This window comes from Plectropomus leopardus, chromosome 17, assembly GCF_026936395.1.
Source record: "Plectropomus leopardus strain MGB_pleo_1.0 chromosome 17, ASM2693639v1, whole genome shotgun sequence".
Lineage (NCBI taxonomy): Eukaryota > Metazoa > Chordata > Actinopteri > Perciformes > Serranidae > Plectropomus > Plectropomus leopardus.
This window is the reverse complement of record NC_142192.1, coordinates 149,564-293,742: the sequence shown is the minus strand read 5'-3', so window position 1 is coordinate 293,742 and position 144,179 is coordinate 149,564. Positions and strand designations below refer to the sequence as shown.

General features: G+C 41.3%; 1 protein-coding gene across 4 annotated transcripts; it reads right to left on the bottom strand.

The window, feature by feature from the left end:
* Nucleotides 1–40,492: 40,492 nt before the first annotated feature.
* arhgef2a (Rho/Rac guanine nucleotide exchange factor 2a) lies at nt 40,493–132,377 on the bottom strand. 4 transcript variants are annotated; one of them, XR_015779397.1, is made up of 24 exons: nt 132,162–132,377; nt 117,430–117,592; nt 116,789–116,856; nt 109,350–109,413; nt 108,962–109,094; nt 106,417–106,526; nt 105,756–105,899; nt 105,134–105,384; nt 104,596–104,721; nt 98,600–98,717; nt 98,201–98,277; nt 97,056–97,227; nt 90,057–90,133; nt 89,769–89,941; nt 63,824–63,891; nt 61,211–61,399; nt 59,673–59,750; nt 58,305–58,354; nt 53,719–53,754; nt 53,578–53,628; nt 52,174–52,500; nt 50,261–50,423; nt 43,323–44,848; nt 40,493–43,098 (listed from the first exon to the last, which is right to left on the bottom strand). XR_015779397.1 is itself a non-coding variant. In XM_042506972.2 (23 exons), exons 1-23 carry the CDS (start codon nt 132,222–132,224, stop codon nt 44,820–44,822), a joined length of 2,730 nt encoding a protein of 909 aa, XP_042362906.1. In that variant the 5' UTR covers nt 132,225–132,377; the 3' UTR covers nt 40,493–44,819. The 4 variants fall into 4 exon arrangements, 3 of the variants coding, with proteins under 3 accessions (XP_042362906.1, XP_042362907.1, XP_087946157.1); XM_042506972.2 differs by having other exon boundaries at nt 40,493–44,848; XM_042506973.2 differs by having other exon boundaries at nt 40,493–44,848; nt 50,313–50,423.
* Between the last annotated feature and the right edge of the window lie 11,802 nt (nt 132,378–144,179).

The following is a 144,179-nucleotide window of genomic DNA, read 5'->3' as shown; positions in this document are numbered from 1 at the left end:
TTCACTTTACATCGACCAATTGGCCCCAGATTTCACACTTGTGGTCAGGCTGCAGCCCTGAGCACATCAACATGTCTTTTAACTATGATACTCACTGTGTCACCTAGTGGCAAAAGGTATTACACCTCGTACCACAACTATCCTTTAGTTTTCATGAAATTACATGTTTTGGTCTACAAATGATGTAGACCAAGATGACGTAGATTTTGTGTGTCCAAAGGAAGCAATTCACCATGTGAAATATCTCACTCAAGGGTCCAAACTCTGCGTACTTTTTCTGACTTTCACTCAAATGGATGATTTTGTCACTCAGAGTCCCACCAGTAGCCTCGACATGCGTAGGGGTGTGAGGGCCCGTTCATTGCTGCTTGCAGCTTTTATTCTTCTTCTTGTTCTTCCTATAAATGAATTGCCTTTTTGGGGGCTTTATTGTACTAAAAACTCGTGAAACCTTGCAGCCTTATTAGGTATGGTGAAAAATTTTATATTTTATGGATCTCACGTCCAAATTTTAAAAAACATGGCTCAGGAGTGCCCCCTCTTACATTTGTGCAAAACAGTCGCCGCCTATGCTTCATCTGAATTAATTAAAATCGGTAGGTACATGTAACACCCCAAGACAAACAAAAAAGTCTCTTGGACCCATACGCTTAACCCAACAGGAAGTCTTTTTTTCCTTTTCTTTTTTTGAAATTGCAATTTTGACGTGTTTTTGGCCATTTTCAGGGGTTGTATTTTTGTTCGATCATCTTCTAAAGATTTCATTTGTTTGACCTCAAATTTTACACAACCTCTCAGAAGGCCTGGGACATCAAAAGTTAAGTTCCCCAAACTTCACATTTCAGACAGTCCCACCCTTAACAGATCTACATGATAACCATTACCATTTCTCATAGGGCCTCCTGCTAGCGACAGGAAATTTCACCCAATCGACTTCAAATGTGGTCCCTTAGACTTTAAGACGTAATGTAAAAAGGAATTTCAAAAATGGAGTTTTTGTCACACCATGTGGGCATGGCTTGGTTTCCAATTTTGATGTTTTGCCATGAAACATGAAGTTGTTGTAACTCAGCCAAACATCATCCAATCAGCCCAAAACTTCTCATGCTTGACAGTCCTGGCCTGAACATATCTGCATGGCTCATTTGAGTTATCATGATAGCCTCACCTATTGGAGACAGGGAGTTATATGTTTTATATTTTGATGTGCACCTCCTTACAAGTTGACCACATTCAGCTTAAACTTGGTAAGAAAAGCCTTGAGACCTTGATGATGCCTTGTTGTGATTTCAGAGCTTTTTCATGAACACTGTTGCCATGGCAACACGGTCTTTGCCGCCAAACAGGAAGTTGTTGTAATTTCACATTGCATCAACCGATTGGCTGCAAATTTTACAGGTGTGATCAAGGTGCAGCCCTGAACACACCAACATGTCAATTAAGTATGATACTCACAGCGCCACCAACTAGAAAAAGGATCTAAGCCTCTAACAGTTTGATTTACATGATATTTACATGGTTTAGTCTACAAAAGATGTAGACTGAGATGACATACATTTTGTGTGTTCTGTAGCACCATCTAGTGGCCACAGGAAGTATTACCCCCATATGAAATATAAAACCTGTCAGTTAACCATGATACTCAATGCTCCACCTACTGGCACCAAGAAGTATACTTTGTAACACAAGTATCCTTTGATTTACATGAAATTTATATGCTTTGGTCTACAAATGATGTAGACCAGGATGACTTAGAATTTATGCTCTCCAGTGCCACCTAGTGGTCGTAGGATAATACTACACAATGTCAAAAATCTCACTCAGTGGTCTAAACTCTCTGCGTGCATTTTATGACTTATAATTGTTATTATTATTATTATTATTATTATTATTATTATTATTATTATTATTATTATTATTATTATTATTTTCTCAAATAAATTGCCTTTATGAGGGCTTTATAATATTCAAAAACTCATGAAACTTTGCAGACTTTCCAGGTCTGGTGAAAACACCCCAAGACCTACAAAATAGTCTCTTGGCGCCATTCCGTAAAACCAACAGAAAGTCGGCCATTCTGAATTGAATCTGCAATTTTGCTGTATTTTCGGCCATTTTCAGTGGCTGCAACTTTTTGAACTTCTCCTAGAAATTTCATCAGATTGACTTGATTTTATGAATACTTTTACAAGGCCTTGGACACCAAAAGGTCCCAACTTTCACAGGTGTGATCAGCCCTGAATACATAAATATAACATAAATGATTATGATACTCACTGCACCACCTACTGGCCACAGGAAGTAAGCTTTGTAACACAACCATCCTTTGATTTACATGACATTTACATGGTTTGGTCTACAAATAATGCAGACCAAGATGATGTAGATTTTGTGTTGCCTCCAGGACCACCTTTTGGCCACAGGAATTATTATACCGTGTGAAATATCTCACTCAAGGGTCCAAATTCTCTGCCAGCATTTTTTCGAATTTTACTGAAATGAGAGAATGCATTACTCAGACTCTGGCCAGTACCCCCGACTTGCTTGAGGGTGCAAGGGACCACTCATCTCTGCTTGTAGCTTTAATTTTCAATATATTGTCACAGCCATGTGTCGGAGACAGAGACATTACTTTGTTCTGAGATTTGCTGTATGTGGAAGTGTGAAAGTTATTTGCTGTCTGTCTCTGCTCGCAATATATCAACCCAAATTTGTCAGAACCGGAGTGAGACAGTGTGTTTTTCAATACACTGGCTTGTTGTTAGGCTCAATGGTGACTTATTGGCTGAAATGCCTGTGTTAACTAACAAGGGAAGGTGACGAGGGATGGGCAGGGGCTCTCACAGGCTTGCAGAACTAAAGCTCAAATGCAATTGTCATGCATTACCACACACTTTTATTTAAGAATTAATACCATCGATCACATTTAAAAACTAAAATATTTAAATACATTCATTCATTTTCTGTAACTGCTTGTCCTAGTAAGGGTCGCGGGGGGGATGGAGCCAATCCCAGCTGTCATCGGGCAGAAGGTGAGGTACACCCTGAGCAGGTCACCAGACTATTGCAGGGCTTACACATATAGACAGACAACCTTGCACACTCCTTGCAACACCTAAGGGCAATTTAGAGTCACCAATCAACCTGACATGCATGTCTTTGGGCTGTGGGAGGAAGCCAGAGACCCTGGAGAGAGCTCATGTGGTGACATGGTGAGAACATGCAAACTCCGCACAGAAGGGCCCCTGCCCACGGACTGAACCCTGTTCCAACCGGGTTTTGAACCAGGGACCCTCTTACTGTGAGGCAACAGTGACAAAGAAAGAACAAAGAAATACAAGTTTGTGGCGATAACAGGGCAAAAGGGCAGATCTCTAAGCACACTTATCAAAAATGAATCAAGATTCTGTAACTGTGTCACCTTTTTGTTGCTGTATGACCTCTAAAATGACAATGATGGCCAGCAGGTGATTCTAAGTTTTAAACTGGACTGTGGTGTTCATAAACCTTCTTGTTTTACAGCTCTATACAATACAATTTGTTTCTGAAAACATCTGAGGAGAGAGATAGGCAATGCAGTTACAGCATTTTCATATTTAATCAACACTACCAGGTTTGACTGCAGTTCACAGTGACTGACATGACTGACAGCTGTGTTAGAAACTCCTTGGCTCTGATTGGTTGTTTTCATTCACATGCAGAAAAGCCATTAGAAGGGTCACAAGGCAACAGAGTTGTCAGAGAAGTATCATTTTTTTCACAGATTATCTTTCTCATTTAGAATTGTGTGAATGTGATAGTTTCAGCAGATATGACAAAAGTTATAACAAGATATAAGTTACCAACCACAGCTTTAAACACAAAGCAGCTGTAATGTGCTTGGAAGCCGAAAGAATAATTCCTAGGGAAAAGAGACAGGCCTCAGGCACAAACTAAAATCGTTACAACATCAACAACTGACAGTGGCATAACACACATCTATAACCCAGTTTATTTTTTGTTAATTTTTTTGTCAGGTTATGTTTTTATTTTATTATTAATCCAGGAAGGTGGCCCTCTGATTTTCTTAATGACCACAAGTGGGCCTCAAGCTGTAAAAGGTTGAAAATCTGTGTCTAAAGCGCATGCTTACAAGACTTTATTAGAATTGAGTCCACATCCTGCTGAGCCCAGGGGTCTTACAGGAATAGAGCACTGTCATTCTTTAAATACAAAAAGCCCACTCAGTTCTACCTGCAGAGTTCACACATATTTGAATGGGAGGATTTCAGCGCAGTCAGTGATACTGCTCGCCTTTTTAAAGTCATGGATTACACAAGAGGGTGGAAGCCATGTAGTCTCAATCTAGACCACAAGAGGAAGCAATTAACAGGTAATATTGTGCAACTGCTGCTTTATAGCCACATATCTGACAAAGCCCCTCCACTGTAAATATTAAAGTTCCTCTTTTCTATATTATGAATACATTTTTTTTTGTTCTGTATACATCAAAGAGCGGATGAGAGCCACATCAAAAGCAGCAGGAATTCATCTTCTGCAAACATGCTAAGTAAAAAGACCAAAATAGAATCATATAAAGGTCTGTTTGGTTGAGCGTCCTGACATCTGAAATAGTGAAAGGTGCCTGCTGCTGGATTTCTGAAAACGTGTGTTCGGCAGTCAATAGCCTCAAACAATCAAAGAGAACTTAATCTCTTTGCTGCCGACACACCTGTCTCTCATTCAGGCAGGAAATCAGTGAAGGATGCCCTCATAGCCACAGCATTCAGAGAACCCTCAGCAGACAAAGACATCGTGTGGTTCACAACTACTCAAGCAGATCCAATTATAAGGCTGTCAAAGCAGTAGAAATAGTGTACATTATATATAGCATAATTTTAACCAGTTTTGGTTGACTGTTATGTGCACTTTTTTGTACTGTTTGTACTTAGCACAAAAATGAAACAATTGAAAATGAAACTGATTTTTATAGAGACATTGTTTTTCGTGGAAACTTATTTTCTTCCTTTCCTGAGTTAATATTGGCAGAGGTATTTAAGTCTGCAGATGTTCACTGTCATGAGCCTGTGTTTTTGTCTATACCCACTTATGTTGTGGACTTTTTTGGAGGGGGCTCTGTTATGTTTTTTTTTGTTTGTTTCTTGTTATTTATATTATGTTTCCTGTTTTATTTTGTAGCATCACTCCCCATGTGTCATGTTTCATTTTACTTCCTGTCTCTGTGTGTGTTCTCACCTTAGTGTTTCCCTGATTAGATTCACCTGTCCCTCAGTAGCTGTACAGTCCTCACCTGTTCTCACTTTGCCTTATGGTTTACCAGTGTCCTTAGCGCTCCCTGCCTTTGTCTGTTTCCCTCCTCTTTCTATCACACCTGTCTTTTATCAGTCTTGTCTGTCCTTCCCGGTTACCTTAGTCTTCCCTGCACACCTGTTCTGTTTTAGTCTTGTTTGCACTATCTGTGTGTTCCCTGCCACACCTTTGATTGAAAGCCAGTCTCTGTGTTTCTCACCTACAGCAGCTGTGTGTTGTTTGTGTGATTGCTTCCCTGTGTATACGTACATGAGTGTTTCACCTTGTTCTTATTGTCAGTTCGTCTATGATCCTCCCTGAATGCTACTGGGTTGGAGACTGACAGTATTTGTGCCATGTGTCATTGTTTCATAACAGAAGAGGGGTTAGAGTCAGGGCGTTCACTGCCAAACAGAGCCAATCAGAGCTGGAGCTTATAAATACTACTGCCGACTCAGCTGTTCAGGGAATGAATCTTGATCGTAATCCTTCTTACTAGAAACAAAGGTCAGATGTTTTTTCAAAAAAATCAATGTGACATTTATTGCCCAGAGTCTCGGGCTTCTAATAGGACATTTTGGGCATCAAACGCTTTATTTCCTGCGTTCTGTTTAATTTATAAATATATATATATCCTTTATTTAACCAGGTAAAAAGACTTGTTGAGATTTAAAATGTCTTTTTCAAGAGTGACATGGCCAAGAGGGCAGCTTAAAACACGGTTACAACAATAAATACAGACAAATACAACTATCACACAATACAAAGAGCAAGCACAATCTCCAGTTAAAATGCGAAAAGTGCAATCATCAAATTCCTGTTATCATTGGAGAAGCTCACATTGACCAATAGTGCTATTTTCTCGACCTTTTAAAAGTGACTTAAATTTACCCATAGTGATCATCATGTACCAGTTCATGGTGGAAATATCTCTATGTAAAGGAAAACAAAATTCAGGCAACAGGTAACAATTCAAAATATAAAAATACAACTAAATATTCAGGCATTCTATGTTGTTTTCAAATATTTATTCTCATGTAAATCATCTTTTGTTATTTAAAGTTATCCCTGCGGAGTCAGCACAAGTGTAGGCATACTTTACTCTACTCTTACTCTAAATGATAAAGTTCTACTTTTATAAGAATAAAAGCATAATCTTTTAAGAAAAAAACTTTTTGCCCCATTTGTATGCTGTGCAGTGTTATTTGGATTTCATTTAGGACTCTGGATGAGAAACCATTTAGGGAAGTAGCTGTGCGCTGCTTGGCTGAAAAACTGTAGTAGTAGGCTTCCCAAAACACACACTGCTGGATTTATGTTATGATTTAGGACCTATGTTTGAGTGAGAAACAGAATACACATTCATCATTGAGCAGGATCATCCTGGCAGTGTTGGATACTATTATTTCCCTGCAAGGTCCTGATCTGACCAACTCAAATGTGTCCTGCTCAGGTTCAGACCAGAGCCCAGATATAAAGTCTATATTGCATCAAGTCAGGGGTCAGGGGCTACAGTCGAATATTCCTTTTTGCTTAGGAAGGTTCATAACTGAGTGAGATGACCCAGAAGTATCTGAGCGGCTGCCATGAAAAGAGCTGTTCGAATTCTCCTTTTATAAAGGAAAGGTGCTTCAATGCTCCTTTACAATCTCTTTTAGCATTGGATACACCGAACCATTCTTTACCAAAGGAAAGGAGGTAATGCCATCCCACAGTTCATTATGACGGCAACATTTAAGGCTGTGCACCATCTGACGTTTCATGAAAACAAATGATATGGCAGAGAACAAGGGATGCAGATCGTGTAAGTTAGGGATGTTTATTAAGCGTTCGCTATCACATGCAATGACTTGCTAATATGCTAATATGTTTTGAACTGTCGGCATTATGTCAAACCCATTATAAGCAAACTTTGCACGTTATGCCAGTGTTGTGAAAAGATTGGAGTGAAGTTAATGCTGTAACGTACATGCGCTCAGTTAGCATCATTAATTAAGGATGTCATTGTATCGCCAGCCATCAGGAGTATCATTAATGTTAACTTCAGTCACAGATATTGAAACCTTGGCCTTAATAACGGCAAGGGTTAAATTTCCCTTATTAATTTCTCTTCCCACTCTTCAGTGGGAAGAGAAATGCAGCCAAATCAGGCTGGGAGTAAGTATATTTAAATATCAAATGTTTGGTCATTAAACATGTGCATGGTGAATTTAATTAATTGTGACCTATAGGCAGGTGGTGAAGGCAATGGAGCTGGAGGGGAAGGTGATGGTCTCCAAATACTGGGATGATTTAAAAACCAAATACAAGGTAAAGCAGATCATATGGCTGGGTACTGTGGTGTGCTTGTGGATAACAGAGCAGCAAGACAGAGCTCAGCAGAAAGCAAGACTAAGATGGCCAAATGATGAACAGATGAAAAGGCGCTGCAATATTTTTTTTCCGAACGAGTGGCCTCGCGATGCTGCAGCTGATCATCTTCACAAACAGCTGATGCAGCAGGAAGAGGACAAGCAGGACAATGACCAGTGAAGAGATATTAAGTGAGTGATGTCTGAGTGAATTAATGTTAAAATTCAAGAAAAACATGTGTAATGTGCTACATTGACAAGCCTGCTGAAGTCTGGATATATTTGTTCACCACAGTGACTTTGATGTTGTTTTTTTGTATTTTATAGGAAGCCATGAGACGTCTCCAAAACGAAGGGAAATGACAGGTGATATGACCCGATGTAAAGGTAAGATTTAAAGTAAAATGATGAATGCACTGTCCTGAATAGGATCAAACATGTCTATCAGCCATAATAATAATAATCAGCCATGTTAGGCTAACCTCAGACAGACGGCAGTATTCCATGAAGCTCGCTTAGCGTAAAGTCTGGCTTAAATTGCCTAGTCACGCTTATTTTAGTGAGTGTTCCTTTCCATCAATGTGCCTTACGTGAGTTCTCTCTAAGTAACCATAGCATCTTGTACGGGCAAACGAGTCTGCTCCCAACCAGGCTAAAAGTCATGTCCGAAGGCCAGAAACAGAGACACCCAAACGACCGTTCCAGCAGGTAAATCTCTACGCCTATGTCATTTAAAAAAAAAAAAATCGGTCACATCTTAGGACTTCGTCTCCCAAATAAATCATTAAATAAAAAACTTTAATCACATTGTAAAGGTCACACATTATATGCAACTACAAGTGAATATAAGGCAAAAAGAATATGATTATATTAAAAAGCCCCACCCTACTCTGTCTCTGATAGTCTGGTAAAACAGTTGTAAATTAAAGGTGCAAGCAGCGATGAACGGGCCCTTGCGCCCCTAACCAAGTCGGGGCTGCTGGCGGGACTCTGAGAGACACAATCATTAATTTCTGTGAAAGCCGGAAAAAGTATGTAGAGACTTTGGACCCTTGAGGGAGATATTTCTCATTGTGTAGTGCTTACTGTGGCCACCAGGTGGCACTGGAGGCCACACAAAATCGACATCACCTTGGTCTATATCATTTGTAGACCAAGGTGCAAACCATGTAAATTTCATGTGGAAAGAATAGTTGTGTTCCAAGGCTTACATCCTGTTTCCAGTAGGTGGCGCAGAAAGTATCATAGTTAAATTACATGTGTATGTGTTCAGGGCTGCAGCCTGATCGCAACTGTGAAATTTGGGGCAAATCGGTTGATGCAAAGTGAAGTTACAACAATTTCCTGTTTGGTGGTGACCACTGGGTCTCCATGGCAACAACGTACATGGAAAACCTATACTTCAGAGGGAGGCATCATTAAGGTCTTAAAGGTTTTGTCACCAGATTTGAAGTCAATCAGATAAAATCTGTAGGAGCAGTCCATCAAAGAAGAAAACATGTAATTTCCATGACATTTCATGTTGCCAGTAGAAAGCGCTAAAAGTAATGGTAACGGTTTTCATGTAGATGTGTTCAGGGCAAGACTGTCACCCAACGTGTGAAGTTTGGTGCAGATTGGAACAAGTCCCTCAGAGTTAAAAACTACTGTTCACTCCAGTTCACTTCCTGGTTCATGGCAAGACATGGAATTGTTTGGCGCAGTAACGCCCACGCAGTGTGACGAAAACTCATGAACTGAATAACTTTTTATGTCCCAGCTCTCTGAGAGAATGTGTAAAATTTTAATTTAATTGGATGAAATCTGTAGGAGAAGATCGAAAAAATACAACCCCTGAAAGTAGCCAAAAACACTCCAAATTGCACATTCAATTAAAAATGTCCGACTTACTGTTGGGTTTAGGGTATGGCTCCAAGAGGCTTTTTTGTAGGTCTTGGAGTGTTACACATGCCTTACACAAGTTTCCTAGCTCTGGGTGAAATGTACCACATGGACTGCTTCATTGAAATTTTGTAGGGGGCGCTTCAGAGCCATTTTGGCACATCAGTGCAAAATAAAATAAAATCAGATAACACATTTTAGGACCTGTGATGTGTGTGCCACGTTTGGTGAGTTTTGGTGCATGCCTTGCCCATTAAAAAGTGCTTCCAGTTTTATGGCAAATAATGCGTAACTATGACATCCACTTTTGATGAAAATTCAAAAGTTTAATTTCGGTGCATCATGACGATCTTCGAGAAAAAGAGTAAAAAAGTAATTTCCTGCTACCAATAGGTGGCGCTTTGACTATGATTTAAAATTGCACTGCAGATGTCTTTAGGCGTCGACTCTTATAAAATCTTTGAAATTTTGTGAAGATCTGACCATCTGGAGCGAAGTTACAACAGTGTTTGATGTCATGTTGAAACATTGAAATTATCATTATTATTATACTATTATATTCTCTCTATTCTCTCTTAAGGATAAATTATATGAGACACTTCTAGCCTCATATTGTGACTTATGGTGAATATGAGCAGACAGTGGGGTGAGTGATTTACTATTATTGATGTAACAACAATTTAATTTTACTGCTGTGACTGGAAATCAATATTCCTTCTTTAATGTAAATTCCAACCTTGGTAATGAGGAACTACTTTTGTGGGTTGTCCACATTTGCATGAAACCTGCATGAAACACCACAATTAGACAGCACAGGGCCAAGTATCAGAGATCTTTTAGTTGTCCATCTTGGAAACTTTGTAGTTTCACTATGGCGGAGCCACGTCACTCATAATTCACATAATTACGTAGCTTAGAGGAAGTGCAGATGGATTCTCTAAACTCCACGATCGTCTTTAGATGAATTATCCTTCACATCTTTCCTTCACCACATGACGTTTTCTGTAGAGGTTAATAAAAAGTGGTTAGGAAAGGAGATTATTTGGACTTTTCGACTGCAGCCAGGGTCTCCAAGTCAAATGTGGACTTCCTGTGCTTTTTGTGGTCGCCAGTTGGAGACATTTTTGCACAGGTGTGCGGATGAGAGGGCATGTGAAGTTAAACAAAAAGAGATGGCATGTGGCTAGTTGGCAGCATGAGGGGTAACTGAAAGTAACTGGGCTGAGTACGGAGGCAGAGCAACAGGAGAGACACATAATCAGGAAGAGCAGGAGCAACAGTAGATCTGCAGTGGACTGTTGCAGGGCGCACCTGACAAAGACAGGAGAGGAGGCGCTGTGGGATACATGCCAGCTAGGTTCTTGTCATTGTTCTACATGATTCCAGCAACTGATAGACCTTTAGACAGCCTTAATGAAATAAACAGTGACTGAAACTTTTATGCTTAGGTCAACTCATTTTGTTGTGATTTGTTCTGCTTTGCTGAGTTTGGAATGTTTATTCGTTTGTTTTACATTTTTAACCAGCTACCCATTGCATTAGGAGAAGATGAAACAGCAGCCTTGCTGTTTATTGCTGGTATTTTGACCAATATAATTGTGTCCTGTCCATTGAATTCACAGTAATGCCTTGGGCTGGCGCTTTGTAGCTCGACTCAGGAAAACAACCACTAATCAAAGTCCTCCATCCCATCTGCTATCAGGGTGTTAAACCTCAACAGTAGACATAGTCTCTGCGAATAAGCATTTTATTTTAGTATACGGGTATTTAACGTTTTTATATCATTTGCCTTGTAAACTTATTAATTTACCTTTATTATTTATTTATTTATTTTAAGTTTAAACTGTGTACTCTTTGCTTGGCACTCGTGTGTTTTCACTAGCCCACTGAGGGGGTGACACAAGGGCACCGGCTTGCCAGTCAAGTTATTGATTTATTATCTCTGGTATACTCCTCACTCATGTCTGCTGTGTATTAGTCAGTGTTTGTATAGTCTGTAGACTGATGCAAACAAATTGCTTTTCGGGATAAATAAAGCTGTTTGAATTGAATTATTTACTGCATACATGAGGGGCATCAACAGCTACTTTGAAAGACTATGAAGATCCCCCTCTTAACACGGCCTCAGGCTTTGCACTCTTCTGTCATAATTTTAGTTTTTGAGTCATATTGTGGTTTTTGTTTTAGGGGTTTTCTTTTTGTGTTTTCCTTATTTCTAGTTACTCTTGGTATGTGGTTTTTGTTTTATTTTGTATTTTCACTCATGTCTGGTTTTACCTCCTGTCTTTGTGTTTCCCTGATTAGTTTCACCTGTCTTGTATCAGTCTTGTTTGTTCCTCCTTGTTAGTCTTCCCTGCACACCTGTTTCTGTTTTAGTCTGGTTTGCTCCACCCTTGTGTTCCTAGCCACACCTTCATTAGTGAGCCAGTCCCTGTGTTTCCTGTGTCCACCTACCCCAGCTGTGTGTCATTGTTCTGATTAGTTCCCCATGGATATATACCTGTGTTTCCTTTTGTCCCTTGTCAGTTCGTCTGCAACCCTTGCTGTTTATCCTTGCTGTGATCCTGCCTGCAATCCTTTCTGCTGTTTCCTTTGTGTTTTGCCACAACAACAACATGTCAATTTGTCATACTCTCTAGTATTCATGCACCCATTCTCCTTAAACCCAAAAACAGTCAATGGTAAATGGACTTTCACTTGTCTAGCACTTTCCTAGTCATTTGACCACTCAAAGCATTTCCACACTACTTGGCACATTCACCCGTTCACACACATGTGGTTGAGGATACCATAAAAGGTGTCACCTGCTATAGTTGTAGCAAGTGGCACCAGTTTTAAGCGCTCAAACATACTCTTACATTGATGGACAATTTGGGGCTCAGAATCTTGTCTAAGGATACATGGATACTGGAAGAAGATCAACCCGCTAATCTTCCAGTCAGTGGATCTGCTATACCACCTAAACAACAGCTGCTCAGCCATGTGTACACCGATCCAAGTTTTTCTCTTTCACCAAACTAACATTACACACACTAACATCAGCCCTGTTAGTTAACAGTTTGAGTTAGACCTATTAGTCATCTAGTTGGTTAGTCCACTATTCCAAAAATAAGGACAACTTATCATCATCTGTCTATCCCATCTCCCTTTTACCTCTGTGATGCCTGCTGTTCTGTTTGACAGGCCAGACCCAGGTGGTACCCACCAAAAGTTCAACACAGTGAACCCAGTGCAGCAGAGCAAAAACTGTACACACGCACATGAGCAGCAACCGCTTCATACCTCGACTGCCTCGTTCAAAACCACTTCCCTTCTGCCACCTTCCCCTCATTGACATAAATGGAGTTGGCGAGTTACCGCGCGGCAGTGTGAAAGCCCCTACACAGTTATTCAATGGTTAGGTTTTCCCAGAAGTATTTATCTTCGTAAGAGCAATTTAAGGTTTGTGCTACTCAAATTATTGAAGATGCATGGCATCACACCTTTTTATTAACTATTACTTCACTGATCATTACAATGAAGCTCAGCAAAAATAACTGGTGAGAATAAGATGGTCTACCACAATACACATTATTACAGGGTTTCCTATCCACGAGGCTGTCCTCTTGTAATTCACGCACAACCCCTGCAGACAGAAGAGCTTAAAGGCTGCGCTGTTTATTAGTCATCAGGGACAACACAGAATGCTCGAGGAGCAACTGATAGCTTTCTTGATCTCATCCCTCTTGAGATTTGCATTAGCACTAACACACTCTAAATTGACAGTGCACAGCACTGATCAATCACACAGGTCTTGCTTATCATAAATCTTTTTTTCTATTTGATGACAGAAAGAATCACCTCTTCTGAGAATTCCACAAAGTGTTATGTAAAAGGAAACTACATTTACTGAGTAACACTGACTACTGACCACAGAACCTCCCCTAACATATACGTCAAACTGCCATTCAGAATGACCTCATATCTTTGGCTGGTCTCACAAAGACAGACTCTGATGGGATGTCAGGAATAAACTGATAGCAGGATCAAGGGATGAGTTGAGATTATTATTATTTAATGCACAAGATTAAGATTGAGTACTGAATCATCACTGAGCCTCATGCAGCTAAGTTCAGTGAATGAGCTCAACAAGATGATGCACTGTATGTGTATGTCCTTTATTCAAATCATACAGTAAGCAGACAAAGCCTCCTCTCTACTGTCATCCTGCCGAAACTTTGTCCCAAGACTCAAGGTGTCCTCTTACAAGCCTTTCCCAGGATTCTCTGACTCTCCTTGTCTCCACTTTGATGCCACTGAAAATATATCCACTCCAAAACTGTCCACCCCCCAACCCCCCAAAAAACATCTCCAATTACCCCAAAAAGCTGTGTTTCTCACATCACATCATTGAGGTGGAGGTGTGGATCAGGAGCAGCTGAGAAAAAAAGACCCTAAGGGGCTTCAAAGAAGTCATTTGATCTAACAGAGCATTTACTAATTTTTACATCTCAGAAACCAGAAATTTGAGATCAAGCTTTTATGCTTGGATGCAGTCCAGAGTGACTGTGACAAGCAGATAATGGGAGAGGGAATAATGGGATGAAAACAGGAGGATGGGGCTTTACTTTTGTCTCCATTGACAGCCAGCTGACAGTAGTCATGCCTACTGCTTGTTCCTGTGAACATAGTAACAGGGGTCACTGTGCTCCCGTGGGAGCATAGCTGTAGAAAATTGGAGTTAATCAATCAAGTCAGGAAGACAGAGCTCATAGAAATCTAATGCATCGCTGAAGGATATTCATCATGCATGAGAATGTAAGGCTGAGGAGAGGGCTTTTTCTGCATTACTTTGAAGTGCTTCAAGCTGTCATACAGTTAATATCTTTACTATAGGTTAAATTTATCAGTGCACTTTAGGTAAAGTATAGTCAAGCAAAGATGCGTCCATAAACTTATTGAAATCCCAGTAATGCTTAACAATTAAAAGACTGAAATGAATAAGACTTTAACGGCATAAATTATGAAATAATGTTTTTTTTTTTAATCTCATGAAAAAGTTTTTGGTAGACAAACCTTTGCCTACCAATGTATCTCAGTCTCGATGCTACCAACACAGTAAGTACAGCATTCAGTCTCAACATGAGAGGAAGAAATAGGAAAACAATGACATCTAGTGTTGTACCTGGGGTAATGTTTGGTGGAGGAAAAACTTTACATATTCCTTACAAAAATCTGATATATGACCCAGTATGTCAGCTTCATATATAATGTTTATGTCAATGTATGTTTCACACTTATGCATGTAAGTGATGTACACATAGGTTACACATATTAATCCTTGAGCCAGTGGGGTTGATTGGTTGGAGAATACATCTCAGTAATTTTTTGCTAAGGTATACATCTCTAGAGATAGAAAATGTGTGATAGCATTGCACCAGTAGTAGCTGTTATGTGTGCTGTGATAGATTTTATTACACTACTGTGAAAGTGCAGGAATGATGAGAGGAATAGACTGTACTATTGAAATGCTCTTGCACAACATACTAAAATCCACGTACACACACTATTGAAACGCTCTCGTACAACATACTGATATTCGCACACACACACTATTGAAACACTTTTGCATTATATAATGAAATGTGTTCACACACACTGGTGAAATAAACAGGACTGAAAATTTCAGTTGAAACGGAACACAGGCAGAGTCAACCCGAAAGGTAAACAGCATAAAGCCAGAACAGCTGCTATTTCTTCATTTGCCCCACGAGTTGTCCACTCAACAGCCTACAAGTAATCTAGCTGAAGCAGCAATATTGCTTAATGGCATTTTGAACTCAGTGGAGATTATTAGAACACTGTCAAATGCCTCAGCAGCCTGGCAATAACCCATGGAGCTGGACGCACTGGACAGCCACTTAGCATGACACACCACTGTTTCCTGTCTGGACGTGACTGTCAGACATCGTGCTGCATCGTGTTACATTGCATGCTCTCTGTCCACACTGCATCCATGAAAATGGACCTCTGTCACATCACATAGCCTAAACATTCCCTAATAGATCTTCCACACTTTGTGATAACCGTCATCTCCACTTGTAATCCAAGCTAGTTTGTTAGCATACCACAATATTTAACAGTATTTACAGAATAATTACTAAAATTACTAAATTACTAAAATTTTCAGTTGTGTTTATAGGAGCATTTCACCAATGTGTGTGAACACATTTCATTATATAATGCGAAAGTGTTTCAGTAGTGTGTGTGTGTGTGTGTGTGCGGATTTCAGCATGTTTTGCGAGAGTATTTCAATAGTGTGTGTGTGCAGATTTCAATATGTTGTGCAAGAGCATTTCAATAGTGCGTGCGCGCAGATTTCAGTATGTTGTGCGAGAGCATTTCAGTTGTATCCGTGTATGGTTTTTAGTTGAGTGTGTGAGAGCGTAATCATTTCAGTTGTTTGTGTAAGATGCATTTTAGTTGTGTGTGAATATAGTTTTCAGTTGTGTGTGTGAATGACATTGGTTTCATATGTGAATGTCAGAGGTCATTCTGAATAATGTCTAACACGGCCCCTCATATAAAACAGCAATAACAAATGCTCAGGACAAGCTCACAGTCAACCCACAGGAAGACTATCACAAAGACCTAACACTCCATCTCCCAAAATCCCCTTCTGTCAACTCTGAACTCTGCGTCTTAAAGGAGCAGCAGTCTCTGGTGAATGTCTCTAAAATGTCTAAAAGTGACCGTAAAATAAACACTTCTAAACAGTGACCGATATAGAGTGGTGAAGTAATGAGTCCTAAAACGCGGAAGTCCGTTAGCCTTTTTGCACTTCCGGTTCCCTTGTCTCAAAGTCTATGGGTTTTTTGAATGGGTTTTCGGTAAAATGCCTTAAATAAGCCTATGTGGTTTACATAGGCTAAAGATATTTAGACGATTTGTTCTGCAACATAAAATACGTCCGTACGAACCCAATTTTTTTTTTCCTTTTAAGGTTTTACACATCTTAATCGCTGCCATATAGCTGTATTTAAAACTCTGAAAACATATCTTTGGCTGTTTATCCTCATTCACGTCATTGAATAGTGTACACAACGCTGATTATATCCACTGTATGGCGCCCCTGTAGATAAATATCATTGTCTGAAAACTGTGGAAAAAACCGTAAGTGAGCAAAAGTCCAGGTAGGAAAAAAATATTTTCACATATCATTTCTAGACCCTGTAACAATCATATTTTAGTTGAAGGAAATAAATTTGACACTAAAATATATATCTATGATTCCTCAGAAAACTGGGTTGACCGCTCGGTTGACTTGCCAGTTTGGGCTAAACAGTTTAGCTCAAGTCACTAATTTCTCATTTTGTTTTCTAATCATTGCTACTCAATTTGTAGGCTACACAGACATAATATACATCAAAATGTTCATCTATTTGTCAGAATTCATAATGTGTAAATATCTAAGCTGTGGCTTTTGTACTTTTAAGGATAGCGCTGTCTAAACCCACCCATGCAGGTCTGGATAGCAGATTAGCGGCATTCATTTGAATGGTGAGCACTGTTTTTGAATCAATGGTCACAGCTCAAAAAATATACAGTATATCATACAGTTTTGATATTTTTATTGTATGAATCATTTCAATTCTACATTTTTACTCACACAGGCCTACTCCCTCTCCCTCTATCTCACTCACACACACACATGCGCACACACACACACACACGCAGCTACTCAAAGCTAGCTAGATGGGTACATTTTTATAACTCCCATGAAATGCAGGTGTTTGATAGGGTGATAGTGGAAATATGAAGCCTTTTTACATCGCTGTTCATAAATTATCAGTGAATTTTGGTTCACGGTGAATAACTAAGCGCTGTTGGTTATATTTGATTTCAATGAAATGCATTGTTTTTAAAAGTATGTATATATAAGTATGTATATATAAGTTAAGAAATATATTTGTTAAATTTAGGCAAGGTTATTTTAACAAATTCTAATCTCTGTGATGTTTTTATATGAAAAAAACTAAACATTTTGTTGCAGAAATGAAAAAAAACCATTCATGCCCAGAATTACCCTAAACGGGCTGGTTGACTTGCATATCTACTTCCTGATTGGGTAATCTGAAAAATAAAACTTGAAATATTGCTAAATGAAGAGGCAGGAACACAATTTTAACAACAAATAATTTTTTGCAACTGTATTTCTTAGTGTGGAAGTCAAAGGCGGTTTCTAACAAGTGGCTTAATTGGACTACAGTGTTTATCAGGGATGTTACATGTCATCACAACAGACACAGAAACTCATTCAACCCACTCACCCACCTTTACAGCTTTATAGCAACAGTTACACTTGAACTTGTAGATTCATCTACATCATCATTCAATTGTGTTTTAATGGTTTTTTACAGTGAAGTTGAACAATTTGGGATGGTGACGTATAAGACGTGCGACAACGATGTAGTTCGTTTATAGCCTAACAATAGCTTTTTGCTTCTGGTGTTTTCATTTAGCCTTCAAAACACACAAAAGTTATGTTCATCTGTGAAGATTATCATGTCTGTATCCCTACGACCTTTTTATTTACCAAGGGAATTTCAACAGTTATTCATTACTCTTTTGCATGTTCACCCGAAGGCTAATGCTGATGTAGCCACACAGGCTCTGCTAAAAACAGTGCAGTGGTTTCAGGGGATTGCGTCAGATGCACCAAACTTCATGGGGGATTTCAACTACTGCAAACCATCTAAATCCTTGTTTAACTTTTACCAATATGTGACATGCCCTACTCGATATTTGAAGTGTCTTGACCTTTGTTTGGAATCCAAAAAGGGAGCATATAAATCCTTCATTAGCGCTCCACTTGATATGTCTTACCACAGTGTGGTGTATTTGGTTCCATCTTACAAATCTGTCCTGAAGAGGAACAAGCCGGAGAGACAATTGGTTATGGTTTTGTTGGAGAAATCAATTCACTGCTTCCAGAGAAATACTTGCTTCATCCAAGAGGATACGGTTTGGTAAAAGGAGCTTGAAAGACAACTTAAAAAAAAGTGCAGTTCACGGCCTGCATGGGAGGGGGTGAAATCTATGATGGGGATGCAATCCAAGAAGTGCCCTATCTCCTTTATAGTGGGGCGGTGTAGCTAACCTATTGTTCATTTTGTGATAAAAGCACAAAATCTGGAACAAATATAGCTTAATATATTTAGAAAAAATCTGGATATCGGGCCACTGCAGGTTGGCGCTCTCATGACCATTTTCCAAAATGACTGCCTGCTGTTACTGGTATGTAGCACTTTAGCCACCCCCAAGCTGTTTCCATGTTTTCAACACCTCAAAAATTAGTTACATACAAATAAAAGTGAAAATATGTTTTATTACAATGTAAGGCAATAATAAATGAAAGAAAATGCAACAAAATGATGAGATTGCCTCCATGTTATAATAATTGGATTCAACTGCAGCAGTAGAGAACAGAGCTGCATATTAACATAGGCTGTGTAACTACAGCTACTCATGCCATTAACTATGCAACTTAAGTTGTTTCAAAAGACCAGGGCAATTACTGTACACTCTTCGTGTGATTCTATATATCTGTCATGATCATGTTAATCATTCACCATGGCAAAACAACTTGCCATGGACCATGAAACTGCCACTGAATGCTAAACTCAAGAAAATGTCAGCATTTTACATAATTATCAGTATGTTACTTATGTACTTAAAATTAAGATGATGATAATAATAATAATAATAATAATAATAAACATCCACAACTCAGACTCACTCTCCTCATTTAAAAATACAAGGTACAAGGCTGATTTATTGTCATTTTTCTAAAACATGGTTTAAGAATTAATTAAATTGAAGTTGATCATAAATCCCGCTGCATCTTTTTGGAGTCAAAGGAGCATTTGAGAAGTCTCACAGCCTGGGGAAAGAAGCTGCTCCGTAGTCTGGTGGTTTAGCAGCGGATACTTCTGTATCTTTTTCCAGATGTCAGCAGGGTGAACAGACTGTTGCTGGGGTGGCTGCTGTCTTTCAGTATCCTTTGGGCTCTGTGCAGACACCTCACTTCACCAAGGTCACTGATGCTCTGTAGATGGGAACCAGTGATGTTCTGGGCAGTTTTGATCACCCACTGTAGAGTCTTCCTGTCCTGGGCCATGCACGAACCATGCCAGTTCGTGATGTTTCCAGTCAGTGTGCTTTCTATTACTTCTCTGTAAAAGTTAACCAGGATTTTGCTCTGGAATTTAGTCTTCCATAGGAAGTAGAGTCTTTACGTGCTTTTCTAACCTGGTTGGTAATGTGTGATGACCAAGATAGGTTCTCACTGATAGTAATTCCAAGGAACCTATAGCTGTTTACCTGCTCCACCTCAGTTCTACTGATATAGACAGGGGTGTGTGCCTCCCTCTCTCTAAAATCAACAATCAGCTCCTTGGTTTTATTGAAGTTGAGCAGTAGGCTGTTCTCTGTGCACCACTCTGCAAGATTGTTGATTTCCTCTCGGTATAAACTGTAATTATGTTTATAATACGGTTGATGATGGTGGTGTCATCGGCATACTTCACAATACAGTTTTCCTGATGTCTGGGAGTGCAGTCATGGGTGTACAGTGTGAACAGAAGGGGGCTGAGTACACAGGGGGCTTCGGTGTTGAGCACTAATGTAGAGAAGGTTTGACTGCCAGTTTGAACTCTCTGGGGTCTGCATGTGAGGAAGTCCAGAATCTAGTTGCAGAGTGTTGTACTGAAGCCCAGAGTGTTCAGTTTTCCTATCAGCTTCATGGGAGAGATTGTGTTGAATGCTGAGTGAAGTCAACAAACAACATCCTGATGTAGCTGTTCTTATTCTCCAGGTGAGTGAAGACTGAGTGAAGAGCAGATATGGCGTCCTCTGTGGATCTGTCAGTTCTGAAAGCGTACTGGTGAGGGTCCAGGCTGGCAGGGGTGTTGTCTTTGATGTGCAGGAGAACCAGTTTCTCAAAGCACTTCATCAAGGTGGGGGTCACAGGGCGGTAGTCATTAAGGCTAGACACAGCATTCTTTTTAGGTACAGGGACGATGATGGCTGTTTGAGGCAGGAGAGAACAGTATCTTGTGAGAGACAGATGTTCAAAATGTCACTTATAACATTAACAAAGCTGATCTGATCAGCACAATTATTTTGTACACGTCTAGGAATGTTGTCATGGCGGTGGACTTGTTTATATTCACTCTCAGCAGGAGTTTTCTCACATCTCTTGTGGTCACTGAGAGTGGCCGGTCGTCTGGAGGTGGAGTAGACTTCACAGCTGAGTCCTTGATGAGGAGGTCAAAGCCAGCAAAAAATGTGTTCAGCTCGTCCAGCAGCTTGGTCTCACATATGATGGGGGCGCTCCTGTTTTTGTAGCCTATGGCATTTTAAGTGCCTGCCACATATCTTTAGTGCTTTTGTTGGTGAGGTCTCTCTCCAGTCTCTGCTGATGTCTCCTCTTAGCCTCCTTGATGCCAGCTCTTAGTCGTGCTCTGGTGATGATATATGCCTCCTTGTCCCCTGACTGAAAGGCAAACTCAAAGCCCACCTTATTTCAACAATTCTCGTCTCCCACTGCCGCCATAAATCTGAACTTTCATATCCCCTGAATTTGGCTTTTGCATTCTGTTCTTGTATCTCTATCAGTTCTGTTCATGTTAGTGTTTTTTATTATTTTGTATTCTCTATTTTGCATCTGTATGTTTTTCTTTCTGCATTTCATGGAAAGCGTCTTTGAGTACCTAGAAAAGCACCATTTCAGTTCTATCTATCTGTCTATCTATCTATCTATCTGTGTTATTAGGTATTATTATTACTGGTATTAGGTGCTAACTGCCAACTAAATTTAGGTGGAACAATTTAACAATACAAAATACAATGACAAAATCAAACTCTCAAAATAATAACAATATGTCTCTCAATGACAAATATTCATTCACTATTTCCATTTAAAATAGGTCATTCTGTCAGCTACAAATATCAATCAGAATGTCCTACTTCCTTCATAGATGTAGTTGAATGAGGCGTATGTCATTCTGTCAGTTGGCGAAGTTCATTCTTTCAGTAACAAATGTAGTAACAAAATCAGAGTAGACTGCTTTCTGTATGAATGTAGCTAAATGTGGAGTTGATCATTCTGATAGGTGGTGAAGGTCATTCTGTCAGCTACAAATGATTATCAGAATGTACTACTTCCTGTATAGATGTTGTTGAATGTGGAGTAGATCATTCTGATGGGTGGTACAGGTCATTCTATCAGCTACAAGTGTCTATCAGAATGTACTTCTTCCTGTATAAAGGTAGTTAAATGTGGCGTAGGTCATTCTGATAGGTTCAGTAACCAAACACTGGCAGCAATTTTGAAAAATGGTTGCCAAAGCAACCAGGGTCAGAGTTTGTGATGGCCGAATATCCAGATTTGTTTGTAATGTATCCATTAAAAACGTCTGCCAAATTTGGTCTTTGGTCTTTTATCACAAATTGAATGATTGGTATGATTTATTGATTAATGGAAGGTCTGAAATGGAGCTTTTAAATGAACAAAATATTTTTTACAACCTTTTCAATGTTTATGATTTTTATGATGAACTGTCAGTTATCAAAAATACTGTCTCTATACTGAACAGTGTTGTTGACAAGAGCAAGATGTATTAGCTTTCACAAGGAGTTAAAAGTAAAAGCCCTGGCCCAGATGGCATCAGAGAACGTATTCTTAAAAACTATGCTGCCCAGTTGGCAGGCATATTTAGTCTTATTTTCTCAATGTCCCTCCAGCTTCACAGGGCCCCTTCACTTTGGAGGGACTCAATCATTATCCCTGTGCCTAAAATAACATCTCCCAAATCACTTGATGATTTTCGACCTGTAGCGCTAACTTCTCTTGCTATGAAGTCATTTGAAAAAAATGTGAATGAAACACTTCTTACCTGTGTCCAAGAAAATTTGGACCCACTGCATTTTGCATACAGGTCAGGCAGAGGCATAGAAGATGCAGTGGGCAAACTGTTAAATTTAATTTTAACCAATTTAGAGGGAGCCAAGGCTTTTGCTCGTCTTTTATCCGTTGATTTTTCATCTGCTTTTAATTGCATACAACTGTACATATTAGCAGAAAAATTAAGTAGCATTCACAACATTGATCCTGGTCTGATAGCCTGGCTGATTGACTGAAAGGACAAAACGTGTGAGGGTTAAAGGTGTTTTTTCAGACACTGTCTCCTCCACTCGATCACTCCAGGGCTGCGTCCTCTCTCCATTATTGTTTGTCTTGTACACAAATGAGTGCCATGTGGGGCATCATAATATTTAGTTTGCAAATGATTCTGTATTTGTGTCTTTGCTCAGTAGTGATGACCCTGATCATGGTCCTGTAGTAAGGGAATTCATTGACTGATGTAGTCTGTCCTTCCTAAACATCAATGTGTCAAAAACGAAAGAGATGATGAATGACTTCCGGAAGAATCCTTCAGTCATATCTCCGGTCATCTTTGCCAACCAGGCAGTTGAGCTGGTCCACAAATATAAATACCTCAGCACTAACATTGATGAAAAGCTGTCCATTGATTTCCACGTTTACACTGAGTATAAGAAGGCACATCAGCATATGTACTTTTACAGGAAGCTTCAAAATTTGAATGTTGACAATACTTTTATGAAGATGTTGCAGGGTATCGTAAGAGTGTGCAGCAAAAATTGCAGGTGTTAACCTGAGTGACCTCACAGACCTGTACAAGGTCAGAACCTTAAGGAAGGCCCGTTCAATTCTGGCTGATCAGAGCCACCACTTGGCTGGTGAGTTCTTGTTATTTAGTTCAATTCATTCTATTATACATTCTGCCAAAATGCAGGACCAACAGACTTAAATATTCGTTTGTGCCTGCTGCCATTGGCCTTTTAAACGGTTGAATCACGCAGTTGATACCACTGATTATTTATTATTTTTTTCTGTGAGATCATTGTGTGAGTACTGCTGGCTGTACAGTAAATTGCCCCACGGGGATAATAAAGATTACCTTGATACCTTGAGAACTTTCATCACTCTCTGAGGTGGATGCCGGTAACAAGATTTCCAATCCAAACCAACTCTGCAGTGTTGACACTTTATTTTGGTACAGGCGTGAACATAATGCACAACCTCTTGTGATGTTCTTATATCTTATTCTGTAGCTATGGCATCCTACAACGTACTGTAGTTGTGGCTATTAGCCGCATTAGCAGCCTACCATGGCACACAGATATAGGTTCCCCCTAAGGCCACCTTCTGAAAGGGGCAAGGCTTTTTTGATGTGTAACCACAGAAAATGGTGTCACAACCACAGTAATCCAACAGGACACCAAATTTGGAACATGGTATTAACACTGTATTTATTATTTACATTATGTACAAAGAAAAAATTTGTTACATCTTTCATGAAAACAGAAGTACATGTAATGCATAGTCACTGTGTTCTCATTAACAGTAATAGATAACTTACCTGAAAAACATATACTCTGAACTGTATTCCTACCAATTTACAAAGAGAAGGTGTTAACAAGAAGAAGGAACCATCAGTTTTGTAATGGGTGTTGTACGAACCCAGATGCAGTACACCTGTAAACAGGAATAGTTGGTAATGACTTTTATTTTGCCCAGCACAAAACAAACACGAAGCAAGATGGAGTAATTCTGCACACAGTTCGTTCTTCGGGTCGGAACCCACAACAAAGTCTCTGGAGGGAGATCGAAGCGAAGAACCTAAGCTTACGTCACTCGGCGTGGATGCGGAGGAAACCCCGTAGTCCAACAGCTCGACAGCACGTGTGGAGATACCGTCGAGGAGAAGGCGGAAGTGTGGTCGGGAACAGGCGGAGGTTTCGAAGCCGAGTGAGCAGTCCGATAATGCAGCGGTACCGATGGGGATGAACCAGGAGGATCGTCGGGGCCAGGCGGAGAAGTCTTTACCAGCAGAGCAGATCAGGAACGCCAAAGCAGTACTCGTGGTCGGGGGCAGAAGGCAGGTAGGTTTACCGGGGATCAGGCGAAGAGAGCAGGTCGGAAACAGGCAGGGTCGGCTTTCGAAGATCTGGCAGGAGAATGCTGGAGAGTCTTGCATGACGCAGAAGAACAATCTGGCGATGAGTGTGTGTGAGAGGGAGGCTTATATACTGGGTTGATTACTGATGAGCTGCAGCTGGGAGGTGAGTGAGCAGAGCAGGCAGTGTGGGCGTGGTCAGCAGGTAGAGGGAGCAGAGGGAGAGTGAATGGAAAAGTACTGAGAAGGGGGCGAGGAGCAGGGATCGTGACAAGTATTATGTTCTATGTATGGTTTTGAAAAGTGTGTTTTTGCATTTGCATTTTGCAAATGGCTTGTTTCAGGTAATATAATTATATTTTCCCAGATATAAACATATATGATAAATATATGTGTATTCCATAAATGTTAATATATGATTTATGTAGGTATCCAAATACATTAATATTTGTAATCTTATTTATGCAGCATCAACATGTGTCACAGTGGTTGGGGAATAATAAAGGCTAGATTCAGAATTCAAGAAATTAGTGTCATGTTAAAGAAAAAAAGTTACATTTTGAGAAAAAAGTCATAATATTACGTGAATAAACTAGTAATTTTAAGAATAAATTCATAATATTATGAGAATCAAACTCATAGTTCGAGAAAAAAGTAAATTTTATGACAAGTTTTTCCAAGCATGTATTTTAATGCCCGATTTGTATTTATAAGCATGTTAAGTTGTGTTCTCATCAGTAATATTAGTTAGTAAATTTAAGTTGTGTTTTGCCATTATATTCCTTATATGCTCTCAAAATTATTGTTTACAGTTCATCATTTATTCTGGTGAGCACTTCTATGTAAGATATACATTCCGTATTATGTGACGTAATTTTCTGTATAGCTGCACTTTGTGGCGGAAAGTGGGAGTGGGCATGTACTATACCATGGTGACTGATGTGTTTGTCAGTACTCGATCCGTACCACCTACCTGATCCGTTCCGCGGTACAGGCATTTTAACAGGTATTTTATCATGTGTTATACCCTGCCAGATCCAATCTAACTATGTGTAGTCAAACTAACTACTTCTTCTGAGACAGAGGAAGAACTATGGACATCAGACCATGCATCAGACCCCTAGCCTGTTCAAACATTGTACTACCCTTTTGTATATTCTGCATGAACTATTATTGTTATGCGTTACGCATTGAGAAGAGCCAGATGAGGTGGCTTGGGCATCTAATTAGGATGCCTCCTGGACACCTCCCTGGTGAGGTGTTCAGGGCACATCCCACCGGTAGGACACCCCGGGGAAGACTCACACGGCACGCTGGAGAGACTATGTCTCTCAGCTGGCCTGGGAATGCCTCGGGATCCCCTGGGAAGAGCTGGACAAAGTGGCCAGGGAGAGGGAAGTCTGGGCTTCCCTGCTTAGGCTGCTGTCCCCACGACCTGACTCCGGATAAGCTGAAGAAAATGGATGGATGGATGGATATTATTGTTATGCCTCTTTGATGTAAATAAAGTTTTCTGTTTTTTTTTTTTTTTTAAAGAACTTGTCAGTTGCTGAGACACAGAGACAGCAAAAGAAGAAGACTGTTATGTGTTGTATGTATCATAAGATTTGTTCATGTGTTTAATATATAAACATAGTACAATTTATGACTGATTTGAAGCTGGTTCAGTTATTTCAAATACATAATACAGAGAAAGCTACCTGTCTAATGCAGGCAATTCATTGTGTTCTCTAAAATGTCTGTATTGAACAGGCTAAAAAATTAATCAAAATAAGCCAAACTGCTGTGAGAACATACATTTTGATAATATCAGAAATGGATTCAGCATCCTTAATAACCTCCAAAACCACCAATAAAATGTCAAAATTGGCCAAGCCATTAATATAATAATAATAATAATACCTAGAACATGCATAAATTTATTGCTGAAAATGCAGAGATGTGTTACAAATTGACGGAAATATCTGAAAAACTGGCAGAAATGAAAGCTGAACTGCTTTAAAGTGAAGAAGCTACAAGTTGAACTGCAAGAATGTCATAGGAAGAAGTTTATGTCAACTGAAAAGTTTTAAATTATCAATGTTTAATATTTTAGGCATAAAATGTAGAAAATAAAATGAAAGGCATAAATATCCTTGGAGAGCATTACATTTTGACACTAAAATGGTTTCTGTATTTTAAAGTAGGCAGAGGTAGCAGTTGACCAGAAAGTACAGGAGAAGTAGTACTAATAGTATAAGTAGCATAAGCGTTAGCTGTAGTAGTAGTAGTAGTAGTTGTAGTTCTGGAAGTAAAGAAGGTGGCAGTACTTCTATCACTACAAGGAGCATTACATGAGGCAGACAGAGAAACATACAAAGGCACCTTAGAGGCCACAAGGGCCACTAAGGGCCCCGTCCACCTGAGGGGTCACAAAGGCCAATCAATGGCTTATTTGTAGCCCCTCCTAAGGAGGTCCCCCACGTGGACCATTAGTTACTAACTGGCAATTTTCATTGTCCACAAAGGCCAATTAAGGGCCCCATCCACCTGAGGGGCCACAAGGGCCAATCAGTGGCCCACTTGTGGTCACTCCTCTGGAGGGACAGATAGACAGAGAGAGAGAAACAGACAGAGAGAAAAACAGACAGGCAGAAAGACAGAGAAAGAGAGAGAGACAGACACAGAGAATAAGAAAGACAGAGAGACACAGAAAAATGGACATAGAGATGAAGAGAGAGAGAAAGGGCCAATTAAGGGCCCCCTTCACCTGAAGGGCCACATGATTTAGCCCTTGTGGACAATGAAATTTGCCAGTTAGAAATTAATGGTCCACTTGGGGGACCTCCGTGGGAGGGGCCACAAATAAGCCATTGACTGGCCTTTGTGGCCCCTCAGGTGGACGGGGCCCTTAGTGGCCCTTGTGGCCTCTTAGGTGTCATTGTCTGTTTCTCTGTCTGCCTCATGTACGCTCATGCTACTAATACTACTAGAACTATTTCTCCTGTACTTTCTGGTAAACTGCTACCTCTGCCTACTTTAAGCTACAGAAACCATTTAATGTCAAAATGTAATGCTCTTCAAGGGCAATAATGCCTCTCATATTATTTTCTGCATTTTATGCCTAAAATATTAAACATTAAGCTATTAGCATCCACACCCATGTTTTGCAGGAAATGCTTTTTGTACTTCTTATTTCACCTTCCGTACATTTTTTGGACCACTACTCCTTCTGCATACTTCGTGCAATTTAAACTATCAGAACGTTCATCTTGTTCAGGACATTATTGGAATGACTTTTCTCATTTCTAGTCTTATTAAGCTTTTATTAAGCTTTTTATAAAACTTCTTTTTCCCATTTAAATGAATGGGAAAATTTTTCGAATTCTCTTCAACCCACTCCAATTTCAAAGTCTACTGCTTCCGTATACTTTCAGCTAGAGACTCCATTCAACTGTTTAACGTGTCACAAGGCCTTTTGTATCTACAGTTTTTGAGTTTTGGTCATTTAAGTTTTAATTCTCTTTTCAGACGATTTCTGCGTTTATAATGGAGTCAAATGCAGACGGAATGTTGAAATGGAATCTGTGTTAAGTGTTAAGTCTTCATACACAATTTGTACATCACAACGTAGGTATTTTTGTCTTCTTTCACCTCATATGCTCATTTAAGCCATAGGCGTAATATTTGTATGCCCTTTTCTGCCTCAGAGCAACAAGAGATCCCCTCCAGCTCCCATTTGCTGCAATGTTAATTTCTCTAATCAAGTTTGAGCAAAAGCCAGATGAAGGGACTTTTTGAAACTGGATTTTCTCAGTCATTTTTCACTTTTTCATCTGCACATTTGACACATCAATCTCTTCAGCAACGTCTTGTGGTGCTCATTGTCCACTCGTTTTGACAGCATAACTTAAAGTTATGTCTGTAGGGTGTCTTTTTTAAGCATTCCTTTTCTGTCTTTTATCGGTTGTGACCATGACTTGTCAGTGTCAGACACACAGGTGCTTCTAATTAGCAGGTCAAACTGTCTCTGTCTTTCTACCTTGTTCTCTATCTTCATCTCTTTATCTGTCTTTTTGTGTCTCTCTGTCCCTCTGTCTTTTTTACTCTCTGTGTCTGTCTCTCTCTCTGTCTTTCTGCCTGTCTCTGTCTTCCTCTCTCTATATGTCTTTTTGTTAGTCTCTGTCTTTCTTTTTGTCTGTCTCTCTACCTCTCTCTCTCCTCATCTCTTTTTCTGTCTTTCTGTCTCTTTCTTTTACTATTACCACACTAGTATTGCTACTGTAAATACATCTTCTTCCACTACTAATATTACTGCTTCTTATACTATTACTACCCCTTGTAGTAACAGCCATGCGCACTGCTATTTCCTTTACTTCCATGACTACAACTACTGCTGCTATTAATACTACTAGCAATGCTTCTCCTGTACTTTGTTGCTAAACTGCTACTTCTGCATACTTTGAGCTACAGAAACCATCCAAATGTCAAAATGTTGTGCTCTTCAAGGACAGTTATGCTTCTCATTTTATTTTCTACATTTCATGCCTGAAATTATATATATATATATATATATATATATATATATATATATATATATATATATATATAATAATTATAAATATAATAAACTTTTCAGTTGACATCAACTTCTTCCTATGACATTCTTGCAGTATAACTTGTAGCTTCTTCACTTTAAAGCAGTTCAGCTTTCATTTCTGCCAGTTTTTCAGAAATTTCCTTCTGCATTTTCAGCAATAATTTTATGCATTTTCAAACATGCTCTTAAACTGATTTCAGCTATTAGCATCCACATGCATGTTCCGCAGGAAATGCATTTTCTAGTTCTTACTCTTAATCTTCCACCAAAACTTTGCACCGCTACTTGCTATGTCTTTTCTAAGACTTTCGACAAACGGTTGTCCCGAAAATCCCCAAAAACTGCCGAAAATTTTTCCGTTGAAATGAATGGAGAGCCCTAAGAAATCGACGTAAAAAGAGCTCAAGTTCATGACTCTTTGAGGCTACAGAATGTCACCACACTTTCACGTAGAGAAATGATTCAATAGTTAAATGGTTCACTAGGTCGTGGCGTGTGTTCACATCTGTGGAAATTTTTATAACTTTTAAGTTTTTTCCGAAATTGCAGTAAACATATTGTGAGGTTTTTCAGACGTTTTCAGATTTTACAATGGTTTCTTATGGGCGGAAATCTCATCAGGGATCAAAGCCACTCTGTCGGTAGAGTGTGGAGGAGCTGAAAAATAACCTAAAAATTGTCCGAACAAACTGCCACTACTCCCACAGCGAGCAGAAAAAGGAACACAATTTGTTCACACAACGGAAGGAAAACTTGAAGTGATCGGATTGAATTGGGTTTGAAAGCTGACAACCCAACACAGCTGGCTCATGAGACCTCAAAAGGAAGGGAGAGCCAAAAAATTCCCCATTTACTCCAATACAAATTGAGATAAGAAATTTCTGGAAACTGGCTGCCGCAAACTTTTCTTTACACAATGATTTGGGATATGTAGCAGATATTTTTCCAGACAAAAATGATATGGCTGCAGTCGTTACGACCTCCTCTTTCTCCCCGATGTAATATTTTGACTATTTGGTGAAAGGTACGGCTGTAAAATGGAACAGTTTGAGTGGGCCCTCCCAAGGAGGGGCCACAAATGATTGGCCCTTGTGGCCCCTCAGGTGGAGCGGACCATTGATTGGCCCCTGTGGCCCGTCAGGTGGAGGGAGCCCTTAATTGGCCCTTGTGGTGATTTAGAGATGCCAATAAGTAATTAATGGCCATTAATTGGCCTTTGTGGCCCTGTGTGCAAGTATGGCCATCACCTCCACCTCAGCGGCAGGCACCCTCCAAAATTTCTGCCGAAATGTACTAGTATACTAGTTATTATTATTATTATTATAGGGGCTACCAGCATTTATTCTAATGCAGGAGGCACAACCAATAACACAGAGCGATAGGTACAGTAGGATTAGGCCAATCACAGTGCAGTTTAAATGGATACAAATCGGCAGTAAGTCTTCCAATTTCGATTGGACAACAAGACCAAAACAAACCTCTGACCTCTCCAAAGGAACTATGGGAAACCAATATGGCAGCATATTAGCATCGATGCTAATATACTTTTATCACTGAAATATGATTAAAATATGGATTGACTACCCCCAATATCTGATCTATCATCACAGATTTATTGAACAACGTCTCGTAAATACACACAATTTCCAGGGCTGAATAGAGAGGCTTCTCAAAGAGCTACGGTGCATCGGAGAGATCCCCGTGAAAGGCACAGCCAAGAGCTTTATACTGCTGAAAAAAGTAAGACGATCCGACCTACAGTCGCAGAGTCAGTACACTTTACATAAAGTGGAACACATTTTAGTCACTGGTGACAACGCCAGGCTCAGAGGGTTAATACAACTATACTTTGATCTACGTGACATTTACATGCTTTGTTCTACACATGATGTAGACCAAGGTGACATTTATTTTGTGTGTTTCGTGTGCCACCTAGTGGCCACAGTAAATAATCCCACATGAAATATCTTACTGAAGGATCGAATCTCTCTGCCTGCTTGTTCTGATTTTCACTGAAATGAAAGATCATGGGATATAAAAAGTTATCAATTTCTAAGTCTTCGTCATACCATGTGGGTGTCGCGAGGTTTTCAACTTCGATGTTTCGCCATGAAACAGGGAGTTGTAGTAACTCAGTCAGACATCGTCCAATCTGCCCCAAACTTCTCATGCTTGATGATAGTCCCGGCCTGATCACATCTGCATGGTTCATTTGACTTATCGGCCTACTGCTACCTACTGGAAACAGGAAGTCACATGATTTATATATTCAGGTGCATTCCCTTACAGGTTGACTGCATTCAGCTCAAACTTGGTAACCAAAGCTGCTTTAAGACCTCCATGATGCCTTCTTGTGAAGATCATATGTTTTTAATGAACGCTGTTGCTGTGGCAGTGCAGTAATCGCCACCAAACAGGAAGCTACTGTAACTTAAGTTTGCATTAACCGATTTTCACGGATGTAATCAGGTTGCAGCCCTGAACACATCAACATGTCAATTAAGTATGATACTCCCAGCGCCACCAACTGGCAAAAGAAAGTAAGCCTCTTAATGTGACAGGTTGTTGTGTGACAGAACAGAGTAATTCATCTCAGAATAATTCATCTCTTGGTGAAATTTTGGATTTAAACGAGGTTCATTTTATTCTTCTTTATTACAGTTAACACCTCCTGTTCATTAGTCACCTCTTAGTCACCGTAAGTCACCTGAAATATTAGTTATCTTTAAGATATACAGCTAACAAAACACATAGACGAACACAGATAAGAGAGTGGTTTGATTGCTCTGTGATCTGTTGGTAATGCCTCGGGGCTGCGGTAGAGGGAATCTCTACTTCTTCATTCAGTACAGAAGAGTGAGCACAAGGGCTGCATCGTGTGGTTTTCCTCATTTCTCTCTTACTATTATCCCCCTTATTTAAGGTAATTACCGTACACAAAGCACTGTAAACTTGAGAACATACGTTATCAACGCTTTTATATGTGTTATTGTGATGCTGTCTGTAAGAAAAGTTATGTTTTATAGAGTTACTGTTAACAAGGAGTTTCCCGCTAATTTTCGTCACATGTAAGCTAGCTCCTGGAGACCGCATGGCGGCGCGGCCGTATTAGACTGTCGACTTCAACAACTTCACCATTTAAGCTACTTACTGTTATGTGTTTACTTGCTCTGCTGTAATGTAATAGAGTTTATAAGATTTGATATAACATTTGATAAGTTAGTGGGCTAAAAACACATTTCATAAGTCACTTAAGACACATTATAAGTTAAAGGTGATTTAAATAATTAAGAATAAGTTAAAAACATTTCATGGTACATTGGCTATATAATAATTTAGTTAAAAAGACATTTTGAATAATTTAAAGAATGTTAAAATGTGTTAAAGGGATGTGTTTGCAAGAATATATGCCGTCCTGATATTGAGTGTGTTGAATGTGATTGCCTTAAGATAAATGAGTTTTGTTTTAATAATATGAAACAACAATTCAATACAGAAGAGTGAGCGCAAGGGCTCCATCTTGTGGTTTTCCTCATTTCTCTCTTACTATTATCCCCCTTACTTAAGGGCACAACATTAACACAACTCTACTTTGATTTACATGGCATTTACATAGTTCGGTCTATAAATGATGTAGACCAGGCATGTCAAACCGGTCCACAGGGGGGCCGGTGTGGCTGCAGGTTTTGTTTCCAACCAAGTAGCAGCACACCAGACTTGACTCATTTAATCAACTGATCTCCGTCTTCAGACAGTTGATTGGTCAAACTGTGTGCTTCTTGGTTGGTTGGCACAAAAACCTGCAGCCACACCAGCCCCCCTGTGGACCAGTTTGACATGCCTGATGTAGACCAAGATGATGTACATTTTGTGTGGTCTCCAGCACCACCTAGTGGCCACAGGAACTATTACCCATATTAAATATTTAACTAAAGGATCAAACCTCTCTACCTTCTTTTTCCGATTCTCACAGAAATGACAGATCATGGGACATCAAGAGTTTTTGTCACACAATGTGGGCATGGCTTGGTTTTCAACTTTGATGTTTCGCCATAAAACAGTTGTTGTAACTCAGCCAGACATTGTCCAATCTGCCCCAAACTGAACCTGACCTGACCGATCCCGACCTGAACACATCTACATGATTTGTATTTTTTGGTGCATCCCCTTACAGGTTGACCACGTTCAACTCAAACTTGGTAACAAAACCTGCTTTACAACCTGTACCTCTATGTTTAACATAGAGGTACGAAAACTGGGAGGTATCTATGACATCCCAAGATGAACAAAAAACCTCTTGGAGCCATACCCTAAACCCAACAGGAAGTCGGCCATTTTTAATTGAAATGTCATTTTTTTATTTCTGGTGTTGGAATTTAACCAATTTGTCCTACAGATTTTAACAGATTGACTTTAAACTGAGTAAATCCCACCTTCAGATGTGGAGAGTTTTTTGTTTTTGTCGAAAGGTTTTCCGGGTTAAAGAAGCTGTACATGATCCAATCTGCCCCAAACTTTACATGCTTGATGAGGGTCCCGCACTGAGATTTATATCTATTTGACATTTTTAAGTGACAGAAAGAAAAGGACAGAAATGGCAAGAAAAAAGAAAAGGCAACGTTTAAAACTAAGAGGTTACAGCTCCTAGTAGGTTCACTTCAATGATCTCAACATTGTGTCAAAAATCCTGAAGAAGTTGATGATGCTTTAAAATGAAAATTGTGAGTTTTCGTTGAATGGCATTCCCATGACACCATGGCAAATTTTGGTGTTGTGACAAAAATTGGCATGACTTGACCACGGGTGGCCAGATTTTTACAAAATTTGATGAGAGTCCAGACCTGAAGACATTTGCAGTACAATTTTGAATCAGTTATAGTGCCACCTAGTGGTAACAGGAAGTTTTTTACACTTTGATTTTTCCCCTGTATACTTTGAGCTATAGAAGCAACCTCAAATTCACTCTGAATACCACAAAGACCTTCATGGTACATATAAATTAAGATTTTGAGTTTTCATCAAATGCTGTTGTCGTGGTGACGCATTATTCACCATAAAAGTTTTTGGCAGGCAAGGCATGCACCAAAACTCACCAAATGTGGCAAGACAAATCAAAAGTCCTTAATTGTGATATGATTTTTTTGGCATTGATTTGCCAAAATGTGCTCTATTGCGCCCCCTACAAAATTCAACAAAGCAGCCCCCGCGGACCCTTTAACCTAGAGCTACAAAACTTGGGAGGCATGTGTAACACTCCAAGACCTACAAAAGAGCCTCTTGGAGCCATGCCCTTAACCCAATAGGAAGTCCGCTATTTGAAATTTTATTTTCATATTTTTGGTAATTTTAGCTTTTGTATCTTAACCCACTTCTCCTACAGATTTAATCTGATTGACATTTGGACACCAGTATTTCCTAAAGTTGGTGATGTTAAATTGTGAGCCGTTTTAGATTTCATCAAATGTTGTTGCCATGCTGACGCATTCTTCGCCGTAACAAAGGAAGTTGTGTTTGAGGTGCTAATAATGCTTAAAATCTCACAAAACATGGAATACACATCAAAAATTCCTAAAATGTGATGTTTGATATGATCTTTTATTGCTTTGATGTGCCAAGTAGGGTCTGTAGTGCCCCCTCGAAAATTTCCACAAAACAGGACCGTTTAACCTAGAGCTTCGAAACTTTGGAATAAACCCAACAGGAAACAAACAATTTTAATCGTTTTTAAAATTTTGGGCAAACTTTTCCCATTTCTAGTACAGCCCAACCGATTTTCTAATTTACCGATATGAGCCTTTTACAGACGTAATGGAGCATATTGAAATCACGGTAAAAATTGAGGGCCGGGTCCCAAAAAAACACCCGCCGAGCACCAAATGTGATAAAATCTCTGGAGGTTATTAATCACACTGACAGGTAAATATTTCTGCCAAAATAGTCACGTATTAAACTCTTCAGAGAATCTTTGTTGCATTTAAATGGACGCATGGCATTGCTGCTCTGTGCCGCTGTTCCTGTACCTGTCTCTCTGTCACCTGTGCGGTGCGCGGAGCTGTCTCAAGTGCTACTTGTTCTGTGGCTCTGTTGACAGCATGAGACAAAAGCTGATCACTAAACTATCACCACCCACTGGTCTGCTGGGAGCTAATGCTTTGTGCATACTGATGAAGGTTATGAGATATTAAGACAGAGGCCCCGTAGTTTGAACCAGCACAGCAAACTCTTTTTGGCTCTCACAATGACAGCGTCAGTGCAGTAGCTGCACTTCTTCCGTTCCTGCCTCTAACAATAAAAGCCTTAGACAGATGCAAGCCTCCTATTTTTGCCGGACGCTGGATCACTCCACATAAATTTGGCCGAATTGAACACAGAGCAGACAGGAAATCAGACAGTGATACAACATTAAAACATCGGGTTAATTTTCAGAATAAAACACTCTGTGTTTCCGTAATAAAACGTCAAAACGTCAAATCAAGGCCTGGAGTCAGGTTTTGGGAGGTCATTACTGGCAACGTGGAAGAGAAGTCAATTATGGAGGTTGAAAACCATAAAATTATTTATGACACCACACATCCTTTTATTAGGACAACCATAGAAAGGAAATGGCAAGGAGCAATTTATTGGGAATTATGGGAGTGAATTGGCATCACGATAATTAATCAGCGAACTGAACGGAGTTATTACTTTTTCTTCTGTGCTGATGTAATGCGCATGATTCTGTAATTACTGCAAGAACTCCTCGGTCTCGCCACTCCAGCTGATCCAGCAGTTTTGCGCCATGCCGGACTCAAAACGCAATTTGTGGGGATTGACGGAGCAAAACAGCAGCGGAGCCATAATGCAACGCACATGCAACAGGTGGAAATATGGGGTTACAGCTCACAAGCAGCCCCAAGCCCCCAGGAAGTGCGCCACCCTCTGAAGCAAAATTTACATAGTGGCTGATAGTGGAACTACAGCGTCACATGATGCACACTGGCCCAGAAAGACTTTTCCCATTTGTTAACATTGGGAAAGAGACCTCCTTAAATCACTGGATCATTTTTTTTTCAAGACATGTTCTATAGAATTTAAATATATTAATATAAAATATATATAATATATTAAAAATATATATAATAATAAAGTCCTAAAGAGTCCTATTTCCCAAATCAAGATTTGGAATTTGGTATTTATTTTATGTCTAGACATAAAATGAACGCGCACAGGACCCATGGGACTCTACCGCGTGAGCGCGCGTGTAACTCTCGGAGTCCCTGACACAACACAGGCTTCGTGCTAGCCGTAGTAATGGATATTTTTTAATTATAATTCATCATTTTTACCATCTTACAACACATCCATACGCTGTTGGCTGTAAAGCCTGTCATATGGACGTCTTAACGTGTCTGTATCAGAGACAGTATATACAGTCTGTTTGTATTCAAACTACCGGTCATCAGTGAGGAGCGCGGAGCAATAGTGACAGTTACTAAAAGGTACTGAACATAGTATCGTAGTATGTACTTAAAGTTGAGCTGTGTATTAATACACGGGCAATATTACAAGGCACCACCTTTTAGTATATTTTTGTGGGCACAACATTTGATTCTGTTAAATAAATTTCTCCGCTTGTGATTACGATATGATTCACTGATAAGTTGCATGTATGTGTGTGTGTGTGTGAGCGATAAATACACCATTATCTGATTATTACGTAAATATTAAAACCGACAGCACTGCTGTCATTATACCACTGGCTAGCTGCTGTTGCTAATAAGCTAAGCTTCTACGAGAGGAATGCTCATGACAGAGCGCTGTTCGCCTCGAGCACTCAATTCGGGTAACTTGTGTGAGCGAGCCAGTGAGTTGGAGACAATGCTCGGGTACACTCGGCCACAATCTGCCACGTTCAGCTGGCGTTAATCACTTCTACGCATGCTCTATGGGCCAGTAGATCTGGGTATTATACACTTTTCTTCTTTCACGAGCCAATGAGCAGCTCTCATAGGAATAATTGAGGCCCCACCCCCACGGCTGTATCCAGACTTCCTCATAATACATCCATGAGCAGCCCAGGCATCATCATACAGGCTGGCTCCTCCCCTTTTTGACACTTCTTACAGCTGCAGCTCTGGCTGTCCCTAACACATACACACACACACACACACACACACATGTCCTAAAGCAACTTGACCCGTATCTAGCTCCAGCACTACATGTAGAAAACACTACTTCACTGCTGTGTACGGTATTCCCTTTTCTCAGGGGACACAACCGCATCAATCAGGGTCCTGCTAGTAGCCCCAACGAGCGTGTAGGTGTGAGGGCCCGTTCAACGTTATTTGCAGCTTTAATTTTTTTTTCTTATTTTATTTTGTTATTCATTCATTGCATTCACCACCTGGGGCTCGCAATTACAGAGCCTGGGTCTGTTGAACTGCACTACGCTAATCCCGTTGCCTCTCGGGAGCGCTCCTGCTCCCTTGTTTCCTAGTTTCCCTGGATCCTGGCCGTAACCTTGACTGTGCCTGACCGTGGTGATTGCTGTGCTGATGCTGCGACCCTGCCTTTGGTTGTGCTCGTGCTGTGGCTGTACTGATTCTGTGCCCCCCGCTCGCCCTGATCGTGGTCTGGTCCTGGTTGCGCCGATGCCGTGATCTTGCCTTTTGGACAACTCCCTTTCACATATGCATGAGACTGTTATCATCTCTATCAACATCATCATAGAGAGCAATTACTAATTTCACACCTACCATTATTGTAATATGACATGCATCTGTTTCTATTGTTCTGTGCCCCCCCCCTCCTCTCTCCCCTCTCCCCCTCTCTTTCTCTTTCCTTTTTTGCCATGATTGTATTTCACTTGCTATTTACGACATCTATTGCTCGTCTGTCCGTCCTGGAAGAGGGATCCCTCACTATCCTCTACCGCTCTTCCTGAGGTTTCTTCCTCTTTTTTTTTTTCCCCGTTACAGGGGTTCTTTTTGGGGAGTTTTTCCTTGGGTGATGTGAGGGTCTAAGGGCAGAGGGATGTCGTACACTGTTAAGCCCTCTGAGGCAAACCATGTTTTGTGATAATGGGCTATATAAATAAAACTGACTTGAAACTGACATTCAGTGTGTCTTTCTTCTGTTACAAACAGTCCTTGTTGTTTCTGACCTAATATTCTATAATATTCAACAGTAGTATGAACAGTAAACGTGTTTTGTTTTGTTTTTTTAGAATTTTTCTCTTTTGTTATTCATTCAATTGTTATTTTTAAAATAAGAAATGAAAGATTGGCCTCAAAAGACACAGATTCTGATATGCAGTGATTAAAATCATCTACAAATACATATAAAAGTCTTTGTCACAAATAATATTGTTATTTTATCTTTTTTCTCAATATTCCCCATTTTTTCCCTCAAAAGTCCCCGCAGCCCCCTGGTGGCCCCTCCCGGGGGTCATGTAATAGAGAGCAGTCTAAACCTGTTCTGCATGAAAATCCCCCAAAAAAGATTTTGCGCTATGTAAATAAATTGACTTGACTGAAAGATATACAAAAAAAAAACAAAAAACTGTAAGGACGGGAGAACTGAACTTATTTGCGTTGAATTGGAAAATTGAATTTTTAATTAAAAGACACTATGAATAACAAGGTTGTAGCAAATAGTGCCTAGGAAGGCTAAAATTATATATCTCCAGTATGAAAGGTTGTGAACTAAAAGTGAGCTGGTCTGACCTAAGAAAATCCTGGGCTGAAAGTAAGTCCCACTCTGGCCCTCTTACTGACTAGCGGGAATACACTGTCAATTTACAGCTGATTGGCTTTCATGAACATACACACTTGCCTACGATCAACTCACAGTTTCTTTCAGTGGTCATGAATCCATGTAGGTTTGTAGTACAAAAGTGTTTCACGTGGAAATCTGTTAAGAGATTTACTAACATATCATGGATGAGACCCATTGTATTTAGCAGAATATGCATGGTATTAGTAAGGAAATCTAATGGAAATAACTAATTTGTAATATGTATCATTTGATTTATTTTAGTCTTTGAATTCTGATAGGATGGTATTTTGTGGTGGAATTAAAGAGCAGAAACACCGGTTGAAGCTTAAATCAGGAAACGTTTATTATGAGCACTTGGGCCGACACAGGAACAAAGGAAACATGCAAGTGGCTGTTCGACAACGAACAGAGAACAGGCAGTGGTATTTATGCAGTCATGACGTAGATGGTTGGGATCAAATTATAACATGTCAGGAACTAAGGTTCTTCTGAGTAGTGAGAAATGTGTTTGTGTTACTAAATTTGCTGGCACTGGTCCATCTCAGGTATCGATGGTCAACTTACAGTCACTAAGGCTTCACTATACATGGGTAGCTTTTTACTTGGGTAGACAACGAGTCTTGAACTAACTATGGAGGATACATAATCCTAAAAATACATACTAACAAATTCATTTGTTTTCTATAAAAAATGACTTGACTTAAGATTGTAGATAATGAGTTTAAATACCTTTAAATATATTAGAATTAAAATTTGTGAAATGCTATTTTCAAAAATTGATAATAATTGTACAATGCTGTGATTTTTATATAGCCTACTTTGGCTTCTATAATACATTTTTGGACTGATGAGTAACCCGTTGAAACCACTGAAGGACAGAAAGTGATTGTTTTTATCTGTTTTTAAAAAATAAATCAATTTAGTCTGTTGTGATTCATGGGTGCATCACACACTGGCTTCAACCCCTGAATATTATAATTATTATTATTACTATTATTATTATTATTATTATTATTATTATTATTATTATTACCATGGAATTCCAGTAATGGCTGTCCTCTTATTTCAGTTGAAAGCCCACCATCATCTGGCTGCTGTAAACAATATGAACACATAAACAGTCCATCCAGATTTTAAAACTGACAACTATCAGCACACATAAATGAGTTATTATTGGTGTCCAAATATAATTTAATGTTTGACTACTTTTTTTTCTTTTTACATAAAAATGTTATCAGACAGAATGTATTCAAAATAATGTCATGCTATGTCTCTTTCAGTTTAGGAAACCTACTTACTTTTATTAATTGTATTTCTACTCCCATCAGGTCTTATTCTTTATGGCTTTCTTTGCTGTGGATTTCCTCAATACTTGGTACACCCTCATAATAGTGTGCTCTGATAAACCTTAAATAAAATTATGTTTGAATAAAGTCTGAATCTAATATGTTTGAAAACGTCAGGAAAGAGGGGCAAGAAAAAAAATCTTATCATAGGTCTTGGAAAAGATACGGAGAAAAATTTTTAATTTTCAAATATTTTCCATGAAACCTTTAAAGAAGAAAGTAGGGTTAGATGATGGGACAACAAAGTGTGACTTTGACATGCAGGGCCACTGACCATCTTGAGACTTTATTTCAAACATTACAGCTTGACTGTCTTACAGTAATAAACACATTTTAATTGTCTATCGGTGTTATTTTCAGTCACTTGCAACACTGCATATCGCTTGCTTTGCTGACCATATAAGTATATTTTGATAAAATATTTAAATTATATATTATTTTTTACCCTAAGACCGCTTAATTACATCTACACATGTAAAAATCTTTTCATAATATTATTCATTAAATAATACAATTACAAGAATTACAAAAACTAAATGCAGAAGACAAAGTATTTGTAGCAGTAACACCTGCATCCTCCTTTGACAGGACATAAGATTATCTCTGCAAATACACAGCGAGGAGCCTCCCAGGGTTGTGGTCATGTATATAAAGATCCCATCTGTTGTTCATGGTGCATAATGAAGGTAAAGCTTTCTGGAGAGAAGGAAATAAGCTTTTTTCTTTTTTAAAGAGAAACATAAGAAAAGGGGGAAAAATGTAGCCTTTAAACCTATAACAGCTGCTTTTTAGGCCACCTAGGGGTATCAGAGACAATCTGACACTGACAAATCATCAATCATCAATTTTTAATAGGGCAAACACTTACATATTTTGACAGAGAAACCTTATCATTCATTTAAGAGTTGTGTTTATGTTCACCTGTTGGATGCAAATCCAATATTCTCTCTCCATATCAGAATATGGTCATCAGCTTGTCTGTTTGCCAGTGATAGGGTTGTTTGTCCTTCACTGAAAATAGCTGTGACTGGAAAGAACACTATGAGAGTGTCCAGAGTGAACCAAAATAGTTAAGTTGCAGCTGGATAGGTAAACAACAAGGTGAAAGTCACTACAAAGCTCTGTCAAGCCAAGAGGAGCTGCAGATTCAGCTGATAGGGTCTCTGTAGGGTTCATCACTACCGGAAATACTAATGACAGCACGAACTGTCACATTGTTTTCACAATCAGCTGATACAGTGTGATGATAAAAATGTCAGACATACTTGCTTTTAGCCTTAAATCAGAGGAAAGGGGATAAAAGCTATCTCTTGATCCATGTAGTAGCAATGAGGCAGTGATGTGCATATAGACATGCGAAAATATTAAACATCTTCAAAGAGATATGGTTAACCCCTAATATCCCGGATCAGGCTGTTGTACTGGATGGGTGGACCTTGTTGGGAGCCATGAGGACACAAGACTCTGATGCAAATTCAAAAAATGCACTGCATCAGCACCAACATGACAAAGCAACTGGACTGAATTTTCACGGTAGCTGCCAATTTTAATCAACTCATCCTTCAAAGATGTAACAGGATCAAGGACAAATGTAATTTGTTTTTTAAACTTTGTTTAAAAATGACTCATAAATTTTCCTTCTTCTACCTTCTTCCTATCTTGATGGGAGTGATCTCTTTAAGGATGGGGGCTCTCTAAATAGTGTGATGAGTATGAAAATTTTGTGAATTGCTGTCACCAGAGCTCAACCCAGTTAAACTCCTGTGATGGAATTTGGACCGACATGTTAGAAAACAGTCTTCACCAACATCATCAAAATCACTTCTAAAGAATGGTATTCATCCCTCACTGCCAAGGCACATTGGAGGTGTTCAGGTTGTTCAGTATGAGGTGCTTAACACCTAATGAACTTGATGTTGGTTTTTCCCTGTAATTTATCCCCATCATTTCCCCCGGATTCTTTCATATTGTGACAAGATGAGTTGCATACTGTTACATGCATTGACAGACTGCGATTAAGCCATAATGATGTAGAAATCCAGAAACAGGCAATGGTTGTATTGTTGCTTAAGTGTAAAATGTTCAATAAGTTAATCTTGAACCAAAAACCTAAGAAACATAAACTCAGAACTTACACAGCCATTATTTTTAGTAGTTGCAACTTCTACCATAAGACCTGACAAAGACAAAACCTTATATTACATGCTATGAAAAAGTAGGATTTACAGAGCAACTTACAGAGTAATTGGATTGCTTTAGATTGTGTTTATTTCATCTTGTACAGGCTCTGCCCTTTACTGGACTAGTTGGGTAATACTACTGCTCCAATCACAAGCAAGCATTCACACGCTAAATTTGAATAAAAATGGCAGGCCAATGAAGGCATGCCTACATGAATACATGTGGAACCCACAATATATAGGAAGGTGGCTTGCCTGCCATCAGGCACCCTTTTCCTCCTCAGCAATGGCATATTGCACCCTGGACAGCTTCCTCCAAAGACGAAGTTGCCACTTCTAAAACCCTGTCAGTGCCTGTCATGTCCTGGCCTCATAGCTGGACCAGACCTTGATGACTGTTGCTTCAAGTGCATCTGTACAGACCATGCAGACAGCAGTGTTCAGTGGCCAACTCCCTGTGAGTTTTACTGATAATTTCCCAAGAATAAGCATCAGCAGACCTGATTGGCAGACCTGGGCATGTGAGTGGAGTGGAGCGGGAGCGAGGGGGGTGCAGGAGTGGAAGGATTTGGCTGGAGCACAGGTACCTTTTATAAAAAGCTGCAGCATCCCCGTATCTCTTGCTCCATCCTGCTCCAATTTCACTCCAGTACTGCTCACACCATGTGTCTGAAGCATGTCTGACCAAGGAAGCTGAGAAGTCATACATACAGGTGTTAATATTATTGTAAAAGTAACAGATGAAAATGATATGGTTCAGGAGAAAGAATGTGGCAACATTGTTTCAGTTGGTAAAAAAAATCACTCTGGAATTGCATTTACCAAAAGTACAAAAGTGTACTGAAAAACTGGAACGTGTAATGGTGTGTGATTCGGGTTGTGACTGATAGTGCCAGCAACCTGATAAAAGCATTTACCTTTCTCCCTGACATGGAATAAGAGGATAGTGAGGCGTCTGCAGGGGCTAGCAGCAGCAGCTCTGAACATGAGGAAGAGGAGGACGAGGGACCCCCTACGCTCTCTAGTCAAAGAAGCTAAAATTAAAATACAAGGCAGATGAATTTATTTTCTTTTTCTTGAGTGAGCACTAAGGGATTTGAGTCGGAGCGATAACTAGTGGAGTGGCCTGCATTGCCTCGGAGCAGGTAGAATGTACAGCTCCATGCGTGAAGAGCAGGAATTCTCATCTCTTCACTCCGCTTACATGCTCAGCTTCAGACGTGTTATGCCCTGCTGCATTGAGAGTGGGCCAGAACTTGAGACTGATGATGCAGAGACTCCTACTCTCACTGCCTGCACTCCGCTGCTGCTTCTGGTTATCTTGGCTTCATTTGCAGATGTCACTACAGCATCTCTTCTATGTCTCGTACATCAGTGTCCCAGATATCTCTGCGCTGGGGCTTCCCGCTGGTGAAAACCATTGCAGCAGGGCATGATTTTGGATCTCCACATCCTAAACTGATGATTTGCTGGCAAAACGTTCCATATGCTAAATGAACAGTTATTGGAACTGGTTCAGATGGGCAATTGATTGACCACCATTGGCTTACAAGATGTATACATTTATTTCAAGGTGCCTCCATAACAGGGATTTCTTATGTTTTATCTAATAGGGGATAGGTTACGAGAACAACAAAGTACTGTTTGGCTATTCCCTGGAAACTCGTAGCTTTAGCAAATGTGAGGATGTGGCGCTTCAGCCTCTGTGTGACCATGGCATGAGGGCCTTCTTTTTTTCAGTGACCTTATCATGTCCAAATCAATGGAACTTTCTGTGATAATTTTCCACCAAACCATGTTGGTGTTCCCAGTCAACTGGGAGGAGAGCAGCCCCCTGTCACACCAACGGGTGAAGTATCTGAGGGTTGTGCTCAATGCACGCAGCTTGCAGGTCAATCTCCAAGAGGGCTGGGGCCCCTTACCTCTCCACTGCAGTGGCCTAGATTATAAAGAATTAAAGAATTAGGTCATGATCAGTGTGGCTGGGTCTTTGTTATGTCCTGGCGGGGCTTGCTTTCATTAGGTTCCACCCACTGTCTTGACAGTAGAGGGCGGAGCCTTTGTGAAATACAACAAAGGTTACAATACTATAACCCTATCTATTACCACAGGCAGATCCCTGTAGGTTTTGTGGTGGGTTCCAAATGTAGTCAGGTAGGCACCTACATATTAATGGTGTCCATATGTTTTGCACTCCCTTGGTCAGGGGATGGAATTGGAGCATCAAACAATCTAAAGCATAACCAAAAATAAAACAACCCACTGTCACAAGCCATGTACTTAAAGCTCTAAAGCAAAGCATCTAAATAAACATTAGTACCTGCAGAAAATGTTGACATGCTCATTGTTTTAGACAATAAGTTCATATTGACAATAGTTATAAGCTCATTAGTGCCGGGGAAACATGCAGGGGATCAGATCTCCTCTGGAATACCTTGAAGATCTGAAAAAAAAAATCAAAATGTATCTTTCAGTTTCAATGAAACACTGTTTACATTAATAATATACATTTTCCATCAGTACAACAAACCGGTCCTGTTTTATAATGTGACACATCTATAGGATGTCTTTAATTTTATTGATATTTGATCAACTGTACTCAGAAAGGCAGCACAGCAAGTAAATTAGATTATGTTATACATAAAATACTATTTAGTTCAAAATAAAAGCTAAAAGCAACAGTGGTGGTGGGTATGATATGACCCTGTTGCGGGATCAATGAAATAAGTGCTATTGGTGCTACATTTACTCCATTACTACATCCGCTCTGCTGATGCTCCGCTCATTACATACCGGCGGGGGCTGGGACTGGGAAACACTGATGAAACAGATGAGAAGGTAGCAGGACAAGTTAAATATTGTAACAAGATTGGGTATTTTGTGGAAATGAAGAGGCAAAGATGAACTTTGGTGGTGGTGCACACCATTACATTTGGTATCACAATTAAATAGGGGGGAGATCTCCAGCCGTGAGACTGACCCAACTCATGGTGCAATAAAAGTGTCCCAATAATTGAACAGAAACACAGAGAGCACTAATGCAAAACAAAACATAACAGGCAGTACCTGGATGACCTTGAACAGGTTCAAACACACTCCCAAACACAATCTCAATGGAAATCCTAAGAAACCCCTGACATATCCCCAGCACGCTACACAGTCCCCACCTAGCTGGTTAACTGTCCCCAGCAACCCATGTGTCCCTGAGGTATTAGGGAAATCTATGCTGTCACTTGGCTCACTCAAGTAGCCGTTTGGCAGTTTTGGATGATGAGGTGCAGACCTGAGGCTGGTTCCCTGTCCCTGACTCACCCTCAGATGCAGCAAAAGATTGGTATGGTGCAAGCTGGTCACGATGGACCCAGTTTCTCTTTTCTCTTAAGGAGCCGCACCCCGTACAAAATGTCTGACAGTCTGTCAAGAACAGTGCATGGTCCCACCCAAGGGCTCATTGGTCTGGGGGAGAGACCCCTCTTCCCCTCAGGGCTGTAGACCCACACCTGTGTACCAGGGACAAAGTCCTGCCCTTTGCAGCGAGAGTCATGGGCCCAGTTCTGTCAGCACTGAGAGGGCCTGTCTTGTCAGTTCATGCACCTCTAGAGCCGTTCTCGAAGATGTTAAAAGCTCACCCTCCACCTCTGGTTCAGGAGGTGTCAAGTCAATTTCTGTCCTTAGACCCTCTCTCCTTAGACCCTCACATTAGACCCTGACTAAGGAAAAACTCCCCAAAGATCCCCTATACCACGGACATCCAACAGCAGAAGCGGGTCCGGACATAATAAAGGGTCTTGGTGACTCCAAAGTGACCTGCCTCCACCGAGCCGTGGGCAAGCTGGAGAACTTGTGAGGCACGAGGAGTTGGAAGATGTCACGGTTCCTCCCAGGGGTCTGGCAACGGCGATAGAGAAGACCGTCACAGCTTATGAGGGTGTACCACTGAGAGTTAGAGGGCCTTGGTCTCAGTGTCCAGTGCTGAGATTGCTGGCCATGCTGGTCACTGACCTGCCCTCACCCAATGGACATGGGGGAGGACAGGGTCTTCACTCTGGTCGTGTCAAAGTTGTTTTGGGTTGATGTTTTGAAGCTGTGATTGTAGGGGGTGGACAATGCCTGAGGCCCTCCATCACTGCCTCCTGGGAGGCTGTCGACATTACTGGCTGGGGTATCCCATAGAGCTGCCGCTATCAACATCGGCGCCTCCTGTTCTTCCATGCGATGGCAGTGCTGGCATTCGTCTTCCTCGCAAGGGTGTGGAGACAGTGCATCTGCATTGGTGTGAAGGCAGCCAACCTGGTGGCGAATCTCAAAGTTATAGTCTTGCAGCATCTCCAACCACTGGGCTAGCTGTCCCTTGGGTTCCTTGAAGTTGACGAGCCAGGTAAGGGATGCTTGGTCGGTGTGCAGGATGAACTTCTGCCTGTAGAGGCATGGTCAGAAGTGGTGTAGACCCAGGATGACAGCCATCAGCTCCCAATGGGTGACACAGTAGTTCTCTGGTCACCTGAGGCAGGGACTGAAGCAGGTGATGAACTATTCACTTTGTTTTCCTTCTTGGGGACAGCACTGAACCAAGGCCCACATTGCTTGCATTTAGTGTCCACAATTAAGGGTCACTGAAGAGCTGGATAGGCCAGCATGGGAGCCCCGCCAAGTACTGACCTTAGCTGCATGAAAGTGGGAAACCACTCCTTCACTGCTGCTATCTTTGCTGGGTTGGTGGACATCCCTGTGGAACTGACGACATGATCCAAGAAATATGTCTCCCGTCAGAAAAGATGACACTTCTTGGAGTGAAGGTGCAGGTTGGCCTGGCGGATGGCATGAAAAATGTTCCTCAGGTTGGCCAGTGCACTCTCAAGTCTGCAGCAGGGGTGAGGGGGTCATCACCCCTGTGTCGGTAGACAATGCAGGGGCTCTGTGGTATGTCAGCCAAGACCCTCTCCATAAGGCACTTGAAGGTGGGTATTGCAGAGGCCAAAGGGCATCACCTTAAACTGTCACAGCCCTTGGTCAATGGAGAAGGTGGTCTTTGGCCATGCCTCAGGTGCCAACACCATTTGCCAGTAGCCGCTGTGGAGGTTGAGGGAGCTGAACCAGTGAGATCCTGCAATATAGTTGAGGACATCATCAACCTGGGGCAGCGGGTACACCCTTAACCAGATGCTGTCCTTATCTCTTGACCAAAACCACTGGAGCAGCCCAAGGGGCTAGTGGAGGGCTTGATGATGCCTGCCTTGACCATCCCTTTGATCTTCTGCTCTGCCATGGCCTGCTTGGTGAATGGTGGACAACGGCGGTGGAGGCAGATGGGGTGCGCATCACCGGTGTCAATGTCATGCTGCTCCAAGTTTGTGTGTGTACAGACCACATCTCTGGTTGCAAATATGTCAGCAAACAAGTCCAGGGGCTCTCATAACTGGTGTTTCTGATCAGCCTCCAGGCCCTCACATCTCCTGTGGTACAGGTCATCGATGGCTTACTTCGTCTTAGTGGATGGCGTTGGGGGTAGTTGTGCTGGCGTAGATGCAGCTGGTGGCTGAGAGCCCCCCAGCTGGTGGTGATGACGGTGTGGGGAACTCTCTTGCAGGTTGTGGTGTTGTGATCCATTAAGATCCATTATTTTTATTTTGGTTAGATTATTTGCTTAGATTATTCTTAGGGTTGCAAATTAGTCTAAGCTAGAAATGCTGTATGCAACATCAGTGATTTGTTTTTGAACTTGTTGCTATGTTCATTGCACTGTCCCTGAGAAATAAAGGAATACATTTTTAAAAAATAAATAAAATGGAGAGTAGCTTGCTGCAGACCAGAAGATCCAGCCCAGTGATGCAAGCGTCTTGTATGGTGGCTAGCTGTGGTCAACTGTGTGTTCAACAACAGTGACTTGGAGGAATGTTGGTGCACTCGCTGATAATTATGGTGAGATGGAGCATAGTGGGCCTCTATTCCCATTCCCAGCGGTGCCAGGTAAGGTCCTATAGTAGATTAACGACATGGTGGACCCAGTCCACCAGGGCTCTGCAATGGGTGCCATTAATGTTGCAGTCCACATACAGTCTATAAGCCCGGTCCAGGCAGTTGTAGTTGTGATGGGAAGAGGAGACTGTTGTGGATGGCAGTTTTTCCCCTTGTGAAATGGCTTGTGATGTGGCCTTGCTCTCCGCACAGGTAGCATCCCTCCATGGACTGCCCACCTCTCCTGGCTGGTGTGCTGGTTGCCTGGCAGGTTGCTTCATCATTGTCGCTTAAGTCTGCTTGGCACATTTGTTGCCTCATGCTGAAAGGGCAACCTCTTATGCCCAAAATATGTTCAACTCACTATGCTTCACTTAGGGCCTCAACCAAGCTTTTTGGTGCACACAGGCAAATGCGTTCATTAAGTCGTTTTGGTTGGAGCCCCTGCACAAAAGCGCGGAGGACTAGCTCTTCTTTTGCAGCAGCATCGAAGGTGGGGTACCCCTGCCATACATGAAGGCGAAGATCTATGGTGTAGGCGCCAAGACTCTCCCCATCTTTCCTCTGGCGGCGGTTCAGCTTTTCCCTGACATCATCAGTGTAGGTACGGAGGCCAAAACGATGCTGTATTGCTCTCTCAGGAGCTGGCCAGTTGAATTGTTCTTGTGGTTGGAGGTTTGTGAGAATCTGTAGGGCTTTGCCCTCTGGAGCCAGGGCGACTTGCACTGCTGTCTCCTCTGCTGACCAGCTGCTGATCTGGGCAGCCAGCTGCACTTGGATGAACTAAGTCTCTAGTGGCTCTTCACCATTACAATGTGGCAGCTTCATTGTACCCCACTGGGGGCCCTCTGATGCCAGAAGTGGACCATCGAGGGGGGCGCTGTTGCTGGTCAACATGGTGGGCAGTGAATTGGTTTGCTGCCGTTTGAGGAAAGGCAGCAGAGTTCTTCCACATCGGTGTTGTCTGCATCTTGACCCAGCAGTCCTCTGCAGTATGCCTCAATGGCTGCTGGATCCCTTGGCAATGGTCTCCCCCTGGTGGTCTCTGGAGGTCACTGGCTCTGTCTCCGGCTGGTTCTCCACCCCAGTGTATCTTTACCACTGGCGCTCTCTTCAGATGGGCACCCTCAGTGGCATGCAGGCATGTGATGAGTTCTTCTATCTCTTCTATCATGGCTGCCATCTAGGATCCTACTCCTGACACCAATATAGTGAGATTGGGTATCTTGTGGCAATGAAGAGGTAAAGATAAACTATATGATAGGAAGATCTCTTTAGATCAATACTGCACAACATACGTATGTCTAAAAACCATAATACATACGTTAAAAAAAGACAGATAAATCTACCTTATACCTTGTATTCATTTGGTACTACAATTACACTACAATTACAATTAACTACATGGTGCAACAAAAATGTCACATAGCCAAACAACAGCAATTGAACCAAATACAAACAGAGAACACTTCACAAAACACAAAACATCAAAGGCAATGCCTGGATGACCTTGAACCTGTCCAAACACAGTCTCCACAGGAATGCTGGGCAAACCCCATTTACATATCGCCCATAGCTCTTTGTGTTTTTTAGTGGATAATTTTGTTTAATTGCATGACTTTTGTCTTTTTTGTAGTTATTTCCACTGAGTTTATACTGAGAAAGGCGGTTTTATATACTAATTTAGAACCAGTTACACAAGCTTCAAATATCCATCAATAGAAAAGTGTTTTGTTGGTGGGTGTGGTGTGTATTTTTACTTTTACTTGAGTGACATTTCTTAAAAACAACAGCATTTGAGTAAAATATTTTCGTCCTCTTTTCATCTCTGCCTGAAGACACTAATACCAAAATGATGCATATAACATTCACTCATTGTGTGCTATGTCTCTAATCTGACCTTTGGAGCTCTCAGAAACTGTTCCATCATCATCATCTGACGTCATGTCTACCTCCAAATCACTGCCATCCTGGAGGCCATCAGACTGGAGTGCAGTTTTCTGGCTGGCCCAGGGGGTGTCAGCTCTGGTTGAGACCTCCCTTCCCAGCTGCAAAGATGCAGACTAAAACAGCAAGACAAAAGGGGAAAAGTCTGTAGAAACCCAGTGAATGTGGGGTACCAAGTACTGTGAACTCACTGATGACTGATGTTTTGGCGGAATATAAACCCTGATAACACCACAACGACATAATCAAGGCTATTTCAGTTTGGAACCAAGACAGCAAATTTTTGACATAACGCCTGTGTAACCTCCCATTACTACCTCCCATTTATACCAGCAAAGTCCTTGCCAAGCTACTTTTACCTGGCCAGTCACTCCCACCTACCAGCTCACACATTACTTTCTTTTCTGTGTAGCTTCACTTTAAATGTAAGGAAGAGGTCAACACTGCAACACAGCCAAGCTAATTGTCATATCCGGGCAATCGGACTTTTCTTGTGCGTGGTCACTGTTGTCTCCTATGTTGTAGGAAGTCAGAATTCTTATTTGAAGTATGTGTAGTGTGTGTGATTGGAGCTTTGATGTATCAACACTGGTCCTGTGTGTATTATTATTTTTCACGTACTGATAACAGGTACAAATAACCCCAGCACTGAGCATGTGCGATGGAGTGAATTGAGAGTCCGAGTTGCAGATTGAACATTTGGAGCTGCAGATTGACTGTTTGGAGTGGCAGATTTAATGTATGAAGCTGAAGAGTAAACATTTAGTGCTGCAGAATAAACATTTGGAGCTTCAGATTGAATGTTTGGAGCTGCAAATTGAATGTATGAAGCTGCAGAGTGCACATTTACAGACACATCTACTTTATGCTAGTCCTATGCAGTTTTTTCATTCAATTCCTAACCAAGACAATCTGGTAAATATTGTATTGTCTTGTTAATATGGACTTCAAAACTGTTTTATAATGCAAAATAATGGAATTGAAAACATGCGATTAAAATGCGATTAATCCTGATTATCTTTAGAAATTCTAAGATTAATTTTCATTTTTAAAATGAATAATTTGATAGTCCTGCTTTTTAAAAATATTTTTTTGTTGTTTTTTGGGATAGTTTACCACTGTCTTTCCTATAGCTCTGATTTGCCTCGACTTATTTTACCTTTTTTTTGGTTCGGCCAACAGTGTTCTTTTTTCCTAGTGGTTTATTCTGCCCTGTCTAACTTTGTCTTGCATTTTAATTGCTTCATTGTTTTGATTTGCGTTTTTGGGCTTTATAAAAAATTGACTTATACAGTCTTTTATGGTTTAGAGTTTCACCTCAGTCAACATGGCTCTTTGCTTCATCCTCCAGCATCTGGACTCCTCAGGGAACCTACACAAGGATCCTATTTGTGGACTTCAGCTCTGCCATTAAAGGGGAACTACACCCCTCTTCAAAATTCATGTGTTATTTATATGGTCCAAAAATATTAGTAAACATGAACAACTTTCACAAATTTAAAAGCTAAAGTGCTAATACTAATACCCTACAATTTGTGGTGTCACAGGGTAAAAGGTCTGGAGCTGCTATATACTACAAATAACTTTGCATTTTGCCTGATCAGTGTTTGGTTTACCCTTATATGAACTGCTCACTATTACCATTTTCAGACAGATATATTGTACATATTGTACATATGTATTTTTAATTTTTTAAAAATATTTTACTGTGAACTCCTTCATTTTATATTAAATGTTTCTTTGGTGTGAAAACCCACTTGGCAATACAATTGATTCTGATTCTGATTTCAGTCTCTTGAGTTTGTCTTAAAATCTGTCTTTTGTGAGTTCCCTAACTTTGTGAAATTGTAATACCAATGTTCTTACTTGAGAGGCCTGCTCCCCCAGTTGCTGGGGGGCAGGTGCTGCCCCACTGCAGACCTTCATGTGTCGGACCTGCCTCTCCAGCTTTGCCCGGGCTCTCTCACTGTCCTTAAAGCGGGTCTCTGCATCCCGCAGCCTCAACAGCTCTTCCTGCAGCAGGCTGTGTTGTCTCTGCAGGAGAGCCAGCTCCCCTATGGTTGACCCTGCACTGGCTTCCCGATTTCCACCTTCTTGCCAGAGAGGGCGCCACACTCCTTCAGCAGATGACCCCACAGTATCCTGGGGCTGTAGCAGCAGCTCCAAGATGGAGTCTTGTTTGATGACAGCTCCCTCCAGGATAAGACAGATAATCCATTTTTAAAGACTTTATAGGCTAAAAATTGGCATAGGAATGGAATCAGACATGTGCCTCCTCAAGAGTTACATTGAATTCCCTTCCTCAGAGGGATGGACACTCATGCAATCAATTGTCAGACTGAGTTTAGGGTTATCAAGAAGTTGTTTAACGCATAATGCCATAAACATCTTTTGGGTAATTACCCTGTAAAGAGTAAGACTGCTGCTATCATTTTTTTCTTATTGTTTACAAATCACCTGTGCAGTCTCAAACCCATAATAAATGTATACTAACAGTGAGTTAATGTTAGTAATATGCTCCTTCATTACAATAAACACACATGCTGTAGTTTATTTTGACACAGCCCCACATACTCTATTCTGCTGCTAAAAAAACTCATTTGAGCACTAAATGTGAATCATAATTAGTCCCAAACAAACACAATTTCTTTCTGTTTAAAAACTTTTGTGAGCTGTTATTAAAAGTCAGAACCAGTGGGCTTCAGGCCAGAATCCAGAAGGTATTGTGAGACAGACTGACACAATGTTGGTATAAGGTTTTATAGAATTTGTTGACTATCAAAGTTATAGAATAACACAAGAGTAGTACTCAAGTGATGACCTTTTAATGAGGTGGTAAGCATATTGTGTGTCAACACAATTATTTTTTTATGTGTCACTTGTGACAATTCAAAATCCAAGCAGACTTCTAGAGGTCAGAGAAGATAAAGCACAAGTATTTGTGGTTGTTACTGTACATTACAGTACATGGTCAGTCATCTGTTTTTTTTAACAGTGATAAGAGCAAACAACTGCATGGTTACATTAGTTTAGTAATAAATAAGGACGTGTAAGGAGAAGATTTGGCTGAACTCCACAGAACACCTGCAGCATATTGCCTTCCAGCAGACTCACAGTATCACCTGTCCAAGTCTTTAAAGCTAGCTTTTACCTCTGAACAACATCAACTGTCCAATACTCACAGACTAAAAGTATTTAGTATAACTTGGTGTGCTGTACAACTGTTGTATATGAAACAAGCATATTAAATATGTACAGAAACCTACTCACCTGGAGTGCATGAAGATATACACTGAGATTCACCAGCCTCTGATAGATTCTCTGTCAAACACAGGCAGCATTTTTATTACTGACATCTGTTTGACACATACACACAAACACAAACACACACATTAAGAAACCTTTACTCACCGTGAGCAGTGGCTTGTCTCGACTCTTTAGGCAACCCTTTGAATGGTAAAAAAAAAAAACCAAGAGAATATCACCACCATGATGTTACATTTCAACATAATGTAATCTTTAGTTATCAATGCATTAATTAGTAAGTTAGTTAAACTGAAATGATGTGACTGAGAGTTATTATGTTCATGTGTTATGTGTTTTCCAACCCACTTTAGATTAAATCATGCATGATGAAAGTGGGCTGCCAGAGGTCAAGTCCCAATGACTGGCTGCCAGCTTATGGCTGCAGCATGCAGCAAGTCAGTTGCTGCTGGCTCAAAGACGCAGCTACAGCTGGGCACCTCGTGAAACTGCACAGTTTGAGGTCATCAGTGGCTTTGAACACCACCGTTGTCAAAAAACAGTGAGGAAGTGTACACTCTCATCTCTGTGCTTCCTGTTCAGACGCAGACTGGCCTTTGGGAAGTTCAAGAATGTGGGCTGGTCTTCTGAGGCCTTGGATGAACTGCAGCATTGCCAGAGCAGCATCAGCCAACAGTTAATATGGATATTCAATCTTAGCTGCAGGTACATGCCTGATGCAATCTATAACAGAAGGTAGCAGCCTGTGGCCATCACAACTAAAAGAGAAAGTAATAAGAGCGAAACACGAGGTGCAAGGTAAAAAAGGATAAGATGGGGGGTGAAAGACATAAAACATAAGTGAAATAATTGAAAAGCAAATCTAAATTAAAGCTGCAAGGAGCGAAGAACAGGCCCTCCTACCCCCACATATGTCAGGGGCACTAGTAGGACTCCAGCTGAAGTGGTCGTTCATTTCTGTGAAAGTCAGATAATGCAAACACACATTCCACATCATCTTGGTGCATATCATTTGTAGATCAAACCATGAAAATTCCATGTAAATTAAAAGATAATTGTCTTGCCAGGCTTATTTCCTGTTGCCAGTCGGTGGCACAATGAGTATGAGAGGCAATTGACATGCTGATGTCTTCAGGTCTGCAGGTCTTGATGACACCAGTGAAATTTGGGGCCAATCAGTCAATGCAATTGACCAGCCCACTGCAGATTTGGATGTTAATGCCACGGGAGGTTTGGAACTCTGCTGTAATTTAGTCAGCAGAGAGTTGGTGACTTTTACGCACCATGGGCCTCAGCACTCGGCGACCCCGCTCTGTAACTTTACATGGCGTGCCACTTCGTGGCTGAGTTGCTGTGGTTCCTAAATGCTTCCACCTTGCAATAATACCACTTACAGTTGATCGTCGAATATCTATTTCACAAACTGATTTATTGCAATTGTGGCATCTTATTACAGCACCATGCTCGAATTCAGTGAGCTCTTTAGGATGACCCGTTCTTTCAAAAAATGTTTGTAAAGGCAAATTGCATGGCTAGGTCCTTAATTAGGAAAGGGAAGGCTTCAGGAGCATTTGAGGTTGCCTGTTAATCTAGGCTGGTTCAAATAGCAATAACCAGGTCGGCAAGCTTCACATAGGGGGACATGATCATTTGGTGTCAGCCAGGGTTCCATGATCATGAAGAGATCAAGATTATTTGAAAGAATAAAATCATGACACAAAAAATATTTATTTACACAAGATCTCACTTTAAAAAGGGCCAACCACAAATTCCTGGGCAGAGTTCACAAGGGAATGCAAGGAATTGTGACTGAGTTGGTTATACCTGTGTTTGAAAACAGCTGCTGCTGCCCCATTTGCAAAGGTGTTTGTCTCACAGATAGTTGATGTTGTGTAACTGAAAATCATCTGAAAACTGTCTGGGGAGTTGTGTGAGGTAGTCAATATGACAATATATTGTTTATGAATTCAACAATATTAGCAGTGAGCAAAAAGAGTAAAGTTGGTGGCAAGCCATAGCCCCTGAGTCCACTGATTAGAACTATAAAGCAGGCTAAAACCTTCACACCCTTGTCTCAGGGTTGTAATGGGCCCTGATATTTCACATTCTTTATCCAGACTTTTGACAGTCACAGCAAGCAGTTTGATACTGTGCTGTAGTTTGAATAATTTTTAACACTCTAAATCATTTGCATCCACGTGGATGAGGATGAAAAGATAGACTGAGCTCAATGATTGCTGGGATATACTGGACTATATATATTATATATACAAGATTTTTGTCCCAGGGAAACAGAATGTTAATCCCATGGGAAGTTCCACAAAGCAAATAATTGAGTCCAGAAGAAACTCCAGGACTGAAATGTCTCCTCAGCAAGATTTGAGGGAAGATCCTTGAGACTGATGATAAGTGCACGAGGGAGCTTGGCATAGCCGGAGCAGACTGCTGAGGCATACAGGAGGGTACCTGGGCAGGGTGTCGGTGTACAGAGGTCGCTCCGTCCAGCTTACAGGGGAGCGTGGAGGCCTCCATTGGACGGGACTTGGGAACCAGTGGCCACTCGGATGTATTGGATTGCAATAGTTTGTATATTTCGTTGTCCCCATGAATAGAGAGATAAAACCAGCGGTGCAAAGAAAGTGTGCCACACGAAAAATAAAGGCTTTACTGACTTTACTGTAAGCACCCTCCCTAGTTCAAGAGGGTGGAATATAATTCAAATTTGCATCAACTTAACACTTGCAGGTCTCTCTGTAACCTCTGTAAAAAAAATGGATGATTAATACTTACACTTGTCAGCACTCAACTCTTTTTGAATCTGTAATCTATATGCCCTGTTTGCTTTGCAGTTTTATTCTATATATGTCACTACTGCCAATAGTCCTTTTAAAATTTGTTTATTCTTTTCCAGTCTTTGAATTACATGTTTTGTTTTTTTTTTTTGTTCTTTGTTTTGTTGTTTGTTTGATTTTTTTGTCTGCAGCAGCAGGTGATAATGAGGACAGTGGTAAGAAGCCTGAGACAGAAACATTGGAGAGGAGTGAGCAGCCCTTAGCAGGTGCTGTGTCATACTTCCCTGACATTTCCTGTAAATTAACTAAATGAATTAAGTAAAGATAATAAATAAATAAATAAATAAAAATTTGAATGAGTTCAAATACCTGGGAGTTATATTAGATTCCACCCTCAGTTTAGAAAAGCATGTAAAAAACATGAGCCACACTTTTTCACACTGAAATACAACATAGCCAATTTTAGATGTATTAGAAACTCACTCACAATGGAGGCATCTAAACCTTCCTGAACACAATGATCCTGTCGCACTTCTCCCACTGTGTGTCCTTCTAGTCCCAATCAAGTAAGATGACATTGAAGCCACTCAAGGTGACCCTCAAAATCTTAGATAAGAAAACATGAAGAATATATGACAACTGTCATATACTCTCCAGACACAATCCTGCTGCAGGGTTAACCATTTCCAAGGTTTACTAGCCAATTCCATGCAGAAATGTTAAGACAAGTTCAAACTCATGGTGTTCAAAATTGGTCATCAACTTCCGCTGTACATGGGGGAAAAAAAATGGAAATTTGAAACGTTTCTTCTACAACTCATCAATTCTTTTTTGCATTATATCTTATGAGGCATTTAATATTCCAACACATTCTCATCCCATGTCGTCACATATTGCTGCATTATCAGTAGACTTCCACGTCAACATATTATGCTCGGTGTATCCTCCTGCATCTGCTGCTGATGTTCTGGGATGCCTCACTCACAATGGAGGCATCTAAACCTTCCTGCACACAATGATCCTGTCACACTTCTCCCACTATGTGTCCTGCTAGTCCCAATCAAGTAAGATGACATTGAAGCCACTCAAGTCCCTTTTTAAACAAGCCCTCAAAATCTTAGATAAGAAAACACAACGAATATAGTACAATTGTCATATACTCTCCAGACACAATCCTGCTGCAGGGTTAACCATTTCCAAAGTTTACTAGTCAAATTCCATGCAGAAATGTTTACACAAGTTCAAATTCATGGTGTTCAAAATTGGTCATCAACTTCCACTGTACATGGGGGGAAAAAATGGAAATTTGAAATGTTTCTTCTACAACTCATCAATTCTTTTTTGCATTATATCTTATGAGGCATTTAATATTCCAACACATTCTCATCCCATGTCATCACATATTGCTGCATTATCAGTAGACTTCCACATCAACATATTATGCTCGGTGTATCCTCCTGCATCTGCTGCTGATGTTCGGGGATGCCTCTGTCAATGCTACAATGTCAACAAAAGCACATGATGGGACTATGACACAAAAGTGAATGGTTGCTTTAGGCACATGGCTAGGAGTAGAAAAAATCCATCACATTCAGCAAGAAGCAAACACCGACCTCCCGGGCCCAGGATTTGTCGGACTCTTACACCACCCTTCCCGCCTGCCCAATAGGAACCTAAGTGCTACTTACACTATGTCATAAATGACAGTGGTTCAATTTGACACCACCCGGCAGCATATCATACAGACAAGAAAGATGGCTTATGGTGCTGGGATCTTAAATCCCCAAATGGTCAATAGAATGCCATCAATGAGTGAGTGAGAATGTGATTGTTTAACTGAGTAGCAGGTGGCACCCTTATGGTCACCAGTGTATGAATGTGATATGTAGTGTAAAAGTGCTATTGCACTGCTCTGCATTTTCAATGTTACCCCCAGCTCACCTTTGGTGCCAAGAGATCACGGGCTCCATTGACCAACAGATCCTGATCACCTAAGCAGAGAAAAAAACAGCAGTCGACTTTCATTTTCATTAAACCGTAATTTGAGCTTGATGTTCAATAAAATGTAACATCATGCAAGGCTAGTAACTGCACTCTTTGGATCAGCTACCAGGTAGAATTCTTTATTTGTAATTTTGTGCCACCTCTTGTACTTTACATAATTTAATCCTCTGATATTTAGTCACATTTAACAGCTTTCCAGACTTATTTAAAGTCTGTGTAAAGTGAATTCAGAGATTTGAGAAAGATTTTTGCATCAGTTTGCACCCCATTTGCAAGCAAATATCAAATGTTTTGCGGTCGAAACACACTTATGTGGCAGTTTCAGTTTCACTTGTTTTTTGGATGGAATTATTTTGAACACATTGCTATGACTAATTATATCTTCTTTTATCCATTTGCACCACTGTTACTCTCCCTGTCTTTATGTCATGCACATGCTCAACTAAAAAATTAGAAACCCAGTGTCTTGTAAACATGGCAGAGAAATCTGCTTCCTCCAGAGGAAATCCACCCAAAAAATCAGGTTTCTCTAATCCTTGTTACAGAAAGCATGTTTGAAGAATCCACTAACAGGAGACAGCTGGCTGCAACCCACTCTCTCTAGTGCATGTTAACACACTGACTGCATTACTGTCCAGACTTTGGTAGACATTTTCATTTACATAAATACAGCTGTCCATTTCTGCCTGATCAAAACAAATCATCAATCTGCCTTCTCATATTGTGATCACAGCACTGTGACCCTGTGCGTTTGTCTCCTCTGTCCTCAGTTACATTGCCTTTGACTTTTACAAAGAGTGCAACCACATGAGATGGGGCCATCTCCAGATATTAGTGGATGCTTTCACTGGGACACTAGATGAATATGGGTGCCATAAGCAGCAGCTGTTTTGGGCTCCTATCTGCTGTTGAATACTGTGTAGGAATATTCTGATGTCTCTCTGTATGTAGTTACTTCATGGTGAACACAGAGGGGAAAATGGTGGCCCAGTGGAGAGGAGTCTTCTGCAGTTCATGCATGGACGGTTTGGACAGGAACAATGTCATCCAGAGCCTGCTGGCCCAACGCTCCCTACAGTCTCAGCTTCAGATATTTTAATCCCACTACTGCTTAGCCTCTTAATGTGTGTCAAGGTGTCATTAGGCTAATGATTATTTGATGAGTGCGTTCTTCAGTGCAGTGTACTGTGTGTGTGTGTCTGTTTGATGTGTCTTGTATGGTCCTCTAAATGGAAGTTGATAGCTATACTTTTGTGGACACCAATGATGACTGACAGTATGTGACTGGAGTCTTCAGTGACTCACTGGTTTCTGTGTGGATGTGATGGCATGAAAGAGGGAGGTCCACACTGGAAGCCTGAAGGAGCTCACTCAACCTGTCAACTGTAGGGAAACACACACAGACACACACACACACACACACACACACACACACACACACAAAATGTGTCATCCAAGTCATTTGAGCCACTTTTAATCTTTGAGCTAAATCTTTACTCTAGATTGCTAACATGCTCACAGTAATGATACTGATGTTAAGCATGTGTAACTACCTTGGTCTTTAGAGTGTATTAGCATGCTAAGTAGTACTAAAAAGAAAATATTACCAACAATCTCATTATTTTATTTTTATTCTAACCATATAATTTTCCTGTTTTCTGGTGGCCATGAATCAAATTTGTCCCGATCTATCAAGTAGATGGAGATATTGATAAGTAAAGCTTTGATTTGCTAGTTGCTCCAGAAAAGATGAACCTCAAGAGCGGTGGCCATGCTGAACTTTGCTGTGGGACTCAAATTCTGAAAACCTTTTTTAAATTAATCTCAAGAAGACCCATACCTAAATGAGTGTATCAAATCTGAACAAGTTTGAAAAATGTTCATCACTTTCTGAACTCCTCTTGTATTTTATGTAATTTAATCATCTGATATTTAGTCATAATAGGCCTGTAATCGAATTAACTATGTTAAACAAGATTCCCCTTTTCACCTAATTGTAAGTCTTCCAGTACCAGTACCTTCCAGTAATCCAGTTCCTGAATTATTTCTTAAAACTAATAACTGCACTAGCAGCTAAAACAAAACTTGTAACAAGCAAAAATAATGCTCATATATGCAATGTGTTTAAATCATGAAAAATAATTACATCAGTCTTATTCCATTGACTTAAACTAAATCTTACCACAGGTGAAATATTAAAATACTAGAGACAGGAAACATTCATAGATTTATTGAACACCACATTTTGCTCCTTTAAGAGGCAGAGTTCAGAGTTGACAGAGAGGGATTTCTCGCTTTTACAGGCCTATGGTCTGGAGCTTGTGTTGGCATGTGTTGTGCTGTTTCGAAGTGAAAGTAAATGGACTTGACCCGACTCAGTCTCTTCGTCTCGTCATTCCTGCACTCCCTCAATTGATTATTTTGTGCTCATCAGGAGGATGCCTGTAACTGATTCAGATAGACATAAGGGGGGCTGGTGGGCTAAATCTGAATGGTATTAAAGGATACTGTTTCAATTTTCTACTTATGTTCTAGAATTTATGAATGTCATTTTTCAGCGTACTGCTGCTACATTCAGTATTTAGGTGCAATGACGGTGAGCAAAAATCATATATGTATGTTAAACCCTGTCTGTCACAAAAATAACAGTGCTTTGTTATCACTGCCTGGTTTATTTTCAGTGGAAAGGTTCTTTTTCACAATAGGGTAGGATAGATGACTGCAATAAAACAACAAACAAAGTTAAGTACGATGCTTTTTCCTGTGGAGTTGGAATTGGATGTGCACACTACCCAACCTTTCTGCCCTTTAAGAATTATTTTTAGTTAAACTTGGTGTCTTACCCTCAGCAGTGGCATCCAGTAGAAGTTTCTCTGCACGGGGAGCTTGGGGTGTGTCTGCCCTGAACAAGTAACGAGTGACAGGAGGTTGTAGGCCCTCCTGTCCACTTGTCACCTCTGCCAGCTCACAGAATAGAGTCACCCTCTCCTGCAGGAGCTCCAGCATTTCGTGGTCCTTCTGCTGGAGGTCAGCTGTGGGTGATGGTTGAGGAATTATTAATCATGCATCCAAAGTATGATGAAAAACCTGCCTTTCTTTCTTTCTTACACCTGGTAAATCCTAACACTTACATGCTGTCACCTAACAGAGATACACGTGAAAGACCTATGTGCATGTACCACAATCCTCAAACACACACACACAGACATCTAACACAGATATAAGCAACAATGTGCTATGTGCCACCACACGGAAAAATGTGTGCACTCTGGTGTCTTTGCGTAGTAAACCAAGGACCAATCACATGCATATCATGGCCACAAACTGAGGAAAGGGTTGGCAGCTGCTGGTTTAACCCACTGATTCTCAAAGTTTTTTGTGTCAAGGAACCCTAAATTGATACACATTAGGTCACAGAACCAAGTGTTTGCCTTGGGAACCTCCATCTGAAACAATATTTATCGTTAAATTTGATTATGTAAGACCAGCATTCTATAATTGTCACCTACAGTCTACTCAAATAGCAAAAACAATTCCTATTTTCTGGGGGCTTCATGAAACTCGCTCAGGAACCCCTGGGGGTCCTTGGACCCCTGGTTAAAAAAGTGGTCGGTTAGTTACATTGCTGAACTACAGGGTAGTTGTACCTGAAAAATAAATGTTTGATAAACAGAAAAAGAAACAGAAAATTATGTGATGCTGTGATTGTAACAATTCATGTGAATTTGGGCATTCCCTGTGAAATCTGCAAAACCTTACAGTTTTGTCCAATCACTGCAACTTAACTGCAAATTTGACTGATTTTATTGTACAGCTGTGCACAGTGAATTGATCCACCCTGCTCCTCTCTTTCTCTCTCTGTTAACATGCTGATGCGTTTATTACACACAAAGTGACAGGGAGAACTGTCCGCATCACACCAAACATTTATGAACAGGTTTAATGACTAATTCTAGCCATTTTGGTTGTCCCTATGACCAGAATGCACTACCCAACCTTTCACAGTGAGTACACTTATCATTTCAGCCAAATTTAACAGACCAGTTAAAACACTTAACACAGATTACTGTATCAGGTAACTGAGCTTTTTAACTTCACAAACTACAAAGTGTCACAATCGCTGTCAAGCTGTCCGAGGCACACCAAGCTCCCACATACCTGAAAGTGAAGCTGTGAAGCACACCGTGTCTCTCTCTAATCTGTGTCTGCCTCTTTTGTAATGTACTCTATTCTTCCTGTTCATCACATTGTTTACAGTCAGGTCAGCCTGTTTCCATCCCATCCACCCTGATGTTTCTGAATATTTCTGACTGACACTGACTTATATGACAAAGAAAACTTCGGACCAGCTAAGATTGTTTTTTAAGTATCAGTTTTATTTTATGCCAGCCATGGCATTAAATCATGATGCGATCTTATGTAAATGTAAATTGAAAAAAAAAAAAAAAAACTCATGTTAAAAAACACCTAAAAATATCACAACTTCCACCACAATTCTATAGAAAAGCTGCCCCAAATTCAGGCAATCCTTGAGACAGACCGTCACTGAAATGAGAACTTTCCTTGGCCATGGTACAAACAGTATCAAAACCAAAAAAGAAAAAGGAGAGACTTCTGATTCATTAGATTATAGTTGTGCAACTGCATTTCAAGTCAGTTGAAAGATGCAAGTAGACACAACATAAATTTCTCATGACAAGTTGCTGGGTACCTATAACTATTGTGCAGTTGGCTGTAGACACCAACTTGTGTCTAAAAAAGTGAGTGAAAACATAACTTTAGTGGTCGGGAGTCTGTATATTTTTTGCTAATGTTTGTGGTTTTGTTTATAAGGTTTCTATTAACCATACTCACTAAGATCATTTCAGTACCAAATAGCATCCCCCAAATTTTCACTGTGCTAAGAAACTTCAGCAGTACTTGGTGGATATTTGGAAATTTGGGCACACTATGAGCACTATAATTATTTTTATTACTATATAAATGATCAAATTTAAAAGAACACCTAAATGCCAAATGGTTTTTGTATTGACAGCAAAAAGTCTGCAAAACAAAATCCACTCAAAACAAAAAAAGGGACATAGGTTGTTTAAAGTTGCTAGCTCACTGCTGGTTTGGTAGGGGAATTATTCCCTCCTACTTCAAAAGAGAAAACAGCTAACATGACACCATATGAAACTGAATAATGAACTGAAAATGTTCAGAATTCAGGCTACTTTTAATTGCTTCTACTTGGACTGTTCTTTAAATCTCAGACTCATTGGCAGATTACTGCTACATTAACTATTTGTGTCTCATCAACTGGTCAAAAAGGGAGTATGAATATTATATTAAAATGAAGCATGAATTGTTGAAATTGTTAAAATGAGTCGGACTGTGTGCTCTTTGAAGAGATATACAGTACAGTGCCACATGTTAATGCTCCTTGATTTAGTCATCAGTGTTTGTCTCCTGACCTTTGAGTCTCCTAAGATGAGCCTTGTGTTCAGTCTCAATGAGCGGGAACTCCTCTCTCGATGGGCACCTGAACAAACAAGAGCATGCACCACACAAATCCTGTTAGCAATAATGTAATGGTGGTTTGGTTTTACTTACATAGGTCTAGTCATCAATTTCAAAAGTTAGGATTTTTTAAAAAATTGATTGTACATAAATAACATGACTCAAAAAAATGGATGAGTAAATAGTGGTATATACAACATGCCTAACATACAATAACTGCAACATATGACAACCGACCGAATAACAACAGCAGCTGGGGTTTTTGGGGAGCTATGAGAATACGTGTTCTCATCCGAACTTGTCACATGGTGCCTCTCTGTCAGTGAACTGTGTGAACTGTGTGTCAACTCATTAAATTTTAGGTTTCCAGGATGCTGTTAGGGTGATGGCAAAAAATGCACATGATGGGATGATATCGTGGTGGGATTATGGTGTGGAGTCTGTTACCATGGTGTCAACGAATGCACACGGTGGGAAGAAGCAGCACAGTCCTTACACAACAGCACAGACTGTCATGATGGTTAGGAATGGGCAACAAAGTTACGGATGCTTAGATTCAGGCAAAAGCGGCACATGGTAAGGTGTAGAAAAAAATCCCGACACATTCAAATGTGAAGCAAACTCTAGACTACCTGTTGCCATTTTGTCCTGCTGCCTTCTCAAGTGATGCTGGTTATGGTTAAAAATGGTTAATATTCCAGGCATTGATCAATCACACAATCAATTTGAGGGTCACAGCAGCAGGCTACAAGACTTTTTCAATGGAGTCTGGGGACATGACGCTACAAACTGACATTTCTCACTGTTGACAGGCATGACCTCAACTTTTTTCATTGCTCCAGTGATATGGTGAGGTGTCAGTCAATGATATGGTTTGTTTTTAGTGGTGGTACTGTGTTATTTAGGATAGTTGCTAGCTTGATGTAAATTATTGTGCAAAAAGGGATGATAAGGAGCAGTGAAATGTGATGTTAAAATGGGGCTCATAATCATAGATACTTTTATGACTAAATACAAATTTTAGATGACGTTCAGTTGAGGTGCTTTGTGGGCAGTAACATCCTGTAACAACAACTTCATTAACGAGTGCCTGAGCAATACTTCAACAGCGACTCTGTGATAATACAGCTAGGAACTCTGTTGGCCTGTCGCTTGTAGTGTGTAAGTAGATTAGAAAAATGTTGGCAAGTAAACCCTGTAAATTAGTTCCTGTTTTATTCCTATTAGTATCACTGAACTCTTTTTGGTATTATTATTATTATTATTATATTTAAAGTTAACCATTTTCATCTTTCTCACCACCACCAGGTGTAGTTCTGATTGGCAAAGAAAGGACAGATTGGCAATCTAGAGTTAATGTTACGTTGCTGTTGTTCACATTGCGGAGAAATAAAGACTCAACCCAAATAACCCTCTCTGCTGCTCTGTCTAGATGACAATGTTGCTTTGGGATCAGAGAAGGGTCAGTATTTTCATATTTTTACATTTAAGTTCTTGTTTAACTCTAAAAACATCCTCAGTTTTGGAAAACACATAGAACAAACCAGATGACTATTCAAAGGTCAGTTTGAATGATTGATATTGATATTTAATTTTTTTGATTTGTTGTAACCTGGATGTTGCTCCTACGGGTTAGGGTTAGAAACTTTTGCTGTGAGGACATGGCTCACACCTCTGGAGAGGAGACAGACTTCCTGTAGCAGCTGGAATTCAGCCAGAGCTAACCCGCTAAGCAAATGAGGGGTGTCTATTTCTATTTATAGGCACATAAAAGAAAGCCATTTTTTCTTTTTCCAATTTTTATTATCAAAACAAACAAACAAACAATGCTTTTAATCACATTCACAAGCTAATGAAACAGCCATCAGGAGCAATTTGATGTTCATTCTTTGGCCCAAGGATAATTTGACATGTTGACAGAAGCAGCCAGGTACCGAGCCACCAACCTTGCATATAGAGGAGCACTCGCTCTGTCACCTGAGCCACAGCTGCCCCTAATGGTAGTGATTTTGGATTTTTAAAACTGTTATCTTAAAACTGGTTGTTCAGTTATTCATCTTTTAGTCTATGATGGTACACTCACATGCCATATGTAGGTAGAAAAATTTGTTGGTGGATCATTCCCTCTGTCAGTACTGCTTGTAAAGAGATGTCTTCCAAACTGGAATAGTGTAATAAGAGACTGAAAACAAATCATTATCTAACTCATTTTATTTTCCTCAGAAATTTACAATGAGGTCTGTGGATTTTCGTTTTAAATATTTAATTTAAAGGGGCCCTATTATACTTTTCCCCCTATCTTAATTGTTTTGTATAGCCTTTCTGTGCTTGTGAAAGGTCTCCCAAGTAATAAAGCCCAAAGTCCAAGCCAAAGGGAGCTCTTTCTACCTCAAAAGACACTGCTCCTAAGCTGCCTGAAACAGCTCATTTGAGTTTCAGTGTATTTCGGTAACTTGGTGGCATCACATTGTAACGAATAGAAAAGAATGTGCATAAAGAGAGCCAGCTGACCAAACAGAGCAGACTGGGCTTCTTGGGAGGCGGGACATAAGTTCAGATGGACTGTTTCAGAGAGAAGTGCTGCAGCAAAGGGCAGTGTGAGACACATTATGTGTTTTTTGTACATTGAAGCATGTAAACCTATTCTAGTTTACCCCCAAAATACAAATATAATTCCAAAAATGAGCATTATATGGCCTCTCATCCAGAGATCCTTGAAAAGACCGCAGGTACATATTTATTAACAAAGACCAGATGGTAGGTTTATTCACCTGAAAGAGTTGACACATGTCTAATGGTGGGGACAGGAACCTGAATTTGTAGTCATTTTAATTATCAAATACATTTAATCAATCAATAAAAAATTTAATTAAAACAAAATCAATAAAAAGTGAAAAGCTGAATATTTTATTAAATATCATTAAATTATCGTTTATTCAATCTTCTTTTCACTTGATGGACTATCTGGGGACATTTCCAATGACTGAGTGTCCATACATCTTTGCTCTCTGGATTTTCTCTGGTTATGTTTTTAATTCTATATCTTTTTCTTCTGTTCTCTTTCAATTAAATCCTTGGTTTGCTTAATTGTTATTTCCTCAACTCTGTTTCCATCTTTGTTACTCGTCTTGCAATTTCCTCTTTTTATTCTGGTTGTGCACTGATTCTTTCTCTTCTCTATTTTTTTTTTTTTTGGTACTCTGTTCCTCTCTCTTTGTTACTCTAGTGAAAGATGCCTTGCCATGCTGGACCAAAACACACAACAAGAGCACTATATTTAATCACATTTACCCATACGGCTATAGAATTTGGGAGTCTAGAGTAGAGCATTCTTAAGTAGAGTATGCTCAGCCCTGTGTTTCCTGAATCTTATACTACCTCAGCCCTATGTTCCCTAAAACTTATGTTCGCACTGCCCTGTTTCCTCAGTCTTATGTTCCTTCCACCCTGACTCTCATTTTCCCATCTCCCCTATGTTCCCTGAGTCTTACACTGCCTCAGCCCCATGTTTGCTTAAACTTATGTTCCCGTTGCCATATTCTCCAGTAATCTTACTGCTACCTCAGCCCTTAATCTCATGTTCTCTCTAACTTTGCCCAAGCTATCAGTCTGCATATAGGGGACACTGTGGCTCAGAGGCAGAGCAGATCATCCTCCAATTGCAAGGTTGGTGGTTCAATCCCCAGCTCCTCCAATCAACATATCAAAGTATCCTTGGGCAAGATACTGAACAATATGCTCCTGGTGCCTGTTCTATCAGTTTGTGAGTGCGTGTGAATGGAAACTGAGTAGCAGGTGGCACCTTGTACAGCAGTCTCAGCCATCAGTCTATGCATTTCTCTTTAATGTGGTTCAGTATTTGACTTGCTAGACTGTTTTGCTGAAAATTTTACAAATATTTTACAGATAGCTGTCATAGGAGGGTGTTATATAATAAAAACTTGACAAACACAAAAAAAACATGATTTAATATTAAATCTAAGTCAAAAAAATCTAAGATTTCTTAAAGTTATGTAAAAAGAAACAGAAAAGAAAAGAAAAAAAGTCTAATTAAAAATCAGCCAAAAAATTACAACTAACAAATCAAAACTGGAATTTAATATATCTTTTATTTCTCCTTCAGAAAGAAAATCTGACAGAGCTGATATCTGACATTGGTGACACACTATGCATTTATTTATAAAATCCTATAGGAGTTTATGTAGTAGCCATGTTGTTAGTTCTGTAATGCTATATGCAAACAGAACCAACTTCAGGAGAATAAAATGATCAAAGAAATTACTAAAAAAATTGAATGTGGTGTTGACATGTTAAAGGTTTGACAAAGGAAATCTAAACATGGACACAAAACATATACACATATAAACAAAAAATGGGGACCCAGATTTAGATAGATCATCATAATCACGCCAAAATATATATATGAAGGCCTATATTATGCCTTTTATATTACTGTGTAGTGTCAGTTTTAATATTAAAGCCCTTTATCACAAACCACAATTTGCCTCAGAGAGCAAAATGGTAGAAACCTCAGGAAGAGCGACTGAGGAGGGATCCCTCCTTCCAGGACAGACAATAGATGTGCAATAGATGTTGTAAATAACAATTAAATTACAGTAATGACATAAAGGAAAAAGAAAGAGAGCAAGATAGAGAGGAAGGAAGATAGAAGCAGAGAGGGGTAGAGATGCTCAGCAATAATGGTAATAATAACATAATATATAACAATTGTGATAGACACAAAATTAATAAATGCAATTTATGATAGCAAGTGATGTTAAATGCAAATATCGTAACATAACAGTTCCATGTGTATATCAACACTGGAGGCATGACTAATAATAATGGCAGTAGAAATTGGCGTCAAGCAGGATCACGGCATTGGCACAACCAAGGCCAACAACACAGACTGTCATGTCTGCTCCACTGTTACTTCCTCTCACTCACCTCTCCATTAATCACGCCGATCATCTCCACCTGTGGTGTTTCCCTGTCTCTCCCTCTGCCTGGCTGCACCCTCGTCAACAGTAATCACACTCACCTGTTGTCAATCCCCACTCCTGCATTTAACCTGTCCTGTGTCATCCTCACTGCCAGATTGTTCTTTGCCATGCAAGACTATCCAGCGTTATTTTCCTGCCTGATATCCTGTTGCCGAACCTGCTTGTCCCTGACCAACCTGCTCTGTCACCATCCTGGCATTCCAACCTACCTTCCATCTTCTGGTTCCGAGAACAATCTGGTTCTCTTTACAATCTGTGTTATCCTGATCCCTGGTCGCAGAGAAGGGGAGATATTCTGCGAGCCTGACTGCCTGCCTTTCTCCATGGACTGGCTGAATACATCAAGGACGAGTTGGTCTCCCATGAGATTCCTGCGACATTAGACGGGGTCATTGAACTAGCCACCCGGATCGACCTCCATGTCCAGACCCGCAGGCAAGAGAGGCGTCTGGAGGCGCCTCGTCTCCATCCTCCGACCCACTCCCGAGCAGTTCACAGCAGTCCACCAACCGTCCAGCAGACTGAGGAACATGTACCCATTCAGCTGGGCCGGGCATCTCTGACCCCGGAGGAGCAGGAACGCAGATGCCGGGGCCGCCTGTGTATGTACTGTGGGGAGGCTGGGCACTTTGTTTCAGGCTGTCCAGTAAAGGTCCAAGCTCACCAGTAACCGGAGAGGTACTGGTGAGTGTCACTGCCCTTCCTCTACAAAACCCAAGACTTTTGCTGCAGGCCCAACTTCTTCTCCCAAGTGGTTCCCATTCCCTGGCCGCACCGGTGGATTCAGGTGCTGAAGCCAACATCATCGGTGAGGATCTCCTTGGTGATCGCCTCCTCCCTGCCTCCTCACTGACCTTATGACTGTACCATAGACCTGTTGCCGGGACCTTTCCCCACAGAGGCCGTCTGTTCTCCCTGTCCGCCCCTGAGAAAAAGGCCATGGAGGCTTACATTACCAACTGCCTGGCTGCAGGCAGGTATCTGGTCATGCCCTTTTGCCTCACCAATGCCCTGGCTGTCTTCCAGGCATTGGTCAACGATGTCCTTTGGGACATGCTCAACAGGTTTGTGTTCGTGTACCTTGGTGACATCCTGATCTTCTCCCAGTCCCGTGAAGAACACATTGGACACATCCAGGTCGTCCTCCAACAGCTCCCGGAGAACTTACTTTTTGTTAAGGCAGAAAAATGTGAATTTCATGTCTCCTCAGTGCCATTCCTGGGCTTCATTGTGGCAGAGGGCGGTCTCCAGATGGATCCGGCCAAGGTCTCCATGGTTTCCTCCTGGCCCATCCCCGAGACCTGCAAACAGCTGGAGCAGTTCCTGGGCTTTGCCAACTTTTACCACCACTTCATCCGCAACTACAGTTCCGTGGCTGCCTCTCTCACCGCCCTTCCAGTGGACTCCAGTGGCTGGTGAGGCGTTCCTGACCCTGAAGGCCCTGTTCACCTCTGCCTCTGTCCTCACCTCTGCTCCTGTCCTCCAGACCCCTGACCCTGACCTGTGATAGAAGTGGACGCATCAGACACTGGGATTGGGGCGGTCCTCTCTCAAAGGGCCGTTTCGGACCAGAAGCTCCATCCCTGCATGCTCTGTTGGCGGTCAAGGTGGCTTTGGAGGAGTGGCAGCACTGGCTGGTGGGTGCCAAAGAACCCTTTTTGGTATTGACTGACCATAAAAATTTGGAATATATCCGTTCTACAAAGAGACTGAACTCTCGCCAGGCCTGTTGGGTCCTATACTTCACCAGGTTCCACTTCACCTTCTCCTATTGGCCAGGCTCCTGCAATGTCAAACCAAATGCCTTTTCCCGCCAGTTCCAGAGGGAGGAAAGCCCCGCGGATGATCTGGCACCCATTCTTACTTCCCCATGCGTTGTCACCTCCCTCACCTGGGACATTGAGGAGAGGGTGAGGTCGGCTGTCGAGACCCAGCCAGGTCCCAGTTCCTGCCCCGTCGACCGCCTGTACGTTCCTGAAGCCCTGCGAACGGAGGTTCTTCAATGGGTCTATGTCTCCCGGTTCACCTGCCATCCTGGCTCTAAACGTAACTTGGACGCGCTCCGCTGGTGGTTCTGGTGGCCCTCCATGGAAGAGGACTCATGGTTTTGTGAAGGCCTGTCCTGAATGCTGTCAGCACAAGAGCTCCCACCAGGCCCCAGCGGGTCTCCTCCAGCCCCTTCCCATTCCTAACTGTCCCTGGTCTCACATATCTCTGGACTTTGTCACCGGTCTGCCCTCCTCTCACGGCCACACCACTATCCTCATGGTTGTGGATCATTTTAGTAAAATGGCCCATTTCATCCTGCTCCCCAAGTTATCTTCCGCCAAGAAGATGGACCAGCTGGTGCTCCTCCACATCTTCCGCCTCCATGGCATCCCAGTCGATGTTGTTTCTGACCAGGGACCACAGTTCTCCTCCGTATTGTGGAGGGAGTTCTGCAAGCTCCTGGGGGCCACAGCTAGTCTCTCTTCAGGGTTTGACCCCCAGTCTAACGGGCAGACAGAGACGGCTAATCAAGGGATGGAGACCGGCCTCCGCTGTATGGTCTCTAGTGACCCATCTTCCTGGTTCCTGCAGCTTCCCTGGACCGAGTACACCCACAACACCCTGACCATTTCTTCCATGGGTCTCTCCCCTTTCCAGTGTGCTTACAGCTACCAGCCCCCTCGTTCCCAACCTTGGAGAGAGAGTCAGCCTGCCCTTCAGCCCAAACTTTTATCCGCCACAGTCGGCAAACCTGGGTCCAAGCACATGCCGCCCTCCAGCGTTCTGTGCGGGCCAACCGCCAGTGTTCCCCAGCCCCTGTCTACCAAGTGGGCCAGAAGGTGTGGCTCTCAACTCACAACCTGCCACTCCGGGTAGAGTCCCAAAAGCTGACGCACAGGTTCATCGGTCCATTTCCTATCCAACGGATCATCAGCCCGACTGTAGTACAGCTCCAGCTCCCACGCACTATGCGGGTCCATCCCACCCTCCATGTGTCCAAGCTCAAGCACGAGAGCCCGCTGTCCCCTGTGCTACCACCTCCTCCTCCTCACCTGGTTGATGGGTCCAGCTTTCACACTCTGGCGCCTGGTCCGGTCTCGTTGTCGTGGGAGGGGGCTCCAGTATCTCGTTGACCTGGAGGGGTACGGTCCGGAGGAGAGGTCCTGGGTCCCTTCCCGGCACATCCTGGATCTGGACCTCATCACCGACTTCCATCGTCGCCACCCTGACCAGCCTGCCGGCTCCGCCGCACCAGTCCTTGTCAACCTGGCATCGCTTTGTTCCTGCCTGCCGTTCCTGAGGGGAAATCCCCAACTGCGGCCTCGTCAGCCGATGAGGAGGTTGCCCCTGACTATGCTTCTGGCATCCTGGCTGCTGACTCAACCAGATTGGACTCTCTGGGTGCCTGATCCCGCCATCCTGTCCTTCCCCCCTCCGCCCATCTGGGTTGAGGTTTTTTTCCCCCCTTATTGTTTGTGGTGTTGTTTGTGGTTTATCCGTTTCTGTTTTCTTTTTTTTTCTTTTCCTTTTGGGATGTTGGGGGCCGTCCCTTGTGTGGGGGGTTCTGTCATGTCTGCTCCACTGCCGCTTCCTCTCTCACCTCTCTTTTAATCACAACAATCATCTCCACCTGTGGTGTTTCCCTGTCTCTCCCTCTGCCTGGCTGCACCCTTGTCAATGGCAATCACACTCATCTGTTGTCAATGCCCACCCTGCATTTAACCTGTCCTGTGTCTCATCCTCACTGCCAGATTGTTCTTTGCCATGCAAGACTATCCAGTATTATTTTCCTGCCTGATCTCCTGTTGCCGAACCTGCTTGTCCCTGATCAACCTGCTCTCTCCCCGTCCCGGTAATCCGACCTGCCTTCCATCTTCTGGTTCTGAGTTTAATCTGTGTTATCCTGATCCCTGGTCGCAGAGAAGGGGAGATATTCTGCGAGCCTGCCTGCCTGCGAGATTCGCCACTGCTGGGAAGAAATCAACTGATCTCCGCAGCTTGCCTGCTCCGCTGTCCCGGCGGGTTTCCTACCTGCGCCTCCTCGTGAATCTGGCACGGTTCGGGGATCGATTCGGTGGGTCATCTGCACCGACGTTCGGCTCGGTGGACTTTCAATCAAGTGTGAATTTTTCTGCCAGTATCATTAAAAGAAAAAAAAAAAAACATTGAAGACTGTTTCTGTTTCATATGTTGCTTGTGGGTCCAAGTACTAGCCCTGACACAGACAGGACCACAGCAACAGCACAACCAAGACCATAATCCAGGCTGAGTCAGGGGTACAGTATCAGTGCAGCCACAACAAGAGCACAGCCAAAGGCAGTATCACAGCATCAGCACAGCCATCATCACGATCAAGGCGCAGCCATGATCTGGGAAAGCTACTAAGCAAGGGAGAACAAATGCTCCGGAGGAGAAGCCAAGTTAGTGTCGTGAAGTAAGAAAACATGAGCGTTTGCAGATGGAGGGAGTGAAAAAAGGAAAAAGGGGGTCCCCCAGCAGACTAAACCAATGTCACCAGGAGCTGGTCCAAGGCAAGCCTGAGCCAAACATTATTGTAAGCTTTATCACAGAGGAAAGTCTTAAGTCTACCCTTAAATCTGGATAGGGTGTCTGCCTCCCTGACTGAAACGGGAAGATGGTTCCATAAAAGAGGAGCGCGTTAGCTGAGAGCAGCGTGGTAGCTGAAGGCTCTGGCTCCCATCCTACTTTTGGAGACATTAGGAACCATAAGTAACGCTGCCTGATGGCTGAGGATCTATGAGCTGAGAAAGATAAAAAGGAACCTAACCATTTAGAGCTTTGTAAGTAAAGAGAGGGATTTTAAATTCAATTCTGGATTTTACAGGGAGCTAGCGCAAAGAAGCTAAAACAGGAGAGATATGATCCCTTTTCTTGGTTCCCGTTAATGCATGTGCAGCAGCGTTCTGGACCAGTTGGAGAGACTTTAGAGACTTGTTGGGGCGATAATAGGGAGTTACAGTAATCCAGCCTAGAAGCAACAAATGCTGCCACAAATTTTTCGGTGTCAGTTTGAGACAGGATATACCTAATTTCTTGAATATAACACAAGTGAAAGACAGCAGTCCTTGAACTTTTTTTTATATGAGAGGCAAAAGATAATCTTGATTACATATATTTCTGAGGTTCCTTAAGGTTGTGCTGGAGGCCAAGGCAGTGCCATCCAGAGAAATTTTATCCTTGTAAATAGATTTTCTGAGTTGTTTGGGGCCAAGTACAATAACTTCAGATTTGTCTGAATTTTACATCAGGAAATTGAGGTTCATCCAGGCTTTTATGGCCATTAAGACATGCTTGTAGTTTAGATAACTGATCAGTTTCATCTGGCTTCATAGATAGATACAGTTGTGTATCATCTGCATAACAATGGAAATTTACAGAGTGATTTCTAACAATGTTGCCTAGGGGAAGCATATATAAAGTGAATAGGATTGGTCCGAGCACAGAACCTTGTGGTACTCCGAAACAGACCTTAGTATGCACGGAGGATTGATCATTAATATGAACAAACTGAGCGCGATCTGATAAGTGTGATTTAAATCAGCTTAGTGCCATTTCTTTAAGGTAAATCAAGTGTTCCAGTCTGTGCAGTAGGATTTGATGGTCAATGGTGTCAAATGCAGCACTGAGATCTAATAAAATTAATACAGAGACCAATCCTTTATCAGAGGCAATCAATAAGTCATTAGAAATTTTTAGTAGTGCCGTCTCTGTACTATGATGCACTCTAAATCCTGACTGAAGGGGAAATTAGATATCAGTGTATACCTCTGGATCGAGAATGGTCTTCTTTAGAAGAGGTTTTAATGACAGCTACTTTAAAGGACTGTAATACATAGCCTGTTAATAAAGACACATTGAAACTATCTAATAAAGAATTGTCATTTAAGGGTAAAACTTCCTTCAGTAGCCTAGTCAGGAATGTGTCTATCAGGCAATGGCTTGCATGTAGAAATCGATAAAATGAGTTGGTGAAGGTCAATGGGGGAAAAACAGTCTAAATAAATGTCAGGCCGTACTGCCATTTCCAAATGACCTGTGTATGAGGTCAGATCTGTTGAGGACAGAGGTGATGGATTTTATCTACAATACTTATAATTTAAACATTTAAGTCATTGCTACTAAGGGCTAAAGGAACACAAGGATCTAAAGAGCTGTGACTCTGAGTCAGCCTGGCTACAGTGTTGAAAAGAAACCTGGGATTGTTTTTATTTTCCTCAATAATGATGAGTAATAGTTTGGTCGGGCATGGTGGAGGGCCTTTCTATACATTTTAAGACTTTTGCAATATTTGTTTTAATTTGTTGGATAACCATGGAGCTAATTTTCTTTGTTTCATTATTTTCTTCTTAAAAGGTACAATGGAGTCAAGAACTGATCACAGTGAGCCAGTAGCACTGTCAACAACATAATCAATTTAAGAGTGATTTAAATTAGCAAAAACTTTCTCAGTCACATTGAGTCATGGTAATGAGTTTAATGCAGAAAGAATTATTTCTTTAAATTTAGCTACTGCAACTCTTGCTGAGTGGCATGTAATCGAGTAATAAAAAATCAGAAGTTGTCAAATAATGATCTGACAGAGCGGGATTCTTAGGAAAGACTATTAAATTTTCAATTACGATGCCATACGCCAGGACAAGATCTAGGGTGTGGTTAAAGTGGGTAGGTTTATGTACACACCAACTGAAATCAATTGAGTCCAATAGTGTGAAAAATGCAATACAGAGGCTATCATTATTAATGTCCACATGAATGTTAGAATCGCCTTCAATAATAACTTTGTCTTATTTAAGCACTAGACTTGATATAAACTCTGAGAATTCAGATATAAATGTATGAGTATGGGCCAGGAGCAGGATATAGGCTGTCAAATTTTCCAGGTTGGGTTTGAGAGACTAAGAAAAAGGCTTTCAAATTAATTAGAATTTAGTTAAGCTTTAGGATAAATTACTAAGCTTGATACAAAAAAGGTAGACTCTCCCTCCTAGGCCAGCTCCTATGACCAGGAGGAGTGGATTCATTCAGGGGACCATATTCTTCAGGATACAGCCAGGTCTCAATGAGATAAGAAGAAATGGTCCAATATTAAATCACTGACTAAAGTCTTGAAATCCTTGGAATTATTATTATTGGGGCCTGAGCACCGAACTGTGCAAGGACCCTCTTGAAATCCTTGGAATTATTATCAGGGCACGAGCATTGAACGGTGCGAGTACCCTCTTGGAACCCTTAAAGAAATGTTTTTTTCTCTCTCTCAAATTAATTGCCTTTTTGAGGGCTTTAACATTTTCAAAAAGTCATGAAACTTACAGACTTATCAAGTCTGGTAAAAAAAAATGACATTTTAATGGAATGAATGAAAATGAATATTATGGGTTTTCATTGAAAGGCGTTCCTGCGGTGGGGTGGACATTTTCGATGTTTCAACATGACATCAAAAACTGTTGTAACATCACCCCAGATGGTCAGATCTTTACAAAATTTCACAGATTTGATTTGAGAATTTGAGACCACACCTGAAGACTTTCATTCATTCATTCATTTTCTGTAACTGCTTGTCTTCGTAAGGGTCGTGGGGGGGGGGCTGGAGCCCATCCCAGCTGTAATCGGGTGAAAGGCGGGGTACACCCTGGACAGGTCGCCAGACTATCGCAGGGCCGACACATATAGACAGACAACCGTACACGCTCACAGTCACACCTAAGGGCAATTTAGAGTCACCAATCAACCTGACCTGCATGTCTTTGGACTGTGGGAGGAAGCCGGAGACCCCGGAGAGAACCCACGCAGACACGGGGAGAACATTCAAACTCCACACAGAAGGGCCCCCCACCCACGGACCCAACCCCACTCTAACCGGGTTTTGAACCAGGGACTCTCTTGCTGTGTGGCAGCAGTGCTAACCACGACACCACCGTGCCGCCCCACCTGAAGCATCTGCAGTGCAATTTTGAATCTTAGTCATAGCACCTTCTATTGGTAGCAGGAAGTTACTTTTTTTACACTTTGATTTTTCCCCTGTAGCAGGTTAACTCAAATAACCTCATATTCAATTAGAATACTGTAAAGATGCAAAGAAATTAAAAGTTTTAATCAAACGCAATTGTCAAAGTTAAGCATTAATCGCCATAAAACTGGAAGCACTTTGTGAGGGGCAAAGCAAAAACTCACCAAATGTGGCACACACATCAGAAGTCCTAAAATGTGATATCTGATGTAATTCTTTTTGCACTGATGTGCCAAAATGGCTCTGTAGCGCCTCCTACAGATTTCAACGAAGCAGCCCCTATGGCACATTTCACCTAGAGCTACAAAACTTGGGAGGCATTTGTAACAGCCCAAGACCTACAAAAAAGCCTTTTAGACCCATACCCTAAACCCAACAGGAAGTCAGCCATTTTGAATTGAATGTGCAATTTTGGTGTATTTTTGGCCATTTTCAGGGGTCACAATTTTCTGATCTTCTCCTACAGATTTCATCCGATTGACTTCAAAATCTAAACATCCTCTCAGAAGGCCCTGGACATCAGAGGTTATTACATTTGTGAGTTTTTGTCACACCGTGAGGCCGTTACTCAGCCAGACATTTCTCTCGCCAATAATGTCTCGCCAATAACCAGGAAGTAGTCCAATCTGCACCAAACTTCACATGTGATGACAGTCTTGCCCTGAACACATCTACATGACAACCGTTACCATTATTTATAGCGCCCCCTACTGGCAACATAAAATGTCATGGAAATTACATGCTTTCTTCTTTGATGGACTGCTCTTACAGATTTTATCCGATTGACTTCAAAACTGGTGAAAAAACCTTTAAGACCTAAATGATGCCTCCCTCTGATGTATAGGTTTATCATGAACACTGTTGCCATGGAGACCCAGTGGTTGCCGCCAAAGAGGAAGTTGTAACTTCACTTTGCATTGACTGATTGGCCCCAGATTTCACAGTTGTGGTCAGGCTGCAACCATTATCACATCAACAAGTCATTGAACTATGATACTCACTGAGCCACCAACTAACAACAGGAAGTATGCCTCGTACCCCAACTATCTTTAGATTTTCATGAAATCTTCATGTTTTGGTCTACAAATGATGTAGACCAAGATGACGTAGATTTTGTGTGTCCAAAGGAAGTAATTCACCATGTGAAATATCTCACTCAAGGGTCCAAACTCTCTGTATACTTTTTCAGACTTTCACTGAAATGGATGATTGCATCACTCAGAGTCCTGCCAGTAGCCTCGACTTGCGTTGGGGTGCGAGGGCCTGTTCATCGCTGCTTGCAGCTTTAATTATTATTATTATTATTATTTAATTATTATTTTACAGGTCTCAGGCTTGGAACAATAAAAATGGCTCAGGAGTGCCCCCTACGGAGGAGCCCCCAAAGGCCGTTTCACCTACAACTGCAAAAATTGGTAGGCACATGCAACACCCCAAGACCTATGAAAAAGTCTCTTGGAGACACACAGTAAACCCAGCAGGGCAGTCAGCCAATTTGAATTGAAGGTGCAATTTTGGTGCATTTTTGGCCTTTTAGAGGGGTCATAACTTTTTTCGAAGTAGCCCTACAGATTTCATCTGATTGACTTCAAAATTTAAGTATCCTGTCAGAAGGCCTGGGACATCAAAAGTTATTAGATTCATGAGTTTTCATCACACCATTTGGGAGTTAATGGGCCAAACATCTGCATGTGTTCATGTGTCATGTGTTCTTCTTTGATGTATATTTCCTACAGATTTCACCCAATAGACTTCAAATGTGGTTTCTAAGACCTTAAGGCCTGTAACACAACTGATTTAAAAAATAAAGTTTTCGTCACACTATGTGGGCGTGGCTTGGTTTCCAACTTTGGTGATTTGCCATGACACAAGAAGTTGTTGTAACTCAGCCAAACATCAACCAATCTGCCCAAAACCTCTGAAGCTTGATAAGAGAACTTCGCCGCCAAAAAGGAAGTTGTTGTAACTTCACTTTGCATCAACCGATAGGTCCCAAATTTTACAGCTGCGATCAACGTGCAGCCCTGAAGACATCAACATGTCAATGAAGTATAATAATCACAGCGCCACCAAGTGGCAAAAGGAAGTAAGCCTCTTAAGACAGCTATTCTTTGATTTACATGACATTTACATGGTTTAATCTACAAATGATGTTGATCCTTGATCTGCATTCTTGATATGCATTGCGTGGTCTCCAGCGCCATCTAGTGGCCACAATAAGTATTACCCCATATGTAATATCTAACTGAATAATCGTAACTCTCTGCCTGCTTGTTCTGACTTTCACTGAAATGAAAGATCATGTGGCATCAAAAGCTTTTCAGTTCCTGAGTTTTCATCATAGCATGTGGCCGTGGCTAGGTTGTCAACTTTGATGTTTCTCCATGAAACAAGAAGTTGTAGTAACTCAGCCAGACATTGTCCAGTCTTCCCCAAATTTCTCATGCTTGATAAGAGTACAGAGTTGAACACATCTGCATGGCTCACTTGATTTATTGGCATACCACCACCTACTGGAAACAGGAAGTCATATGATTTATATTTTTAGTTGCACCCCCTTACAGGTTGACCACATTCATCTCAAACTTGGCAACAAAAGCTTCTGTAAGACCTACATGATGCCTACTTATGAAGATCATGTTTTCAATGAACAGCGTTGCTGTGGCAATGCAGTATTCACCACCAAACAGAAAGTTTCTGTAACTTCAGTTTGCAATAACTGATTGACCCTAAATTATTATATAGGTGTGAACAGGTTGCAACCCTGAAAACATCAACATGTGATACTCCATCCAACAGGAAGTATGCTGTGTAACAATATCAAAATGCAATTTACATGATTTGGTCTACACGTGATGTAGACCAGGATGACGTGATTGATGAGATTTTGTGTTGTCTCCAGTGCCACCTAGTGGTTTTAGGAAGTACCACACTGTGTGAAATATCTCACTCAATGGTCCAAACTTTCTGCATGCATTTTCTGACTTTCACTACAATTAAAGATCAGGGCAACTGGAGTCACACCAGTTACCCCAAGTTGCGTAGGGGTGCGAGGGTCTCTTCATCACTGCTTGGAGCTTTAATTAGGGCCCGAGCACCGAACAGCCTCTTGAAACTGAAGGAATTATTATTATTATTATTTTCTCATGAAACTTTGCAGACTTATCAGGTCTGGTGAAAAATTTGATATGCTAATGGTCTCGTGTGTGGGTGGGAGGAAATGTATAACTGGCGCCCCCTACTGATTTTCAACAAAGCAGCCCCCCGCAGCACGTTTTACAGAGAGCTGTAAAACTCTGGAAGCCTGTGTAACACCCCAAGACCAACAAAAAGGTCTTTTGGGGCCATACTGTTACTACATACTTAGAACTAGTCCTAGAGCTTTCATCAGATTGACTTCAAATGTTATAGCTACATTCATAAGACCTTTGACAGCAAAAGTTATCAAATTCATGAGTTTCCATCACACCATGGATGAGGTATCTAATTTGCATGTTCTGCTATGAACCAGGAAGTTAACAGGAAGTGGTACGTAATTGTGCTGTGAATGGTCCAATCTGCCCCAAACTTCACGTTTTATAGGAGTCCTGCCCCGTACACATCTATATGACAATTTAAAGACAATGACAACACCACGTATTGGCACAGGAAAGGTAAAGTTTTACACTAAGATGTCCAGCTCCTAGCAGGTTGACTCAATTGATCTGACGTTAATGATGCTTGAAAATGAATATTGTGAGTTTTCGTTGAAAGATGTAACCGCAGCCGGCTAACAATTTCGATGTTTCGACATGACATCAAAAGCTATTGTAACTTCGCCTCAGATGGTCAGATCTTTACAAAATTTCACAAATTTAATCAGAGTCCATTTCTGAAAACATCTGCAGTGCAATTTTGAATTATAGTCCTAGCCACCTAAAAGTCTTACTCTTTCATTTTTCCATCTGTAGCAGGTTAACTAAATTGACCTCATATTCAATTAAAATACTGTAATGACCTTCATGATGCACAGAAATTAAACTTTTGAGTTTTCATCAAACTCTGTTGCCAAAGTTACGCATTATTCGCCATAAAACTGGAAGCACTTTTTGAGGGGCAAGGCATACACCAAACTCACAAAACGTGACACACACATCAGAAGTCCTGAAGTGTGATATTTGATATGCTTTTCTTTGCTTTGATGTGTCTACATGGCTCTGAGTGCCACCTAGAGAATTTCAACGAAGCAGCCCCAGCAGTCCGTTTAACCTAGAGCTACAAAACTTGGGAAATGTGTAAAAGCCCATGACCTACAAAACAAATTCTTGGAGCCATGCCCTAAACCTAACAGGAAGTCCAACAATTTTAATTTTATTTAAATTTTTGGGAAAATTTTTGCAATTTCAGCTAGAGCCCGACTGATTTTTCAATATACCTATATTATCACCTGATATAAGCCTTTTACAGAAAAAATGGATCAAGTCAGTCTCAGCTCATATTTTTTTCCCATAGAAAACCTGATTGGAAAACTATGTTCACAGACTATATAGTGCAGGAAATGATGCTGGGGTGGTTTTGAAATAGTTGTATTCTATAGTTTGTCCAGCAGATAGAGCTCTTATTCCATTGTTTACCCTACTGTCATCACTGTAAAAGCAGCAGATTAGAGAAAATACAGCCCTCCCACAATCACACAGTCTAACTGCTTCCCACCTCTGGCAGCTGCAGCTTTGACTCTACATCTCTCACACAGACACACACACGTTTCCCCTTTTCCAGAGAGACGTGGCTGCATCAGTCAGTGTCCAGCAAGTAGCCCTGACGTGTGCAGAGGTGCGAGGGCCTGCTTATCGCCTCTTGCAGCTTTAAAGTAAAGACACAGTAAAGACAAAGCTTACAAAGCTGGTCCATTAATTGTGTCAAAAAGTGTTTAATGATGATTCTTGAAAATTAATATTGTGAGTTTTCCTTGAATTGTTACTACATGACATCAAAACCTGTCATAACGGCACACACACACACACACACACACACAAAATTTTGGACACTTTTAAACAGAGCATCTGTAAACACAACCGTGGCACAGAAGCTATAATAACTCTCATCAAATTTTGATGAATAATAATGAACTACAAACAGTTCACAAGCAAAATGATCTAGTTATGTCACCTCATCTGTAATATCTAGTAATCAGTTCTGTCTGATAAATTTTCTGGCATTCCTTACATACTGCAAACACTGCAAATACCACCCATGGAGTACCAAAAACACCACTGTGTCTACCAAAGATTGCATATTGAAAACAAGAGCATATACTTTATCACCCACCGACACACACATAATCAATGACTTTTATCAGAGCAGCAAGACATTCTCTTGGCATTGAAATATCTTTGCAATTGCTACATGAAGTTATTTGTAGGCAAACACCTCGGAATAAATACTGAGGTCCTGACCACATGACCACAATGGTTGGTATGGCCATGAAAGCAGAGTCGTATTTCCAGATGCGACTCTGCTTTCATGGACCCGTTGATGATGAAACTGTTGTGAGCAAACCAGGAGGAGAGCGAGAGAGTCAGGCCCGGTCTGTCCCTCTTGCTCTCCTCCAGGTCTCCTTCACACTGTTTATCAACAGGTGCTGCATCTGCAGCCCCCGCACCAAATAAGTCAGTTAATATGACACATTTGGCAGCCTCCACTTCTCATGATTTCATGCACTGCTTCTCAGCGCTGCTGGGATGTTTTCTCTGCGGTTGTCTCTCCATCTCACTTGGCTCATTAACCAATTTGAGTGTCAGACCAGCAATTAATTGAAAGATTGACAGTCCATAAGTAAATGACAATTCTATAAACCATTGGGATGTGGGCCAGTCAGCCAATGAGGGGCCTGCCAGCCAGTTCTGTGGCAAAACAAAGAAAATAAAAAAATCCACCAGCTGACCAGCCCACATAAGCATCATCAGCCGACTGGGACAGTGCCTGCTTTGCTAGATGGCCAGTCCACCCATGGAAAAAGCTGTACTTGCTACGGTAAGTTAGGAAGGCTAAAATTCAGAGCAAGATCCTGGTTAACTTCTACAGAGAAGCAAAAGAAAGCATACTAAATGAAAAAAATATGAATTTGGTGCACGGCTCAGGACAGGAAGGCTATACAGTGGCGGTGTAACACATTTCCACTGCTTACATGTGTGTTTCTTTACGGCTTGCTTCATGCTCTGTCACCTGTCAATCCCCACCGGTTGCATGTTAAGTGCGGCACAGCGCAGCACTGCTGGATCAGCTGGAGTGGCGAGACTGAGGAGTTCTCACTGTAATTACAGAATCATGCGCAGTATATCAGTAAAAAAGAAAAAGTAATAACTCCATTCACTCCCTGGATGTATTATAGTGAAGTTGATTCACACCCATAATTCCCTATAAGTTGTTCCACGCCATTTCCTTTCTATGGTTGCCTTTATAAAAGGATGTGTGGTGTCATAAGTAATTTTGTGGTTTACACCTCCATAATTAGCTTCTCTTTGTCCGTGTTGCCTGTAATGACCTCCAAAAACCTCTGACCTGATAAATACAGACCTGGATCCGCTTATCGTGATGTTTTGTTGATGTAGTTACATGAAATATGATCAGACGTAAACACTGAGTGTCTTATTTTGAAAATTAACCAGATTTTTTAATGTTGTATCGCTGTCTGTTTTCCTGTCTGCTCTGTGTTAAATTCAGCTGAATTTATGCAGCGTGAATAGGTGTCCGGCAAAAATAGGAGGCTTGTATATCTGATCAGCAAGCCTCCAGACTGCCTGAGCTGAGACGGAGTCGATCCGCAATGCAGTGGAGCCAGTGGAAATTAACACATCGACACATAGAGTGTGCTCCATCTGCCGTGACGGAGCAGAGCCGTACCGCACACAGATCTGGTGAAAATTAGGGGTAAAACTGCCGAGAACATCACTGATTCACATCTACAGATCATCCGTGACATCGGTGAAGTGAGATGGCTGCACAGAGCCCAAAGGACACCAAAAAACAGCACCCTGTTGACCCTGCTGCTAACTGGCAAAAGATACAAAATTATCTGTGGCCATACCACTAGACTACAGCTTCATTCCCCAGGCTGTGAGACTCATCAACTCTTCCTTCAACTCTAAAAGATGTAGCAGCAAATTAAATTAAAATTTGTCCCAGGTCACACTAAACAACATACTCTACCTTGTACTTTGTAGTCTCAGCAGGGATGGCCAGGTTAGCACCAGTGTACAGGTGATGAGGCTGAAGCCTCTGCAACATCGATTTCAAGCTCCGGCTGAGTCTTAGCAGGGCATTACACAGTGATCCCACCGCTCATGGTGTACAATCTTAGGCATCTCTGCACACTTCACAGGCAGGTGGCTGCTAAACACTGCACTCTGCATGGTCTACATTGAGGCACTCGAAGCAGCAGTCATGAAGGTCTTTTCCAGTAATGTGGCCAGAACACAATGGCCACCAACAAGGTTATGGAAGTGAGGACTCTGAGGAAGCTGTTCAGTGAGCAATCACAGCACTGAGGAGAGGAAAATGAGAATGTCTGGTGGTGGGTGAGCCAACTCTTTTATACAGTGGGTTTTGCACTTACTCAGGTAGGCACGTCCAGATTGGCCAACTATGTTTGATCAGTTTTATTGTATGAATGCATGTTTGTGATTGTAAGACTACTATTATCCACAGAGTACAGTTGAGGGCAGACCCTGGATGAGATAGAACTATGCGGGGTACCATACACGAACGCACTGCAGTGTACAGATTATGACTGCAGTCTTCAAACATGGATGATTAAAAAGCAGCAGCTTACAGTGTAAGAAGAGCGGTAAAAGAGGCAAAAGGAGTACAGATAGGAAGTGAAACTGCAATTCCAGAAACGCAATCCCTATAACATGTGGCAAGGTCAAAGAAGTATGTCAGATTACAAACACACATGCCCTCCTTGTCAAGTCTAATCTGTCCGGGAGGTGAGCTAAACAATTTTTATGCTTACTTTGAAGCCATCGGCAGTCAACAAGCAAAAACAGCTGAAGAAAAGATTAATGGATGGTTGGGTGCACCTCTGACACCTGTTTCCTTCTCTGAGCATGATGTCAGGAGGGCTTTCGAGCAAGTGAACACCAAGAAAGCAGCAGGACCAGAGGGTATAGTGGGCCAACTAGTGGTGTTCACAGCAATATTCAACTGCTCAGTGCTTTCAGAAGTCCACCATCATTCCCAGGAAAACAAAACCAACCTGCTTGAATGACTACTGTCCAGTGGCACTCACCTCTGTAGCGATGAAGTGCTTTAAACAACTGGTTAAGGATTACATCTGCTCCTCACTTAATCAGCACACTGGTCCCACTGCCTACTGGCCCAACCAATTTACCCCAATGTCCCAATGGCACACATCCTTCACAACACTCTACCTCACCAGAAAATAGAGGGAGCTGTGTAGCATTGCTATTAAGCATATAACACCATAGTTTTATTGAAGCTCATCACAAAGCTCATCGAGCTGTGATTAAACACCTCACTGTGCATGTAAATCCCTAACTTTCTGAGACAGATCCCAGGAGGTGAGAGTGGACAGACACCGGAGAACCCCAGGGCTGGGTTGTCTTATGTACCATATGCCAAAACATAGTACCTTGTCCACAAATTCACCAGAAGTAGCATTACTTGTATGAAAAAACTATGAAATACCTGGATCAGGAACCCACAAAACTCATGTAACATGACATGTAATAACTCAAAATATAAAGGCCAATATCAGCCAATATGTGTCCCTTGAGTGCATGGGGGTAGGGGAGAGGGGGGTTGCTTACTGCAAGAGTCTCTGTGGTTTCCGAACAATCTGACCTGATCGAGTCATTGGTGGGCCACCAGAATGTGTCCCAGCAGTCACTGTGGAAGCAGTGACAGTCCCATGGTTTTGTTGTGGCTGGACTCGTGAGACCCATTCTGAAGGTTTCCGCTGCAGGGGAACAGAGGGGCAGGCACGGGCAGAAGCTTGTTCAACGTCAGCTGATCCAGTGTGTAGGGGTAGTGAACCAGATAGTGCTGCATAACTAGACAGAGTGTCCATTGGTTGTTGACCTAAGTTGGTTCACAGGTGTTGAAACAGTATCCCAAGTGCATCAATAAGGCTTCAAGTGATCATAGTGTATAACTTCTGATCCAGCTTGAGGATGTCTCAAATCCAATAGGTTGTAGACAAGTCCATTGTCATCTGATGAGACAACTCTGTAAAGCCCAGTCCACTTTGGGTCAAGTTTTCTTCTCTGTGTAGTGGGATCATCCATTCATACCAGATCCTCAGGCCAATAAAGTTTGAACTTCACATCTTTGTAAGATGTAATACTCACGCTTGAGTCTCTGCTCCTCATGGTAAGAGTAAACAGCTTGAAAAACTGTCAAGCCATTTCATCGTTCTGAGCCATAGTTCAGTGGAGACTGTGATACTGTAGGCATAGAGACATCAACATTTGCAGGAACACGAGGGTCCCTTCCATGAGCAAGGAAATAAGGTGAGTATCCACTGCTGGAGTGCGGGGTAGAGTAAAAAGAGAGAACCACTGCTGGCAAATAATGGTCCCATTCACCACCCTTCTGATGAATGAGTTTAAATCAACCATCCGATTTCCACAGGGTGGGTATGGTGACATTCTTTTCTTTTTGATGTTCAGTCTCTGACATATCATGTGAATAATTTCTGATTTATACTGTTGTCCTTAATCTGAAAACAGTTCTTCTGGAACTCCATGTTCAGGAATGTATCTTTCACAAAGCAGCTGTGCTACGGTGGCAGCTTTCTGATCTGACATGGGGAAAGCATTTAAATACTTTGTGAAATGGTCTTGTACTACGAGCACAAACTTATGGCCACGTGAGATGAGTGGCAGCTCAGTAATATCTGTGCACACAAACTGGAATGGTCTTTCAGCTTGAAACAACTGCCAGAATGAAATAGCAGTTGGTTCCAAAAAATATTGTTATAGCTTATTATTTTACAGCATGCTCCTTTAAAACTCTCAAAATGGCAGGTAAAGTTCAAAATTAACAGTCATTGCCTTAAAGAGTTAGGCAGATCCACTTGAAAGTTGTAGTACTCAGAGAAACATGTGAACAACTTTACTATGTGTCCCATGCAGACAAGTTCATTAGCAGCTAGTAGCACACATGAACAGCACCCAGATCCCCGGAGAGCAGGAAAAAAAAAAGTTGTTGCATCCACAATGTCCGTCTATATTACTAACTGCCCTTACTTGCTCATATCATGATGAAATGTCCGGTAGTCCATACTGTTTCACTCATGCACAGGCCGAGTTGCAAGCTAAACGTCAGCACAACATTAGCAGAAGTACTCCACACTGATGAGAGAGAGAAAAAAACTCTGGCACCAGTCGCGGTAAATGCAGCTCATTAGCTGGGTAAGGTTAATCCTTTAAACTTAAAAACTCAACAACACTGCTGCCACCAGTGTAAGGCTGCCTTCTCCCAGCCTTAATTTACAAGGTTGAATGACCTGAGGTTGTGAGTAAGATAGAAAGAAAGCATGGGGAATGACTTTTTGTATCCCCATAACTTACTTTTTTGATGTTTGCTCCACCAACAAGGACAATTCCACAGAAAACACAAGCCTCTCCTGCCTCACTCCACGGTCTAAACAATCCTTACCCTTAAAGGGGAGGTGCACCATATAAAGTAGTTCCTTATTTTTAGATTAAACCAAGAGCAACTTAAAACAACATAACGTATGAATTTAGCATAAAAAGAAATTAACTTAGTCTTCTAAATAAATCATAAAATAAAATACGTTTATCTACCAAATAAAATAAAACTTCACAAAAATTAATCTCATCTCACAGTATCAGTGGGTCCTAAATGGAGGGTGAGGGTGGATAGTTTAAAGTACCTTGTTGTCTATACAACTGTGGGCCTTACCTGACCTAATTCAGACCTGATCTAATTCAGTGGTGAGAAGGCCAAGATAGAGACTGTTTTACCTCAGACACCTTTATAAATTCCAGGGTAAAATACAGAGAATTTGCACCATTAGGAGATTCCTAACCGTGCATTCACACTGGATGCAGTGCAAGCGCTTTGTGCACCGTGTTTACTTTCAAAGTCAATGCAAGGGTAAGGTCTAACACGAATTCATGCCGATTGGCGCCATGGATGCGAAGGGTGTACGCAATAGATGCAAAAACGCGTAATTGGCCACTTCGCGCAAGTTGAATTTTTTTTTTCAAGCATTTCATGCTTCAAAAATAAAAAAGCCACAAAATACAAGTGAGGATCGTGATGCAAGTTTTTAAAAAAACATTTTTGGTGTGAAAGCACAGTAACAGGGAATGGTTAGTGGCCTGGTACAGAAACAGCACTGAACAGGGCAGCAAGGACTTGCAAAGAGTAGTTTGCTCAGCTGAACATACTATAGGTGCTGCTGTCTAAAGCACGTTTACAGCAAGTACTACAAAAACAAAGGCAGGAAAATCAGTTATGATCACTGCCTTTTCTCCCTCTTAAGGTAGCAAAGAAGGCACCGGTTATACAAGGCCAGCACTGAGAGGCTCAGGAAGAGCTTCCACCCTCAGACCTCAAGAATTCTGGATAAAGTCCCTGCCTATTTCTAAATTTAACATTGTGTAATTGAAATTGATGAAACTGACAACTGCATTTTCCTGAAATCAGTATGGAGTTTGCATGTTCTCTTCATGTCAGTGTGGGTTTTCTGCGGGTTCTTCGGCTTCCTTCCACATTCCAAAGACATGCAGGTTAGCTTAATTGGTGCCCGTAGGTGTGAATGTGAGTGAGAATGGTTGCCTATTTCTAAATGTCAGCCCTGCGATAGACTGGCAACCTGTCCAGAGTGTACCCTGCCTTTTGCCCACTGACAGCTGGGATAGGCTCCAACCCCTCGGCGACCCTTAAAAGGATAAACGGTTACAGCCATTGAATGAATTAATGATTGTTGTTGCAATGTTTTGGATTCAGGCTTTATGTGTACAGTTTTGTTTAATTGTTGTTGTTTTTTAAAATCAAATATTGTTATGTTTCTGAAGGAATGTGTTTCTGTGCTTATTTCCATATTTGCCATCAAAAATGTAAAATAAGAAATCTTGTAGATGTAGAAAGACCTGGTATAATAATGTACAAAAATACTATCATCAGAAATCAAATTTTTAGAAATTGTATTGAGTATTGATAAAGTGTCGAAGCTGGCATAAGGCCTACTTAACTAGATTAGGCTCAGTCAATACTCAAACTTTATGTATGCATTTACCACAATTAACCCAGCAAGTCATATTAGTCTCACTGCTCCCTCCTGCCTTAGTATATACTAATCTGACTTTTAATTTTTTCACACAACTGGAATAAACAACTGTAAACAATAATAAACAACAACAATACACACAAACAGCTGTTTTCTGAACATATATATTGCCCCTTTATACAAAACTTAATTGTAACAATTTTAGTTTCTTATTTCTATACTACTCATTGTGGTGTAATATTTGATCTCAATGTCTCTTCTGGATAACACATCAATAATATTAAAAAAATACTACCTATTTCCCCTTATGATACATTACCAAGATTTGTCCATTCTTTCCATGGATGATGTGAAAACACTTGTTCATGCATTTGTTTCATCTGTGATTGACTACCGATTGACTACAAACACTGCTCATTACTGTTGCTGTTTATGTAGTGGCAGTGTCAGAAATTCTGTTTGTAATGCCTTGTATTTTAAGTGTGTGTGTGTGTGTGTTTGTTTCTTTTGCTGCTTATTGCTATTTTTATTTATTTTTTTTAAAGGCATTTTATTTTTATCTATTTTTAAGAGCAGTAATTAAAATTTGAAGTGTATATGTGTGTGCATTTGCCCACCTGCTGACGGTGTGCTGGATGTGGCGTATCCATATGTTCTTGTCATCTTTGGAGGCAGCATGGAACTCATACATCTCTGGGGGAGAGGAGTCGCTGATGAGGAACATACCTCGCTCCTGATTGGCTATATCCCTCAATATAAGGTTCTGAAGGGACAGTACTGGAGGTTTGTCCTAGATCACATAGGAGAGGATTGTTTTAAGAAAGTAATACAGAAAGAGAGAATAAACAGTTGTCTAATCAGTATTGTGTGAGAAATGATGCATTTGTGTGAGTGCATTTTCTTACAAGACATGGAAATATGTATCTCTGGTCTTTCTCCTGCAGAAAAACGAGGATGTCTGTCATCAACAAGACCTGTATATCTACACACAGAGAACATACAAAGACACACAGTATATAAGCACACACCAAAGAACATTAAAGTTTTTTTTATTATTCTTTTTTTAAAATTCCATCAAGATATGAACACGTGTAAACCTAAAGCCATACTGATCCCAAAATCATTGCTTGGTCATAATGGGTATAACCTGAATTTAAGCCCCAAACTAGAAACTAAAGGCACACGGTCTTCGGGAAACCTGATTGAGGATCACTGATTGATGCCGTTGGTGCCGACTACTACTGCTATTACTATATGTCATACGTCCACTATTATAAATGTCGTTGTTTCTTAAGTAGTAATGATGTGTAGACGATGAAGAAACCTCCACTGACACTGACTTGGTTGCATAAGAATCAATTTATTACAACAAAGTTCAGCATTCACCAGGCACCATGGTCTGCCTGGGAGAGGATTCAGTACCAATGCGAATCTCTCTCTCTTACAGCTCATGCATGTCTCTTATATAGGTACAAGCATCTACACATTCATCAGTAAACATTCCTCACCTACTGTGATCAATCACAAAAACCCCCTAAGGGGCCACATTCCATGTCATTTAAGCCTGGTGCCAGTAATCCGGACATCCGACTCCAAGGCCTAACCATCCATCAACCTCTGACCTCAAGATAAGACGCATATAAACAAAGCATAATACACCTCATAAGTATAGATGCTTCAGCAGCAACACTATTGTTCTTTTCTTTATTCTTATAAGTTTTACGCTCTTTTCAGATGATTTCTGCGTTTATAATGTCAAATGGAGACGGAATGTTGGAGGTCAGAGCACCTGACATCACTAACAAGCTCCTGCACTCTAGATACCTCTGTCTCTGCTCTTTCACAAAAAATTCTCAAACAAAGTCTTCTGCTGCCAACAGTTTAAGGTCTTCATACACAATTTGTTTATCCGAACATAGGAAAACCTGTGGAGGTTGGAAAAAAGTAGGTTTGAAAGCTGACAACCCAACACAGCTGGCTCATTGCACCTCTAAAGGAAGGGAGACCCAAAAAATTCCCCATTTACTCTGCTACAAACTGAGATGAAAAATTTCTGGAAATTTGCTGCCACAAGCTTTTTCTTACACAAGGATTTAGGATATGTAGCAGATATTTTTTCAGGCAAATTTGGTATTTCTGCATTCGTTATGACCTCCTTTCGCTTCCCGTTGAAATATTTTGACTAAAGGTATAGCTGTAAAATGGAAGAGTTTGACAGGGACATTTCCATCAAATTCAGCTGCCTCCTTTGAGCTGACTTGAGAGGGGAGGGGAGAGGAGGGGTGCACCTGGGCCATTAATTATCATGGCAACGGGCACTTACACACACACAGACTGCCATCCTGGTGTGTGTGTGACTTTTCCAATACAAAAATGCCATTTAGTGATGCCTGGTCCACTTGCCCACTAGTCATTAATGGTTAACTGACCCTTTATATTGCCATCATTGGCCCTTGTGGCCCCTCAGGTGGAGGGGGCCCTTAATTGGCCCTTGTGGACAATGAAAGTTGCCAGTTAGAAATGAATGGTCCACTTGGGGGACCTCTGGAGGAGGGGCCACAAATAAGCCATTGATTGGCCTTTGTGGCCCCTCAGGTGGACAGGCCTTTTAGGTGTCTTAGGTCTCAGTTGCATCATTCTGTAAAGTCTTTCCAGGTGAGAAACAATAACAGTAATCCTGCTTGATAACTGCTAACCCTTTGAACACTATAAATGCTGGCTGGGTGTTTTAAAGTTGCACTGATACTGGTTTCTAACTCATACAAAATTCAGACAATAATGGAAGGGTGGAATATTTTCCCTGACAGCATAGCGAAGCCTTTATTGTTAGTTAGCTTATGCTAATGACGAAGCCAGCGCTAGCATAGGGCAAACTACTGTTTACTGACAGTTAACTGAAAAAAGAAAACAAGGTTTTGGTTTACGTCCAGTTTTTAAAACAACTGTGTCTTTTTTACATATACTTTTTGACAGGCATACGAAGCTGGGAAATATTAAAAATTAACTAATAATGTTAATGTTCTTGTTTGCTGTAGTACGCCATCAGCCAGACAGCAAACGAAAATCCTTAGCTTCCATTGGAACAAGCTAATATTAATTTATAGGCTAACACTGCTAATGCTTGTCTCTGGCTGAGGTTTTATCAGAGGCTTTAGCTCTTTCCAGCCTCCAGGTGGGTAAGACAAGCTTAAGTGTTTAACAGTCCTCTCATGAAAGTCATTGACTAGCTAAATATTATGCTGTATGGGTTATAACTGACATTCTGGCTAGTTTGTTGGATGATGCATGTGTCTATAAACCAGTGGTTACATACACACATACTCTCTCTTATGAAAAACAGCTTTATTGTGAATGGATTTAAATAAAACTTTGATATACATGTAGGAGCCAATCATGCAATTATTTGTGTAAATGATTCTGTTTACATGATTATTTATTTGATTATTTTGGTTAATTAGTCAGTAGGGCTGGGGCGACGCATCGACGTAATCAATTATGTGAATATGTTGATTCACATAATGTGCGTCGACGCGTCGCACCGTTTCACACAGCGCGCCTCATGAGAGTGTGAGCAGCGCCGAGCGTGTTGTGTTTCTTTTTGGCGCTCCTGTATCAAGTCGGAGTGTGCACACTGCTCACCTGAGCAGCGCTTGTCAGGCGCATCTGAGCTGCGTGTCAGCTGCAGCACATCTAGAGAATCGGTGGCTCGCCATTTTTTTACACATGATGCTCGCGTTCGTTGACTCCATACCACTTTATACTGCAGTTTAAAGTCTCTCTGCCACAGAGATGAGGAAATACAAAGATGTTTGTTTTACCTCAACGTCCTTGCTTCCCTTTCGAAACAAAAGCTATCTGACTGTTTTTCTTTGGATAGAATGCCATCAGTTGCTAATACAATGCATTTTATTATGAAACATTTACAGGACGGTGTTGTCAGCTGTGCATCGGAGCTTGCATAACTTTATTAATAAGTGGAATATGCGCTTACAAATATGAAAATACAGCGCTCATATTGGCAGGCAGCGGTATGCCCTTAATTGGCCCTTGTGGCCTCCTAGGTGTTTTTGTCTGTTTGTCTGTCTGCCTCATGTAATGCTCCTCATAGTGATAGAAGTACTGCTACCTTCTTTACTTCCAGAACTACTACTACTACTGCTATGAACACTCATGCTACTAATATTACTAGTACTACTTCTCCTGTACTTTCTGTTCGAATGCTAACTCTGCCTACTTTAAAATACAGAAACCATTTTAATGTCAAAATGTAATGCTCTTCAAGGACATTTATGCCGTTCATATTATTTTCTACATTTTATGCCTAAAATATTAAACATTCATTCTGGTCAACTGCTAACTCTGCGTACTTTAGGCTACAGAAACCATTTTAATGTCAAAATATTATGCTCTTCAAGGACATTTATGCCTCTCATTTTTATGTCTAAAATATTAAACACTGATTATTTTAAGCTTTTCAGTTGACATCAACTTCTTCCTATGACACTCTTGCAGTTCAACTTGTAGCTTCTTCACTTTAAAGCAGTTCAGCTTTAATTTCTGCCAGTTTTTCAGATGTTTCGGTCAATTTGTCATACATCTCTGCATTTTCAGCAATAAATGTATGCATTTTCAAACATGCTCTCAAAATGATTTCAGCTATTAGCATCCACACGCATGTTCCGCAGGAAATGCATTTTCTATTAGAGGCCCAGTCTGGTTGCCTTTGGATGTCCAGCGTGTCCTGGGTCTTCCTACCAGTGGCCCTGAACTCCTCACCAAGGAGGTGTCCGGGAGGCATCCTAATTAGATGCCCAAGCCACCTCATCTGGCTCTTCTCAACGCTGAGGAGCAACGGCTTTACTCCAAGCTTCTCACCCTATCTCTAAGGGAGAGCCCAGCCACCCTACGGAGGAAGCTCATTTTGGCCGCTTGTACCTGTGATCTTGTTCTTTCGGTCACTACCCAAAGCTCTTGACCATAGGTGAGGGTTGGAACAAAGATGGACCAGTAAATCGAGAGCTTTGCCTTTCGGCTCAGCTCCGTCTTCACCACGACAGATCGGTGCAGAGTCCACATTACTGTAGGCGCTGCACCGATCTGCCTGTCGATCTCTCGCTCCATCCTTCCTTCACTCGAACAAGACCCCAAGGTACTTAAACTCCTCTACTTGGGGCAGGATCTCATCCCAGATCTGGAGAGGGCACTCCACCCTTTGTCGCTGAGAACCATGGCCTAGGATTTGGAGGTGCTGATTCTCATCCCGGCAGCTTCACACTCGGCTGCGAACCGATCCAGTGAGAGCTGGAGGTCATTGCGTGATTAAGCCAACTGGACCACATCATCTGCAAAAAGCAGGGACCCAATCCTGAGGTCACCAAACCGAACCCCCTCAACACCCTGGCTGTGCCTAGAAATAAAAGTTATGAACAGAATCGGTGACAAAGGGCAGCCCTGGTGGAGTCCAACCATCACCGGAAACGAGTTCGACTTACTGCCGGCAATGTGGACCAAGCTCTGGCACCAGTCATGCAGGGAACGGACAGCCTGTATTAGGGGGTCTGAAACCCCATATTCCCGGAGAACCCCCCACAGGACTCCTTGAGGGACATGGTCGAATGCCTTCTCCAAGTCCACAAAGCACATGTGGACTGGTTGGGCAAACTCCCATGCACCCTCAAGGACCCTGCCAAGGGTCCAGAGCTGGTCCACAGTTCCACGACCGGGGCGAAAACCGCATTGCTCCTCCTGAATCTGGGGTTCGACTATTCGACCCTCTCTAGTGCACCCGAATAGACCTTACCAGGGAGGCTGAGGAGTGTAATCCCCCTGTAGTTGGAACACACTCCACCTCCTGAGATGCCGGATGGTGGTCCAGAACCTCTTCAAAGCCGTCCGGAAGTCGTTTTCCATGGCCTCACCGAACTCCTCCCATGCCCGGGTTTTCACCTCGGTGACCGCTGCTGCTGCATTCCGCATGGCCTGTCGGTACCTGTCTGCTGCCTCCAGAGTCCCACAGGCCAAGAGGGCCCGATAGGACTCCTTCATCAGCTTGACGGCACCCCTTACCGCCGGTGTCCATCAGCGGGTTCGGGTGTTGCTGCCCTGACAAGCACCGACCACCTTACGGCCACAGCACCGGTCGGCCGCCTCAGCAATGAAGGCACGGAACATGGACCACTCAGACTCAATGTCCCCCGCCTCCCCTGGGACATGGTCGAAGCTCTCCCGAAGGTGGGAGTTGAAGCTCCTTCTGACGGGAGACTCTGCCCGACGTTCACAGCAGACCCTCACAGTGCGTTTGGGTCTGCCAGGTCTGACCGGCGTCCTCCCCCACCATCAGAGCCAGCTCACCACCAGGTGGTGATCGGCTGACAGCTCCGCCCCTCTCTTCACCCGAGTGTCCAAGACATACGGCCCCAAGTCCGATGATACGACTACAAAGTTGATCATCGAAATGCAGCCTAGGGTGCCCTGATGCCAAGTGCGCATATGGACACCCTTATGCTTGAACATGGTGTTCGTTATGGACAATCTGTGGCGAGCACAGAAGTCCAATAACAAAACACCACGTTCAGAACAGGGGGGCCATTCCTCCCGATCACGCCCCTCCAGGTCTCACTGTCGTTGCCAACGTGAGTGTTGAAGTCCCCCAGCAGAACGAGGGAGTCCCCAGAAGGAGCACTCTCCAGCACCCCCTCTAAGGACTCCAAAAAGGGTGGATACTCTGAACTGCTGATTGGACCATAGGCACAAACAACAGTCAGGATCCGTCCCCCAACCTGAAGGCGGAGGGAGGCTACCCTCTCATTCACCGGGGTAAACTCCAACATACAGGCACCGAGCCGGGAGGCAATAAGTATTGCCACTCCTGCCCAGTGTCTCTCACCAGTGGCAACTCCAGAGTGGAAGAGAGTCCAACCCCGCTCGAGAAGACTGGTTCCGAGCCCACATTGTGTGTCGAGGTGAGGCCGACTATATCTAGTCGGAACTTCTCAACCTTGCGCACCAGCTCAGGCTCCTTCCCCGCCAGAGAGGTGGCTTTCCACGTCCCCAGAGCTCGCTACTGCAGCCGAGGATCAGACCGCCAAGGTCCCTGCCTTCGGCTGCCGCCCAACTAACACTCCACCCGACCCCTATGGCCCCTCATACGGGTGGTGAGCCCATGGGCAGGAGGTCCCATGTCACCTCTTTGGGCTGTGCCCAGCCGGGCCCCATGGGTAAAGGCCCGGCCACCAGGCGCTCGCCATCGAGCCGCACCCCCAGGCTTGGCTCCCGCGTCCGGGCAAGGGAAACTCTGGACCATTCATCTTAGTCTTCATAAGGGTCTGGTGAGCTACACTTTGTCTGGTCCTCCAATCTATGCTGTTGGCACTGCATGTTTGTGCAAACCACAGATGATGGTATATGTTTAACATGTGGTGGATGTGTTTAAATTTTAGGTGTCCTTACGTTACAAGTGTTGTCCTCTAATTAATAATGAAGAAAAACCCCTCTCTCCAACTAATATAGTCATTCTGCCATGTCATTAGTTAAGAACGACTTCACAGCATTTAGGAGGTAGGTGTAAATCATAAGTTATACCTTTTAAGTTATCAGTTAAATCGTATGTTGGAACTACGTCTCAAATGGTGAAATTAGGTTATAACTTAAATTATCCCCCAAGTTTATAACTTAAACTACGTTTGCTGGTGCAACAGGCTGCACAGCCTGTTTAGAAGAACCATGTGTGTTTGTTAGAGTTCTGACTTCAATAATCATAAGTCTCAGGCTCCATCTTTAGGCACTATTTTTTATTGTATTAGATAGGTCTATTAGACTTAGTATATTGACTCTACAAGATATTGTTCTGTGCTGTACTACTGTTCATTTACTTAACAATCAGTCTAATGTTTTCCTGTGGTTACCTTTGAGCCGGGAACCTGGGGTTTTCCAGAAAAGGGTCCCTTCATGGATAAGTCTCCTGCGGAATAACTCTCCAGGCTTGAAAAGTCCACCATCCCTAACTCTGGCCTCAGCCCGTGGGTCCAGCTTGGCCTGGATCTCTTGCAGGCGCTGTGTTTTTCCTAGGTCCTCCATCTGCCAACCAGGGTAGAATTAAAAAAAAAAAAAGCATAATCATTTCTTATTATCATTAACACAAGTTTGTCTCCTCTTTTTTTCTTCAGTTTCTTCTTTTTCATCTTATTTCTAATATGAATACATTATATTATGAAAAACATATTGATTATCAATATTGTTATGTGTGTTGTGTCACCCACAACTAGACCTTCTGTTATTTTGGTGGTGATTTTGCTTTATGCTGTAAAGCCCTCTAAGACAAATTGTAAAATGTGATAATGCACTTTATAAATAAAATTGACTTGATCTGACTTGAAAATGCTATTATTTCTTATTGATTTCACTATGACTATCAATATTGTTTTTGTTGTTCAACCCTGTTATCATTTGATATATACATTTTTTTTAACATTATAATTCAACTCATCATGCAAACACATCCACTGACAATTTCTTGTCCTTTCAGGGGCCCAAAAAAGTGAGGAAACAAATGTTTTAATATTATTATTGTTATTATTATTGTTGTTATTATTATTATTATTATTATTATTATTATTATTATTAATAAGTCTTATGAAGCGAAGTGTAAAGCTCTTGCAACCCCACTCTATATCATCAAATCTGCAACAAATGTCACAAGTTTCCAGGCTTCCACTTGCTAATTTTGAGTAACAGCACCTCCTATTGGCAACAGGAAGCCCACCGTCTGTGACTTGCATCATCCAATTTATATTATATTGTGTGTTCTACACACACACACATATATATATATATATATATATATATACAGCTATACAGCATCATAGGAATAATTAGTGAGCTCTTTATTGGACACAGAGAAACTAAATTTAACTCCTTCAAGCAATGTGCGATATTCATGAAACTAAACTTGTATTATAAACAAAGAACAAAAACAATCACTTTTGTCACAGAATCTTACAATGAGGCACTCAAAAATGCAAATAGCTGCCACATGTCAGTATTTTGCTACCTGTTGGTCTATTGAACTAATAAGTTCCCTGATCATGGAGAGAGCCTTGGCCAGAGAGGAGGCTTCTTCTTCATCATCTGAAAGATAAATAAACAAAGAATTATTGTGGACATACAAGAACAGTCGGCAGAATATTATCATTATCCATTAATTTTGCCAACTATTAAACTCTCACAGACAGACAAATGAATATACCATGTGAACATACTTAAAGACTTGTTAATGTCATGGGTACTGTGCGCAAGCCTATTGTTTTAACATTGATTTAACATTGTTATACTGAAGCAGACCCCAAGTAATATCTGGGTGTAAAGCTTGTTTTTACATTTAGTAGTGAAATCTTATTGTGGTATGTATAAAAAGCAGCAGACTAATAATAAAGCCATTGTGATGATTCACCAGTGGTATTGTCCAGAATGCGCTGAATAAGGACAGGATACTTGGAGATCCGCTGAGTCACCAACAAGATGCACTCCTGAACACCATGGCAACGCAGCAAGGGTCCACGACTCACCCGCTGCCCAGATACACAAAAACACACCAAGTTAAGAGGTTGAGCTTTTGAGCCCTCGCTACTCTCTAGCCCCTCTCAAGTGGTTCCTGTGTCTCTGACTAAAAATTATATGGAAATGAATTGCGATTATTTTTTAAAAGTTTTCATTCAATTTTTCAATTGCAAAAATATGTAGCCTGTACACAGAATATGAAAATGTATTTCATTAACTAAAAAATGCATCATATTTCCATGGCCTTGGTGCCTTTTCTGCTAAATTTTGCCAAATTTAAAAAATGGTGGGCGGTCCTGGATCAAAAAAGCCTGACTAGCTATGGATTCCAAATCCAAGATAGGAGAAGTCTCAGAGGAAAATGGAGACATTATTGGTGCATAAAGATAGATCTTTTAATTTTTACCACCAACACTGCAAAGTTAATGTAACAAAAAATAATAAATAGTGGTCAAATATTGTAATGGTAGGACTGTTAGACTACACGTCCCATAATGCTTTGTGCCTACGGGGGGGGCACTTCCTGTTTTTGTATGAATACAGACGTTCCGACAGAAGTCCAGGAGTCCCGTGTCGTTATTATACATGGTGTCAGAAGTGGCGAACTGCAAGTCTCCGCGGTATTTTCAGGTGCAGTATAGAGCAGTAAACTGGCGGAAGAAGTTTTCGTGCAGTTTTAGACCGAAAATGACCGGCAAAAAGACGACAGCAGATCGTAGCTAGCTGCTAGCGTACGAGCGTTGCTAGCATACGGCCCCACTTGGCGCATGTTGGCGGCAGAGGGAGAACTGCAGGGAGACGGCGCATCAAGTTCGGATTCTGAACGTGAGGAGACGAGGGATTCAGCAACGGCGATGGTGACCACTGTGCAGTTAACTCCCCCAGAGCCATTTGACTTTTCATGTCCGACAGATTGGCCAAAGTGGATCAGAAGACTTGAAAGGTTTCGTATTGCAACTGCTTTGGACAGTAAAACAGAGGAATATCAGGTGAATTCACTGTTATACGCAATGGGAGATGCTGCTGACGATGTTTTAGCAGTTTTGCCATTAACTGCTGAAGACAAAACGAAATATGAAGCTGTTAAAGCAGCGTTTGAGAAGCACTATGTGGGAAAATATAATGTGATCTTTGAGAGGGCACAGTTTAATTCCAGACGTCAACAGGACGGTGAGAGTGCCGAATCATTCATCACAGCTGTACACAAACTTGCAGAAAACTGTGGATTCGGAGTGCTTAAAGATGAACTCATAAGGGACAGAATTGTAGTTGGCATAAAGGACAAAAGACTTTCAGAACAGCTACAACTGGACTCAGAGTTAACACTTCCTAAAGCCATACAGAAAGTCAGACAGAGTGAAACTGTAAAGAAGCAACAAGCAATATTACATAGCAGCTCTGTGGAAGACAAAACACTGAACATGGACATTGTAAGGATGAACATGAAAAAAGGAAGAACTCAGACATGGCAACAGTTAAAGAAGGGACAAAAGCCAGTTCAGCAGGACGAAAAAGAGTGCGGCCGCTGTGGTCGTAAGAACAGACACTCGTGGAAAGACTGCCCAGCGAGAGAGGTACAGTGTAGAAAATGTCAGAAAAAGGGACATTTTGCTGTAGTTTGTCGCAGTAGTGAAGCTGCAGGATTACGGGAAGTCACAGAAAAAAAAGACGACACAGACGGTGAGGATTGTGTGTTCCTGGGAGAAGTAGGCACAAACACATCAGAACCCTGGGTTGCAAAGGTAGAACTGAATGGGACAAAAGTGGAGTTTAAACTTGACACTGGGGCAGATGTTACGTCTATTCCAGAGAAACTGTACAAACCCAAAAGAGACGGTAAGCTGCAGAAACCCAAAAAGAAACTTTTAGGGCCAGGCAACCACCCACTCAAAGTTAAGGGCTGTTTTGGGGCACAGTTGGTAGCGAAAGGACGCAGTACATCACAAGAAGTCTACCTGGTGTCAGGCCTAGTGCAGCCACTGTTAAGCAGACCAGCCTGTGAGGAATTGGGGTTAGTGTACAGAGTAGACACAGTCAAAGAACCTGAGACAGATTTCAGAGCAGCGTACCAAGATGTGTTTCAGGGTTTAGGCAAGCTGAAAGAGCCTTACCACATAGAATTAGAACAGGGAGCCATACCAATAGCTCTCTCTGCCCCACGACGTGTTCCCCTCCCTCTCAGAGATGCAGTGAGAGAAGAGTTAAACAGAATGGAAGCGATGGGAGTTATTTCTAAAGTCACTGAGCCTACGGAGTGGTGTTCAGGCATTGTTGTCATTCCCAGACCAGACAAAAAGCCACCCAGAATATGTGTAGATCTCACACCTCTGAATACATCAGTGAAAAGAGAACGCCTTATCCTCCCAGCAGTGGATCAAACACTGGCTATGATGAAAGACGCTAAAGTGTTCACAAAGCTGGATACCCGTTCCGGATTTTGGCAAATACCTCTCACACCAGAGTCATGGTCCCTCACAACATTCATCACGCCTTTTGGGAGGTATCAGTTCAACCGCCTTCCCTTTGGCATAGCATCAGCACCAGAACAATTCCAAAGGAGAATGTCACAGATGCTGGAGGACTTTGATGGAATAGTCTGTCATGCTGATGATGTGCTTGTATATGGTAGAGACAGACAGGAGCATGACCAAAGACTGCATCGTGTGCTCAAAAAGTTTGCCAAGGAAGAAATCATGTTCGTTGGACACAAAGTTTCAGCAAAAGGCATTGAGGCTGACCCTAACAAGGTAAAAGTGATCCAGCAGCTGCCACAGCCCAAGTGTGTGGAAGATGTACAGCGTCTCATGGGCATGGCTAATTACCTCGCTAAGTTCATGCCACGGTTGGCCACGATAACCACACCGCTTAAGGAGCTTCAAAAAGAGAGAAATGAGTGGATATGGGCAGAGCCACAGGAAACAGCGTTTCAGAAACTAAAAGACATACTAAGCTCTCCTGAAGTGCTCGCTCAGTACTCTAATACAGCAGACACAAGAGTTGCTGCAGATGCATCCCCGTACGGGATCGGAGCCGTACTCACACAGAAGCAGGTAGATGGTATGTGGCGACCAGTGACATACATTTCAAGAGGGCTGACAGACACTGAGAGGCGCTATGCACAAATAGAAAAGGAGGCTCTCGCGGTCACGTGGGCATGTGAAAGACTTTCGTCATATCTCATGGGACTACAGTTCACACTGATTACTGACCACAAACCCCTCGTCCCTCTTCTGAGCACGAGAGGTTTGGATGACCTTCCTCCACGCATCCTAAGGTTTTGGCTGCTACGTTTCTCATTCAAAATCATCCATGTTCCAGGTAAAAACCTTGTCACAGCCGACGCCCTGTCACGTGCTCCAGTGGGAGGTCCACCCTCTGCAGGTGAACTTCATCTGGAGAAAGAGGTGGAGGTTTTTGTGGACTCAGTTGTATCCTGTCTCCCAGCCACGGACAAGAGGTTGGAGGAGATAAAGTCAGCACAGGACAATGACGAACTGTGTAGAAAAGTGAAGGACTATTGTCTAGCAGGTTGGCCATAGAAATACAAGCTAGATGCAGACATCAAAGCGCACTGGCAACACAGGATGGATTTACACATCGCTAATGGCCTTCTCATGAAAGGAGACAGACTTGTGATACCGTCACCTCTGAGAGGAGACGTTCTGCAGTGTCTGCACGAAGGCCATCAAGGGATCTCGAAATGCAGGGCTAGAGCCAAGGAGTCAGTCTGGTGGCCCGGCATCTCAGCACAGATAGGCCAAATGGTGGACAAGTGTGAAACATGTCAAAAATACAGAGTACAGAACTGTGAACCACTGTTACCCACTCCACTTCCGCACCGCCCATGGCAGAAGGTAGGCATGGATCTCTTTGAGTGGTCAAAGAAACAGTACCTTTTGATCATTGACTTTTTCTCAAGATATATTGAAGTAGCACAACTCAAACACACGTCGGCAGAGGTCACTATCAGTGCTGTTAAAGAGGCCTTTGCTAGACATGGAACTGCAGAAACTGTGGTATCAGATAACGGACCGCAGTTTTCATCAGAACAGTTCAAGCAGTTTGCGAAGGAATACCAGTTCAGGCACATCACAGGCAGCCCCCGGTACCCCCAGGCCAACGGGGAGGCCGAACGCGCTGTTCGCACCATCAAGGACTTGTGGAAAAAGGACAATGACTTCAACAGAGCACTGCTGGTGTACAGAGCCACCCCGCTGGAACATGGGTTCTCGCCAGCTCAGCTGCTAATGGGGAGAAACCTGCGCACCTCTCTACCTCAGCCCACAGCCAAGCTGGATCCTAAGTGGCCGGACTTGCAAGCTTTTCGAAAGAAGGATGAGGAGGGGAGGCGTGAGCAGGCAAAACACTACAACCGGAGACACCGTACCAGACCACTTCCAAAACTAACACCGGGACAGAAAGTTTGTATTACTACAGAAGGAACTACAGGAGCAGTAGTTAGACCTGCCAGTACTCCCAGATCTTACGTGGTAGAGACTGATAGAGGTTTTCTAAGGAGAAACAGGAGTCACCTTAGACCTACAGGTTCCATTACACGGTCTGGTCGAGTTGTAAGACCTCCTTATAGGCTAGATTGGTGAAATAGAGGACACCTGTTCATTTAAATGACAAAACGAATGTTCAAAATGCTGTTTATGCAGTTGTTTGAAACAGTTTGTGTTTATGGTGTTAACGGAAAGAAAACACAGAGAAACATTACAATGTTTATGTTGAAATGAGTATACAGCACATTAATGTTCATATAAGCTGTCAAATGCTTTATTGTTGTTTGCTTGAAAATGAGTATGACTTTAGCTAAAAGGAGGAGGTGTAATGGTAGGACTGTTAGACTACACGTCCCTAATGCTTTGTGCCTACGGGGGGGGGCACTTCCTGTTTTTGTATGAATACAGACGTTCCGACAGAAGTCCAGGAGTCCCGTGTCGTTATTATACAAATATATTGATGAATGCTCATGTAGACCCATTAATAATATTGATAGGCTAGTTTGACTATATGTGTTGTGTTACCTGCGGCTCCAGACAGATTTTTTTTTGTTTGTTTTGGGCCAGAAATAGCTCTTTTGATAGTAAAGGTTGCCGACCCCTGAACTAGACAAATATGAATTAAATAAAAGAGAGATTTTAAACCCTCTAGATATGCCAACGTTACCTCCTTAGCCTACTTGTGTGGAAAATAACAGTTTTAGGCTACATTTTAATGAAAAAAACAACAACAAAGAAACATATTTGTCATGAAAATGCATAAAATACATTGTCAGTGATACAAGTCAGTAAATAAATTGTTGTACTTGGGCCCATTTAATAGTTACTGTAGAGCCTTTCATGGGTCCCCTCCCTTGGCCTTTCATGGGCCCACCCAGGCTTTAGATCAAACTTGTGGTGGGGGCTACCAAAATAGACTTAAACAAATAAGCACTAAATTAATAAACACTTTCTATCAACATGCCACACGGCTTGTTTGTGTAGTAGTGTGGTTGTGCAAAACCTTTCCTGGCCTCATGACATTACACTTGGATTAAAGGCATAGTCCTGAAAGTTTAGGAAATGTATGAAAATTTGACAGTTATTTTACAGATACAGACTCTCCTTATGTCACACACCCACACCCTCATGCACGTTTGCACATTTTCTTTAATAACCAACTAATACATTAATTTTTACTAAAACCAAATTAAAACTAGGTGCTAAAATTAACCAGTACAGTTCATAACATATGTATGATTTCTTATTTAACGTATCAAGAGCTCACTTTTATTTAGCATTTTTAACACACCACCTGGTGTGTATACACCACCTGGTGTGTACTGGTGTGTACTACACAAAACCATTTAGAACTGTGTTCTTAATGGTTTTGTGTATGTCTCACCCGTATGAAGCACAGGAACTTCTTGTCTCTGGCCAGCAGTTCCTTGTACAATTTGACAGCCTTCAAGTGACGGCTACAGAATTCGGCATAGGTCTTCCGCATGTCATCTGCGTACTGACCTGAGAACTATTAGAAGAAGACATGCACAAGTTGTTATGTTCATGTGTAAATGTGAGAGAACACATGCTTAACCTGGAGCAACATCAATTTCCTTGTGCTGCAAAGCTATTTCTTTCAAAAACAATGAAAAAAAAAATGCAGTTAACAACTTAGTAATAAACACACTGCAAGAAATTAGTAGATTTAAGCAAAGGAAAAATGGAGAAATAGGGAAAGGAAATACACAAGGGATAACTATATGTATTGTTAGAATTACATTTAAAAATTATGCAACAATTTTTAAGCACTTTTTCCAGGTCAGTTTTTTTGTTAACTGTCATAATTATTATCTTAAGCTACATTTTACTTACAGTTCTGTGTCACACAGCCAGTTTAAATGAGGTATCTGCATGTGTATGTGGGAATGCATTGCAGTCACCTGCTCTAACAGTATGTCCCCCAGCTGATGAATGGTGAAGTTGCAGCTTGATCCAGGCTGCAGGCTGCTGTTGCGCCTGAGGAGAAGTTGTGCCAGGAAATGGGAATGTATCCTGGTCAGCTGGTCCAAGCAGGGGAACATGGCATGCACTGTGCACAGGTCCATCTGAAGCTCCTCCAGCATGCCCTGTCGCAACACCCTTTCCATGATTTGCAGTGTACGCATGTGGTGCAGCTCTGTCTGAATCAGCTCTGAGAAGGACACATACCCACATTACACACACACTTTAAAGTCATGGAACAGGCTGTAACAGCCATACATTTGACTGCATGCAATGAGAAGAAGCGCTTCTGTCATTCTCTAAATTAAAACTTTAATTATATATCTATGTAGTATTTTAATCTAGGTATGGCTATATACTGTATATTCAGCAATACATTGAATGCCATACTATAGGGGAGTTTTTCCTTAGTCGATATGAGGCTCTAAGGACAGAGGGATGCCATATGCTGTAAAGCCCTCTGAGGCAAATTGTGATTTGTGATAATGGGCTTTATAAATAAAATTGACTTGACTTGACTATAGGAGATACAATTTAAAATCAGTCAACTACTGCCGTCACCATAAATGACATCCTGCCTCTTGATGACATTTTTGCGATGTGCCTGCAAGTAATTGCTATCCACAGCCATGCTCCATGAGTCAGCCTTAAAGTCCTGGCCCTCGAATTCCATCTCCTCCAACACTGAAGTATAGTAGGTGTCTCCTACAAATGAGAAAACCATTAGCATCAAGGATTACAGGTTGACAAAAAAATTTACAGCTCCAGTAAATCATCCCCTTTTGCAACCAAAATCACATTGTGATTTTATATGATTATATAATAGTTTTTATTACTGGAAGAATAAAATGCCTTTACAGTTGTACCAATACATCAATTAGAAAATGCATTTCCTACAGAAAATGTGTGTGGATGCTAACTGCAGACATGCAGAAATATGAAACAAATTGCCCAAAAGATATGCAAGCTCAAATGCGTTGACTCTGCTGATGTAAAACTTGGAACTGGTAGAACTGAAAGCTAAACTGCACCTACAAGCTGTACTTTATTGCTAGAAAAGCTGGGTGTTTATTTTAAAGGTATTAAAAGTAGAAGAATGTCTTAACTCTACAGTCCTGCTGCTGCACTATACACATTTCCAACTAACCACCCTCCTTCTCCCCTAGTTACTCGAGATTTGCAAGATATATTACTATAACGTATGGTTTGAATGTTCATATACCGTCATCAGTGAGAGACTCCACTGACAAAGCTCTGTTCCTGAAGCTGAGGGAGTCTGTGGACTGGGAAAGAATCCTGCGCAGCCCCAGGGGAGAGTCGTCATTCAGGGTCCTACAACACACATAGACACACACACACACACACACACACACACACACACACACACGCACACACACAGTGACAGCTGATTGGAAAGCTTGAACAGGCAGAAACTGGAGGGCCAGCACGGCTTTCTGTTCCATCTCAACATATGCAGCATGAATACAGGACAAAATGAGACCTTATCATTTCAACTCCTTTGACTTCGTGAGACCATCTTTAAGGAGAGTTGTATAATGGAATAAGGTACAGAAGTTCTCGTAACCTAATTTTTAGAAAAATACTTTTACTCCAGCTAAACCAAACATCAGTTTTTCAGCCCTGCATATATTTTAATAGGATGTCATCAGGTTTGTATTTGAATCAACTTTGTGTTGGCCAAAATTCTATGTTGCTTTGGATGATGTTAAAAAATGTAGCTAATGTGGGTCTAAGCTCAAGCTAATGCTAGCACACAAGCTCTGTCCTCATTTGTAATTTGACTGTAGATTTAATGGCTCCTTTTGGTGTTTTTTGTTCTTAGAGTGTTAGGGATTGAAATTTATAGTAATTCAAAGCACCATGTTTGGGATTAGGCAGCATGGTGGTGTAGTGGTTAGCACTATCGCGTCGCAGCAATGTTGTGTCTGCATGGGTTTTCTCTGGCTTCCTCTCACATTCCAAAGACATGCAGGTCTTTTGATTGTGGCAAACAAAGTCAATTTTAGAGTACAGTCCCAGGATTGCCAGTGTATTCCTTCTGATCAAGGACAAATCAGGAATTGCATATTTCCACTAGCTATTAGACACCTCTTGCATCACAGTAACATAATATGACATAATAATAGCTTCAGTAACACGCTTTTGTAACAAGTTATCTTCACATGGATACATTATAGACCTACATGTATGCTCATAATAACAGTCTCCAAATTTGCCTGACAAAGTGCTGTAAAAACAACAAAAACAACAACAGGAGGGTGATTGTGCCCAAAGGGCTAGTGGGAAGGGCTGTGGATGGGTCCATATATGAATGTAATGTTTCTTGTCTTTCTGTTGGCTGGTAGGGCTAAGCGATAAAATGATAATGATATCAAGCATGAAATAACTTTTCCTCGATTGAAATATGATACATAGACAACAGAATGTTGATAGAACGCATTCCAGCCATGTTTTGACAGACAACATGATTAGCCAACGTAAATTAGAATAGTGCCATGCAAACCAAATGCAGTGAACAACTTTGACTAGAATACAGCTGAGTGTTTAAAAACCCTGTCGTATGTGCTTTCACAGCATTTCATTATCGTGGATCAAACAGCGGATGGTCCGACAGCAGTGCAGTTAGACAGACAAACAGAGTGGAACCTCTCCTCACAGCACCAAAGTGTCTGAAACAGCCAAATTTGCAGAGGTGGAAAGTGCCTTGTTTAGACAGCTACAGACTACTTTGTGTTAGTTTAAGATTTAAATCAGACTTTGGGTGTAGGATGCATTGCTCCATGTCTCACCCAGCCGCTCGCGCTGAGCTCTTATTATCATTACCAGGGGCAGATGTAATGTTTTGGGGACCTGGGGCCACAGGCACATTACCTTATTTTTACCCTTTCTCTAGCTGGAAATGTTGATAAGCTGTTGGCAGCTATAGGAGAAGTAGACCAACTCAACACTTTTTTTTTCCTGAGTAAAATGATTAAAAGCACAGACGTTTCACAGAAGCTCAAGAATCAGAGTCCTGCAGTCAGGAGAGGTTGGCACAATGTGCTTAAATTTACCTGAAGTGTGTTTAAGATGGAGCTTTTAAAAAAAAAAGCAAAATAATCATTCATTTATCGTAATCAAAGTAAAATGTTCAGTTAATCATGCTATTGATTTCAGACCTTTGCTGGTAGGACATTTTAGTAACTGGATCTCTTTGAATTTTTGCTGAGTAGGTCCGCCAGTTGGTGATGCCTGTTCTACAGTATATTTGACATGTTCAGTGTCTGACAGAAAATAAATATTTAAATTAAATGATATCTTCATTTCTCACTTAGAAGTAAAAGGGAACCTTTAAGCTTGACAGAAATAGTGATTTGATGTATATTGTGATATATATCAATATCGACTAATATAAAAAAAATATATCATGAAGACTTTTTTCTAGATCGCCCAGCCCTACATGCTGGCATTGGCTGCCATGTGCTTTTGCTGCCTTAACAAAATAACCTGCAGCATAATCCCACCATGTGTATTTATTGATGTCACAATAGTGGCATCCCATGATGTAGAGCAGATGCAGAAGGATACTTAGAGCATAATATGTACACATCCACTGCAAAGCAACAAGATGTGACGAGGGGAGAGTGTGTGGTTTATGTGCACAGAACAGTGGGGCTAAGCTAGACCAAACCACAAGGTGCCCATGCTTTAGTTAGGGTTAGGAATCATGTCATTGTATTGTTCCAGTTGGCCAATTAAAGTCTTACCCAGCAATGTTGTTTGTGGAGACACTCTTGGACAGGGAAAGGCTGGAACGACCACGACGGGATCCCAGCAGGGATTGTCGGAAGCTGTCAGAAGGGTAGATAGCTGAAGTTGGACGCTCACGCATTCCTGGGGCTATGGAATGAAAAAAAAGGTGCAGGTAGAGAAGGGAGAACGATACAAGAGAGAGTGACAAAAGGGAAATAGATATGAGAAGGAAGAAAAGAAAGAAAGGAAGTAGTAAACAGCAAGAACAACATGTTTAGGAGGACGATAAGGACAACAGGAGTAGGAGAAAAGAGGAGTTTGATAATAAAGTTGAGAACATTTTGTGGAAGATGGGAATAACAAGCAGAGGAGACAATATATGTTTGTAAGAAAAGCTCTCACTTTTTGTGCGCAGTGTGACACTCTGCAGGGCTGGGTTATTTCGCATTAGGGCTGTCTTCTGCTGCTGTTCAAAAGAAATAAACAAAAAAGAACACACATTAGTGTGTAACATGTACAGTATAATAGCAATTCACTTGTAGACTCAGGAGGTACAGCAGTTTGACTACTTATCAGAAAATTCATGGTTCGATCCCTGCCTCTCCAGTCCACATGTCAAAGTATCCTTGGGGTAAGATACTGAACCCCAAAATGCTCCTGATGGCTGCGCATTGTTGCACATATGTATGGTTACTGAGTAGCCGGTGCACGGGTAATGTAACTTGAGAACATGGCTGAAAGGGAACCTGTCATGTCTGCATTAAATGTGGCATAAGGTTGTCAGGTTGAAATGCTGCTGGTAACAACATAATACCAGGAGCACAAGGGTGCCTATAGGGCCTATAGGGCGGGCAGGAGAGGCGGTGGATGAGTCCAACAAACCCTTTTTTTGCGGGAGTCCAGTGTTCACTTCCTGTTAGAATGTGTTGTTTTTTTTCTACGCCCTAACGTGTGCCTCCTTCTCCTAATCCTAACCATCCGTAACTTTGTTGCCTAAACCGCACCCTCTGTGGCAGCATGTGTGTTTTTGAAATTATTAAGGCCCGAGCAACCCAAATGGTGCAAGGACCCTCTTGAAACTGAAGGAATTATTATTAGGGCCCGAACACCGAACGGTGCAAGGACTCTCTTGAAACTGAAGTAATTATTAGGGCCCCAGCACTAAACGGTGTAAGGACCTTATTGAAATTGAAGGAATTATTATTATTAGGGCCCCAGTACCAAACGGTGCAAAGACCCTATTGAAATTGTTCGGGCCCGAGCCCCAGATGGTGCGAGGACCCTCTTGGAATGCAAGGAATTATTAGGGCCCAAGCAGTGACCGGTGCAAGGACCCTCTTGGAATGCAAGGAAACAATGCGAGGACCCTTTTGAAACTGAAGGAATTATTAGGGCCCAAGCACCGAACGATGTGAGGACCATCTTGAAACTTGAGTAATTATTATTATTATTAGGGCCCTAACACTGAACAGGTGCAAGGACCCTATTGAAATCAAAGGAATTATTAGGGCCCAAGCACCAAATGGGTGCAAGGACCCAATTGAAATCCAAGGAATTACAATGCGAGGACCCTTTTGGAATTCAAGGAATTATTAGGGCCCAAGCACTGAACGATGCAAGGACTATCTTGACACTTGAGGAATTATTACCATTATTAGGGCCTGAACATCGAGCGATGCGAGGACCATCTTGGAATTCAATTAATTATTAGGGCCCAAGCACTGAACGATGTGAGGACAATCTTGAAACTTGAGAAATTATTATTATTATTAGGGCCCGAACACTGAACAGGTGCAAGGGCCCTATTGAAATCCAAGGAATTATTAGGGCCCAATCACCCAGTGGGTGCAAGGACCCAATTGAAATCGAGGCAATTATTATTGGGGCCGAGCACCAAACGGGTGCAAGGACACGATGGAAATCCAAGGAATTATTAGGGCCCAAGAACCGAATAATGCAAGGAACTGCTTGGAATTCAAGGAATTACTAGGGCCCAAGCACTGAACGATGCAAGGACCATCTTGAAACTTAAGGAATTATTATTATTTCTAGGGCCTGAACACCGAACGGCTGCAAGGACCCAACTGAAATCCAAAGAATTATTATTGGGGCCAAGCACCGAACACGTGCAAGGACCCAATTAAAATCCAAGGAATTATTAGGGCCCAAGAACCGAACAATGCAAGGAACTGCTTGGAATTGAGCAGTAAACAGTGCGGGGACCCTCTTGAAATCCTTGTAATCATTATTAGGGCCTGAGCACCGAACGTGAGGACCCTCTTGAAACTGAAGGAATTAGGGCCCGAGCAGCAAACAGTGCGGGGACCCTCTTGAAATCCTTGGAATTATTATTATTATTATTATTATTATTATTACTATTATTATTATTATTATTATTATTATTATTATTATTAGGGCCCCAGCACCGAATGGTGTGAGGACCCTCTTGAAACTGAAGGAATTATTAGGACCCGAGCACCAAACGTTACGAGGACCCTATTGTAATTGATCGTTTTTTTATTATTAGGGCCCAAGCACCAAGGGTTATGGTAGTTATGGGGCCAAGAAGGTACATGTTTCGCTTCTAAACAGGAAGTTGTTTTTAACTCAGTTGTACATGATCCAATCTGCCCCAAACTTCATGTTTGATAAGAGTCCCGCCCTGAACACATATATATGACAATTTCACGTGATAGTGAGAGCGCCAGCTATTGACACAGGAAAGAGAAAGTTTTACACTAAGAGGTCCAGTTCCTAGCAGGTTGACTCGATTGATTTCAAAAGTGTCTCAAGAAATCATTAAGATGTTGCTGATGATGGAAAATGAATATTGTCATTCGTTGTTGAATGGTGTTCCTGTGACGCCATGGCGAATTTCAATGTTGCGACATGACATCAAAAACTGTCATAACTTGACCCCAGATGGTCAGAAAATTTCACACATTTGATGAGAGTCCAGGCCTGAAGACACCTGTAGCACAATTTTGAGTCACCGTCATAGCGCCACCTAGTGGTAACAGGAAGTTAGTTTTTTTACACTTTAATGTGTCTCCTATAGCAGATACACCCCAGCAACCTCAAATGCTCTCATAATACTGCAAAGACTTTCATGATGCACAGAAAAAATACTTTTGAGTTTTCATCAAACACTGTCACCATAGTTACACATTATTCGCCATAAAACAGGAAACACTTTTTGAGGGCCAAGTCTTGCACCAATACTCACCAAAAGTGGCACAGACATCAAAAGTCCTAAATTGGGATATCTCATATGAGTTTTTTGCATTAATGTGCAAAAATGGCTCTTGTGCACCCCCTAGAAAATTTCAATGAAGCAGCCCCCGCAGACCATTTAACCTAGAGCTATGAAACTTGAGAATCATGTTCAAAAGACCAAGACCTACAAAAAAGCCTCTTGGAGCCATGCCCTAAACCCAACAGGAAGTGCTTAGTCCTTTTTAATTTGAATTTTCACATTTTTTGATAGTTTAGTGTCTCTTTCGTTAAACACTTGTCCTACAGATTTCATCTGATCAACTTCAAATCTGGACACCAGTATTTCCTTAAGTTGGTGATGATAAATTGCTCGCTGCTTTTGATTTCATCAAACGCTGTTGCCATTCTGTGGCATTCTTCGCCATAAAACAGTAAGTTATGTTTGAGATGCTTAAAAACTCATGAAACGTGGAAAACACATCAATAGACATATGATGTGGTATTTGATATGATTGTTGCTGTTTGCTGTGATGTGCTAAAATGTGCTCTGGAGCGCCACCTAGTAATTTTCAGTGAAATAGCCCCCGCAAACCGTTTAACCTCGAGCTACAAAACGTAAGACACTTATGTAAAAGCCATTTTGATTTGAAGTTGTAATTTTGGTGTATTTTTGGTCATTTTCAGGGGTCGTAATCTTGAGAACTTATCCTAGAGCTTTCATCAGATTGACTTCAAATGTTATGGCTACCTTCATAGGACCTTTGACAGCAAAAGCTATTCAAATCATGAGTTTTCATCACAGTGTGTGATCTGTATGAGGCATCTAATTTGCATGTTCTGCCATGAGCCAGGAAGTAAACAGGTAGTGGTATGTAACTCTGCTGTAAATGATCCAATATGACCCAAACTTCACATGTTTGATTGGAGTCCCATCTGAACACATCTATATCACAATTTTAAGCAATAATGAGAGCACCACGTATTGGCACAAGAAAGGCAAAGTTTTACAGGACCATATCCAGCTGCAAGCAGATTGACTCGATTGATCTCAAAATGGTCTCAAAAAATCTCTAAGACATTGATGATGCTTGAAAATAATTATTGAGAGTTTACGTTGGAAGGCGTTACTAAAGTCGGGTGGACAATTTTGATGTTTCAACATGACATCAAAAACTGTTGTAACTTCGCCTCAGATGGTCAGATCTTTACAAAATTTGACAGATTTGATAAGAGTCCAGGCATAAAGACATCTGCGGTGCAATTTTGAATCTTACTCATAGCGCCACCTATTGGTAGCAGGAAGTTACTTTTTTACTTTTTGATTTTTTCCCCTGTAGCAGGTTAACTTAATTGACCTTATATCCAATTAGAATATTGTAAAGACCTTCACGATGCACAGAAATTACACTTTTGAGTTTTCATTAAACACTGTTGCCAAAGTTACGCATTATTCGCCATAAAACTGGAAACACTTTTTGAGAGGCAGGGCATGCACCAAAGCTCACCAAACTTAGCACACACATCAGAAGTCCTAAAATGTGATATTTGATATGATTTTTTTTGCACTGATGTGCCAAAATGGCCTTGTAGCACCCCCTACAGATTTCAACGAAGCAACCCCTGCAGTATATTTCACCTAGAGCTACAAAACTTGGGAGGCATGTGTAACAGCCCAAGACCTACAAAAAAGCCTCTTGGAACCATACCCTAAACCCAAGAGGAAGTCAGCCATTTTGAATTGAATGTGCAATTTTGGCGTATTTTTGGCCATTTTCAGGGCTTGCAATTATTCGATCTTCTCCTACAGATTTCATCCAATTGACTTCAAAATTTAAAAGTCCTCTCAGAAGGCCTGGGACATCAGAAGTTATTACATTTGTTGGTTATTGTCACATCATGTGGTTGTTACTGGGCCAATCATTTCCACATCTCACCATTAACCAGGAAGTAGTTTATAACTCTGAGGGACATGGTCCAATCTTCACCAAACTTCACATGTTGGATGACAGTCCCACCCTGAACACATCTACATGATAAGCATTTCTTATAGCAGCTCCCACTGGCCACAGGAAATTACATGAAAATCGCGTGTTCTTCTTTGATGCATATCTGCAACAGATTTGACCCAATTGATTTCAAATGTGGTTTCTAAGACCCTAAGACTTGTGACATAACAACTGATTTAAAAAAATTACAAATGACTTATTGATTGCCTCTGGTCTCTGTTTTAATCCAATTAGATCTCAGTGCTGCATTTGACACCATTGACCATCGAATCCTACTGCACAGACTGGAACACATAACTGGCCTTAATGGAAAGGCACTAAGCTGGTTTAAATCATACTTATCAGATCATTCCCAGTTTGTTCCTATCAGTGATCAGTCTTCCATGCACACTAAGGTCTGCTTCAGAGTGCCACAAGGTTCCGTGCTTAGAACAATCCTTTTTACTTTATATATGCTTCCCCTAAGAAACATAAGCAGAAATCTCTCTGTAAATTTCTATTGCTATGCTGATGATACGCAACTGTATCTATCTATGAAACCAGATGAAACTGATCAGCTATCTAAGACTTCAAACATGTCTTTGGGACATAAAAGCCTGGATGAGCCAAGTTATTGTTCTTGGCCCCAAACACCTCAGACACTCCTTTTCTAAGGATATAATTTCTCTAGATGGCATTACCTTGGCCTTTAGCACAACTGTAAGGAACTGGGGTAAGGTTACTTCTAGGCTTGATCACTGTAACTCCCTATTATCTGGTTACCCCAACAAATCTCTTAGGTCTCTCCAACTGCGTGTTCTAATGGTAGCCAAGAAAAGGGATCATATTTCTCTTGTTTTAGCTCCCTTGTACTGGCTCCCTGTAAAGTCCAGAAATGAATTTAAAATCCTTCTCCTTACTTACAAAGCTCTAAATGGTCAGGCTCCATCCAGGCTGTCGCAGCTCATAGTTCCCTACCAACCCTCAAGATCACTGTGTTCTGAAAACGCAGGGCTACTTGTGCTTCCTAAAGTCTCCAAAAGCAGGATGGGAGCTAGAGCCTTCAGTTATCATGTTCCTCTTTTTATGGAACCATCTTCCAGTTTCGGTCAGGGAGGCAGACGCCGTTTCAACTTTTAAGGGTAGACTAAAGATCTTCAACTTTGATAAAGCTTATAATGGGGGCTGGCTCAGGTTGCCTGGACCAGACCCTAGTTAGGCTGACATATGTTTAATCTGCTGGGGGGCTTTCTGTGATACATGGAGCTTCTTTTTCCTGCTCTGCTCCCTCCATCTGCAAACGCTCATGTCTGTTTACTGCATTTCGCTAACTCCGTTGCTTCTCCGCAGCATTCCTGCTCTCTTGTTTCCTAGTTTTCCCGGATCTGGGCTGCAACCTTGGCTGTGCCTGATCGCTGTGATAGCTGTGCTGGTGCTGTGACCCTGTCTTTGGTCATGCTCATGCTGTGGCTGCACTGATACTATACCTCCGGCTCGTCCTGATTGTGGACTTGGTTTGCCATTGCTGTGGTCTTGTCTGAAGTTATGCCTGTGTTGTGTGTCCTGGTTGCGCCGATGCCATGAACCTTCTACTGCCATTAATATGATTCACGCCTCCACTATCAATATACGCGTGGGTCTTTTATCAACATCCACAATATTTGCACTTAACATAACATGCTATCATAGATTGCATTAAGTAATTTTACAACCATCGTTATTTTAATATGACATGCATTTGTTCCCGTTATTGCTGTGCATCTCTCCTGCTCTCTTTCCCTCTCTCTTTCTCCTTCCTTTTTTATTGTAATTCAACTGTTATTTACGACATCTATTGTACGTCTGTCTATTCTGGAAGAGGGATCCCTCATCATCCTCTGCCACTCTTCCTGAGGTGTTTTTCATTTTTTTCCCCCGTTTCAGATGTGAGAGTCTAAGGGCAGAGGGATGCCGCATGCTGTAAACCCTCTGAGGCAAACCATGTTTTGTGATAATGGGGTTTATAAATAAAACTGACTTGACTTGACTTGACTTGACTTGACTTGACTACTCTATTCTATTCTGAGAATATGCCACTTAAATGCAGCAGTTACATATTATAACATATCTAAATGATCTAATAATCCATGTGAGGGCACGTGGGAGGGATATCTGATTGTATAGAGGTTTGTCAAGGGTTTCTGCTATGATTCACACTTCATGACATTTTTCTGCCAAAGGCCCATATGTACCATGCCATTTTGGGTTGTCTGCTTCATCTGATAATTGTGAGAAACATGGTTCAATCTTTGTCTATCAGTCAAATAGTTATGGAGTCACTAATTTATGACCAAATTCTCACAATGTGACTGCTGCTATGACCAACATCTGCAAACCTACTGATCAGAATGAGGGATCAACTGGTATGGTTTTTTTCAGGGTCAATTCTGATACCAATTATGGGTAATCAAGGAGAGCAGTAAGCAATATTAGAGCAGCATTAGAATCAAAATACTACACATTTGCAGTAAAAAATAAAATCTTAGAGTGAAAATTCAGAGTCACACAAATTCCAAAACTCCAAAAAAAACCTTTTTTTCAATGCCTAAATTACATCAATGAATATTGTTTTGAAGATTTGTGGTGTAGAATGTTCCTTACCCTCTGTTTCATTTTGGTGCAGTTTGGTAAAGTGTCTCGACAGCGGTTGTGGATAGTGACATTGCATGCTAGAAAACACAAACACATAAGACATTAAAAAAATGAAAGCATGTCCTCCAACAAACATGTTTTGTCTCATCTCTTGTTTCAGAATTTCAGCAGCCTACTAGAAAATTCAAGTGTACCCCCCAAGAAGCAACAAGCATTTATGTGTGTGTGTGTGTGTGTGTGTGTGTGTGTGTGTGTGCAAAATGACACACACACACACACACACACACACACACACACACACTGTGTTTGTGTGTTACTTTTGAAATTTAATAGACTGGAGATTATTAATTACCCATACAACAGAAAGTATGTTATATTCTCCTGTAACATAAAAACTTTTTACCTAAAAGGATATATTCAGATGTAATTCCCCCTTTATAATCACCAACATTTTGATAAGAAACTGTAATTAATCACGTTTTTTTCTAAGTAACTGTAACGAGTAACAAAAAAAAACATTCACTTTGTAATTTAGATACATACACCTAAGGGTGCTTGAACCTGTTCCCCAACACTGCACCCACACACACTGCAGAGAGTTCAACAACTTTTCCTTCAACACTCAGAAGTGCAGTAACTGTTATACTTACTAGGGCAGCTGAGTGCTTCCTTGGCAGTAATACTTTTGTTGCATGCTGAACAGAGTGTGGTTCCCGACACTGTCAGCGAGGTAAAGAGGTGACCATTGCTGTATCGTGCGTCCCTCTCTCTTGCTGCCTTTTCTCGCTCCCTCATGCGCTCTCTCTCTTTATTCTGAAAAAGATACCAAGACAAAATGTGAAAAAGACCTCTTGTGTATTTGCAAATGGCACAAGCACATCCAATGTAGTTGAAGAGAAAGGCAAACTTATGCACAACGTCTTTACTCTGACCTCTAGAAAGTTATTGTGATTCTGGAGACTGATGGGCTTAACAAAGGAGCAGGTTGTTATGGAAACAGCGTTAGTGCTCAGTGTGGATTTGTTACACAACCCACTACCAGGCCCAGTGCGACAGCCACAACCAGGACCAGGGCATGGCCAATAACAGCCATGGTTGTAGTATGATTGACTGAGATGCTGGGGGGGGGGCACAGCAATAATAGAAACAGATGCATGTCATATTACAATAATGGATAATGGTAGGTGTGAAATTAGTAATTGCACTCTATGTTGATGTTGAGAGAGATGATAACAGTCTCATGCATATGTTGAAAGGGAGTTGTCCAAAGGCAAGATCACAGCATCGCCGCAACCAGGACCAGACCACAATCAGGGCGAGCGAGGAGCAGGCTGAGCCGGTTCAGAGGCAAGAGGCGTTGTACGAGGAAGCAGGAAAGGGGCAAGAGGGCCAGCGTGCTAGCCAAGTTAAGGGCTAATGGTATCAGACCGGCTACTCCATCACTGTTTTTGTCTAACGTTTGCACTCTGGGTGACAAAACTGACTGAATTACGACTGAGACTTTGTCAGCGGGAGATGCAAAACTGCTGTTCTCTTGTCCTGACGGAAACCTGTCTCAACAGCAACATGTTGGACTCTGCTTTCCAGCTCAACAGGTGGCTTTTCATCCTCTAGGACCAAAACCAGCTCTCAGGGAAAACTAGAGGAGGGGTCTTTGCATCTGTGTTGACAAAGGTTGATGCATAAAACTGTTCCGTGGTTGGTAGGCATTGCTCTGAAGCAATTGAACACTTGACTATCAAATTCCACTATGCAAATTGCACTGCTACGAAAATTTACAGCTGTGTTCATAGTCACTGTTTATGTCCCCCTACATATTAACCCTAATGCTGGTCTAAAAGAGCTACATGATAGTAGAGGCTCTCTATGTGGGTTGCGGGAGACCTTTACCATGTACATCTTTGAAGGGCCCACTCCCGATGTTCTATACCCACTCGGGGTGAAAACACACTTGACAGAATGTACACAAACAGGCAGGGAGGGATATACAGAGTTACTCTCAGCCCCAACCTCAGCTCTTCAGATCACATCTCCATCGTGCTAGTCCCTGCATACTGCCCTTTGTTAAAGAGCAGGAAGGTTACACATAAAACCATCACTGTGTGGCTTACTGAAGCTATCCCTATGCTTCAAGACACAGACTGGCAGATGTTCAGAGAGGAAGCAACAGGAGGGGGCAGCGTAGACCTGGAGGAATACATAGTATCTGTGCTGGGTTATTTCAACAAGTGCGTGGAGGATGTGGCAACCACTGGAACCATCACCAGCCACCCCAACCTGAAACCCTGGTTGAATGCAGTGGTTTGTTGGTTCATTCCCTACTGAAAGTGCGGGAATGCATTCAGGGCTGGAGACGCATCAGCACTCAGGGAAGTCCAAAGGAGCCTGTTGGTGGGAATAAAGAGCGCAAACTCCAACTACATCCTAAAAATACAGGGGTATTTCTTGTCAAATGACCCCTGGAGCATGTGTAGAGGCATCATAAGCATCACAGACTACAACAAAAGGGATGCACACTGCCCTGTGCACCCATCTGACACTGTATGGGATCCACTGACAGAATCCTGCATAGGATCCTGAGTGACTGTGCATACCAGCTCTCAGAGGTTCTGAAAGACATATTTAATACCCCCCTGTCCCAGGCTATCTTTCCAATGTGTCTCAAGATATCTACCATCATCCCTGTGCCAAAGACCACAACAGAGTCCTGCTTCAGTGATTACTGCTCAGTTACACTCACCCCAATAATGATTATATATAATGCCATATCTGCTATGATCCATCAGGCCCTCACACATCTGGAAACCAAGAACTCCTATGTGAGGCTGCTCTTTCTGTATTTTAGTTCCACCTTCAACAGAATCGTCCCACAAACACTGGTGAACTGTTATACTTGGAATAGCCCCATCTCTCTGCAATTGAATTTTGGACTCTCTGACTAACAGGCCACAGTATGTTTGAGTCAACAACACCACATCCTTATCTATCATCTTCAATATTGGCTTCCCCCAAGGCTGCATCCTCAGCCTGCTGCTCTACACACTGCTGACTGCAGAGCTCACTATCAAAACAACCACATAGTGAAGTCCGCAGATGACACAGCATTGGTGGGACTTATCACCAACAGCAACAAGACAGCGTATAGGCTGGAGGTGGATGAACTCGGAATGTGGTGCAAGGAAAACAACCGCATGCTCAACATGAACAAGACCAAACAGAGATGATTGTCGATTTCTGTAAGACTGGCACTGCCGCCACCTTCACCTAGTGCAGGGGTCGGCAACCTTTACTATCAAAAGAGCCATTTCTGGCCCAAAACAAAAAAAAAAATGTCTGGAGCCTCAAGTGACACAACACATATAGTCAAACTAGCCTATCAATATTATTAATGGGTCTACATGAGCATTCATCAATATGTTTGACCACTATTTCTTATTTTTTTGTTACATTAACTTTGCAGTGTTGGTGGTAAAAATTAAAAGATCTATCCATGCACTGTTATTATTATCTCTATGCACCAATAACTTCTCCATTTTCTTCTGAGACTTCTCCTATCTTGGATTTGGAATCCATAGCTAGTCAGGCTTTTTTGATCCAGGACCGCCCACCATTTTTTAAATTTGGCAAAATTTAGCAGAAAAGGCTCCAAGGCCACAGAAATATGATGCATTTTTTAGTTAATGAAATACATTTTCATATCCTGTGTACAGGCTACATATTTTTACAATTGAAAAATTGAATGAAAACTTTTAAAAAATAATCGCAATTCATTTCCATATAATTTTTAGTCAGAGACACAGGAGCCACTTGAGAGGGGCTAAAGAGTCGCATGTGGCTCTAGAGCCTCAGGTTGCCTACCCCTGACCTAGTGTAATAACACCTCAGGCATCATCAAAAAGGCTTTTCAACACCTGGATTTCCTGAGGAAATTAGAAACTGCCCATTTCAAAGCCATTCCAGTAGCAACAGCAGACAGAGATTTACTTGGATTTAAGGAAGACTTATAGGGAGTATGAGTATGAGCAGCATGAGTAGAGTGGGAGCATGAGCATGACACCTCTGTGAATGCAACTCTCACAAGATGGTGCAAGATCCAAGATGACAGCCTCCAGCTGCTAAACTGCAGACCGAAAAAACTTTTCACCCTGGATAAAACTTTTCTCTGCCACTTCCTTTTCTTTTTCCGTCTCCTTTCCACCACTCTCAAAACCAGAATACAATACCAAGCAAACTAGTTCATCTGAAAGAATAAATTGACGAGTGTTTTAATAGACTCATCATCATGAACCAAGGTAAAACAGACAAGAGCAAAGGCGTCAAATTCACTCCAACCTCCAAAAGACTCCATAAAGATATAATCTCCAGCCCAGATTCAACACCACATCTATGAAACTACCATGCTGGACAGAGGTAAGTGATCTGTTCATATCCATCAGAAACAAACTCACCGAGGTAGTGCACAAGGAGTTTCTGTCACTACACCAGAGCCTGGAGTTCAGTCAGAAGCAAATGCAAACACTCACCAAGGAAAACAAATCATTACAACACTCTATCAAAACCATTACCACCCAGATCACCTCTCTTATCACCAAAAATAAAGCTATGAAAGAAACAGTTCTGGATTCAGAAGCGCACAGCATGAGGGACAATTTAGTTTTCAACAACATCACATTCCACTGCATGCACCATATGGGAACAAAAAACATCAGCCGACCAATCATTGCAAAATAGGAGAACTAAAGTATTGAATCACTTAACACATCTTCAAGCAGATATATGTTTACTACAAGAAACACACCTTGCAGAATAAGATGATGATAAATTAAGTTCAGCACAGTTTAGTCACTTATGATCAGCCAATTAGAGCACAAAAACAGAGGTGTATGCATTTTAATAAACAAAAGAGTTTCATGTGTCTATAACACCATCACAAATCCCGAAAGACATTTTATCATTATAAACATATCAATTAACAATAGCCCAATAACAACCTGTAATATTTATGGTCCAAACACTGATGACCCATCTTTTTTTCACAACCTGTTCTCCTCCATCACAAACATTTCCAATTGCCCCTGAAACATAGTTGTTAGTGGAAAGTGGAAAGAACAAACAACTCAAGCAGTAAGCGTAACTGGCAATCAACAGAAACGATAAAACAGTTCATGGGTGATCTTGGTCTTTGACAATTGGCAATTGCAGCATCAGACCACTAGAGAATACCCTTTTTTTCACTGGTTCACTGCTTATATTCATGTATTGACTTCTTCCTCACCAGAAATTTGATTTTTCTCAGATTTCAGACTCAAAGATTCTCCCCATCATCATAAGTGACAATGTCTCAGTAACAATTACATGAAATCGAGCCAGTCCTCATAAATCCATCATCAGATGGCGTTTCAATACATCCTTGCTTAAAGACCGTTACATTGACAGTTATATTAAGAGAGAATGGGAATCATTCCTAGAAATAAATTATTCTCTTAAGTCATAACCTCCATCATTAACTCTCTTATAGGAAACAGGAAAGGCAGTATTAAGAGGTAAAATAATTTCATTCTCCCTTCACAAAAAAGGAGGGAAAAGCAACAAGAAGCTGAACTAGAACAAAAAATCAAGTACTCGAAAATATTAATGCAAGTAACCCAACAGAGGAAACCCAGAATGATCTAAGAAAATATAAACACCAACTAAATGAAATTGGAAATAAGAAAACTCAATTTCTGATACATAGACTTCGACAGGAAATTTTCCACCATTACAATAAATCTGGCAAATATCTGGCAAATCAAATTAAACAAAAAGAACAAACAACAATCTCTATCATTAAAGACTCAGCAGGGAAGCCCACAAACTCACCTGAGGAGATAAATAACATTTTCAGGAGTTTTTATTCCAATCTATATTTATCAGAAAAGGACCCCAGCCAAGACGACATTTTCAACAGCATTGACCTACCACAGTTTAATAAAGATCACATCGACAGACTTGACACCAGTATTACAGAATGAAGTTTCTACAGCTCTCAATCTTATGCCCACTAATAAAGCACCAGGACCTGATGGCTTCCCTACAGTTTTATAAACATGTCTGGTCTATCCTAGCTCCGCTCTTTAACAAATTGATACCTGTAATAAAACATATGTCAAAATTTCCAGCAGACATGAACACAGCAACAATTTCACATCTCCCAAAACATAACAAAGACCCAACCTCGCCTTCAAATTACTGTCCAATTTCTCTCATCAATGTGGATTAAAATCATCGCCAAAGCACTGGCTCACAGATTAGAAAAAGTCCCTGCATCTTTAATTCATCCAGATCAGACCAGTTTTATCAAAGGCAGACAGGTATCCAGTAACACACACAGACTATTTAATCTAATGCACTATTCATAATTACAATAGGCAGGTACTATCATAGCCACTTTAGATGCAGAAAAAGCTTTTGATAGAGTAAACTGAAAATTTACTTTTCACACACTACAAACTGGGAAATCATATTGTCAGATGGATCAAAATTCTGTACACCACTCCTCCAGCCACTGTCATCACCAATGGACAAACTTTACAAAGCTTCACATTGCACAGGGGACTACGCAAGGATGCCCACTCTCTCCCTCTCTATTCACCAGTTTCACAGAAACCTTTAATAGCAGCCATACATCAGAACATCTACATAAGAGGAATCCAGACACCAAATATACACCATAAGATCCATCTTTATGCAGATGATATATGGCTGTTTCTACAAACCCTCACTCATCACTACCAGCAATAATTAAACTTATTCAATTATAATCCAATATTTTCAAATATTCCACTAACGGGAACAAATCTTCCATTCTTTCATAACATAGTATCAGCTGGGATGTGGAAGCCCAAACACCTCCTATCCAATTATGCACAAGTCACACCACATATTTAGGTATTACTTCACCCCACTACTCAAAACAATGACCTCTGTCATTGGATGAACCTACCACTATCTCTTTTGGGCAGAATAGCAACTGTTAAAATGACAGTGCTTCACCCCCTCACCTGGTTCATATCTCTAGATTCAATGATCTCCAAATTTTACGGGAAAAACAAGACACCAAGAATTAAATTGGCGTCTCAGTTAGACCAATCAAATAACAATAGCTGCATCTCTGACAGCCTGATGGAAATTCCACAAAGGTAGAAGAAGGTACAGGGTAAATTTATTTTGTCATTTTTCTTAAATGTGGTTTAAGAAGAAATTAATTTAAAGTTTAAAATAAAAACTGCTAAATCTTTTGGCGTTTAAGGAGGAGTTGAGGAATCTCACAGCCTGGGAAAAAAAGCTGCTCTGTAGTCTGGTGGTTCAGCAGTGGATATTTCCAGATGCATCCTTTTCCAGATGGTAGCAGGGTGAACAGGCTGTGGCTGGGGTGGCTGATGTCTTTGATGCTCTGTAAATGGGAACCAGTGATGTTGTGGGCAGTAAAATCACAAACATCACCCTTGCACTATCTAATTTTATTAGATGAAATGGATGGAGGACAAATGAAACAATCCTGATTTTCTAAGCAACAAAAAACCAACTAATTTCCACACAGGGTCCAAAAAAGGCATGATACATCTTAAATATATCTTTTAATAACCTGGTTTCAATCAAGTCAACCTACTAGGAGCTGGACCTTTTAGTGTAAAACTTTGTCTTTCATGCGCCAATAGGTGGCACAGTTAAGAACTACTTCCTGTTTGGTGGCAAAACATGTAACTTCTTGGCCTCATAATGTCCACATCGTTACACGAAAACTCGCAAACTCGGGTCGCAAACGAGGGTTGCCCCCACCTAAAGATAGGATTTAGAAATTTTGAGGTCAATCTGGCGAAAACTGTAGGAGAAGTTCACTCAGAAAAAATCAGAAATAAGCCGTGAAAAATCACTTACTTTTCAATGTAAAATGGCAGCCTTCCTGTTGGGTTTAGAATATGGCTCCAACTGACTTTTTGTTTGTCTTGTGACGCCCCATACATATATTTCACGTAGACGTATGTCTACGTGAAATGGATCTCAAGTGCTCCTTTGCTGAAATCTGTTAGGTGGTGTCTTGAGGCAAATTTTTTAAGCCCGTACAGGTAACCCATAAAATATCAAATTTTTCACCAGTCCTGATAACTGCACATTTTCATGACTTTCTGAATATGTTAAAGCCCTCGAAAAACAATTCATTTGTTGTAATAATAATAGTCCTTTGCATTTCAATACGTTCTTCACACCCTAGTGCTCGGGCCCTGACTCCTATCAAACATATGAAGTTTGGGGCAGATTGGACCATTCACAGCAGAGTTACATACCACTTCCTGTTTACTTCCTGGTAGAACATGCAAATTAGATACCTCATAAGGGTCACACAGTTTGGTGAAAACTCCAATACCTTTCAGTGTCACAGGTCTTATGAAGGTAGCCATAAAATTTAAAGTCAATCTGAAATGGATGGAGGACAAATGAAAACTGTAGGACAAATCTGAAAAATTACGACCCATGAAAATGGCCAAACATTCACCAAAACTCAAATCAAAATGGCCGACTTCCTGTTGGTTTTACATTAGGCCCTCAAGAGACTTTTTTGTAGGTAATGGGGTGTTGCACAGCCCTCCAAAGTTTCACAGCTCTTGGTAATACATGCTGCGGGGGCTGCTTCATTGAAAATCAGTATGGGGCACCACTGATACATTTCCTCCCACCCACTCACGAGACCATTAAAATATCAAATTTTTCACCAGACTTGATAAGTCTGCAAAGTTTCATGACTTTTTGAATATGTTAAAAGCCCTCAAAAAGGCAATTAATTTGAGAGAAAAATAATAATATCAATAATGATAAGAATTCCTTCAGTTCCAAGAGGGTCCTCGCACCATTCAGTGCCTGGGTCAAACTTGAAGCAGCAAGCAGCGATGAACGGGGGTAACTGGCGTGACTCCAACTGCTCCAATCTTTAATTGTAGTGAAAGTCAGAAAATGCATGCAGAAAGTCTGGACCATTGAGTGAGACATTTCACACGGTGTAGTATTTTCTAAAACCACTAGGTGGCGCTGGAGATAACAGAAATTCTAAGTCATCCTGGTCTACATCATGTTTAGACCAAACCATGTAAATTGCATGTAAATCAAATTATGATATTGTTACACAGCATACTTCCTGTTGTCAGTAGGTGGTGCATTGAGTATCACATGTTGATGTGTTCAGGGCCGCAATCTGTTCACACCTGTAAAATTTGGGGCCAATCAATTATTGCAAACTGAAGTTACAGAAGCTTCCTGTTTGGTGGCGAATACTGCAATGGCATTCATTGAAAACATATGATCTTCACAAGGAGGCATCACGAAGGTCTTACAGCAGCTTTTTTTACCAAGTTTGAGTTGAATGTGGTCAACCTGTGAGGGGATGCAACTAAAAATATAAATCAATTAAATTCCTGTTTCCAGTAGGTGGCGGTATGCCGATAAGTCAAGTGAGCCATGCAGATGTGTTCAACTCTGCACTCGTCTAGCATGAGAAATTTGGGGAAGATTGGACAATGTCTGGACAATGTCAGAAATTGAATAACTTTAAGTAACTTTAACTTTAAGTCCCATGACCTTTCATTCCAATGAAAGTTGGAACAAGCAGGCAGAGAGTTTCAATTCTTCAGTTCGATATAACATATGGGGTAATACTTCCTGTGGCCACTCGGTAGTGCTGGGGACCACACAATGCATGTCATCTTGGTCTACATCATTTGTAGACCAAATCATATAAATGTCATGTAAATCAAAGCTGTGTTGTAGCTGTGTCAAGGGGCTAACTCCATTTTGCCAGTTGGTGGCGCTTTGATTATCTTAATTGATCAGTTGATGCAAAGTGAAGTTACAACAACTTCCTGTTTGGCAGCAAAGACCATGTTGCCATAGTAAGGATGTTCGAGGTTTGAAAAACCTTTAACATAGCAAGGAGGCACCATCAAGGCCTCAAAGCTTTTCTCACCAAGTTTGAGCTGAATATGGTCAACCTGTATGAGGTACACATCAAAATATAAAACATATAACTCACTGTCTCCAGTAGGTGGCCCTGTCATGATAACTCAATAGAGTCATGCAGATATATTGAGGCCGGGACTCTTATCAAGCATGAGAAGTTTTGGGCAGATCGGATAATGTTTGGCTGAGTTACAACAAATTCCTGTTTCATGGCGACACATCAAAGTTGGAAACCAAGCCATGCCCACATAGTATGAAAAAAAATCACAAATTGAATAACTTTTGATGTCCCATGATCTTTTTAATTTTAGTGAAAGTTGAAAAATGCATGCAGAGTTTGGACCACTAAGTGAGATATTTCACACAGTGTAGTATTACACTTTGAGCACTGTCTACCACAAAATCTAAGTCATCCAGCTCTACATCATTTGTAGACCAAAGCATGTGAATTCCATGTAAATCAAACGATAATTGTGTTGTAAGGTATACTTCCTGTTGCCACTAGGTGTTGCACTGAGTATTATGGTTAACTAACATGTTGATGTGTTCAGGGTTGCAATCTGATCGCACCTGTCTAAAAATCTGGGGCTAATTGGTTAATGCAAACTGAAGTTAGAGCAGCTTCCTGCTTGGTGATGAATACTGCATTGCCACAGCAACGGCATTCATTAAAAACATATGATCTTCACAAGGAGGCATCATGGAGGTCTTTGAGCAGCTTTTTTTTAACCATGCTTGAGCTGAATGTGGTCAGTGAGAGTTTCAATCCTTCAGTTAGATATTTCATGTGGGGTAATACTCCCTGTGGCTACCAGGTGGAGCTGGAGACCACACAAAATGTAAGTCATCTTGGTCTACATAATTTGCACATCAAACCATGTAAATGTCATGTAAATCATAGTATAGTTGTGTAAAGAGGCTTACATCCTTTTTCCAGTTGGTGGCACTGTGATTATCATGTTTGACATGTTGATGTGTTCAGGGCTGCACCTTGAGTACACCAATCGGTTGATTCAAAGTGATGTTACAACAATTTCCTGTTTGGCGGCGAATACCATGTTGCCATGGCAACAATGTTCATGAAAAAGCTCTGAAATCACAAGCAGGCATTGTCAAGGTCTCAACACTTCTCTTACCAAGTTTGAGTTGAATATGGTCAACCTGTAAGGAGGTGCACGTCAAAATATAAAACAGAAAACTCCCTGTCTCCAGTACGTGGCCCTTTGATGATTACTCAATTGAGCCATGCAGACATGTCCAGGCTGGGACTCTTATCAAGCATGAGAATTTTTAGGCAGATCAGATGATGTTTGGCCGAGATACAACAACTTCCTGTTTCATGACAAAACATCAAAGTTGGAAAGACCCACATAGTGTGACGAAAACTAATTCTTTTAAATCACACGTCTTAAGGTGTCATTGACCACATTTGAAGTCAATTGAGTGAAATCTGTAGGAGAAATAAATCAAAGAAGAGCACATGTAATTTTCATGTCATTTCCTGTCACCAATAAGAGGCGCTATAAGAAATGGTAATGTTATCTTGTAAATGTGGTGAACATTTAATTATGTCCCTCAGAGTTATAAACTACTTCTTGGTTCATGGCAAGACATGGAAATGTTTGGCCCAGTAATGCCCACACGGTTTGTCAAAAACTCACGAATTAAATAACTTTTGATGTCCCAGGCCTTCTGAGAGGATGTTTCAATTTTGAAGTCAATCGGATGAAATCTTTAGGAGAAGATCAAAAAATTATGACCCCTGAAAATGGCCAGAAACACAGCAAAATTGCAACTTCAAATCAAAATGGCCAAACTCCTGTTGGGTTCGTCAAATGGGTCCAACAGCCTTTTTTGTTCATTTTGGGGCGCTACATGTGCCTACCAATTTTGGTTAATGTAGTTGACAGCAGAGGTGGGGGCTGTTCCACACAAATGTAATAGGGGGTGCTCCTGAGCCATTTTTTAAAAAATTTGCACCTGAGACCCTTAACGTATCAAATTTTTCACCAGACCTGATAAAGCTGCTAAGTTTTATGAGTTTTTGAGTATGATATAGCCCCCCAAAAGGCAATGCATTTATAGGAAGAAGACGAAGAAAAAGAAGAAGAAGTATTCCTTAGATTTCAATAGGATCCTTGCACCCGTTTGGAAGAAGAATTCCTTAGAGTTCAATATGGTCCTCGCACCTGTTCGGTGCTCAGTCCTTAGTAATAATTCGGAGAATTTCAATAGGATCCACGCACCGTTTGGTGCTCAGGCCCACATACATTTTTGCATTTCAATAGGGTCCTCGCACCTGTTTGGTGCTGGGGCCCTAATAATTCCTTGGATTTTAATAGGGTCCTCACACCGTTTTGTGCTCAGGCCCTAATAATTCTAGCAATTTCAATAGGGTCGCACCATTCAGTGCTCGGGCCCTAATTAAAGCTGCAAGCAGTGAAGAAACGGCCCTCGCATCCCCTCGCATGTTGGGTTTCCTTGCAGGACTCCGACTGAGACAGTTGTTTGTGTCTATGAAAGTTAGATAATGCATGCAGAGACTTTTGACCCTGGAATGAGATATTTCACATGGCATAATATTTCCAGCGGCCACTAGGTGGCAGTGGAAGGGACACAATTTCCATATCCTTGGTGCACATTATTTATAGAACATGTTGCCAGTAGGTGGCGTTTTTACGACTTGTGAAAATTGTCATACGGATGTGTTCAGGGCGGGACCCTTATAAAAACCTATGAAGTTTCATGTAGATTGGACAATGTAAACCAAAGTTACAATTTCCTGTTTTATGGTGAGACATCAAAATTGTACACCACGTAACAAGAAAACCATAAAAGTTTTGTCCAAACCTATGATAATTTTCATCACCAAGGGATTGATAATGGACACACCAATTCTGAAGTTGATCAGATGATCCTGTATCTACCTTGTACATTGTACCTTGAGTAAGGACCTGGATTGCAAAAAATGTGGGAAAAAAAGGGGCACACAGAGCAAATTTGCAAAAGCAAAGGAGCTGACAAGACCACAAAAATGATATCAGGGTTTTTCCTGGCACTAAACAGGGCAGTAGTGGTAGGTGCAGCAGTCAAAGGCCGCTGTAAAAAAAATCAAACAAAAAAAACGTGTCACTTGTCGTGTGAGTTCTGTCTTCAAAATGTCTACTGTTGTCTTCTTTGTTCCTCAAACAAAGAACAGCCATTTGAACTCAACTTGCCAGAGCGCCTCATGTTCTGACACCTAAGTGTTGGATTCTCTCATAGACCCATCTGAAACATGATTGGTTCACCACAGTTACCCCAAGGATGTCACCAAGCCAAGACGAGACGCTTCAGCTAATCTTCTGACTCCATACTTCCTCCAAGAAGGTAACGGGTCTGGAGGACCTGCTCTGCCCTTCCCCCTTCCACACCTAAGCTCACAGCAGGAGCTGCAGCCTTGTCTCAGCTCTACTCTCCAAGCCTGAAGAGACTTTACATAAGTCAGAAAGCCAAAGCTAACTTCTCAAGCCACAAGGAGAACTGAACTGAGATAGAATTGAACTGCTTTCTTTGTTAGGACAGCAGGACTGGCAAGAACTTAAAGTTCCTGCCCTTACTTTTTTTGTTCCTTGTCTGACCAACCACATGGTCAGCTAGGGCCTTCCCTGCTCTGGCGGCCATCTTTGATCCAGCATCTTCATTCTGGCATCTTGTTGTAGCGTCTGTTGTCAGTTAACTTCTGCCTCTTGGTGTGGTCATTCCCACACCAACACACACCATCTCTTTCTTCCTCTCTCTCTCTCTCTCTCTCTCACACACACACATACACACACACACTTACACATCCACACTTGTATATATTTGTATATATTAGTACTTAATATATATGGTGTGTTTTGTTTGCGTATCATCTTCCTGAATAAATGTTTTGGAATCATATTAGCTGTCTGCTTAATGTTGTACAAAGTGAATAATTTGTGACATTAATCACACGTAGGCTAAATCATTATTTAGGTTAGTCTAACAAAATTTACTCCTGCATATATAGCCTATCCTGTCTTGCTTCTTCCAAATATAACAGTATATTTTTGATAGACAATCTGATCATTTTTTCTAACTGGTGCAACTATTTACTCTCATTTACTTTGTGTTTCCTTTACATTCATGTTTAGAGTAGTTTTAAGGTAGCAGGACTTTAAAATGTATGCATAAAAAAAATTAGTGCATAAGAATTCATCAGAATGCAAGAAATGAATTGTCTGTTCATTTGTGTCCCTCTGGCATGGGGCCGCAAGGTGTCCCTTATTTTTGCACCCTGAAAATGGCAACCCTATATATATATATGTATATATATATATATATATACATGTAATAGCCCCTTCTGATCTGTAAACATTGATAAACTTCACGACAGTACCAAGAGTTGGATTTGGGATAACAGTAAAATACATTCATTAGGGGAACACAAACATAGAGTATTGGTTGGTTTGTTTTTTTGTCCAAGTCCAGCCCTGCTGCCGGGTGAGGTGGATTGCCTTTTAACAAGAGAAAGAGCAGTACACTGTGCTGTTAAATTGTCTCAACATAAACAGTGTATGCTTTCAAGGCAATATCTACTTGCCCAGGGCAAGTAAACTCTGTGTTTGGGCAAGTGTAATGCTGCAAACAGTTGTCCATTTGGGCACTGTATCACAAAGCTTTTCCAGCTGAGCTTCATGAGTCTGTCTCACCTTTAAGTGTGGAACACAACTGATGAGAAATATCTGACATGACATTTCTGGACACTATTGAAGTTATTATTATCAACTTATTTTGTGTTACCATCACATTTGCACAACTTCCAAATTAGGATATCTAACATCTGTGACTGTAAGACTAGTGCTTTAGAAAATCAAGCCTGGAGTACTTTTGAAAATATATTTAGTTTTACACATTTTTTAAAGCCCACAGTATTCTCAAAGAGAGCAGTAATATCACACCCACACCCACTGACATTTCTATGGCAACAGTTGCTATAGTCAAATATCCAGTGAGAAAGCACACTGTGTACAAGCAAACATACATACACCACCACCTACATTAATGTGTAACCAATGTAGTTCTATTAGGGCCCATGGCTTGAGAGGCCTGGTTTCCTGATGTAAAAATGAGGTCCTGTGTCAAACTGAGGATATGTTTTATAGCCGAGAGAGCAGAAACAGGCAATGACACAGTGATATGGAAAAAAAGGGGAAGTAACAAAAGAGACAGGAAGAGAAAAATCGAGATGGTACGACATCAACCATATCTTTGTCTTTCTCTTGTTTTGGCTGTTAAAAATGTGTAGTTGTTCGAACATGAACAGCCAGATGCCATTTCCTGAGGTCAACTGTCTTTAGTGTTACATTCAATGAGGAACATAATGCGAACTCACCCGCAGGTTGATTTCCCTCGTCCTCTCTTGTCGCAGCTTTGACAGATTGGCAACTCTGGACATTATGCCAGTCAGACAATAAAATATCTAATGTTTAAGTGAACACGCTTCTCTGTGGATCCCTCAGATCTCTACCAAAGACAATGAACTGGAAAATCTCTCCTCACTGGCCAACTGCAATGTGCTTCTGCTTCTAGTGAAGTGGCTGTTCCTGTGAGAAATCTGACTTCTGAATCATCACCGCCCCCTCACACACACACACACACACACACACACACACACACACACATACTAGTTTCCATGTGGAATGGGGACCAATCTTTCAATCATCACCTGTGGGGACCACCCTTCCTTGAGGTTCTAGAGGTCTGAAAAACTATCCATTGCTTAGTTAGCTTATACATGCTCCAAATCACTGAAATAATGGTGTAATAGTGTAATAATAGTGTTTTCAGCATGCATGGTCAGTTGTTTATAGATAATGTAATTGTACCGAGAGGCTTTCTTTACCTCTGGCCCTTTCTCCTGCCTATTGAGCCATGATTCCCTCACCCAAAAAAAACACTACATCAGCACTGACATGAAACATAAATACAACCTCTGTATATGGGGCACTATATCTCTACTGAGCCACCAGGTGCCCCAGGTGCAGTCTTGTCTGTTGAGCAGGGTAGTGATGGTCTAACCCTTGCTCTGAACTTTAAAGCCTGTAATGGTCTGGGGATTGTTCACATAAATGCCAGGAGATTTTAACCAAGGATAGATCTCTTTAGAATTTGGATCAGTAACACAGGCCTAGACACTGTTGTAATTTTAGTGTCCTGGTTAAATAATAATGTTTCTGACTCGGACGTTAATCTTTCTGCTTACAGCATTTTTAGAGTGGATAGAGTTAAATGAGTTGGCAGAGTGGCTATTTATATTAGGAATGTGGTTATGATCACGGCAGCACATGCAGATGCAGCAGCGAGTGGCTCCTCAAATCCTTGCTACTTTGGTGCTATATATTTCTTTTTTTTTCCTACTACATGACCCCTTCTGCTGTAGTGGGACTTCTCTACAATAGAGAAGTGCTTATCAACATCGGGAAAAGTTATGTGGGGTTGGACTGAATGCAGCAGGCAGCAAGAGGATCCCTACCAAGGTATATGCCATCCGGCCAGTCAGACCAGAGGGGAGAAACGAAACTGAAAGCACCGGACAAAGAGAAGGAGGAGAGCTAGCATTAGGGCGAGGCTGACCCGACTTGGACCAAGAACTGTTCCTCTACCAAGCCATCTTCTGGCTAATGTCCATTTGAAGGAGAGTGGAGTAGATGTGAAGCGACTGAGAATAACTCAACAATGGGAAATCAGAGACTGCTCTGCGCTCATCTTCAAAGAGACATGGTTAACCTCTAACAGTCTGGAACAAGCTATTGCACTGAATGGGCAGACCTTGTTCAGAGCCGACAGGACACAAGACTCCGATGCAAATTCAAAAGATGCACTGCAATTGTATGATGCCACCAGCAGCAACATGCCCGGACAACTACATATAATTTTCATTTTAGCTGGTGATTTTAATCAACTTTTTTCATCTCTTATACTGATTTTGTTACTATTTCAAACTTTTGACAGCCATTGCTGCTAGTTATTTGTTTTTATTAAGTTTATTGCTATCAAATGTCATATATCCTTTTAGCCCACTGAATGAGAATCTGTTTTCTGGAACAAATGGAACAGCCGTGTACCGTTAGCCCCCAAGATGCCTTACCTTTCACACTATAGTGTAAGTCACTTCCCATGGACCCATCTCCGAACGTGAGTGGTTCATCACTGTGACCCTCTAGCCAAGAGAGAAGCTTCTGCTAATCTATTTTGCTCTTCTATTCAGATCACCGGTGAGGAAGGTTGTAGGTCTGGAGGACTTGCCACACCCTTTCCCTGTTTGGCTCTTGCTCCCAAACCTCCTCAGAAGAAGGTTACAGGTCTTGAGCACCTACAACCTTGCTGCTACTGCTGAGATCTTTCTCCTGAAGAGAAGATCTCAGCAGTAGCTGCAGTCTTAATCTCAGCTCTCCAAAACCTAAAAAAAGTCTTAAAGTCAAGTAACAAGGAGAAAAGAACCATATGCTACCTTAAAACTACTCTAAACATGATTGTAAAGGAAATACACAGTAAATGAGAGTAAGTAGTTCAATCAGATTGTAGACTGTCAAAATATACTATGTGATATATCTGGAAGAAGAAAGACAGGATAGGCTATATGCAGAAATAAACTTAGTTACGCTAACCTAAATAATCATTTAGCCTACATGTGATGAATGTTATTATTTTGAATTTAGCTTACATTTGATCCATTATTTCCCTTTGATTTTATGCTGAATTGTGCACCAATTTGTGAGAGCTATGTTTAATTGTCAGTGATCTGTCTGATGTTTTATAATGATAGCCGAGGTATCACATTGAAGATAGTATAAATGTGATGAATTGGTGGTATGGGTGCCACTGCCATGTGTAATGGTCGTGCATTTGCTTTTGTTTGTTTTGTTTTTTTAACCGGGCATTTGAGTCTCCGTAACCATGGCAACAATGCGGCTGGGTGACAGGCCTTTCACTCAGTTTCAGTCTCTCTTGCAACTTCTGATTTAATACTTCTCAGCTATGTTGCGTGAAACTCTAGGTTTTATCATTCTTATGTCTTTCCAAGCATATTTGAAAACATAATTTATGAGTAACAGTAGGTTGTGTGCAGAAATACGTGACAAATTGCATCCCATATTGACTCAGTAAAGGACAGCACATTTTACTTTTAATTATGGGACGATCCCGTATTATATGGTACGGGTGGCAACCCCATCTAAAGTAAACATACTCTGCCCCCTTGCCTCTTCCTCTGTCTGTCTCCTCTTCTGCCTGCTCCTCTCCCTGGCCATTGCTGTCAACAGCCTCTTCACTTTCCACCTGTTGCTGGAGCATTGCAGTTGCAGTAGATGTTGAGGCTACAGCAGCCCCTCCAGCAAACTTGTCTGTTATCTTGGTACATTTAGCAGCATCCTGCATTGAGATTCTTAAGGTTCTTTTACACGCAACTTCCACACCCTCTTTCTTTCGTTTTTGTTTTTCCATTTTTCCACTATCACGACATTCGTCTGACTCACACACACTCTGCTTCTCCTCGCAGGAGATACTGAGAACCGCAGAGAAACACAAAGTAAATGAAAGTAAAGGGGTGAATAGAGGGGTGGGGCCGCTCTAGTAACAGATTCTGATTGGTCCAGCCTACTGATAGACAATAGGCTGGACCAAAAAATGCTGCCAATTTGTAGAGATCCAGATGCCAGAATTTGACTGGTGAAAAACATGGCTTTACTGTTTGTAATATAACCATTTCAAACTATTTCAACAAAAAGTATATACGACAAAAACGTCATGGCTTAGAGTTAGTGGACGCTAAATAGCTGGTTGAATTGACAGCGACGATGTGCTGACGTACTGCAGGTAAACGTGTTACATCACTTCCGGTGATGCATCTTGTCTGTGCCTCTGGTAGCTCCTATGAGCGATTCTCAGCTAATCTTCTAAACTTGTTCCTTACTTTGACTGCTTTTATCTGTCTGTGACTGAAAACTCACATAAGTTTTACTTAATCACTCACAGCTGTCTCCTCCTCTCAGCGGTTTTTCCTGTGTATTCACAACCGCTCTCTCACTGTTAGCTGTTTAGCTTCATTAGCATTAGCTCTGGTTAGCGATGGCTTCTCCCTGCTCCTCTCCCTCTTCTGCTCTCTCCTGCTCAGTGTGTCAGATGTGTAGTTACTCCTCTGCCTCCTTCAGTATTAGTGGTACCTGTAACAAGTGTAGTTTATTTGCTGCGCTGGAGGCGAGGCTTAGCGATCTGGAAGCGTGGCTCTGAAGCTGCTGGCTAAGGCTAAATGTAAATACAGTAAGATTGTTATTCACGTTGACGGCAATGACACCCAGTTACGTCAATTGGAGGTCACTAAAATTAACATAGAGTCGGTGTGTGAGTACGCCAAGACGATGTCGGACACCGTAATCTTCTCTGGACCCCTACCCAATGTGACCAGTGATGACATGTTTAGCCGCATGTCAGCACTCAACTGCTGGTTGTCGTGGTGTCCAGCAAATGATGTGGGCTTCGTTAATAATTGACACTCCTTTTGGGGGAAACCTGGTCTAATCCGGAGGGACGGCATCCATCCCACTTTGGATGGAGCCGCTCTACTCTCTAAGAATCTGACTGATTTTATTAGAGGCCCAAAGCCATGACAAACCAGAGTTGGGACCAGGTTTCAGAGTCGCAGTCTTACACGCTTCTCTGAGCTTCCTCTAGCACAGTCACACACCCATAATCTAAATGTTATAAAAACAGTGTCTGTCCCCCGACCACTTCATTTGTTTAAAGTTAAAATAAACAAAAGGGGAGTTGTACAAGAAAATCTCATAAAAATGAACTCATCTCCTGTCAAACAGCATCATAACAGGAGAATTAAATGCGGACTCTTGAACGTTAGATCCTTATCAACCAAGGCTCATTTAGTCACTGATTTAATATTGGATAATCATATTGATTTATTATGCCTTACTGAGACCTGGCTTTGTCCTGAAGAGTACGTTAGCCTGAATGAATCCACTCCTCCTGGTCATATAAATAGTCACGTTGCGCGGGACACTGGCCGAGGAGGGGGAAGTCGCTGCTATTTTTGATTCAAGCTTAGCAATTCACACTAAGGCTAAGCTAAACTATAATTCATTTGAAAGCCTTTTCCTTAGTCTTTCTCACCCATCCTGGAAAACACTACAGCCAATTCTATTTGTCATAGTGTACCGTGCCCCTGGCCCATTCTCTGAATTTCTATCTGAATTCTCTGAGCTTATATCAAGTTTGGTGCTAAAATCAGACAAAATTATTATCGTAGGGGATTTAACATGGATGTTAATAGTGATAGCCTTAGTTCTGCTTTCTCCACGCTTTTGGATTCAATAGGCTTCAGTCAGTGTGTACATAAACCCACCCACCGCTACAATCACACCCTCGATCTAGTCCTTGCATACAGCATCGATATTGCAGATTTATTAGTCTTTCCTGAGATTCCTGCTCTGTCAGACCATTATTTAATAACTTTCAATTTTTTATTACTCGACTACAAGCCTCTCAGTAAGAGCTACTATTCTAGATGTCTATCTGATTCAGCAGTGGCTAAATTTAAGAAACTAATTTCTTCTGCTTTGACATCATTACCATGTCTTACAGCGACTGAGAACACTACTACTAACTTAAGTCATTCTCAAATTGACTGTCTCATCGATAATGCTACTGGCTCACTGCGATCAGCTCTCGACACTGTTGCACCCTTCAAGAAGAAAATAATGAAACAAAGAAAATTAGCTCCATGGTTTAACCTCCAGATTCGCAAATTGAAACAAACATCGCGCATCAGTCTGGCTGGACAGTCTTAAAGTGTATAAGAAGGCCCTCCGCCATGCCAGGGCAAACTATTATTCTTCATTAATTGAGGAAAACAAAAACAATCCCAGGTTTCTTTTCAACACTGTAGCCAGGCTGACTCAGAGTCACAGCTCCATAGAGCCTTGTATTCCTTCGGCCCTAAGCAGTGACGACTTTATGAATTTCTTTAATAATAGAATTGTAACTATTTGAGATAAAATCCATCACCTCTTGCCCTCAACTGACCTGACCCCGGACTCAGATAGCCTGGATGTGGCAGCAAGGCCTGAAATTTATCTGGACCATTTCTCCCCTATTGACCTTCATCAACTCTATACTTTGATTTCTGCATCTGAGCCATCAACATGCCTGCTAGACCCCATCCCAACTAAGCTCCTTAAGGAGGTTTTGCCCTTATTAGACAACTTTTTATTAAATATAATCAATCAAGTCTTTATTAACAGGCCATGTACCTCAGTCTTTTAAAGTAGCTGTCATTAAACCTCTTCTAAAGAAGCCCACTCTCAATCCTGAGATTTTAGCTAACTATAGACCGATATCTAATCTCCCCTTTATTTCTAAAATCCTTGAGAGAGTGGTTGCTCATCAGCTCTGTGACTTTCTCCAAGACAACAGTTTATTCAAGGACTTTCAGTCAGGCTTCAGAGTTCATCATAGTACAGAGACGGCACTAGTAAAAATTAATAACGACTTATTTATCTCTTCTGACACGGGTCTGGTCTCCGTTTTAATCCTATTAGATCTCAGTGCCGCATTTGACACCATTGACCATCAAATCTTACTGGAAAGACTTGAAAACTTAATTGGCCTTAAAGGAACGTCACTAACCTGGTTTAAGTCATACTTATCAGATCGTTCCCAATTTGTTCACGTCAATGATCAACCCTCCGTACATACAAAGGTCTGCTTTGGAGTGCCACAAGGTTTGGTGCTTGGACCAGTCCTTTTCACTTTATATATGCTTCCTCTAGGCAACATAATTAGAAAACACTATAAATTTCCATTGTTATGCTGATGATACGCAATTATATCTATCTATGAAACGAGATGAAACTGATCAGCTATCTAGACTTCAAATATGTCTTAAGGATGTAAAAGCCTGGATGAGCCATAATTTCCTGATGTTGAATTCAGATAAAACCGAAGTTATTGTTCTTGGCCCAAAACACCTCAGAAGCTCCTTTTCCAACAATGTAATTTCTCTAGATGGCATTACCTTGGCCTCTAGCACAACTGTAAGGAACCTCAGAGTTTTATTTGATCAGGATTTATCCTTTGCCTCCCATATAAAACAAACTTCAAGGACAGCTTTCTTTCACTTGCGTAACATCACAAAAATTAGACATATCCTTTCCCAAACAGATGCTGAAAAATTAGTACATGCATTTGTCACCTCTAGGCTGGATTACTGTAATTCCCTATTATTTGGTTGCCCCAACAAATCTCTTAGGTCTCTCCAACTGGTGCAGAACAATGCTGCTCGTGTTTTAACGGGAAGCAAGAAAAGGGATCATATTTCTCCTGTTTTAGCTTCTCTGCACTGGCTCCCTGTGAAATCCAGGATTGAATTTAAAATCCTCCTCCTTACTTACAAAGCTCTAAATGGTCAGGCTCCATCCTATCTGTCACAGCTCATAGTTCCTTACCAACCGTCAAGATCACTGCGCTCTGAAAATGCAGGGTTACTTGTGGTTCCCAAAGTTTCCAAAAGTAGGATAGGAACCAGAGCCTTCAGCTACCATGCTCCTCTCCTATGGAACCATCTTCCAGTTTCGGTCAGGGAGGCAGACACCGTTTCAACTTTTAAGGGTAGACTTAAGACCATCCTCTTTGATAAAGCTTATAATTAGGGCTGGCTCAGGCTGCCTGGACCAGTCCATAGTTACACTGAAAAAAATGGAAATGGTGTGTCTTTGAATTTACAAAAATGAAGTTAATATATGCAACACATTTAAATCGCATTCGTGCTGTGAACATGATTTGATCACATAGCCTTCATTTGTTTTTTAAGAAATGTCAAATTTAGTAGTTTCTTTTGCATTAACTGAAAGTGACTGAATTAAAAATGTAAAATCAATTGAATCATGTTTGTTCACCACCGGAAATAAAATGACTATTGTTGGGCATCCACAGCAGAAGGTGGAGCTAATGCAACTTTGAAAACTTACAGGAAGAAGAGGGGTGGGGGCAGGGTTGCCGTTGTGTCCTTGACCGCGGCAAATTCAGGAGTGCACTACCTCTACAGCTACAGGAGGCCACCAGCGGAGACTGAATTACTGAATAAGTAAGTTCATTACTGTTCATTCATGCTTGTGTTAAAGTTGGCGTCATTTTCAGTGCTTATTTTCTTACACTATGTGACAACTACATCAGTCTGCCTCGTCCTTTATGTATATTTATTTAGCTTTTTAGCTACCCAGCTAACTGCAATGCTAACAGTCGCTAGCTATTACAGGGGTAATTTAGCCTTTTGTGGGGATTTCTCCAACCCTCTAACAGGTAGCTCGCAGACAGTGTGCATGTGCAAGTGTTGGTAACAAAGAGAGAGAGAGTTTGTGTGCATGTGCGCGCATCTAAGCTAAGCTAAGCTCATGCTAACAGCTAACGTTCCCTCTTCCCTCTTGTAGGGTTTCCTGACGTTTTTACTGCTGCTTCAGCGGCCTGCGGCCATTATACGTGCTAGAGAGTGATTAGGGTGAGAGAATGAGTTGGTCCACCAGTTGTCTTGTGTGTAAGCCGCGTGCTCATGTCGCAGGCGGGTTATTAAGCAGGTGATGACAACGTGAAACTATAGCAGGGAAAATAAAAATGTGGGGGTCGCCGTGTTTTGAAAAATACATTTAATGGGAAACCCAATGCAGATGTTGATGATGTTAATGCCCGTTTCCTTATCATCTCCTCTCACTTTCATACTTCTATAAAGCCACAAAGTTTCAAATGGATGAAGCAGTATTCTTAAAGGTATAAACTTGATGATAATTTGCATTGTGTCCAGTACTGCATCTTATTACAGAAAATACTTAAAAGTTACTGTCTTTAACATATTTTTTGTCTTGTTATATTTGTGAGATCTAGTTATTATTAATTAAGTAGTCCACTAAGTTCAGCCAGCTGATCTTAAATCATTTTTCTTTTACAGGTCTGTCATCCTGTTTGCACAAGATACACTCAAATACACTCTTAAAGGCTTCATAGTGTAAGTGCTGTCAAATTTCCTTTGTGTTAATGTGAATGCCCTTGATTAGCTTTTTTTTTTTTTTTTTACCTTTTACATATACAGTTCCCAAAATAATTGATTATTTTGATCCTCAAAATAGTCTTTTTAAACAAGACCTCATCAGCAGAAAACTGTAAGACCTTGTATGTAAGACCTGTCAATTTGAAATTAAAGCATTTTTACATCATGGGTTTTGACTTATGATTGTGCAGCTGATATTTTGTTAATATCGATTTTGCAAATTGGAGATTCAGTCATGAGACTAATGACATTCCTAATCTGTGTTACAGGTTAGGTGGTGTGAATGTGAATGAGTTGTAAGGGGTGCACAGAAACTGTGTCTAGTAGGTCTAAGCTTTTGCATCATTACAAATTAAAGCATCCACATTTTAGACGTAGTTCTCGCTTTCCATGTACATATCTGCACTGTCCATGCACCTTTAAGACGTGGAATGCACTAATTGTCCATCAAAGCAAAATCCACTCTACAGGAGTTGCATGTAAAGAGAAAGCAATATTTAGTTGACACCTTTGTGCTTGTAGTGATTTAGCGTCAGAAAGGGATTATTTTGCGCACATAAATGCACATTTAAAGAGAAATGAGACAGTCAATTGTATGTTTCTAGGCTGTGACTTTAAAACAAACATTTATTGTACTTTTAAATCCCACAAAAACCGAAAACACTGCCATCACACATTAGCTGATTTTAAACCTGGAGTAGTTTTAACCAGGATATCATCTTTTGATGAACCAGAGGAAATTTGTCAGGTTAGTGTTGAGCAGTCAGACACTAACATTCCTTCAAATAGTCAGTCTCATACTGAGGACTTACAGAAGATCATAGAGCAAAGTTTTGCAGTGTCTTTGCTGAAGTTGGAGCACTTGGTCCATGTGCCTAGCACAGCTATTGATGAGTTTTTAGCGGAACTCCATCATTTAATTTGCTCCGCACCTGTTACATTATCTTCTGACATTGTGAGTGGCATCTTTACTCGGAGAAGAAACTTCCCTGTAGACGAACTTCTGATTAATGAAACTGTAGCACTTGGGAAAAAATATTTTTTTGTATAGTGCATTCCCTATTATTTGAGCTATAATTACTTTCGCCAGCAGGGGGCAGAGTTAAATAGTAAGTGGTGAATGACTACTAGTGAAGTAGAAGAATAAGCAGAGTTTGTTTTCAGTTGTTAGACGGAGCCCCGTTTGGTCGAAGGTGTGTGCCCGGTGCTCGTGACTTGCATGTTTTCTGTGCTGCTGGTGAAGAATAAATAGTGAACTATTCCTACACCTCGTCGTTGTCGTCTGAGTGGTGTAACAAAACTGTTAATGCAATTTGCTCGGGTAATCCTGTACAAAGGTCTATATAAAAGGGTGGCCCTCTCAGCACCACATATCTGCGCAAGCAGTATTACAAGGAGAACTTTGGTGTTGTCGAGCCAGTTGAATACATTCTTGATGCTAAAAACAAACGCAGTTTTCAGTATGTCCCGAAGTCCTGAAGTCCTTACAACAGGTCTTAAGTAGAAGGGAAATATTTGATCGAGTTGTCAAAGGCCATCAAAGTCAAGGGGACACACATTCTGGAGTGTCATATCATTACAAGTCCTCAAGAGATGGTTCCTTGTTTAAGGAAAATGGTTTACTCTCTGGAAAAAAGCCAAGCATATTCCTAAATCTTTATGTGGATGACTTTGAAACATGTAATCCCCTTGGCACCTCACGCAAAAAACATAAGCTTTGTGCTGTTTATTGGGTATTGGCTAACTTGCCTCCAGGATCTCATTCCTCGCTATCATCTATTTACTTGTCAATTCTGTGCAAAAGCGAAGATGTTAAAACCTATAGTTATGATCAAGTCTTTGAACCTCTTCTCCAAAACCTAAAAATACTGGAGGAGCAAGGTGTTTATGTCCCACTGTTAGGTGAGTCAGTTGAAGGCACTGTATTTAGCGTTGTGGCGGACAACCTGGGAGCACATAGCATTGCAGGATTTCTGGAGAATTTTTCAGCCGAGTACTATTGCAGATTTTGCACAGGAAAGAGCAGTGATATTCAGGAACATTCTGTTGCATCAGGTGCTTTCAGTTTGAGAACCAAGGAGCTTCATGAGATTAATGTAAAAAAAGCTCAGGATACAGGTACAGCTTGTTGTGGGGTGAAAAGGGACTGTATCTTCACTAAAAATTTGTCCCAATTTCATGTCATCTTTGGCTATCCACCTGATATCGCTCATGATATTTTTGAGGGTGTAATCCCAGTAGAGTTAGCTCATTGCTTTAAAGAGCTTATATCCAAAAAGCTTTTCACCTTAGATGACCTGAATAATGCCATTCTGAAGTTTCCCTATAAGTGGGTTGACAGGACAAACAAACCTCACATTGTGCCAAAAAGTTTCTCCAGTAGAAAAACGGTGGGGGGAAACGCTCATGAAAACTGGAGCTTACTCCGATTCTTGCCTTTTTTGATTGGATCACATGTACCTGAAGATGAGCCTGCATGGCTTCTCCTTATGGATCTGAAGGACATCACAGAGCTTGTTGTAGCCCCTGTCCTTAGTGATGACTCGCTTGCTTTCTTAGAAAGCAAAATCATAGAGCATAGACATAGATTCAAAGAGTTGTTCCCTGACGTCAGACTGTTACCAAAACACCATTATCTGGAGCACTACCCCCAAATGATAAGGCTGTTTGGTCCACTTGTCAGACAGTGGACAATGCGTTTTGAGGCTAAGCATAGTTTTTTTAAGCAGGTTATCAGACATACAAGCTGCTTCAAGAATGTGCCCCTCACATTAGCCTCTAATCATCAGATGATGATCGCTTATCATTTGAGTTCCCTGTCTCTAAGCAAGTCTGACCTAGAGGTTTCAGCTATATCCACTCTACCAGTAGACTTACTCAAAGAAGAGATGGCACAAGCCATCAGGCAGAAGTTTTCTGACACAACTCAGGTTCACCTGACAGAGTGTGTTACAACCAAGGGCATAACCTATAAGAAAGGAATGATACTGGCCCACAGAGCAGTAGGTGGACTGCCAGAATTTAGTGAAGTTGACCAAATCTGTATTGTACATGAGAGCATATTCTTCATCGTCAAAGAGCTGTGTGGTTGGTACAGTGAGCATTATAGAGCCTTTGAACTCAGCCCAGCTCCCACAAGAACATTCAGTCTTGTGGCACTCAGTGAACTCCGTGATACCTATCCACTGGCTGACTACAAGATTGGTCCATATGGTGACGTTGAAAAGGCATATTGTAATAAAAGGTATGTTAACATATGGGGAATTGTGGATATTTGCTGCTGTCTACTTTATTTAGTTTTTCACT

Excerpts from the sequence above, each read along its gene's own strand:
- arhgef2a (XM_042506972.2), bottom strand. The coding sequence starts at position 132,224 with ATGTCCAGAGTTGCCAATCTGTCAAAGCTGCGACAAGAGAGGACGAGG. Across the intron at positions 105,385-105,755 it reads GAGGCAGGATGTCATTTATG|AGCTGATTCAGACAGAGCTG; the intron begins GTGACGGCAGTA and ends TGTCCTTCTCAG. Across the intron at positions 59,751-61,210 it reads ACTGGATGCCACTGCTGAGG|TTGACAGGTTGAGTGAGCTC; the intron begins GTAAGACACCAA and ends GTTTCCCTACAG.